General features: G+C 32.5%; 3 protein-coding genes and 1 long non-coding RNA gene across 6 annotated transcripts; all 4 read left to right on the top strand.

Annotated features, from left to right (window-relative positions):
* Nucleotides 1-61,042: 61,042 nt before the first annotated feature.
* On the top strand, nucleotides 61,043-69,138 carry LOC143081934 (sulfotransferase 1C2-like). The gene is made up of 6 exons (XM_076257571.1): nucleotides 61,043-61,158; nucleotides 62,921-63,087; nucleotides 64,720-65,196; nucleotides 67,021-67,124; nucleotides 67,435-67,603; nucleotides 69,001-69,138. The coding sequence occupies exons 1-4, from the start codon at nucleotides 61,115-61,117 to the stop codon at nucleotides 67,062-67,064; spliced, it is 732 nt and encodes a 243-aa protein (XP_076113686.1). The 5' UTR covers nucleotides 61,043-61,114; the 3' UTR covers nucleotides 67,065-67,124; nucleotides 67,435-67,603; nucleotides 69,001-69,138.
* A 1,223-nt stretch (nucleotides 69,139-70,361) lies between these two features.
* LOC143083600 (sulfotransferase 1C2-like) lies at nucleotides 70,362-80,189 on the top strand. The gene is made up of 6 exons (XM_076259868.1): nucleotides 70,362-70,464; nucleotides 76,054-76,220; nucleotides 77,092-77,415; nucleotides 77,821-77,924; nucleotides 78,592-78,760; nucleotides 80,064-80,189. Exons 1-6 carry the CDS (start codon nucleotides 70,421-70,423, stop codon nucleotides 80,171-80,173), a joined length of 918 nt encoding a protein of 305 aa, XP_076115983.1. The 5' UTR covers nucleotides 70,362-70,420; the 3' UTR covers nucleotides 80,174-80,189.
* A 7,938-nt stretch (nucleotides 80,190-88,127) lies between these two features.
* LOC143081933 (uncharacterized) lies at nucleotides 88,128-106,010 on the top strand. 2 transcript variants are annotated; one of them, XR_012980167.1, is made up of 6 exons: nucleotides 88,128-88,999; nucleotides 89,710-91,057; nucleotides 94,277-94,443; nucleotides 100,605-100,708; nucleotides 103,027-103,195; nucleotides 105,778-106,010. It is a non-coding gene; the product is annotated as an uncharacterized LOC143081933 (long non-coding RNA). The 2 variants fall into 2 exon arrangements; XR_012980166.1 differs by lacking the exons at nucleotides 88,128-88,999; nucleotides 89,710-91,057 and adding an exon at nucleotides 92,473-92,666.
* A 10,127-nt stretch (nucleotides 106,011-116,137) lies between these two features.
* LOC143083599 (sulfotransferase 1B1-like) lies at nucleotides 116,138-143,285 on the top strand. 2 transcript variants are annotated; one of them, XR_012980800.1, is made up of 7 exons: nucleotides 116,138-116,272; nucleotides 127,137-127,303; nucleotides 130,176-130,499; nucleotides 131,666-131,769; nucleotides 134,924-135,092; nucleotides 141,030-141,198; nucleotides 143,027-143,285. XR_012980800.1 is itself a non-coding variant. In XM_076259867.1 (6 exons), exons 1-6 carry the CDS (start codon nucleotides 116,229-116,231, stop codon nucleotides 143,137-143,139), a joined length of 921 nt encoding a protein of 306 aa, XP_076115982.1. In that variant the 5' UTR covers nucleotides 116,138-116,228; the 3' UTR covers nucleotides 143,140-143,285. The 2 variants fall into 2 exon arrangements, 1 of the variants encoding a protein (XP_076115982.1); XM_076259867.1 differs by lacking the exon at nucleotides 134,924-135,092.
* Nucleotides 143,286-144,179: the final 894 nt, after the last annotated feature.

Here is a 144,179-nt window from a genome sequence, read left to right as displayed (position 1 = left end):
TTATGAATTGCTGATTCTGTTACGGTCATCTCGATTGTGATTTCAGTCATCTTAGCGATTTTTTCAAATCGAAATTCCTGTTTCATGAACATTTCTCGGTAGTTATTAGTGATTTTATAAATTTACATCGTATCAATGTATGATTTGTTAAGAAAATGATATAGAAATACATTAACAGACAATACAGATACTGACCTTATTTTTCATCCGACATCTTGGGATGACCGTGAATGCAGTTACGGTCATCAGCTTTACCCCAGTAATTCTATCCAAAATAAAAAATTGGAAAACAAAACATTTGTTTTCACCTCATCAAAAAACAAGAATGATCCTTACAAAATAACAATACAAGTATACTTTCAGTTAATGAAAAAGGTGAGAAACAACTCAACAAGTAAACCTTCTTAGCAAGGAAAGTGAACAAAAACAACACCACAAGATGAGAATAAACATTTTGTTCACTTTGTTGATATAAACTTGTTCAGAAGAAGTTAACAAGTGCACTTTCGGAAAGTCGAAAAGTTTAGAAAACAACTAAACAAGTACAGAAAATGAAGTATACAAGATGTGTTGCAATGCTACTATCAGACAAGTTTTTTGTTACAAGTGAACAAAGACCATGTACACAAGGCGAGTCTATATTTTTTGTTAACTTTGTCAAAGTCAACTTGTTCAGAAGAAGTTAACAAGTACACTTTCTGAAAGCCGGAAAGTTTAGAAAATAACTAAACAAGTACACACAATCAAGTTCACAAGGTTGAATATAATGCAACTTTACCACTTATTTATGTCAACAAGTTGAGCTGAGAACTGATCAACTCGTGACTATTATAAGCTTCCATAACTTTGCCACTTATTTATGTCAACAAGTTGGGCTGAGAACTGATCAACTCGTGACTATTATAAGCTTCCATAGTATGCCACCATAATATAAGACGACAAGTCGACATGTCGTGATAATTATCTCGACAAGTCGACTTAAAAATGGAATTAAGTCGACTTGTCGTGATAACTATCTCGACAACACGACAACGCGATGGCAGCTGCATGCCACCATAGATGGGTTAATTTTGTTCTTCGAGATCAAGTTTATTTCATTTCGTGATCCGTGATAAATATCGAATTTTCAAAGCGTGATCTGTCATTTTGAGAAATGAAAATGGAAGATTTTCGTGAATCGTGATTATTATTTTTTACTTTCTGTGAATCGTGATGGGACCCCCTCCCCCCATCAGGGCCCTTATCATTATATATTCACAAGTATATGTTCCTCTTTTTGCACAGTCTTTGGCATGAAACATACATTTACTATCAATAAATTAATGAATATGATTGTGTTAATTTCAGATTTCCGAATGAGCTTGTTCAAATTCATCTGAGAATACACAATAAGGATGAAAACTGTATAGTGACCAGAGTGTGTTTAACCACTCCAGCCATATCAAATCTTTTAGACAGTGGGGTATATAATTATATTTCTTTACAAATGTATATAATTAATCATGTTAATATCACATTTACTCTCTTTTTTTAACAAATTATGGCTAACATGTTAAAACCATGAGTTTGATGTAAGGGATATATTATTGTTGTTGGTGTTCAAAAGATTTCCTCTACAGGAATATACATTGTACTTGTATCCAGTCAAAAGTAAAGCATAAGGTTGAATTGGGTTTGGTTTATAAAACATTGGTTAATGACTACTTGCAATGTTATATTTTGATTTTTAAAATTGTATTGAAATGGTATAATAACTATATTCTCAAAGCTTGTTCTGTATGATTTGAGCATTAATTTTTTTCAGATATTGCAACTTCTGCAAAAGTGGTTAGGATAATGGAAAATTCAAAAGAAGAAGTTGTTGTGATAACTAATGTTGAACAAGCAGTACTACCAATGTTAGAAGATGAAGATGTACATACCAATAAATCACCTACCTCCACCAGTAAAGCACTTACCTCCACATCTCAAACTCAGACACAGTGGAATCAGAGATATGAAAAATTCCTATTAGATACTTAGAATCCAAAAAACCAATCAAAAATAAATGGGGAGCTATTGCTGATCTTGTTAATAAAGAACTAGATGTGAAATTTACAGGAGAGCAATGCAGGTTGAAAATTAAATGCCTTAAGGAAAAATTTGACAGACATCAGAAAAAATTGAACAAATCAGGAGAAGAACACACAGAAATGCCTCCAGAGTTGGAGATATTTGAAAGCCAGCCTGATGTCAAGCCAGTTATAACAATGGATTTAAATGTGATAAAGGAAAGCGATAACATGGTAAATTTTACTCTCTTAAATATTTGATTATGAAGAATATTTTAAGCTTGTAAATGTATTGAATTGATAGAAAGTCTCATTATTTCATTACTATTAATGGCTTAACATTTTTATTTCTAAAAATAGAGCCGTAGCTTTTGATAAAAACTTGGATATAAAATATGCATGTGTTTGTCCTTTTGACTTATTCAAGTTTATTCTGATATTAACTTTTTAAGTATTTATGCCGGACAGTGACATAATTTATATGCAAGTTATTATTATTTATTGATTGTATCTTAATTAACACATCTAGTTTTATAAAATTAAAAGATAAACAGGTTTAGCTTTTATGAATGGTAAACAATGTTTTATGTTTTCCATGGGGCCTAAAATAAAATATAGTTTGTTTGCTGTTCACCTACCGACTTAGAAAAATTGGCCCTACCCAAATAATTTTATTGCTGTTTTGAAATGAAAATTATTTTTATTGTCTGAATAGTCAGATGCGCCGCAGTTTTTAAAAGGTTCTTCTTTTTATTCGCTTTGAAAATTTCAAATCGATAAAATAAAATAATTTTCCAACCTACCAACCCATATTTAAATATGAGAGTCGGGGAACAGCAAACAAACAATTTTTTAAGGGTGGCCTGGCCTATATTTTTATCATTGCAGAGGATAATGATATTGATGTTTCTTCAGAAGAGGAAGAAGATAGGAGCATAAAACCGGATCCAAAAAAGGCAAAGTTATGTCCAACTCCAAATGGTTTGTATTCATTACACTAAAAAAGAACCACCATAATTCAGTACATGACTTACACTCTACAAGGTATATAAAGTTATATTCATATTATCAATTTAATACATCAAAATAATTTAAATATCATAGCTCATGGGTGACTGTTGTGCAATTTCTCAACTTAGATGCTGAACTGAACTGTTAAGAATATAAGGCCACTAATTTTAGATTTATGTCATTTGTGATCTAACAATCTGTATAAAATATAAGAACAAATGTGGATGATATTCAGCGTTTCATTACATTTTAGAATAATAAGGAATCGTATACATGTAGCACCAAGTTCTTCAAACACATTATTTATTAAGTCTCCCAAACAAAGTTTGGAGACTTATTGGTTTTGCTCAGTTCTTATTATTTTTATTATTCTTCTTCTTCCTCTTCTTCCGCCGCTTTAAAAAATGAACTTGTCCGCAGCGTTTTTCCAAAACCGCTTGTCAGATTGACTTAGGATTTCATAAAATGGTAGACTAATATGTCTAGGTGAGCCATCAATCTTTTGTTTGTGCATTGGGGTCTATTAAGGGGTATTTTGGGGGGTAGAAAACAGGGAGGGTTTTACTATAGAACCCTATGGGATTTTATTTTCAAATTTTTTTAAATGAATATAACTTGAAAACTATAAGTGATAGATACATACAGTCTTCAGAAATAATTAAAGGACAATAAAATAAATCACATGAAATATAGGGGGATGCCCTGGGGGTCATCCCCACCCCCTTCAATTTGAGAATGTGCTATTATCTTGTAAACGGTTCAGATCCCCACCCCTAAACCATATATATTCTTGTAGGGGACAATAAAACAAATCAAATGAAATAAAAGGGAAGTCCCTGGGGGGTCACCCCACCCCCTCTTGTTGGAAAACTTTTAAACGGTCCAGATCCCCACCCCTAAACCATATATATTCTTGTAGGGGACAATAAAACAAATCAAATGAAATAAAAGGGAAGTCCCTAGGGGGTCACCCCACCCCCTCTTGTTTGAAAACTTGTAAACGGTCCAGATCCCCACCCCTAAACCATATATATTCTTGTAAGGGACAATGAAACAAATCATATGTATTTAGATGGAAGTTCCTGGGGGTCACCCCTACCCCGTTCAATTTGAGAATGTACTATTATCTTGTAAACAGTCCAGATCCCCACCCCTAAACCATATATATTCTTGTAGGGGACAATAAAACAAATCAAATGAAATAAAAGGGAAGTCCCTAGGGGGTCACCCCACCCCCTCTTGTTTGAAAACTTGTAAACGGTCCAGATCCCCACCCCTAAACCATATATATTTTTGTAAGGGACAATGAAACAAATCAAATGAAATAAGAGGGAAGTCCCTAGGGGGTCACCCCACCCCCTCTAGGTTGACAACTTGTAAACGGTCCAGATCCCCACCCCTAAACCATATATATTCTTGTAGGGGACAATAAAACAAATCAAATGAAATAAGAGGGAAGTCCCTAGGGGGTCACCCCACCCCCTCTAGGTTGACAACTTGTAAACGGTCCAGATCCCCACCCCTAAACCATATATATTCTTGTAGGGGACAATAAAACAAATCAAATGAAATAAAAGGGAAGTCCCTAGGGGGTCACCCCAACCCCTCTTGTTTGAAAACTTGAAAACGGTCCAGATCCCCACCCCTAAACCATATATATTCTTGTATGGGACAATAAAACAAATCACATGAAATTAGATGGAAGTTCCTGGGGGTCACCCCCACCCCGTTCAATTTGAGAATGTACTATTATCTTGTAAATGGTCCAGATCCCCACCCCTAAACCATATATTATCTTGTAGGGGACAATAAAACAAATCAAATGAAATGTAGGTAAAGTCCCTGGGGGTCACCACCACCCCCTCCTGTTTGAAAACTTGTAAATGGTGGAGATCCCTACTCGTAAGTCATATATATTCTTGTATGGGACAAAAAATCAAATCAAATGAACATGGGACCATATGAATGAGGAGTTATCGGAGCTTTGTTTGGGAGACTTCGTAACAGCATCCTGTTACAATTACTTCTTGTTTCATTTTTAACTTTGCCATAAAAAAATGTTCTCCTCTGAAACTACTCAGCCAATCACAACCAAACTTTACCACAATAATTTTTACCAGTTTGGGCTGTTTTTCAAAAACGGTAAGAGGTAGAAAGAGACTTCAAAGTAAAAAAATATTCAGCAAAACAAAAAACAAAACAAAAAAACGATCTATAAGGCTTAAACTCCAGGTGAGCGATTAAGGCTCTTTGGAGCCTCTAGTTTCATTTTCCTGTCACTTAAAATCACATTTATACTTATAATAATTTTTGCAGAGAAGGTCAAGTCAAAGAGAAAGACGAATGTTGAAGAAATGAAAGATTTTTTTGAGTCTCAAACCAATCAGCAACAGGAAGCCAATAAAAGGAGACATCGTGAAAGATGTGAACTAATAACTAGTCTTGTTGGTGTTATAAAAGATTTAGCTAAAAAATATTATATTTTGAAGGAACTTTAAATTCAAATCAGTTGTCAGGAAGACAATGTTTTAATTGTTTTAATTGATCAAAAAATTTAAATAGTAGTTGGAGTACTTTTCATGATAGTGTATGCAGTATTAACAGTTTGTGTTTTACTTTATTTTTTATATTTTTACTTTTATGCAAAAAGAGATATTTGCTGTATTCATTTTACAAAGTCATGACACTTTCATATTTTTCTTTTTTATTTTATTTGTATATTTAATGTTATTTTTTATCAATATTTTGGAATAAACATTTGTTTTAAGGATTTTTCATCTCATACTTCTTATTTTATGATTTTGTTACTTGAAACATATTTTAAAATGAGAATGATATTGGATTAGACACAATTAAGCACTCCTAAACCCATCTTCACCATATTTTACGACCATCTCAAAAAGGGAAGTAACCTGGAGGTCAATTTATATTGTCTTGTTTTCAGACATTTATACACCCACTAATGACAAATCATTTTTACACAAAATACTACTCATTGCTGGCAATGTTTCCAGCTAATTTATGAACCATATTGCCATGTATATATTGAATACTAGCCTTGCAAAAAATCGAGACCTGATGGTCGTAACATCAAAACAAGAATTCAAGTAGACCAAAAATAATGTTACGACCATCTCAGTATGTTACGACCATCAGGTTTCGGATGTGTAAAAACGATTTGCCAGTAGCGGGTGTACAAATGTCTGCAAACAAGAAAATAAAATCTGACCCCAAGGTTACTTCCCTTTTTGAGTTGGTCGTAAAATATGTTACGACCATAGGCTTTTCCCCAGTGATCTTTCAAAATTAAGTATTGTCCCATTATTTTCTCCTTCAAGAAAGTGGTTTTGTAGTTAGTGGTTTATCTGTGTTGGGTTTTATTCGTTGGTTTTCTGCAGAACTAAAATTTACTGTAATATCGGTTATTTTATTTTCTAATTACACTATAGGGGTAGAGAAAGGGGAGGTTTGGGTACCCAAAAACTGGTTTAACCCTACCGCTAGCTTTTGTTAGCGTCGGTACCAAGTCCGGCTATCCCGATTTTCTATAGTTATTAGTGTTTGTCTTTTGTCTTTCATTTTTGTTTTTGTGGAGTTTTCTGGTGGAATTTGGCCTGTGGTTGTGTGAAATTTTCTGTCATTGTAGATGTTTTCTCTTGTCTTTCCTTTTTTTTAATTTACAAGTTCACAAACTTACAAAGGTAGAAGATACCGAAGTTATTGTGGTAAAATCGAAATTTAAAAAAATCGCAATCCAAAGGAAAATACAAGAACCACTTTAATCAAAAGCCACAGGACAAACAAGTATAGATAAAAACGCAAAGCACATGCATTTCGAGTAGGAGGAAACTGTGGTTGGTTGATTGGAGGCAGAAATGCTGTTACAATGTATCATCTGGTATTGTGTTTTGAGGTTTCATTGAACAGTCTATACCACATGATACATGTACATGTATTATACAAGTGTGAAGGGAATCAGAACTTCTACGATTGTAAGATTTGTTTTAATAAATTTAAAATCATAAAAGTACACAATGCAGTTGACAAAGTTATTTTATACATCATGTACATCACAAGTTTAACTGGTTAGTAAGCCTTATCCTCTTGAGAGAACCCTCTCTATCATTTTCAGCAAAGAGGTTTGCAACTAAGTTGTCATCAGCCACATCGTCATCGCCTTCTAACATATCTTCAAGTTCGTCATTGTTTAGTACAGCAATGTTGTGTAAAATGCATGATGCTGCAATAGTTCTGCATATTCTACCTAAATCTTTCAAGTTGACATACTTAAGACGACGGAAACGCCCCTTTAATAACCCAAATGCACGCTCGATCACTTGACGTTCTGACGATAGCGATTTGTTATAATTTACTTGTGCTCTTGTTTAGTTGCCATTGTCTCTGCATGGTGTTGATAACCATCTCCTTCGGGGGTACGCTCCATCCCCCAAAAGATGAAATCTACCAACTTGACATTTTGCATCTCCTCTTTCCCAAATTTCAGAATGTCTTAAGACTTTAGCATCATGTACCCGCCCAGGCCATCCAACATTTATGTTTGTAAACTGTGTATCATCTTTGCAAACGCCTTGCAAAATAACAGAATGAAACTTTTTCCGGTTAAGATATGCATGTGGATTCTCCACATGAGGTTCAATTGATATGTGGCTACCGTCAATGGCCCCGACTACATTTGGAAAATGCCGTGTTCCCATATTGTCAAAATTATTTGCAATAGCTGCTAGTTCATTGCTGTCAGGCCATACTATGAACCTGTCCATAAAATTTTCATAAATGGTATCAATAACATTGTTTTTGTGTTTGAGGAATGCATATTCTGTAACACCAAACAAGTGGCTGATTTGAAGCGTAGTCTCTTGTGAAGCAAGATATTTTAATGTCATAAGTACTTGTTTCTCAATTGGCATTTCCAATTTCCCACCAGTACTCGGATTTCTTAAGTGCATCCTATTGAACTGTCCCAATGTTTGACATAGGAACTCGCAGGTCTCTCTGGAAACGCGAAAAAATCTTCTAAAAGTGTCTGGAAGGTATTCTGGAATCGTCTCCTCATAAAAGTCGAGTACTTTGAATCTATCATGTCTCAACCTATTAAAAAAAAGAAAGCCCATTTTAAACGTACAATACAACTCTCAACCAGGAGCTGTCTTTAACTGTTTTTATATTAACATAAATTTTTGTGGCAGAATTTAAAAAAACTAACTTGTGACGTAAAGTGCTCAAAGTTTAACAAATGCGTTGCACATACACAACTGTTTTAATTTCTCATTGTTTCAACAGTAAACTTTGTAGGGTCTTGGAGGAATATAAGCATTGCATAGTGATTCAACACAAATAAAGATACACGTTTTTTTTTTTATTAAATTTACTTTAACTCTACCCTACCACTAGCTTTTGTAACGTGGTTCCAGAAAATGATGCAGAAGAAGAAGAAATTCTGATAGGGGTATATATTTACAACCTCCAACAATGAAATTGTTATCCTCTTAGGCACAGACAATTTGATTTTCTGGGGAGGGGGGATTTATATGCGTGCCGGGATTTTTATTTTTTTCGGCCGCTTCGCGGGCCAGATTATTTTTATCATGATAGTACAATGCTGGGAAATTTTGTTGGGAAAATTTCTTTTTTTCAATAGCAAACTTCGAGCCAGATTATTTTTTTCAACATAAATGCTGACCAGAATTTTTTTTGGGACAAAAATCAGAGGCATATTTTTTTTTCTCCAAAGCCCCCGCCCCCCCCCCTTTTTCCTTCCCGAAATCAAATGGTCCGTTCCTTAGATGGATAAAATGAGATACTGTAGCACTGTATTGATGTTTAATTAATCTCGGTGTAGCAATGCATCTTGCGATTATCGATAAAATATCAATGGCATTCCCCAGTTTATGGCTTTTAACCTCTTAAAAACTAACATTGACACCATTGAACACTTTACTACTGCTGAAAGTGCCTCATCTTCCCCGGAATCGCAGTCTTCAACCAGGTAAACGGCAAGTACTGCCGCAACCGGTACAACTGTCGCCATGTTGGATGATATGCCGGTTTACTTGTTTTGAGTCAAAATACGGCGTTCGCCGTTAGTCGTTCGCCGTTCGCCTATCCTTTGTGAAACAACTTGGACCTATATTTTATCACAATTATACAGCAGGTATATGGTGTATTTTTGATACATTAACATCTTTGTGGTTTTTTTTTTTTTTTTTGTTTCCTCGTTATTCATCATTCATGGATTCATAATGCATAATGACATTGAACGTGCTTCCGTGTATATGGTTTATTTTAATTTTAGAGGGACTATACCAGGAAGCCACTGTTCTTTTTTGTTTGGAAAATACGAAATTATTAATAAGATCACATGACACAAAAAAGATATTTCAATTCATCATTATATTTAGTAATGAACTACGTTGTATTTTAACAACCGCAGGTTAAAAAAAAAAAGACTTGCTATGGTAAATATGGAATTTAATTTGACTTTTTGTTAGTGAAGTTTGTTCTTTACTTTTTTTTAGAAATGTTATTTCTTTATACAAAAGATAATTTAATATCTTTGGTGCACTTTTTTGTACGCCGGTTTAAGGGACGTAATATGCATGTTATGGTATACCGTTGTCCGTCCGTCGTCAACATGTCGGACTTTAACTCAAAAAAGCTTTCACCAATTTGCATGAAAATTTGGTGAATTAATTTTATCTATTGGTGTGAACTCCCTTTCAGTTTTATAGATTTATTCATGTGCTCATGGCGCAGCTGCTTATTTTTTTGATTTTTTGGGGAGTTTTAGATACCCTCAATATGGTATTATCATCATTTCGGTAAGAAAGAAAAACAATAGAAAAACGTAACAGCTGTTAAAATCCGTGTTTTTGTCGTACACATGTACTAGTTGAGCGTGCTTTTTTGGTCGAACTGACCATTTTGGTTGAATTAAAAAATATTAAATTCGGTAAATCTTCGAATGTGTGGATTTTTTTGTTTTTTATGTATATATGAAACATATGTAGATAATGATGATAACATGCATGTAGTAGAAGTTTACATTCACCGATTTAATGCGCAGAGTAAATGGTGCATACAAATTTGATCAAACCGTTGTAAAATGAACACTGTTTTGGCTTGAATAATTTAGTATAACACGATGGTTGGTTAACAAATGTAATATTAACTTCACAATGTGTTTTTTTTTTTCTATTTATTTATTTCCATTTCTTTTTTATTAAATGTGATGTATTTACTTTTCAGTCAACATAAGTATGAACATATGATTTGGTATCAAGACCACTGAGTCATAGAACAATGGTAAAGTTACATTTTTCGGAGGCCATATTGTTATATACTGGTTTAATATTTGCCGTTATCTTCATTGCAATTTGTGCCTGGAAGAAACGATGTTGCTGCAGATGTAAAGGTACGTTTATTTCACAGCCTTTTTTATCTCTATCTTTATCAATATTGTTTAGGGCTTTTATCTAGAGCAACAATGTGTTGATCATTTTGTTAAGGGGATAACATATCACAGCGTCTTCGAGTATGATGGATAAACTACAAATGTATCGTCCTTATTCCGCATACTAAACATTTTCATTTTCCCAAAAAAAATTGTATGAGTCAAGTAAACATGGTAAATGCATTTGTATTTTATCATTATTTATAGCTAAACACAATGCAGATACAGAACACAGACAATTAAATTTCCCGATTTACCACGGGTAAAAGCACTTAACGTTTGATTTTGTGAATTGCATTTTCTAGAGAGAAAACAGGAGATGATTTCTGATTTAAACATGATACAAAACGATTAAACTAATATAACATTGATATTTTAAAATGCAGATAGTCTTAAAGTCTAGAAAGATATTCACGTTTTCAAAATTTACGTAAAAAAATGTAGGTCTATTATTTACCCTTCCACCTATCATGGGTTGGCCGATAACAATACTTTTTACCTAAATGTTTGGAAACAACAAACAATTTACTGCACTAGGTGTGCATTTCGAAAGTGTATGTTTCTTCTGGGATGCTCAAGGCCAAACAGGGGATAATTTTTGGTATTGTGTAGGTTGATAATGTAAAAAAAAGACCTGTCTTTCTGTAAGAAAATAAATCCATATAGGTTTATGAGTAAATATAAAAAAAGATGTGGTACGATTGCCAATGAGACAACTCTCCGTAAGAGACCAAAATGACACAGAAAGTAATAACTATAGGTCACCGTACGGCCTTCCAACAATGAACAAAGCCAATATCGTAAAGTTATGAATAAAAGGCCCCGAAATATAACAATGTAATACAATTCAACGGAGAAAACTAACGATCTAATATACGTACAATAAAAATGAACGAAAAAAAATATGTAACATGAACAAACGACAACCACTGAATTACAGGATCTACACTTAGGACAGGCACAAACATGGAGAATGTGTCGGGGTTAAACATGTTAACGGGATTCCAACCCTCCACTAACCTGGGGCAGTGGTTTAACAGTACAACATAAGAACGAACTATAAAAATCAGTTACTCATCGCATGGATAAAGTTACAAATACTACAAATAAGTTGACGTGGCCGGGTACTTGTACATCCCAACAACAAAAAGACACTAAGTACAGATCTGAGAGTACTCACAGTTACTGAAAGCTAGTTCACAGCTACTGGCAACTAATAAAAAAAGGAACCTTGCATCTCTGACTAAATTATCAATGAGTACACATCCAACAAGACTTTTATTAATGTTTGACAAACATACGTGACTTCACTTCTACTGAAACCATTTTGTTTATGGGTTGCAGGAGATCGAATGCCAATTTCATTGGGCATACCAACAGTTCATGGAACTTCTTGAAACTATTCAAAAGGTACAATATAACTAAGAATAATAATGTACTAAAGAATGTATAGTGTAAACCCTCATGGTTGACTTGGAAATAATATATGGATACTTTAGAGATCCCCGACCGACAGTAAAATTTTGCTTAATTTGCGGAATTTACATATACGACGCAACGTCTCATCAAAATCGTGCCGTTAAATCCGATGTCTCGTGTAGGTGTAATACCACCAAATCATGGTACGTCACATCCGGTTGTAGGTCGAAAAAAATATTCCCTTGAATTTGACAATTGTAGGTAATTAATCCTACATTTTATTGCAGTAAAACCATGTCTGTGTCATAAACATATGTCTTGGGTATTTCAAAACACCATTATTTTTTATTTTGGATTTCAATAGAAAATTTTGTAATCTTGAGGTTACATGGTGATTAAACCTTGTACACAGATAAAATAAGGGGAGAAATTTGATTGGTTAACTTCCAATGATGGTTATTTTCTTATATGCAATGAAATGTTATGTGAATTTTTTTCTATAGAACTGGACAGGATAAAACTTTACTCATGCTAAGTATTTCTTTATTTGAAACAAGGATAAATTCTGCACATTTTTTTGAAAAGTGCAAATTTAACAAAGACTAATAGGGGCAAATCAATGGTGGTATTACACCTGTAGAGTGTCATGCTCTGCACGTTTCGTTGGTGAAGGGTTATGCTAGCTATGCAACCGGATTAATATCAGTATTTCCTTTGAAAATACTTGAACGAAATCGGGATTATAACAGTTGTGTTTCAATCGAATGACATGTTGGTTGATCATGTTGATGCAGGCAGACGTTTGATGTTTTAAGTTTCTATTGACGTCTTTATTTTAGAATTTACGTTTAAACTCGGAATTGGTTTCTTACTTTGCAACATTTCTATATTCATTCCCTTATTTCCATTGTCAGTTAAAAAATTCTACACTCATACCGAAAAACATCAATGAGATGACACACTTATTGTTATTTGCTCATTTCTAAACTTGGATGAAATATTAGCCACCTAACTTGAAGAATACATCTATCAATAATCAACCAAAGCGCCTAGGTCATGAACTTCATTGTGTTGTTTAAAATTAACTTTAAATTACTTTGATAAGTTAAAACTTAATCATGTGATTTGTCTTTTAGGACGGGCTTCCCCTTTTTTAGTTTTTCTTAAAACTTTATGTATATATTCGAAGTATGTCCTTGTGTCAATTTTATTCAAGCACTTGTCTAAAACTGTAACATTATTTAAAAAAAAAACACTAGACCGGGAAATTTTAATCTTCAATTTGTATCTAGTTTAATGAAGATAACATTCTTCTTTTATAATCAAGTAACAACTATAGGTCACCGTACGGCCTTCAACAATGAACAAAGCCCATACCGCATAGTCAGCAATAAAAGGCCCCGAAATAACTGTAAAACAATTCAAACGAGAAAACTAACGTTCTAATTTGAACAAAAAAATAACGAAAAACAAATATGTGACATTTTCAAAAGGGATGATTTTCTAAAAATTGTTTAACATTTCACAGCGGTATCATACTTTAACATTATTTAAACCTGTTTATATACTTTTACCTTAATTATTTATCCCTTATATTTTTTATTAACTATGTATTTGCAATCAGGTATCACAAATCAAATGAATTGTTCATTGTGTGTTTGCTTTTTTTGATTGAGTTAAACCATCCAATTGATATTTTATAGTGAGTCTTTCTATGTTGTGATGTTGTACTTTTGTTTCAGAAGAAGGGAGAAGGTTTTGTACCATTAAAACGTTTAATCCCGCTGCAAATCTTTGCAACTGTTCTAAGTCAGGAATCTGATGTATAGTGGCTGTCGTCTGTTTGTGTAGTTCATACGTGTTTCTCGTTTCTCGTTTTTATATAGATTGGACCGTTGTTTTTTCCGTTTGAATGGTTTTACACTTAATTTTGGGGCCTTTATAGCTTGCTGTTCGGCGTGAGCCAAGGCTATGTGTTGGAGGGCATAGCTTTACCTTTAATGGTTTACTTTTATGAATTGTTACTTGGATGGAGAGTTGTCTCATTGGCACTTATACAATATCTTCATAAATCTAGTGACATCAAACATTACATTACATGTACCTGGTAGCTAGGTGGAAGATACCAAATGGACATTTAATCGGACTATTACTTTTCAATCATTTCTTGACGAAACGCACGTCTATAAGTCTGGTATCTTGATACCACTGCTGACGGAGGCCCCCAGCCTCCGACTGTATGTCAAGCCGATCAGTCAGCACCTACCTATTGAATTTATTGTTTACTTTTTCTCGTCCTGAACATGCATGAAGTATTTGTCACTAGATGTTAAGCAACCATCAATAAATCACTGATATAAGCGTCACGTGTGAGTGTTATGAAGAAACGTGTGTCTAGTGTACACAATAATCGGCCTAGAATATTTGTGTAAAGCATTTGTTGGGTGTAATGAAAATATATTCATATCATGAGTTGAACTTTAATACGATTTTGAAAGCAGATTATAAGTCAAATGTGAGGCACTTCTTTATTTGTTCAAAAGTACTTAGGATCGGAGGAAAAGACAAAGATAGAAAAGTGAGACGAAAAAACAACGAAAAACTAAATATTCTTTCTAAAACAATAATGAAAAAGATAATGAGTTCTGACCAAATGACGCTGATAGTGATATTTAGTTATACAATTGAATGTTTATTACAGATGGAAAACAAATGGCAATAGCTTCGATTAGGATACAGCAAGACCAGCAAGCTCAACCAGTACTGTGGGCACCACCACCGCCACCGGATCCACCTAATCCTCATTAACATACAGTCTTGTTTTATAATGATAGAAGATTCAACATTTTTTTTTTAGTTTTCTGTGTATCTGGGAACAACTTCTTCTGTTAAAACTGTCAGTTTGTTTTTACAGAATATGCGTTTCTCATCAGAACTTCCCTGAAGTTTATTTTTTACTAAACAGGGAAAATAATCAAAGGGTTCTTATTTAAAATTCTGAATCATTTATTCGCAATTTTAACCGAACATCAATAAGGTTACAACAATGTCACCATTGCATACACTTATAAAAAGTAAAGATCACAAAAATACTGCACTCCGAAGAATATTCAAAACGGAAAGTTACTAATCAAATGGCAAAATCAAAAGCTAAAACACATCAAACGAATGGATATCAACTGTCATATTCCAGACTTGGTACAGGCATTTCATTATGTAAGGCAGATGTAATTATATTCTGTATCACTTGCATCAGCTTTCAAAGCATACCTGTAACCCATAGTAGTATAAAACAGTAAATCCTTTCACACAAAAAATATCAGTGTAAGTAAAAATACTCTAAAGTGAAACACATTTCAATATAATTTCAATATAACTTACGACCAATTTTAATTGTAGGATTTGTTTTAACAGAGTAGTAGATTCTTAATCCACCACACTATTTTTATGATGAAAGATAATATAAAGTGATTTAAATACATAGTTTCGTGTTATTATGAGTATTATGGTCGTATGCATTTTTTTGACGTGGCTAGGTATTTATGCATCCAGCTTTCGAGTTTTCGACTTTGGACATTCCTTCTGAAAGTTTGTTCTTAGGTGTTAAAGACTTTTACAGTTTTTCCTCCATTTTGTTTACCGTTGTATATATATTTTATTTTATAGGTACTTCCATTGAAAAAGTATATACTTTACATGTGCTATACATATGTTGGATACATAAACTACATGAGTGTCTTTACAAACAACGGTATTAAGACGTGTCTTCCAAGTGCTCCACGACACCTCTCTAAAAATTTCCAAAGATCTTTTTAGAGTACATACAATCTAAGACTATCTCATCTTGTATTAGTATGACAACATTTGACTTTTCTTCACTTCACACAAGAATTCTCCATTCCAAACTAAAGAAAAAATTGAAAATGTTGGTATTGCTTTATTTCATAAAAAAGAATTGCGAACGTAGATACAAGTACCTTGTCTTGGGGACGCATAAATCCTACTTTGTAAAGATTTACTGTGATTCAAACAAATCATTCTCTGAAACATTATCAAGGTGTTTGATTTCTTGATTAACAACATATTTGTTACGTTTGAAGGACGTGTTTTTCAACAGATCGTCAATTCAATGAGAACCAATTGTGCCACTCTTCCCGACTTGTTTCGTTATTATTATAAGGCTGACTTCATACAGGAACTTCCAAGGAAGAAAGATAAGAAGTAAGCAGTATCCTTTAACTTTACTTCCAGCTATATAGGTGATGTTCTCTCACTAAACAATTCAAAATTTGGTGACAATGTTGAACGCATCTATCCTATCGAACTAGAGATGAAGGATACAACAGATATAGTTAAGTCTGCCTCATATCTTGACTAACCCTTCCGGTGCTCCTGAGATCACTTCCAGGTTTTGGTTGGGTTCGTCTTGCTTAGTCTTTAGTTTTCTTTGTTGTGTCTTTTGTTTTATTTTTTTTCTGTTTGTCTTTTTACTTTTTAGCAATGTCGTTGTCAGATTATTTTAGTTTGACTGCCCCTTTATTAATTATGTTTTGTTAACGTCTAGTTGATGTTATTTCGTGTCTTTTAAAACACATTGGCGGATCCAGGGGGGGGGTGTCGGAAAATACGCGAAGTACAAACATTACGTTATGGTAACGTTGTTACCATACCGCTTTACTCTGTGACGTTATATTATATGCATTAGCTATCACGACGATTAAACGTATAGAAAAACACAACGCATGATTTATTAAGATTCTTCAACATTTAATGGTGCCGTAACCTTTGGATATATGGATTCAAAGCTGAAGTCAGTTCGTGCTGGACACAAAGGAACCGTCAAGAAGCTACTGGTGAAATTCGACGAGCTAAAGTCAAACACAGACACAGAAGTTGACGAAGTGAAAGCCCTTGATGATGCCGTCACGCAGAAACAGAAAACATTGATTGACCTGAATAACAGACTTTTGGAACAGACATCGGAGGAAAATCTGGAGCAGGAAATCACCGACTCAGATGAGTATATGTACGAACTTGATTGTAAAATTAGACAAATTCGGAAATTTATTAAGTTTGAAAAAAATACTATAATTTCGCATGATACTGTTGGTCCTTCAACGAGCAGACTTAACCCAGACGCATATCATTTCACACCCGAAGCTAGAGTTGATATAAACAGATGTGCAATAGATTCTATGAACCAGCAGTATTCAATTCACGCCCCTGCAGTGCATATCCGTCCGTCAAAGAATGTCATCTTTCAAGTCCCGTCAGAACCGAGATCTACAAAAACTAATTACCATAGGCTTCCAAAGTTAGACTTACCCTATTTTAATGGAGATATTCTCAAGTGGCAAACATTTTGGGATTGTTTCGAGTCATCTATACACTACCACGACACATTAACGCCAATCCAAAAGTTTAACTATCTTAAAGCCCAGCTAGATGGAAGCGCCGCGCAAACAGTAGAGGGATTCGCTTCGACTAATGGTAACTACGAAACCGCAGTCAACCTTCTCAGAGATAGGTTCGGACAACATAGCAAACTGATCCATGCTTACATGAAAGCACTCATGAACTTACCCACACCGACAAATGATGCATTTAGCTTGAGGTCTTACGGAGACAAACTTGAATCATATGTGCGAGGATTAGAGTCACTTGGTCAAACACCAGAGATGTATGGTTCGCTTTTGGTACCTGTAGTTTTGGACAAGTTACCAATTGACATAAGAAAGAATATTGCACGAGAACACGGAAGAGATAATTTGATATTGGATAATCTACGCAAATCTATAACTAAAGAGATTGAAATACTTGAGGCAGGACAGTCATGGAATCGGACAGATTGTACGCCACTGCATTTTTTATGGGTACGCAATCACATTCATACAAGAGCAAATTCACAGACACACATACAAAGAAAAATACACGTACATGTATTTTCTGTTCAGGTGAGCACTATCCGACGGAGTGCTCTGAAGTAACAGACGCAAACGCTAGAAATCAAATCGTAAAACAGAAACAGTTATGCTTTAACTGTTTAGGGTCACACCGAGTGGCCGCATGTAAGTCTACAAAACGATGCAAAAAATGTGACGGAATGCATCATACGAGCATATGTAAAGTTAAAGAGGTCATTCCAGATACGACACCGGAGCCTACAATACAACAGTCAGCAATAAACGAATTTGAAACACTAAACGAGACTAGAGTAATGTATTCATCACAACAGAGTCACAACACTCTCCTGAAAACAGCAATTGCACCAGTTGTATATAACGACCAAAAAGTAGAATGTAACATCTTATTTGACGAGGGAGCACAGCGTTCTTTTATAACTCAAATTAGCTGATAAATTAGAAATAAAACCCACAGAAAAAGTAAGCATTCAACTCTCTGCGTTCGGAGATTTGTCTCAGAAAGATCGCAACTTAGACACTGCAACAATATAGCTACAGACCGACACGGGAGAAGATATGGTTATTAACACGCTTATTGTTCCAGAAATTGCCGTTCCGATTCACAACAGTATTTCACTAACTACAAGGAGCTTGCCATATTTGAGCGGACTTAAACTTGCACATTCTGTGCATAGTGGAGATCGTTTTGAAATAAATTTACTCATAGGCGCCGACCACTATTGGGACATTATCGACGACAAAGTTATTAGAGGAAACGGACCCACCGCTGTCCAGTCAAAGATCGGATATTGATTATCAGGACCGATAAATAGAAACATCAACCATCCGTCAACATCTACAGATCTCGTAAACGACATTTCATACAAGAACACAGCTATTGACAACGAGAAAGGACAATCCACGGCAGAGGTGCCTTGGAAACATGACCATTTAGATGATATACCTTCAGGTATGGCCGTTGCAAAAAGAAGACCAGAAAACACATCGCAATGGCTCGTACAAAGTAGATCGTACATGAACCAATTTGAGGAAACTCTCCAAGGAAGTAACTTGCTACCTAGACCGCCCGAAAAAACACACCCTCAACTGTTGGAGTCAACAAGTCACATAGATACAGGACAAATTTATAACGCATAACGAAAATTACCGCTTAGTGAAGTTACCGTGTATGCCAGAAGAAACATCCACGAATGGACTAAGAAATAAACTTTAATTGTGTTCAGTCAAGGTTAAGGAATTTGATTATTTATTTGAGATGGACATTAATTTTAAATTTATTCATCTATATTGTGAATTTACATTTTTTAATTTTCGTTACATATTGCACTTTTGTCGGCCCCCAGAATGTCGGAAAATACGCGAAGTACAAACATTACGTTATGGTAACGTTGTTACCATACCGCTTTACTCTGTGACGTTATATTATATGCATTAGCTATCACGACGATTAAACGTATAGAAAAACACAACGCATGATTTATTAAGATTCTTCAACAGGGGGGGGGGGGTGTCCGGGGGTTGGACCCCCCTTTTTGTGGCCGATCAATGCATTTAAATGGGGACATATAGTTGGAACCACCCTTTGTCCTGGGTTGGAAGACAGAATCATTTGGCATTGATTATATTGACGAGAAGCGTTAAGACAACGAGAAAGAAAGTATTTCAAGTGTTAGAGGTATAAGTTACCATGACAACAACATTTCGCTATTTTATCCAGGAAAGAAAATCACCCACCTTAAACAGTGAACAAAGAGATGAAAAGAAAAACCTTAGCAAAAGAAAAGATAAAATTATGGACCAAATGAGACCATCAGATGTGATCGTTTTGATCTATTTGCCAGAATTTCATGGACCGTTAACTGTGTTAATGAGCTTAATTGTGCTTTATTACAGACTGCTAAATCAGTTATGTTCTATTCGTTTGCAAATCAAAGACAGGTTAAGATATGTAAAGTTTATAATTACTAGAGACAGTAATTCAAAGTGAAACTCTCTAAATTTATTTTCATATTTGTTACTTAATTCATGTGCGGGCCCCCATAATATTCCGGATTGCACACGAGATGTTCCCCATACGCTCTATACGCTCCCAACAGTGACGTTATCTATTCAGAGTTCAAGTATTATTGCAAGCAGACGTTCTTATTTCGTAGCCTTAATTTGTGTCCGATACAACCACTCTACGATACCAATTATTGTCATTGCCGGTGACCATCACCCCAAGTTCTCTGGTGCAGCCGTACTAAACAGAGATTGTACATGTAACTCTACAACCACCTGCTGGACAGCCAACGACCCAGTCAGCTTAGCCAGTACCGGTGCCAATAAACCCAAGTCTCAAGAAGAAGAATGATAAACCAACCTCTCACCATTCTAGATTCCTTCACATAGAACCACCATCTAGCCCTCCACCAAACGTCGAGGGTTATGATCCAGAGAGGCCATGGATAGTTTAAGACAAGAGACAGAGGAAATAAATTCCATTCTACCCCCAAGAAGAATTCAGCTGACACCTGGTAGAGGGAGGCTGTATGACTTGAGCCAGCTGGAGGTCCCAACTCAGGAGTCACTAAATGACCCACGGTTCCAGTTATGCTGCCCCTCATCCAGCTACATGTCGGGTGAAGATGCTGCATTAATCACGAGGATACGATCTAGGGCGAGGACGGCAGAAATTGACGCCAAGGTGGTACCTAATGGATACTTGGGGCTGCTTAAGGAAGAGAAGGTTGTCCTCCCGGACGGCAGATTATATCTACTCAACATTACGTGGATACCCGATCCGTTCATCACAAGAAGACGAAATACGGCAAGTCAGACAGTGGATGATACCAACCAAATTGCAGCCATAATATAGAACAGGGAAATCAGAGAGAATAGGGTCCAGGCGATAGTCAGCACAGCACAGAAGACAAGAAAACGCAGTGCAACATTTTACAGGAACTTTTTTTTTTAGCTTATACTGTTTGTAATGTAATTTTATTCTAAATAGGTTATTTTTAAAGACATGAAACATAAGGATGACTAACTTTTACAATTACTTATGTAATCATCAAGTATTCATGTCGAGGGCGAACATTTTTTTCAAACGCGGGGGTAATGTTACGGTTTCGTAATTGATTATTTATTTTTAATCATTTCTTTTGTGGGTCATATTTTTTTTATATAGTGTAATGAACTGTAAATATTACTATAGATTGAAAGGTAAATGACACGGAAAATGGAGACAAATCTTAAGAGTATATATTTTTATAATTGTCTGATTTATGTGACAAGTGTATAATCTACTATTTAATTGTACGAAATGTACATTTAACTTGCAGTCAACTAAAACTAACGTGATTCTCTGGTTCCTTGTTGTAGTTATACCGGTATCGACGATCAGAAGTCTCCCAGGCATGTATCTTTTATACCTTTTTATTTACGGGTCACTTCAACCCTTGGGGCCGCTATTGTTTGTTTACAAAGGTTATTATAAAAGTCTTCGTATGTTTAAAGTGCAGTTTGTGTCGTGACGTCATTTGACGTTAGAAAAGTCCAAAGTGTGCCCAAATCGCGTCCAAAGTGTGTCGTGTACTATAAAATTCATGCGCCACATTCTGTCATATTCAGCCTGTTCCTTCTGGGCAGCCATTGTTCACTTATAAACAAACTTACAGAAATAGAGAATTTATTCTGTTTTCGTTAAGGTTAGGTTCTAATAATCTAGGGTTTCGAGGATGATTATTAATATTTATTTAGATCTGTTTATTACAAAGTCTCGTTGGGATTACGCTAGCTAAATAAGAAAGTTCATTCCATAGTATTAGTACCGCAAATTGCTGAACATCGCGCAAACCATCATTTTCAACTATAAACTGTTAAATTTCTTAAATAAATTTTCCTTAAATGTATTAACTTGAGTCTTCAATTTATGCTGAAATGTGTAAGGATCTGTAAGTATTATATGATGTGATTATTTACTGGGTATTTTGTATTATTACCAGTCCACTTTCCCATATCTGAACCAGAGCTACCCCAGTCCCCCTCCCCACAAACCGTCCTTATTGTAACTATCACAGGTACCAGAGAAGTAACCAGTTGTTATTGACGATTTATTTCGTTCCTGTAGAAGTTATAGCTACCAGATAGTCTTGTTATAATATTTATTTGTTTAACTTGTGGATTATATAAATAATATAAAAATATGTAATGCTGAATTTCTCGTCAGTCTAACTTATTTAATTACACACATTAAGTTCGAGATACGACTTTGTATTTATTGATGCGACAAACCGTCATTTATACAGCTACCCCTCCCCCTTTTAGCTATTGTTACATATAAAAACAAGCCGACGGCGGCAGTTTGGCTGTATATTTATTGAATAGTTACACACCTGTCTACCAGCAGTCCACTATTGTATATTGACCGTTGCATAGCAGTCACAGTAGCCGAGATACCAGGCAATAGGCAATAAAGGAACGCTACCAACCCTCGACCTGCTACAATATATATATATATATATTACATATGGTGTAGCATTCTACTGTTTTCATTGGATATGACGATCACGTGTTTTATAAGTTAGTTACGTATCTGAAGCCCTGTTTCTATGTTTACGTATAATGACGTTATGTTACTATTTATATGTATATTGGTGGTCAATATAAGAAATCCGTTACTAAATTTAGATTCATGATGTCACACATAACAATCATGGAGGAAGCGCCGCAGCAGTCGAAAAGAAATTTGCAAGTTAATTTATCAGAAGGAGACATCAACAATTTAATGTTTAGTGCAGACGCTGAGAATACAAAAATAAAAGCAACAGTAGTATACTGTTGTTCAAAACGAAGGGCAACGAATTAAATATAAGAGAACAGCGACACAACATTAAAATGTAACACACACAGAAACGGACTTAGCGTTAGACAAATCCTATGAGAATAACAATTATAACATCAAAACCAAATACATGAATTTGGGATAGATAAGTACCGTGACACGTCTTATAGTAATGTGAATTCACACTTAAAATAAGAGAAAACCAACGACACAACGTTAAAATAGTAATGTGAATTCACACTCAAAATAAGAGAAAACAAACGACACAACGTTAAAATGTAACACACACAGAAACGGACTATAATATAACAATGGCCATATTCCTGATTTGGTACATGACATTTTTAAAGGAAAAAATTGACAACACAACATTACAGGACTACAATATAAATAAATAGAACATAATTGCCAAAGAAACAAGAAAGTTAACACAACAAGCTTTAAACTTGTTCAAAGAATATTGATATATTCAATAACATGTTAATTTTTTGGCAAAAATACAATTTAAGAGTACACAGAAAGAATATTAAGCGCCATTTTCCTAATACATTATTTACATAACGTCGCTGGGCTTCCAAAATGTCGTATGCGACTTTTTTGGCAAAAAATACTTTTTGACACCAATGGTCTGGGCGGGAGGAAATCTTTGGTATTACAAAATAGCATACAGCTAGACCAATCAAAGTGTTAGAAATAAGACATATTACAAAATTGCCAATGTCAGTTGTTTGAAAAGTTTACTTCAAATATGTTGTATGAAAACTTAAAAATCGTTGTATAAGGCAGCAACCATTTGATTTCCTAGGAGGGGGGGGGGGGGGGGGCTATGGTTTTTTTTTGGAAAAAAAGTTTGTTTCCAGTTTTTGGAGAAAAAAATAATTTGTTTTTGATTCTGAGAAAAAAAAATTGTTTGTTTCACCCTCAGCTGCCACTATATGTAATGCTAAAATTGAAAGAAAAAAATTGTTTTCGACTTGTCCAGAAAAAAAAACCATAGCCCCCCCCCCCCCCAGAAATTCAAATGGTTGCTGCCTAATGGCTTTGGGAGTAAAATAATTATTTATTTCTGTGAAAATAATGGAAGTTCTCGGATAATCCAGAAATGTCAAAGTTTTTATTTCACTGCTATTTACAAAAACGATCAAGTTTAAATACGACATTTTGGAAGCTTGCATTTTGTCAAAACTTTCAAAGCCTGTTTGAGAGATATTTTTTTCATGAAAAATGTGTAGTTTACAACATTTTGGAAGCCCAGCGACGATGTTTAATATAAATAAAATAAGAATTTTCACTCAATCAATACGTTATTGACCTCGTCAAAAGTCCTTAATTGATAAATATTGTCAGATGTATGTTTTTAACATGTTTAATATTGATTCATATATTCGTGTTTAAATTTTTTCATTTATTTTGTTTAAATTTTAATGATTGTTACTTCTAAAATGGTTCGCTGTTGTAAAAAGTTTGCTGCTCTTCATTGGCTTATTTATTCACTGACAAAAAATGTAGTGTTGACAACAAAAGCGCTACCCAAGGAGAAACCCAGGGCAATCAATGGACAAAAATACAAACCCGGGAACAAATTAGACACAAGGAGAAATATATTGAATCCATCTTTTTCCGGAATAAGCTTTTTGTTTGTGTCCGTATTTCTGATGACTGTGATGTGGTCCGTTAGGTAGCACTCCACAGTTAGAAAATAAAATTAAAAATGAGCCACAAAAAGTTTTATCATCTCCTATTTCTGGATTTCTAGTACATTAACCTAACTGTTTGTGTTGTACAGGTGCATATGCATGTAATCAGTATCTTCCATAGATTTGATTTTCAAAAGTTAAAAGGGTTAAAAATAATTCCTTTTATGTGTATCCATGGCAACATTCTGCATTCTGCATTTATTTACCATAATATTGTCCCATATCCCTTCAAAATTTGGATCAAACTAGAATTGCAATGCCTTAGTGTGATAGCTTTTTAGAAACTGTTGACATTAATCTTCCTTATGATAAAACAAAAAATGGGTGTCTTTCGCCTCATTTGTTCGCAAAATCTAATCACAAAGTTCATGCGACAAAAAGTTGGAAAAAAAAAAAACATTACAATAATTGCCAGACCAATGTATGGTATGGACATGCAAATACGGACTGTCATACAGAAAACAGCCTATATTACATACATCACATAATCTTGATGTTCATATAAACCCAATACGAAGGCCATTTTAGTACTCAGCTATCCAAAAATGAATTTTATTGCACACTAGCTCTCATATTTGAAAAATCCACAGGGGCCAAAATGCAAAACTGCACACCTAACTGTTGAGTGCTACCTTAATTATTGTTATAAAATGTCGCAATGTTAAAACTAAAGTAAAATGGAAGTGGATTTTGTTTATCGTGAGTAATAGTTTCACAAGCCTCTCATATAGTTCCTAAGTGATATTATATAGACTAAAATATAAGTACACGACATGGAGGAAACCAGATTGTGTCATTGTTAGCTGAAAAGTATGTTTTGAAGCAGCGATCTTACATTTTACACTGTCTAGACTGTCGTATCGTACTCATGACTGCAGCTTGGAAAGTCCGCTCCCGCTGCGTCTGGTCATACTTAAAAAGTGACTCCTTCCTTGTCTCAGGTGTTTGTTTGTTTTTTTCTTTTTCAAGAGGTTCAATTCCTAAGAATCTGTACATGACGGTGATGATGTTTATTATTTTGTATTCTGTATTCGGAAGTAAACGTCAAATTTTTCAAATAGATATGGGAAGATGTGGTATGAGTGCCAATGAGACTACTCTCCATCCAAGTAACAATTTATAAAAAGTAGACCATTATAGTCAAGGCACGACCTGCAACATGAAGCATTGGCTCGCATCGAACAGAAAGCTATAAAGCCTCTCACCCATCCCACATCATTTTTGGGAAGGATTTCACTTATTCATTGGAGATTGTAGTACACGATATCGTCCGAGTACAACGAGAAGGATTTTATCAGTTTAACGAAAAACCGGGTTTTGTTGACAAGTAAAACCTTGTGAATCTCCTGAAATTACACACAATTTTAACTAGCCCGGCCGGACAATCGTGAAGAAAACTTTACTAGTCCTCCCTGTTTTAACTAGCCTCGGGCTAGTGGGCTAGCAATAGTATCGAACCCTGATTGTTCAAGCAAAAACTCGTGTGGATGGTTTGTCTGGATTTTCGTCAACTGATTTCTAACATTGAGTAAATATTGTTGTCCCGTTTTCACAGTCGGAGTTCATTTTTCTTACAGTTTTGAAAAAGTAAAATAATATAAATCGAACTTTAAGGAAAGTTCAAATCGGAATGTCACGTATCAAAATGCAAAATCCAAAGCTATATCACATCAAACGAATACAAAAAAACATGCACTCTCGTCTTCTTGTAGAAAATTGAATATTAAAGCTGGCTCTATATCTAGCTAAACCTCTCACTTGTATGACTGTAGATTACATTTTCATTATAATGAAAACAATTTGTGAACAAAACAAACAGACATCTCAAGTAAAAATGTCCCAAAAAAGCGTACAGCAGTCAACATTGTGTTATAATCTTAATCACTATAAAACAAACAAATAGGCCTCCGAGAAAATGTTATTGGTATGTAGACAAAGCATATCAGAAAAAAATGAAAGATCACAACACATAGGCGGAATGCATAAGTACCGAGCCACGCTAAATAAAGGCAACAGTAGTATACCGCTGTTCAAACTCATAAATCCATGGACAAAAAACAAAATCGGGGTAACAAACTAAAACTGAGGGAAACGAATTAAATATAAGAGAACAACGACACAACACTACAATGTAACACACACAGAAACCGACCAAGCATCAGACAAAATCCCACGAGAATAACAAATATAACATCAAAACCAAATACATGAATTTGGGATAGACAAGTACCGTGACACGTCTTATCGCAATATGTGTTTGAATTTACACTAAAAAATAAGAGAAAACAAACGACGCAACGTTAAAATGTAACACACACAGAAACGAACTATAATATAACAATAGCCATATTCCTGACTTGGTACAGGACATTTTTAAAGGAAAAAATGGTGGGTTAAACCTGGTTTTGTGGCATGCCAAACCTTAAATGTTAAATGTCAACCCTAAAAGTTAAATGTCAAAAAGGACTAAACAGTAAAGGTTAATAAATTACAAAGACAGAAAAAAGAACACAAAAACACGTAACTTGTCCTGATCCTAATTAAAATATATACTACTGGACGTAAGGTGTACAATATCATTTATGAGCTGTGATCTTTTTTAACTTTTTACAAACTTGAATTATAATAATATTGTCGATATAATAAAGGATACGATGTGGCATATTGGTCAATGATACGATCTGTCCATTATTGTTTGCTAAAGGGTCAGTGGCAAATATTTCATAAAAATAAACAGTTAATTCAAAATGATGTTCAATCAAAATAAATTTAAGGGCGCAAAAGTAGGAAAGTGATTAAAAATGAGGGTATATTATAAAAGGACAGAAATTTAATCAGACAAGAGGTAATTTAGTCGTAAAAAATGGTGAAAGGTTGTTAAATTGAATTGAAATTTACTCTTTACATACAGTATCAGATGCAACGTCCATACTATCAACAGACGTGGTTGCGATTTCATACATCCCGCTTAGCCAAACAGTTGCCCGAAAACTATTAAAAGTTTCAAACATGTTTGAAATTTCATCAAAAGTTCGTGCACTTCTTAAAGAAATATTGCTACTGTCACGGAACATCATTATCAACGACATCGCCATTACTGATTTATACGAATCTTCAAAACTTCCTTTTCTTTTAATTTTCTGTATTCTTTTTTGCTTTGCATGCATGCTCATTAAACTATTAATGTATTTTATAGAGACGACTTTATAAGTATGATTTACTTGTGTTTAATCCATTTTGCTTTAATTTAGTAAGTAAGATATCTTTTAACTAAGTCGCCCTACTTTGGATTTTGTTTAACATGTCTTTAAATTGATTGAATACGTACTTTCTATTTCATAAATATGTGTCCATTTCAAGTTTGAACTGCGTCATCTGTCCTGTCTACCCAGAGCATTTGACACTTTGTGGCATAATTGGTTACGATACAAACTCACCCAAAAAATTGGTTGGTGAACAATATGAGGTACATGTAACTAGTGATATGTGTATAACTCAACAGAATTTTTTTATTAAAATTGATAATTACATTTCTAAATTCTTCAAATTAGAAAGGTGTTAAGCAAGGGGATAAGGGGATAGTTTAAGCCATACTATTTTTAAATGTTTTATTAATGATATGCATCAGATTTTTGCCAATAGTTGAAAACCTTTACTCCTTCAAAAATCTTTATTGTCAATCTTAAGTTTTGCAGATGAATTGGTAAAAATGTCAGGGGCCGTGTCAACGAAGCGGTCTTAGGACTAGGACGTGTCTTAGGATGGTCTTAGGACACGTTTTAGTCCTAAGTCAGGTTAACGAAAGTCTCCTAAGTTAAGATATGTCCTAAATTTGGTCCTAAAGTTAGGATATACGAATAGGTGTCTTAGGATGGTCTTAGGATAGTCCTAAGAGTTATGATGTCCTAAGTTGAAATAAAAACAACAAATATGGCCGCTGCATATGTGCATGTAAGACGACGAGAGAATAATATTCGCCGAAACAGAGTGTTTAGGGACAGGGACAATCCATTAGACTATTTAGACGATGCTGATATTGTACGTAAATATAGACTTTCAAGACCAATGATTCTAGAACTTTGTGGAATGTTCCAGAATCAGCTCGCTAGGCCGACTAAAAGGTCCCATGCATTTCCCGTGTCATTACAATTAATGGTAGCCTTCAAATGGTAAATGCTGATGTTCATCGTATTTCTAGAGCTAGTGTTTCTACTATTACACGTGACGTCACCCAATGCTTAAAAAATGTATGCAATCGGTACATTTCGATGCCCACAGATCCAGCATCTCTACAAGCGTTAAAGCAAAGTTTTTATGACATTTCGAATTTTCCCAATGTTATTGGTGCTGTTGATGGAACTCATGTGAGAATCAAAAGTCCACCTGTTGATGAACATTTGTACGTAAACCGAAAAAACTACCACTCGCTTAATGTGATGGGAGTTTGTGACTCAAACTTGAAGTTTTTAAACATTGTAGCAAAGTGGCCTGGTAGTACACATGACGCATTTGCATTGCGCAATTCAAGGCTTTGTGAAATGTTTGAAGATGGGGACATAAGCGATGGATGGCTTCTTGGGGACAGTGGATATCCACTTCGGCCATGGCTTCTGACACCAGTCATAAACCCAACAACTAGACAGGACCAACGTTACAACGCTTGTCATATGAGAACAAGATGTGCTGTTGAAAGAAGTTTTGGTGTGTTGAAATCTCGGTTCCGATGCATCGATACCACTGCGGGAACATTGTTGTACAGCCAAGTCAGATGTTGTGACATTATTGTAGCTGTTGTTGTTTTACACAACATGTGTATTAACAATATAATTCCGTTGCCTCCAGGAAACGATAACCCAAGAGATCAAGGAAACATTGGCGGGCAGCAATATGTTGGTAATCAAAACGACGGTGCAGTTATTCGTACTAGATTGATAAATAACAGATTCAACAATTAATAAAAATAAATCTTATCCTTTTTTATGGGTTGTTCATTGCATTTATTCTTGTATTCTGAAACATGGATGACTATCTCGCAGACATATAACCAATTAATTACATTTCATTTGGTGGTACAAAGAAATTAACACATTGTAGTTTTAAAAGAAAGAAAAAAAATTCTTTAGGGAAACTTAAACTCACAAGTCGAAAACAAACTGCAAAAGACATGGCAAAAACGAGAAAAAAAGAAAATATCCCAAGACAAATAACAGTATACAAAACACAAAAAAATAGAAAAGCAACGATTGAGCGACACAAACCAGTATAGCGATTATCATTGTATACTTCTAGTTGTTAAAGGAAATAAGGTAAATTATTTACTGAAATGATAACTATATGAGTATTGAACTATGACAAAAAGTACATTTATTCAATATGATAGATAATAAAATTGAGAATGAGAATTGATAAAGCTATTTATCACTCGTGATCACTGGCTCGATCTGAGTTTTCGGGAACTTGCAAACTGATACCAAGTTGCGCCAAACGCAACTGTTCTTTGGCTTGTTCCAGCTGAAGGCGTTGGCGGTCAACAGATAGCTTATCTTTTTCTACGCGAAGTCTTTCCTTTTCAACTTCAAGTCTCTCTTTCAGGAGTCCCATCTTTTCTTCTTTCAGTCTCAGTGAATCCTTTTCTACCTGAAGTCTTTCCTTATCAATATTCAACACTCCTTTCTCTATTTGAACAAGCTGCTTAGTACTAATATCTTCCATGGTTGATGCAGTGGTGATAATATTTCTGGTAGGGGTAGCTCTATTAGTAGCACCGCTGATTGATTGTTCTACAATAGAAAGTTAAACATTAAGTTGATTCATAATGACACTCTTTTAATTCGACAAAATGCACGAAAAGAATAAATTAAACGTTGATGAACATATTTTGGCGATTACTGTGTGTGTGCTGGTGAGTGAGTTGGTGCGCTCGTGTGTGTGTGTAACGTTGTGGTCTATATACACCCATATCTCTTTTTTTCGGTGGATTATCAAATAGTTGAATCCAAAACAGATGGTTATAAGATATACTTCAAATATAGAAAAGATCACAATTGATGATCACAATCAGTGGCAAATATTACAGGCATATCACGAGTGGAAAGACATGCGTGTTCAACCAATCATGTCGCCACCTCCTCCCCCCCCCTTTTTTCGCTCGATTTAACCCAAGAACTACAAGAAAAAAAAACAAAATACCTGATTCGTCTGATGAAGAGTAGGAGCTTCTTCTTGAAGATGAACATGACGGCATCGACAAATCCATCGACGTTTCTGTGAAAGAGGCTGTATCTATTCCTCCGTCTATTCCATCTATATGCGTGTCTCCAATAATTCCTACCACCTGATCTTCCATAGAGGAAATTTCTTCTGGGGGAGGACCTCCGCCTGTCTTTCTTGCCTCACGTCTATTGTGTGACACTTTCTGTTTTGCGCTGCTCATGTATGTGGTCCATTTCTTTCTAATTTCTTCAACTGATCTTTTGTGGTGGGTATTCGAAGAATTCATCTTGGTACAGATACCATCCCATGTCTTCTTCTTAAATTAAATGTTATTTGTAGCAACATTTGACAGCTTGCTGAAGAGTATTCCCTTATGTTTTTCGACTTCGGCCAGCATAATTTGTATTTCAATTTCGGTGAAATTTGGAGACCTTTTCCTGCTCATGTTGATTCAGTATACGAATCGAAATTGAGTGGACCCAAGTACAAAACTAGTTTATATAGTGAAATTGCAGCACGACAATAGCCTCTAAAAAGTTTTGAGACAACCAATTTATATTAATTGTTGAAAGAATTTTATTCTCTCATTTTAACAGTTTATATTATGGTTTTATAAATATATATTATAAACCTTTATTTTGTGTACTTTTTTAAAAAATAAGACCCCCCCCCTTTAAAATATATAAAGAAATGGTTCAAAATCTATTTGATTTCATTCACTACATATTTTTTTGAATAAATAAATAAGTTAGGATGGTCTTAGGATCATCGTAGTTAGGACTGTCCTAAGATAGCTTTGTTTTACATCCTAAGACATGTCTCAGACACGTCCTAAGACCATCCTAAACAATGTCCTAAGACATGTCTTAGGACATGTCTTAGGATACTTTCATTGACACGGCCCCAGGTTCACATACAGGACTGCAAAATGCTATAAATAAACAAGAGAAGTACTGCTATGACTGGCAATTTTCAGTTAAAACTTAGACTTAAATTAGGTCTTTTCCAAATAAATTTTCTCCCACAACTGTAGTACACTAAAAACATCCAATTAGATAAGCCTAAAAAATACATTATTGTCTATCCCAAACTCATGTATTTGGTTTTGATGTTATATATATTATTCTCGTGGGATTTTGTCTATGTGTGTTACATTTTAGTGTTATGTCGTTGTTCTCTTATATTTAATGCGTTTCCCTCGGTTTTAGTTTGTTATCCCGATTTTGTTTTTTGTCCATGGATTTATGAGTTTTGAACAGCGGTATACTACTGTTGCCTTTATTTATTAATGAAACATTATGGTCTATGAATTTAGGGCAATTTTAAAAAAGCTTTCCAGAATATATCAAAAGATAGATTGAAAGTCGTATTGCTTTAAAAAAGGAGTTTTACTAATTTTAAATCCATCCCTGTTAATTTATCGTGTAAATTAATTGATGTCTAAATAACACCTGTTCTATTATATAATAGTGAGGTCTGGTTAATATGGAAGATTATTTATCCATTTTGAATTTTTTGAAACGATCAGAATATCATGGTTCTGTTTGTAATAATTTGATTTTAGATGATAAATTTTGCTATGAAATGATTCATAATAAATACTGTAAATCTGTCCCAGGACTGGAGAAAACTGTATGTAATATTTCAGCGAAAACAGAACAGGGCAGATTTTCTATGGCTCTATTTATTAAACCACAAGTAATTCTATATTTGTTTGTATATTTCATTCCCATGATAAAAATCCTCTGTTAAAAAAAGACTATGATTCAAATAAATCACTGCATACTGATGGTTTTCATAGTTGGTATACATTTGCTTTAAATACATTTAAGAAGACAGGTTTAAATGTTGAAGATTTTGAAAATTAGAATAAACCATACAATAAAATTAAATATTCCTTAAAGATGAATTTGGAACAGATGTCACATGAAGTTTATACAAAAATGTCTTCAGTAAACTTTCTTCTGTTCAAAGTTATTTTTGAATAGTCAAATACAATTGTAAAATCCGAGATAAAAATTGAGAATTATTAATTTAAAGAATTATTTTTTTTTAAACCAGACAATTGATTTCTAAATTAAGGCCAACTAAAATTAATTAGTAGATTTTCATCCAAAGTTTTGAAAAAAATGGGGCGGGTGGGAGGATTTTATTTTTTAAATTTTATTCAATTTGAAACCTTCTTGTGGCGTGAACTTCATATATATGCAAGTGTTATAATTACAAAATTTAGCTTATACCATGTAAATGTTTAAACATGTATAAAGAATCGTACATAATTCTTGAATAAACATCTCTGATTTGCAACGCGGACTGTTCTACATGCAATTGCTACTTTAGAAACATATTTTCAGCAAACAGTAAAACCATGGAGAAATTCTCTATTCATTTGACTATCAACTCCAAATTTATTTTGCTCTCAAAGCGATGGTTTGTAGTCCCCATAAACTTATGCAAATGCAATGGTATATGCAGCACAAGTATTATGAATGAAATGAACACTCAAACAAGTGTTTCTAGGAATAGTAAAGTTGCCGCTTTTAAGATTCTCAAGTTAAAGAAGTGACGCATATATAATTACATTATAAATGGTATTTTGTGTTTTTAAACAAAAACAATAGCCATAGGTAAACTAAGGGTTTTCTAGTACACAATGTGTATGTTTGCCGACTTTTTGAACTCTTTTTTTTCTACCAATTTGTTCCACGATTCTTGCACTTTGGAAATCATTCACAGCCCAAACTTGCTTACACAAAGTCAATGTATTATTAAATAAATCCACAATTTTCTGATGAAAGAAATTTCCAATTTGTGACATAACGCGATTTGCGTTGGACACAGCGTATTTAATACTCATAACCCGAATATTTCATGCCCTTCTGGTAATTTTTCTATATTCTCCGTAGATGATAATGTCATCATTGAGCAGCAGATTTTGTCAACATAATCGTTTTAAAGTACTCGAAACAAGAAATATGAAAACCGAAATTTTATAAACAGGAAGTTCCAATGAAACGAAATTATTGACGGTTACCGGTAACGGAAATGAACAAAATCCGGAAATCGTAAATTTTGCAAAATAAAAAAAATCGGGGCGGGACGATTTCAGAGGGGCGGGCGGGGATGAAAATCTATCAATTAATTTTAATTGGCCTAAAGGTAATTGCGCATAATCTAGAAGTAGAAAGGGGAAGATATAAAAATGTACCCAGGTTATGTAAACTTTGTAATAAACTTGTTGATGAATACAATTGTTTTCTATATTATAGGATTAAACACATGTTTTCTGGAGGGTATTGATGTGTAAACTCGAGCGATTAACTCACAAACTTTACATAAAAGTCTAAAACTCATTTTTTCTAGAGGTTATTGACGATTAACTCACAAACTGAATATAAGTTTTCCTTTTATTCAGTTTGTGAGTGAATCGCCCGTGTTTACATCAGTAATCTTTAGAATTATGTATTTAATCCTTATAATTCTTAATTCAAAGATAGATAGTTGTTTTTTGTCCACTAGCGTATCATATATGGGCAATGCGCATGAATATATCAAAGTGAATGGATGCAGATGGAAGTTAATGTTAATTCTCGTAAAAGACTAAAAAGTAAGAATTAACAGCACATTCTTTTGTTTTTAAAACACAAAGAAACCATTAGAGATCAGCAAAAACGTTCAATATGAACAACTGAATGTTTCCAGTCAAACAATTCGAAATTTTAATCCTCGCCATCAACGTTTACAGACGCTACACAACTACACAGCTCAAACGTGTTACATGTTAGTTGAAATTGAAACTACAGTTGTGAAATACAGAATTTGCTACAAATACAGACATTTTGTGGTTTTCACGATTGTTCTGACTGTTTACTTAAACGCAGATTTGGCATATCGAAAGAGCGGAGTGGGGTTCTTTTGGTAAGAACAGATTGTCTACTTTTTGTGTCTGTGACATTGTTTTGAATTGAAGAAATGGAAATAGAAGTAGAAGGGGCAACTGGTACAAGTGCTGATGATGACGAAGAATTACCAGTTGCTACGTTGACTTACACCGAAATTATTGTATGCTTCTGAACTGTGGTTGGTCTTCTGCAACAGGATTTAAGACTTTCCTCACATTTATGGTCTGACATAAACATGATGCTCCTATCTGTAAAACCAGCATCACTCATGGCTGTTATAGCTGTAGACTTGAGTGAGAGCCCTTTGTAACTTTCAACACTAGCGTTTTAACATATGTCAGGCATAAAAACCGAGAAGTTTTTAATTTTCACAGGCGTTACATTATACCATGTGTTGTACATTGATGGATAGCGTAAGGCTTCTCGGCAGCATTGGTTGAACAGTGATTTTAGCAGGTGGATCACACTTGGATAAAAAGTGCGTAAGAGGACAGTACAGAGAATTGGGTACGGCATTCATTCTCTTATCTTGCGTTTTTCTGTTACAGCATCTAGTCCACCGTGGGAAAAAAGGGGGGTAGCGTATCTCGTGCGAATTTGACTGGAATTCAGATCCCCTTTCATCACGTTCAAATTTGAAAGAATTTATACTTATACTCAACTGATGATGGAATTCTACTCCACGGCTGACGAAATAAATGCCTAAAAGGTACCATAATCTGAAGCGGAGTGATGAAGGGTCTTTTTTCTTGTAAGGTAGGTGTTAATGGTCATCAATTCAGGAGTTGATATACTAGTAGTAGGGTGGTGTTTTGTTGGTCTTGGTAAACCATTGCGCAAACTAAATTTGAGCTTAACACTCGACATAGAATTTGCTGATTTAAATTCTGCGTCACGGAAAATGTCTTTGAGATGCCTGTTTATAGCAGCACGTACATTTTTCAATGATTTTTTGTGATACTCCTGTGCCTTCTCTTCTAGCATTTTTAGAGCCCTTTGTTTATGTTTTGAGGTTGAGTCCCAGCATAACATTGCCTCAAACTGTTGTTCAGACTATCTACAGATACGGTCTGAAGGTCCACAGTATTTGCCAGTCTTTCAAAACACCACGTTGACAAAAGTAATAATGTACAAATATAGTTTTATTACAAGAAAGTCCATCTTCTTAGGTTTATTTTTCTCTAAGATATACTAGAAAATACCCGCGAAATACTTTGGTTCATAATTTGAAGATATTTAGTTTTAGTGTAAGGCGATATTAAGATCTTAAATCTTTTGAAGCGCGTAACAGACAAAATACCACCACTCAATATGACATGAATAAAGGTGGGTTACTTTCCAGCACACTTCTGTACCCATTTTTTAAGCGAAAACCGAAATAATCCCTCCTCTCTTTTCATGTTGAATTGCTGCAGTTCCCCGGAAGAATATCTCTTGATATGTAAAATGTTGTTGTTAAATTGCGGACTGCGTCAAGGGAATGTGTATACAAAGTGTTTCAGTGTACGATCAATATTTACCGTATCTGCTACGAAATGAAATTTAATTTTACCGGGCAGACACTTGTTTTTATAATTCAGACTTACCTGTATATAAAGTTTTTTAAACATCAGCACCCCACCATACTGTAAATATCTGTGTAAATATTTGATTAAGCATTAAACCCATCTATCCCAAGTGGGAGTGCTCTGAAATATAACGGAGGACAATACCTATACAGAACAGAAAAGATTGCACGTAAATTTCTGAGCCGAACGTCGTGAAAGACAGTCGATCCGAACTGGATTTATTCCGATTTTAATCCTTTAATTTCCCCAAAAGATCCTGAAAGTAACACATAATGAACTACGGTGTTCATTACCCCTTCGTAGTATAAAACAATATTCGTGGATTTTATGTGAAAGAAGAAAACGCGACACCCAATTTCAACTCTATTCATTTAGTAATATAGTTATGCATATGAGAAGACCACGTTTTATGTTACTTTTGTTGTTTGTTTGCTGTCTAAATAACTTATAGGATTATCTTCTTTCATTAATATTTTCTATAATATATATTTGTTTGGTTATTTAATTAATTAATTCAAATAATACATTGTGAACTCCAATCTCAAGTCTGATTTTTTTACCCATGGTCAATGGGCGTAAACAATGACATCGAAAACAATCAGTTCTTTCTGTGAGGTAATAACATAAGCATTGTAATATAGTTAGGAAATGACGGGGAAAGAGCACAAATTAGAAAATTGTATATTTTTCTTTCTCTAAGTTATTTAGTCGGGTAATAAACATTGAAATGTATAAGTTTTATATTATTTTACGTTGTGTCATTTCAAGTCAAGATGAAACCACTCCTTTCTCGGAAATGGTCAAGTTTTGATTTATATTGTCTGTTAAAACGGCTTATTGCCTGGGTAGGTTTGGTGAAAAAACAACAAAAATGTCATCACTTTTTCAAAAAGATTTTTTTATAGAATTTTACCATTAAAAACTCCAATTCCCAACTTTGTCTCCTTTTTAGCTCACCTGGCCTGAAGGGCCAAGTGAGCTTTTCCCCATCACTTTGTGTCCGTCGTCGTTAACTTTTACAAAAATCTTCTCCTCTGAAACTGCTGGGCCAAATTAAACCAAACTTGGCCACAATCATCATTTGGTATCTAGTTTTAAAAATATGTCTGGTGACCCGGCCAACCAACCAAGATGGCCGCCATGGCTAAAAATAGAACATAGGGGTAAAAATAAAATCTGACAACCCGTAATTGGGTTGCTGCCCCTGAATTGGGAATTTTGCTGTTTTGGATTATTATCTTGAATATTATTATAGATAGAGATAAACTGTAAACAGCAATTATGTTCAGCAAAGTAAGATTTACAAATAAGTCAACATGACCGAAATGGGCAGTTGACATCTTTAGGAGTTATTGCCCTTTATAGTCAATTTTTAACCATTTTTCGTATATCTTAGTTATCTTTTACAAAAATCTTCTCCTCTGAAATTACTAGGCCAAAATAATGCAAACTTTGCCACAATCATCTTTGGGGTATCTAATTTTAAAATTTGTCCGGTGACCAGGACATCAAATCAAGATGGCCGCCACGGCTAAAAATAGAACATGGGGTAAAATGCAGTTTTTGGCTTATAACTCAAAAACCAAAGCATTTAGAGCAAATCTGACTGGGTAAAATTGTTTATCTATCTGCCCTGAAATTTTCAAATAAATCGGACAACCCGTTGTTGGGTTGCTGCCGCTGAATCGGTATTTTTAAGGAAATTTTGCTGTTTTTAGTTATTATCTTGAATATTACCATAGATAGAGATAAACTGTAAACAGCAATTATGTTAAGCAAAGTAAGATTAACAAATAAGTCAACATGACCAAAATGGTCAATTGACCCCCTAAGGAGTTAGTGTCCTTTAAAGTCATTTTTTAACAATTTTCATTAAATTTGTAAATTTTTACTGACATTTTCCACTGAAACTACTGGGCCAAGTTCATTATAGATAAAGATAATTGTAAGCAGCAAGACTGTTTAGTAAAGTAAGATGTACAAACACATCACCATCACCAAAACACAATTTTGTCATGAATCCATCTGCTTCCTTTGTTTAATATTCACATAGACCTAAGTGAGCGACACAGGCTCTTTAGAGCTTCTAGTTTGTTGAGACACTAATATTTTGCTCTATTTCTATTTCTATTTGAGTGTCGTCATCTAGATTTTTAAATCGTCTTGAGTTACATGTAGATGTATTTTCGGATTCCTGTATTGGTTAAGGTTCTTGCTAATGTTGTTGTACCTGGACATCAACTGTTTCAGCAAAAGGTTGTGCTTGGTAGTGTGTCTGTCAGTGTTTGGTCATTGTTGACGCTTGTTACAGCATGGAACAGTATATTGGCAAAGCCTTTAACTTCTTGGTGCATAATTCAGGAAAGGTCAACAACTTCATCACGTCCATGTCTTCTGGCAGTTGTAAATAAAAAGTTATTGGAACATCTGGCATCAAAGATGTGTCAAAATCAGCATCAAGCTCCATGTTTACAATTTTAGCAGACGATGTTTACAGATGAATGGAATGTCATCTGATTTCCGTATTTTTTACCAATTAAATAAATAGTTTACAGCTGTAATTATGAACTCCATTTTATTTATTACCACTAAAAAATATAAATTAATAAAAGTCCGGTTATATTTCCACGATAAGCGCTAGCGATTTAGAGCCACCATATTGTTTACATTAGATGGGTCATTTTAAAAAAAAATCTCGAAATTGAAAAATTCATTTAAAGTTTCTTATTCAAACAACCCTCTACATAAGCATATCAAAACAAACAGTACTTTAAGAACAACATATTAAAAGATGCAATCTTAATAATGTCATACAAGAATATCTTGAAACATTTTTTGATAGGTGGTACAATATTTTGTCTCTCCTGTTACCATTTTCAAAACAAATTTTCGGTTATTAAGAAAAGGTTTAGATAAAATCTTAAGCTTGTTTTACGTAGTCAGTTAGAAGTTTTTCAAGAGAAAAAAACTTCTATATATATTCATTCTGTGAAATAATAGGTTGTACTGAAAAATGCCTCTGAAAATTGGTTTTCAAAGGTTGTAAAAATTACCACCAGTCATTAATGCAAGTCTAAGATAGCAATTCACATTGTTCGGCATTTTTTCTCTCTTTCAAATAAACCCAACATCAAGTAAATCCCTCATAAGTTAATTTGCTTTTCTCTTTATTTCATTGGTAACATAACGTACGTTTATGATATATCACTATATAAAAGTCTATCCTGTTGCTTTTTTTTGTTTATCCTGTTACCGATATCAGTATTGCACCTACAAATGCTTAATTGGGAAGATTAAGACGTTATAACTTTAAGATGATCGAGTTCAAAGAACGAAATATTTCATTCGTTTTGCAACTATATGTTAAGATACAAATTTGGCGACGTTTCTGTCTATAATTGTCTATCCCGTTACTGTAACCATAGCAACCATAGTAACAGGATAGACAAATTTCTTCACTTTGAATGCTGTTGTGAAATAACTACTCCCTTTGGTCAAGTGATTATGATTTTCTGTTGTGAATTTAGTTTCCAACCCGTTATTGCACTTTTTGCAAGCATATTGTTGGTGTAATTAATCAAAATTGTTGTTAACAGCATAGACATGAAACAAAGTACCCTCATTTTTTTCACTAAATGTCTTGAAGTTTCTTTTCTCTACACTGTCGTTCAAGAAACATGGTGTTTTTGAATGTAAAGGTTACTTTGCACTTTTGAAATCAACACTGACTGATTCAATATTCACAAGGAGAACAATTTAACGGCTGATTTAAGTAGCGGTAACAGGATGGACATGAACTTCATGTACGCTGATTGAATTTAGTTTGTAGATAATATGTTAAATATTATGATAAAGAAGCTACGATTTTTCGTTAGAGTAATTATTAACGTTCTTAAAAAGTCCCTTTTGCAGATATCAAGGCGATCAGAAAATCGGAAAAAATCATTTCAAATGTGTTTTTCTGACACTGTACGTACACAAATAACCCAAAAATCGGACTAAATTACATTTTAATCTTATCAAAATAGATGTAAATCGTATGAATCATAAATCCTACAAGCTTTCATTTAAACCATTACAACAGTTACTGAAATTTCGATTAGAAATAAAAAAATTAGCAAGGATGTACTGAAAATTCGACATTTTTCAAAAATGACCCAGTTACAACAGAAGTTCCGGTAACCCACTCTATCGAAGTGTAAACCAAGAATAGAAAGTGGAATTGACCTATCACAGTTAACAATATGTACAAAAATGTAGATATACAATTCATATAAGAATTATTGCAAACTGAACTCAACTATAAGATATTGCTTATTAAAAAAAAAAAATATATCATATAAACCCTGATTAAACAAATTATCAACCACTTTTTAAACTATAACAACTTTCGATCCTCAATCTGAAATTTTAACAGAAGTTTGTGACTTTATAAAGACGTTGCGCACGATGTTGGTACTACTTAGCGTTTCACGACGTTCCTCAAAATAAGGCGATTTCGACGATTTCAAAGAAAGTCTCAGGCGTTCTAGCATATTATTGATGAGGTCAAACTTCAGGTTTGTCTGAAGGAGGCGGTTGTAAAAATAAAACTAAAAGTGCTTGTATAGAATATTCATTTAGAGCTTCATCAGGCACAACATCTTCAATTTTTTGGGGTTACTCAATATGCAACTTGGGCAGGCAACATAACGTTACATATTTCGTTTTGGGCTATGATATTTTATTTTGGCCAAATATAATATCGTTTCCCCAAAACATTTCTGAGTAGTTAGGGTGACTACGTGCCTTAACGAGGAATAGTCTCATCTTGATTGCTCAACAGCTCTATTTCACGTCGGTCTATGCCCACAAAGATTTACTCTTATGCGGTACCACGTGGAAAATCAAGTAAGGCTATACCGCTCGGGAACGGCTTGCTAAAGTACTCTGAGACAAGTAGACTGGTAGTCGTACACACACGTGTATGCAAATACCCCTATGGTGACGCATTTCTGTCAAAGATATGTGGCTAGCTCAGGCACAGTATTTTAGCGGCAAATTATCCTTAATTATCTGAGAACACACTATCATTTTATGTACATACTGTGTGTTTTGTGTCAACTGCAGGTAGCATGTAATTTGTTTTTTGTTCTTGATTTACAATATGACAGAACTGAGTGAATTACATGATACTAGAGAAAAAATATCCTCAAGCATTCACACAGTGTGTCGCGCACACTGCTCGGATAGTTAAGTATAATGTTGGCGTCAGTTAGTTTACATTCATCGCTTTTAATTCACTGAAGCCAAGGAAGTTTTCTGTAACATAACGTGTTGCCCTTAAGCCCAAATATTTGTATAATAAAATTAATTATTTTATTATGTTTTATATTTTTTCAGTACTCAAACAAATCGGACTGGGTATCTTGAAATACTTCCTGCTGGACGTTTAAAGGCTTTATATCAACAATAACTACTTTCGTAATTATGGTATATTGTCTGTGATCGTTCTTATAGACGGTCATTAAAAGCTATCAATTATCTGCGGTCAAGGTTAATTTATATTTATTTGTACATCTCTAATCATTGTTCACGCCTGTAATTCTCTTATCAAAGGTCTATTTAGGTCAACGCATTGAGGTTTTATTAGTTAATTGGCTTTGGTCTGCTGTGTCGGTATTAACTTTGGATCATACGCTTGATGTGTATTTATTATGTTTGAAACATGTTGTATAAATGATGAGGTCAAACTTTAGGTTTGTCTGAAGGAGGCGGTTGTAAAAATAAAACTAAAAGTGCTCGTATAGAATATTCATTTACAGGAGTTGTCAGTCTTTCCTGACCATAATTGATCATTTCCTTTCGGCAGCAGTTCGCATTTATGAATCCGATACATTAATTTCCAAATTTACACAGATTTTTTTTAATGTAAATCAGATTTTGAATCCATATTCTCCTATATTTTGCATATTTATACATTTGATCATAATCCTTTTGCTGAATTTCTTCCCGTTTCCGTTTCAGTTCTTCAGGTCAAACATTCGGGATTCATTTTTTTTTATTTTCTCATTTCCTTATTTTTGTGGCATATTCTTTGTTTTTTTATTATTGGCAGCACTGGATTTTCTCTATTCTATTTTATTGACAAAAAACATACATGTTACTTTTTACAATTTAAAACTTGCAGATAGACAATGTTCCTTATGTAAAACAAAATATGCTATAAAAAAAAACCTACGATCCCGATATTTCTTTATATCCATCTCATTTGGTCAACATTTAAATTTAAACTCAACTATTCCTTTCTTATACATTGGTTGTATTGTAACTTATACATGTATTTTTTCCATTCGAATTAAACTGGAAAAAAAATAATTACGATATAAAATTAAAAACCAGAGCATGACATCAATTACGTTTTGCGAACGTTGGGACAAAACGGCTATACTTTTTGAAACGATCTAAAAACCTTGTTGCCGAACGAAAAAAGTATTTTAAAACACTATTGTTTAAAATGAAAAACAGAAAAACCTTTACCGCCTTGGTTTCCGGCAAAAAAATATCATGAATCAGGAGAAAAGTAAAACAACTTTCAAAATATAATAAATATTTTTCCTCTCAGCTTTTTCAATTTCACGGTATAAATGCACAAACCCGAAATAAACTTACCTTGCATATGCTTTTTTTCAGACCGTTTACAAAAATAACATTTTCCGGATTACGGTTTCAGTGATATTGATTTTGCTTTAACACGCGAATAACTATAACAATAGCAATATTCTTATAAAGTTTTACGATGATCGGAGAAAAGATACCGTTGGAAAGAAACGAAACTCTGACCTTTACACACAAAATGAAACGTTAGACATTACGTTTTTGCGTAAAAACATGTTATAAATCCTGGTATTATAAACTTCGGTTGCTTTTTGTCTTTAATTTCAAGTCTAATGTAATGAATTCAATCAGAAATCACTATAACTTTATCGAACTGACCAGTTCACGTATTTATGTTTATGCTAATCTTTAGCAAAATGGAATTGGTACATTTTACCAACATCGTGCGCAACGTCAAAGCAATCTTTAGAATTGCTGCGAAAATAAGGCCCATGTCCATCAAAGGTTAAATTACCATTTATAACTATGTTTTTTTTATGTTTGTTTTAATTCTACCCTATCTGTAACCGGTCAATCTGTATTATATATGTTTGAATTTGTGTTTGCTTGACCCATATGGGTATATTTTGCAAAACAAACAAAATAAACTGGACATAAAACAACAACGAATAAAAATGAATCCACAGTTTAATATCTTAAATTTCATGACTTTGATATACTAAACGGTACATTAAATGTAAATTTCTCAGTGAAATATGTGTTTTTTATTCTCATCATTATTGAATAATCACGGTGAACGTGTTTAACACAGTTAACACAATAAATAGGTTGAAGATGCCCATAAGAGGAATCTACGCAATAAATATTTGTGTTTCCCCGCTATCTGTGCCAGAAAGTCGCCCACGATTAGCATTGAAAAACAATCTGGGAATATTGTTGGTAAAATTTGGTAAACACGGTACTATATTTGATAAGATAGAAAGTCAGCTCGCAATAAAAGCTGTATGTTATAAATGAGATATTTGCAATTTAAGGCATTGCGGTTTTAAAAAAAAAAGAGTATCAGCCGCCCTTCTTACATGTTTTCTTCTTCATTTAATATATGAAATATATATCGCGTTACGTCCTAAAGAATTATACTTACGGATAAACAGTTTTTAAGATAGTGCCTATGGAAATATTCAAATATCAAAACATCCGAATGAATAAAGAATCCAGGTGAACAACAGAAAATAACTCCTAAAAATAATAAATAAACGAAAAATTTACGTCACAGGCGTATTTCATATGGGATTCTTGTAATGTTGTACAATTCTGGTATAGTGGTAATTTGCAAGAGAGAAAAAAAACATTGTTACATAAAACGTGTTTTTGAAATAAATCATAAAAGTGTTTTGTGAAATCTGTGAGACTACTCTTTCGAATTGATTTTAGTATTTTAGATATAACTGCAATATTTCATTGCGTGTCATAAGTTGATTTATTTGTGATTAAAAATCAATAAAATTAACTGATTAAATGGGTACGGGACATTGCACTTAGGTAATATTGTTAAATTTCGCACCTTTTACTTGTGACAATTATTGACAAACTATTAATAAATTACAATTAGACGCGTCTATTGACAAAGTACTAACAAGGTACACGAAGCGTACGTCGGACACGCATTGCTTTTAAAATAAAATTTCGATACATTGGTTTATTTGATTTCGGACAAAACATCATATTTTGGGACAATGATGAAAAAAAAAAAAGAATATAAAACGCAAACTGAAATTCAGATAATATTCTGATTAAATTTTTGTTTGAGCATGCATACTTTGTTTATTCTAATGTCTGAACAAAAACGAAAATTTTTTTAAACATTAAAACTTTACTCAATAAGATGTTAAAAAAAGGAGCTGGGTGGACAGTACATACATTGAAATTGAGATCAAATTTCCCGTACGTTTAAGCTTGTTTTATTCTATATTCTAGACAGAAGAGACATTGTATAACAGAATATTACTTCCACATTAACACATTGTCATGTAACTATGTTCATTTTATATCTAATTATTTTAATATTACCAAATCTTTTATCCAAATTAAATAAAATGATTATTTCAGACAAGAAACATAGAAACAATATAGCACTTTACATTTTTACTTTATTTTCAAATAGCCTTTTATCAAACTTTTTTAGATAACAAAACCGCGCGAAGAGTAAATGTATCATTGTTTTATAGGCTTGGATTAAAATGTACCAGCTTCAACGTCAAACATCGTGAGCTTGTTTTGCTTTTTTTACCATGATATTCTAATGAATGCTTATAACTTCAAGTATTTATACATCGGCTTTAAATACAAAATATTGTAAAAAAAAACAGATAATGAATTGCATTTATCAACGCTTGCAATCGTTGTTTTACATGTATATTTTAACCTACATGTAGAATGACCGAGCGAGCATTTTGACAATTCTGTATATTTCTATCTAATGTTTTTTAATTATTTTAAAAACAAGAGATCAACGAAGTACGTATTAAATCATTTATTCTTATTTCTTAAACAGCGATCCAAGAATTTTCGTATTTATTAAAACATTTATTTTTTTTTATTTTTGAAACAGCGATCCACGAAATAACGTATACCACTTAACACGTAATAAAAAGTACATTTTTTTCTATATTCAATTCTTTATCCACGGAAATTGATCCCCATTTAAACAGCAGATGGGGAGTCACTCTGATAATAAATTTACATCGTGTATCATGCCACAAGATGGCAAACAGAAAGGTGAGGAATAAACAACACAACAAACCACTACGATTATAATTTAACTAATTTATGTAATTAAAAGAGGGCCTAAGGAGGTAGACCTAGGTTAAGGGAAATAACTCTTAAAATCATCAGTACGTTTGTGTCAACCATTTTCAAAAACATATTCTAAGCTTCTAGGTTACATATTATCAATCTGTTTCAGGTAAATGCTTAAAAAACATTGATGAACTTGACTTTTACAAACGCTTAACTGATTTAAAGAGTTATCTCCCAGAACAAAGGTCTACCCCCTTAAGTTACCAGAGGAACATTCAAACTCATATTTCGAAAAAAAAAAACTGACAACACCATGGCTAGAAAAGACAAGAAAAAAAAAGACTAACAGACATATACTAGTAATTAAGATAACCGTATAAATTATTTGGACCGAGAATTCAGATCGAGTTCAATGTTAACGTGATCGAAATAACGTCAACAGATATAGTCTTTGTATAACAATAAGGAAGCGTGATAACAAATTATAATGAACTGACAACTTGGTTTGGTCAACATTTAATTATCACTTTAGAGTTCACACTTCTAAACTATTGTACGATTCTTTTCAACATTGGTTCAATGACTATTTATTTTTATATAATAACAATGCAAGCATGCCATCATTAAAAATATGCACATGGATGTAAATAATTCTGTTTAACCGAATATCACGAACACAAATATTCCGTTCACACTATTATAATCACTTGTCGACTTTTGTATGATTCTTTTGAGAATTATTCAATGCATGTAGATCAATGCAGGACAGAATATTATAAAAATCATGCATAGATGTAAGTAATTGTGAATAGAGCCGACAGTGTAATATAGAGCTGACTTTCAAGAACATTTATCAGAAATTTGTAAGTAAAACTTTATATATACAATGTATGTTCTGAATAATTTTTTAGATCACATTATACTAAACAATTCATGGTCACCGAGTAGACCCTATTTCTATATTAAAGCAAATCCTCTGGATTAGACTAACATAGCTTTCTCACATTTTGACGAAAGGTACGAACGACCGTAAGATGAGCAATGTTTCGAAAAAGTACTGTGGAATTTTGCTATATTTAGGGCTGCATCTTTTTGAATTGAGGAAGTATCTTTTTAAATATCTTGTTTGTTTTCGTGTGAGAGAGGGGGGATTTATTTGGTTTAGTATTTTCTTAGGTTGAATAATGTAATCATGTAATTCTTTGAGAGAGGGTCGGGAGTTGAGCAATAAACTTTGATTTTTAGGGGTATATATCCCGTATATATATTCTTCTTCTGACGAGCCTATGTTTATATATTTTTTAGAGTTATTTCCTTTCCCTTGGTGGTTTCATATTTCACCTCTCGAACATCACGAAATTCTTATATCGCACTTAAATAAAATTACTACATGTCGTTGTGCATGCAGTGTACGGTCCTTTATGGGCAAACATTGGGACACAACGCCATTGAAGTTCCTTGACGCTTCAATTACAATTATATAAATATGTAAAATCAAAGTATCCCTAAAACAAGTCTTTGTATGATTGGTCAAGCGCACGTACTTTTCGTCGTAGGATGAAAAATTTTGTCCTGCATTTTTTTTTTTTTTTTTTTAGTTGTAATCTCTGTCCTGCCTTTTTATTTTTCTCTCTTTTCGGTCCTGCTTTTTTTTTCTTTCTTAGTTTATCCCGACTTTTTTACATAAATTGTCATCCTGCCTTTTTTTTACTCACGACTCCTGTCCTGCTCCCCTTTAAAATCAAATGGTAGCTCCTTTACCTACTGTGACCTTGCCTAAAGATGTTTCTATTGACAGATTATAGAATTGCACACGTTTTGTTTATTAAATTCAACTTCTGAAGGAAATATAATTATTATCGCGTGATTCAGTATATAAAGAAATGCGATGATGGTATTCCTATTTCTATTCTAATTTTGATTTCTTTGAATTAACAATACGTAATTAGTAGCATGAAATCGCGTGGATTTCTTTTTTTTTTTTTTTTTTTTTTATTGATTTCAATGTCCACCTGAGTTTAAATAGAACTATTTACAATAGAGTAATGTAACAAAGACGCCTAGAAAACAGTTAACTTGACACGAATTGTCTCGAAAAAGTTTGTATTGGTGATAGTACATACCGTATATAGATACAGGAAGATGTGGTGTGAGTGCCAATAGTTTATTTAGTAGATAATGTAAAAGCAAGGAAAACCAAAACAGAACAAACACTGTAAAAACACTTTGTGATCAAAACGCTCATCAGGACACACTTGTATCAGGAATACACCCAGTAAAAATGTCTAATACCCGTTTGTGGGATGTATTTATACCGAGTCACGACCAAGAATTATATCACGAAGACAAATATTGGGTAAACTTTAATAAAATCATACCTTTATTAAGACCTATTAATAACATACATGTATAATCCTTAACTTAAGACCATCTGTAATATGTGTAAATAAGCAGTAAAATACTTATCTTATTTATTAAGTACTGGCATGTTTTGGTGAACTTTATTTATCAAACACCGATGACGTTTCTCGAAATTTTTATTCCGGTATATTTAATACTAGGAATCAATACACAAGGAAAATATTGCTTCCTAATATCGACGTCATCAATACATATTACTGTTAATGGCTGTCGCTAGAAATTGTCAACGAACCGGATCTACAAATAAATCAAATGTTCTCAATTGTCATTTGACTCCTTACTTGAATTATTGCCTTAAAATGACCAAATTTACAAATCCGTTTCTATTTTGTCTATATCTTCAGGAAACTTAGAAAATACAACCAAATACTAGTAAGACGATATTTCTGATTAAGAAACATAGCCATCAACCTGAATATATTTACACTACTGGGTCGATGCCACTGCTTTTGGACGATTCATCCCCGAGGGTATCACCAGCCAAGTAGTCAGCACTTCGGTGTTGATATGAATATAGAACGAAATTCATAACAGTGTGGTCGACAGTAAAACGTTTATTAGTAATTGTACTGAAAAGTTTACCTTTAACTTGTTTGTCGTGGGCGATGATTTTATGCTCACTCAGTCTATCGGAGGCCTTCAAGTGGGGATTTAAATAATCATTTGTTACACATTTTGATACATAAAATGAAACTTTCTTTTCACATATCATTTAAGGAATTTATTTTAAATAATTGTTATACCATCACTTACAACAGTTTCACTTTTAAGAATATTAATGTCCAGAGCTGATATCAATAAATAATAATAAAAAAAAAAGTTTATTCATGGTAAAAAAAAAAAAAAAAAAACTTTTAAGTTAATAGGTACCCGCGTTATTTCAGAAAATATCTTATTGATTAAGAGAACAAAAACTTCTAAGTTGTCATCATTTAAAAGTGGCCTTCTATTTATTCAATGCTAACCATGTGGGCTTTGTTTTTTTTTATATACCATAAATCGATTCGTTCATTCAGATATTTGTCAGTTTGCCTTGGCTCTTCAAGTCCAACACACAACTTCTCACGAAATTGGTATTTTTCTTACAAAAATTACATCCATGTGATGTATTCTTTTCATGGAGAATGAATGTTGCACCTTATTTTATTTGTTATTGTTTTTTTTGTGTGTATCATTGACGTATAAGACAACCTGGATCTTCTTTATTCAAATTTAAAACATACGAGATGGCAATTATGACACAAAATAACTAAATTAAACTTACAGCAGAAGAAAGATAATGAACATCGCTTTTATAGTCTTCTAAATATCGAAGACGCGTGGTCTTTTTAAAAATGATGTAAATTTATAAAGGAAACAACAAACAAAATAGTTCGAATATTTATATTGGAAAAAGTAACGGTGTGTAAATCATAACAATTATTTTATTTCAATGAAAATCAAACTGTTGAATTTTTTCCGCTGCGAGCAAATTTTTAATTTTGGTCGCATTTTGAAAATCAATCTTGTATTCTTGTTGGAAGCTGCACTGTGTAGTTTATACCCGTTTTTTTCAATGCCACACAAATCCAACACAGACAAAAAAAATGGTAGGTTCAAGAAATAATTGATGCAAACTATACTTTATTGTAGTTTTAACATGGGTAGGCATTATATTCGTGATTATTTTTGCCCGAGCGATATCGAAAAACTATTATAAAAAGTGTCCTAGTTCAGTGAAAATGTACGTCATACTTATTTCCTAAACAAATAAATAAACAAACATTAATTAACATACAACACTACCAAAGGCCAGAGATTCCTTACTTGTATGATTTTGTAAAAAAATGCATCTTTTTAAAACAGTCGAAAACAAAATTGTCTGTCCAATGGAAAAGTCGAAGCCCCAAAAAAATGAACAGTGCATTATAGAAACATAGAAGCTGGTTGCAAAAGTTGACGACAAGATCTATTTTATAACTTGAGTATGGCCTAATACTATTAACCTGAAATAAATATATTTATAGCAATTCCCTTGATACGAAAGATCTACATGTTGCCTTGGGCTTTTTTTTTTTCTTTTTTTTTTTTTTTGCTCTTTGGTTGGGTTTTTGTCTCAATGACAATTCAATTTTCATTCTTATCATAGATATAACTGCATGTTAAAATAAGAATATGAAGTGTGATAGACAATCAGACACATTCTTTCCAGGGACCAACAGGCGTTATCAAGCTATAGGTCCCCGTATGGCCTTCGACCATTAGCAAAATACACACTTTATAGAATGAAAGCTCCAAGAGGTCTTGGGATGAAAAAACAAACATAAAAGATGAGCGAGAAAAAAAATAGGGATACCGCATGGAAATTGGAAAATGGTCTGCAACATTAATTTAGTCAACTCACTTAGTTGAAATTAAAGACCTGGCGAATTATATGTTTAAAAAAAAATCATGGTTTGTTTGGACATTTTTATAAATCAAGTCTTGTTTTTAAATTATTTGCAAGTAAGTTTTAATTCATGAACAAATAATCACTCACAGAAAGACGTCAAATCCATCAACAAAAGAAAAAAATTAATAGACGACCGACAACGCACAGAATATCATGTATGTGTTTCGGACCATATGAGTATTTGGACCATACGCATATATCATGACCATAAGGGTATACTAATATGGTCCAAATACTCATAAGGTCCGGAACATATTTTATTTGCCATCACAAATGCACGAAGACGTCCATTTCTATGTAAATTGGGTCGATTTTTTTATATAGATAAGATGAATGCGTTTCTGTTGCCAAGTGTTTTTCACAAGTATAGTAGCAGTATAGCAGAACGGTTAAAGTTTCCTATATACACCAAATGATACATTTGGCAATACAATAACGTAAATGCATGCAAATTTCACAAGGTTTAATCCAAATAGCTTTCTTACTATCCAAAAACTTTCAAGTACGAAAAAGACAGTGCAGAAGTATATTTTGTCTTTATGTTTCGTATTTGCACAACTTTTGAAAGTGGATTATGCATTCGTTCTAAAATGAAATTAGACCAGATAAAAGTTAAAAGATTACATAACTCGACAATCGCAATTGTTAAATCCGAAAAAGATAATCAATCAATACATGCATTCAGTAAGTCATTCTTTTTTCTGAAAGAACATGGCTTTGCGATATCTTATTATGAAAATTGATTGTCGAAACATAACAAAAACGCAAGTAAAGGACGTTTAATTAATCAATATAAATCAAAACACAAATTCCTGATTAGTATTTCGAATTATTTTATATAGGCGTTGAGAACCTTTGGTGACCCCACTGTTTAAATGTTTATATTAAGGACGTCGTGAGCAATGGGCGTTATAGACGAACGTTCACCTAATCTGTCCCAGTTAATGGGATATTAAAGTGCGCCAATCAATGTCCATAGCGACACTGTTATGAATTCGATACTAATTATGTGATAATTTTATAAATTTACTGTTTGCAAAAATATTAATTATTCTAAATACTAAGGATTTCTTATCCTTGTCGTGTTTGGCAAATTTGTTTCGGAATTTTTGATCATCAATGCTCTTCCACCTTGTACTTGATTTGGCATTCTAATAATTTTGATCTGAGCGTAACTGATGAGACTTTTGTAAATGAAACACTCGTCTTGCGTAACAAATTATAAGCATGGTATCTTTGATAACTCTCATATAAATTTAGAAGTACGTTCCCTTAATGACGCTATTTCAATATTTTCTTTTGCATAATGGCTTTTATTCAAATCTAAAGGTAGAGAAAATAAATGTACACAAAAAAAAAATGATCACCAATAAAGATAACAAATTAGCGATGATTCTGATGTGTCAAATAGTTCTGCCGAAGTTAATCAGTTACCAGTAGTCTGACCTTGCAATTTTTAGTTTTTTTAGACAAATTATAAGATATATCGATTGGTGACTTTTGAGATCTTTGATGTTAGAAATGGCCTTAGTCAGCATTATATGTTCATTTAGCAGAAGCTAATCTATTACTTTGACCTTGCAGATTAAGACAAATTTAAGATACATCGATTAATGACTTGATATTCGAACATTGAGAAAATCTGTTAACTTAGTTTTGCTTCCTTAATCCTTCTTATCATTTCTTTAGACTTTACAGTTTGCAACATACAAAGGCAGTCATACATAGTTAAAAATTTTATAACACATTAGCTTGCCATTACATAAGTCACGCCTCCTCTGATATATAACCCCACTACTTTGTATTTGTTGGTAGACAACACTTCAAAGAGTGGACATTTGAAGAAGCGCAATAAGTTGATATTTACGCAAAAGGTAAGAAAATTAAATGTTTTTGCTGCTGAGTTCCAAGAGAAACATGTATTAAACGTTCGTGTAGTATTTTTTGTAAGGAGGCTGGATAAAAAATACAACAAATTATTTGACGAAGGAGTTAATTAGATTTTCCATACATTTTGTATACTAGTATTAAATCTGTTTCCCTACATTTTTTTACCATAACATATCAGAGAGGTTATCATATTTTGTAGGGAATGTAGTTAAAAAAATGAAAACAACACATGTAATAATTTCTTGCTTCCGAAGCGCTATTATGTATTTACCTTCATCAGGAACGCTCAAAGCCAAACATTTGAAATCCGAAGATAGATAAGTACCGGAAATCGGCGAAGAGCTATATGTCAAAAATACCTAAAATAGATAGCCAAATTCATCCAAAGCCAACTTTGCCAGAGGAGTTGAAACTTGGGTTTCATAATAATTTCAAAATTTAAGACAATTTTAGTAAAGTTTGTTAAAACATGTCAGTACCGAAGCAATGACTACTGAGCTGATGATACCCTCGCGGACTGATAGTCCACCAGCAGAGGTATCGACCCAGTGATGTAAAAAATTGAAAACAACACATTTAATAATCTATTGCGCCCGCAGCGCTTTTCTTGATTCACCTTCATCAGAAACGCTCAAAAATATAACCGTCTACAGCTATGAAAAGAAAAGGTACAACTTTTATCTACATGTATTTGACCATTTTTATGAAAACGCATTGCATTCGCTAATGTTAAAAAGACTTCGGTGGGTATGTCAACAGCAACAAAATAAAAGAGATTTACAAACAGAAAATACTCTGAATGTAAATTAAACTTCATTGCATATAACATCGATAACAAACATGTATGATACACATACATGAATATTTCCAAATGTCTATAAACAATATGCAAATACTTTATAAAAGCCGTGCTGTAATGGTTAGTGCATCGGACTAATAACACAAAGGTTCCTGGTTCGATCCCCGCTACGGGGGAAAACGTTCAGGAACCGAATTTCGGGTCTCCCTTGGCACTATTTGCGAGTATGTTCTTGAGGAAACGATAATAATCCGTCAGAAGGGAACGATAAAAGGCTGACTTGTTTTAAGAGAGAACCATATGAGAGAGCCATATCTCTTGCACGCGAAAGACACCCTTGTAGATTTTGAAAAATAGCAGGCTAATGCCGCTATAAGTCAGCACCCGCAAAGTGGAAAGGGAATAATATATTTTGCAATAATTTGTTTCCCTATCCACTATAAATTCATATGTTTAAACTAGTACTTGTAAAATATTTTATAAATCACTGTTTCGTATTTCATTGATGACGACCTTTTTCAGACAAAAGCTGTTCTTACATGATTTCTGATTTTCAGGAATTTAAAACTTTTAAGTTTATTGTAATGATCATGATGACAGCATTTTATAATTGGTAAATAATTGTCAGAAAAAATGACTAACATTAGAAAAGATTGGGTACCTCCGTTTACTTTTTACAATCGCCCTTTTTAAAGTTTTATGACCTGGTGCTTAACTGTCCGGGCTTCAAGAACACGCGGGTCCTTTACTGAATAAATATGCCTACGACTTTTTTTTAGCCTTCGTATTGTCACCTGATAGATAAAGTTATGCTGCTTATAAGGTGACTCATAACTCACATTTGTTTTATGAGCTGCTTAATAATTGTTTAGGTTTAATTAAGAGCCAAGGTCCTCGTTGTCCAAGTGGTATAAGTAGTTCTACTTTTGTAATCACTAGCCAGTCAACACCGATGTTGTGAGTTCGAACTCCGCTCGTGCAGGCGCATTTGACTCTAATCTAAATTGACTAGGATTGTTAATTTTTCTATTGAAGGTCGGTGGTTTTCTCCGGGCACTCTGGCTTTCCCAGCATTAAAACTGACCGCCACGATATAGCCCAAAACTGAGTCTTAGAATTGGCGTTAAAACCTCAACAACCAATTATTAAAGAGCCGATCTTTGTGAAGATTTAAAAATAGTTAATTGCTACATCAAAAAGATTGAGAATCATTACAGTAACCTTTGTGGCTAATTTAAATAGGTTCTAGTGCAGATTTCGTTATCTATAATACTAAAATAACGAGGTCCAATTTGTTAGCCGTCATGGGGAGAAAACGACAAATCAAAGAATTCATCTTTATATAGCTAATATAGGACAATGGTGTTAAGTACACCATTCCAGACCCTTTTGTTTCCCACATACTTAATATTGCCAATAATTAACAAGTTCCGTGTGGAATCCGATACCGATACCAATAGTATATTCATCTGTTTCGTATTACCATATCTGTACGTTCCACATCTGACAGCCACAGCACCAAACAGTGTATTTAGGATTTGCTATATACACGGGTCACAATCACACTTCTAAATTCAATAATTGTCACATTGTTTTCTATTGTAATATTTTTATCAGCATGACCTTATAAGATGACAATACAACTACTAAAAATCTAGACTTAAAATAAGGCGTATAGGTACAGTTTCCGATTTGTTAGCAGGCATGACGTACGGTAAAAACGGCGAATCGAAGAATTCAACTTTATTTATAATTAATACAGGACAATGCTGTAGATGGAAAATTACCTTTTCCCAGGCCCTTTTGTTTCCCAAATAATTAATATTCCAGGTCGACTGGTTCAAACAAAAAAAGATTTGGAAAGCAGAGAAAACTGTGCATCTTTTATTCAGCATGGCTTTATCAGATGAAAATACCAATACTAAAAATCCAGGCTAAATAAGGCTTACACATCGTTATATACTTGAACTCAGTCATGGATCCGTGATATCGCAGGTGTTTTCTAGCATTGCTTATGTAACCATGTATCAATTAACAGATTTCTTGTAAATGTAATAATGTTTGACTATAGAAATATTTTTTGAAGTTTTTTCTCTCATTGAGCATGTTGAGTGTTATAGTTTGGAAATTATAACTGTTAAAATGTTCGTTTAAAGACATTAAATTTACCAAATACGTACTTGTTGCATAATCAACTCTTCGTAAAAATATTTCCTTCGGGTGATCAAAATGACATTTTATGTATTGGTTGATAAACAGTGAAGCTGTATATACTTTTCTTAATCTGTTTTACACGTATAAGTCCGCTTATATGTATAACCTATAATGGTTTACTTTTATAATTTGTGATTTGGATAGCGAGTTGTCTCATTTGCACTCATACCACATATTCATATATCTGTATATGTAATGATATAAAAATAAACAACCATCATTTAAATGTACCAATGTTTTTTATTGTTTTCTTTTTGCAGAAATATGATAAATTTCACCGATATTTCGAACTCAAGTTTAACAGAGAGAGGCGGGAATACAACCACAGGAAATCCTATGATGCAGCAGCCAGGTGTTCTACAATATTTCAATTATATTTTTCTACCAGTTGTTACAATTGTCGGAGTAACGGGAAACATATTTACCATCATTGTTATGCGATCAAAAAGATTTTCAAATACAACTTCATCTATATCTTTGATAGCATTAGCTATATCAGATACAATCTTTCTAGTTATTCAACCCTTCCACAAGGCATTTGTAACCAAGTTTTTAGGTTTGGACATCCGAGCATTCAGTGACGTACTATGTAAATTATACTTTATTATCCTAAAGTCTTCAAAGATGATGTCTTCTTGGTTTGTAGTTGGTCTATGTGTCGAGCGTTTTATAGCAGTTTGGTTTCCCTTGAAAGCTAAATTAATTGTGACAAAACGGACAGTCATCGTCATGATTTCCGTCATTGTTATGGTTATTGCAACATTCAATGGATGCTGGAGTTACGCATACACAATCACCAAAGGAGTGTGTGTCCATGATGGTTATAATCACAATTCAACACAAGAAGTCCAGTTGTTTGGTGGAATGCTACTAGCTGGATTGGCATGGTATTCTCTGATACCGATCCCCGTTCTAGTGATCCTTACAACCCTTATCATATGGAAGCTTACGATCCAAATACGGGCTAGAAAATCAATGACAACAAAAAGCAATGATGACATACACATAAAAATAACAGTTATGTTGATAGGTATAAACATATCATTCATTCTCCTTGTTTGTCCGATCTCTATTTTCCAATTTGTAGCTTTCCAAAAGAAAAGTCACGGCCACGGAAATCAGAATGAATGGTTAAAGGTATTAAAGGAGTTTTCACAAGGTTTAGAGCAGTTCAACTATGGAATTAATTTTTTCTTGTATGTGTTAACCTCTCAGCAGTTCCGTGATGCTTTTGTGGGATTATTCAGAAAAAATCTGCCTCGAGACACGTTCACATCCAGTAAATATAAGACAAAGAAAACTACAATATCTAAGTAGTTTTTATGGAACAAATATTTAGGAAGACTGTTGTATTTTATCCGATATTGGTTATTTGTCCATTAATTGTTTTTGTTTTGTTTTGTTTAAGAATAAAAAAAGATCACGAAAAACTGTTTCAATTTATCGCCAGTATTTGCCAAAATTGATATACATCTGTATTCTATACCGTTATATATGATCCTTTATTGAACATATTTTTTAAGTGTTTTTAAATATGTAAATAAAAAAAAAATATTTCAACAGTTACAATTTGAATTCCACATGGACATAATTAATGTAATTAATATTTTTTTCATTTTAAGAAAGAAGCAACACCTGGTAGCACAAATTAAGGCTAGAGACCTCACCATATAAACATGACTGAATTTACAAGTTGAGTTAGATCTAAAGTGCCTTAACTCTTTTAAAGCTTATTTAATCCTAAAAGTAGGTTACAGAAAAAATACTTCTATACATCCTCTTATTTTCAATGCAAGAAACAGTTGTAAAATTTGCAAAGGAGAACATATTGTTACATGTACATTGATTGTCAAACTACCATTTTATCAAGTTTGTATAAAAATTCGTAATTCTGAATGATATAAAAAAAGATGTGTTATGATTGTCAACGAGACAACTATCCACAAGCTGTCAAATGACACAGCAATTGACAGCAATACTGTAAACCAACTTATTTTCGCGAGCTATTTATTTTCGCGACTTTCGCGAGTAGAAAAATAACGCGAATATAAATCGTCGCGAACATGTAAAACTTAGATCTTTCCTTCAAGTAAATAAGAAAAGCGCGAAATAAAATAGCCGCGAAGTGGCCAAGAAAGGGTAGAATGCGAAATAAAGTATCCGCGAAAATAAGTTGGTTTACAGTTTATCACCTAACAGCCTTCAACAATAAGCAAAGCCCATACCTCATAATCAGCTATAAAAGGCCCCGAAATCACAAATGTTAAACAAATCAAATGAATTCTTACGGCCTAAATAATGAAAAAAGAATTACTATTGTTAACCATTTACAAATAATAAAAAAATCATGCATCTAAGACCAAATTATTAATCAGAACACATCCATCATCCAATGGATTTAGGTTAAAGACGTCATAAACATGACCTTGTGCAATGATAAGATACAGAAATCGAACAGTTTGTTTGACAGTTATGTTGAATTTGTTTCATATCATCTCCCTTGATTAGCATCTATCATTTGACCATGGAAAATACAAAATGTATTGATGACAAATAAGTATGTATATATTTTTTCTGTAAACAAATATTTCTTAGAATATTACAATATGTTTATTTCATTTCAGAGATATTCACTTTGAATTAACTATACTTTACAAAAAATAAAAGATATTGATAACACATGATAATGTCTCGCTATTATATATTGTTTAAACCTTTGAAAATTGGAGATAAGTACCTACTTTTTGTAATGATTAACAACAGTTGTAATATTCAAGGACCTTTCTCATTATGTTTTCAGACTTTTATCTTATGCTGAACCAGTCTTTTGATGGTTACTTTACTTGATGTTTTAATACTTATTTGTATGAATATTTACAGCACAACTATAAAATACTATTCCTTTGTTATTTTTTTAATGCATTCGGGACACGAACTCTATATCATTCAACCATATTATGAACAACGGCGTTTTGAAAATGTGTTTTCGTCTGTCAGCTGTACATGTCAAGGACTTTGAGTCCTAAAGAGAATATTAGTATTGTGTTTTGCTGACGTTAAAAGGGTTCTATACCTATTGTATTCATAAAAGCCGTTTTACTATTGATTAAGAAAGATGTATGGTAAGATTATGGGTGTCAAAAGATCTTAAATTTAATACTCGAGTACTCAGTAATGACACTCGCGAGTTATCAAGTACTCTGGTAAATCTTTTACGTCTAGTGAAAAGTTTAGTTTTTTGTTGGAATGCTGTATTTTTGTTATAACCTTCCATAAACATTGCTATAATATGATGACTTCGCTTGATATCATTACATAAGCCATACGTATTATTGCAAACCTCAAACTCGAATATAACTAGATCCAGGGTTATGTGTATTCAAAGTCCTTTCTGCTGGATGCAATTGAATAATAAATAAAGGCAACAGTAGCGTACCGCTTTTCAAAATTCATAAATCGAATGAGAAAAAAACTCCGGGTTACAAACTAAAACTGAGGGAAACGCATTAAATATAAGAGAACTACGACACAACAGAAACACAACATAAAAATGTAACACACACACACACAGAACCAATCTATAATATAACACTATACTATAATATAATACTGACCATCATTTAAAAAAAAACCCGTTATATTGGGAATTTTTGTTTATGTTCATGAATCAAATAAAAAAAAACATGCAAATACAACTATTAATATGTTTATAAAGTCTGACCTGGTTGACAATATGTAACATCTGTTTCCGTGGATGTTATATTTTTACATTACGACTCGTTCCATATTTGGTCTACGAAATATTTGACATGAAATTATTGGTATGAAATGATGTTTGATTACAAATAAAACAATAATAAAGTTTCAAATACATCTCATACCAATCTAGTTTACAAAGAAGTCTTGATCAACATACAAAGGTAAGTTTACGGCTTGTCAGTTATTAATCCATGAATGTATTGATCCTTGTACACAGACCGTAACAAACGTGTCTAGTCAGTTGCGTAGGATTCACCGCAGAGCAGGTTGATTTTGTTCTTTTCTGAAATATTATCTGATCCACAATTTTAAGTGAAAGACTATTTTGCAGTTTTGTATCTACATGTTTTGCATAAGAACAAATTCTTTCAGAGGCAAAAGTAAGTTGTTTGTACAGCTTAAATACGTTTTGAAATTATAGATAAACCTGAGACTACTATAGCACATACAACGTAGTATTCACAGAGTAAATGTATTTGCATGTACGTTGTTAATAGATATCAATTAGTATAGCAAATAGGATATTTTAAAGGGGAGTAAATAATGGGAAATATCGCATGACTTTTTAAAGTCAAACGAGTATCCGAATACTTAAATTGTAATCGACAACTTGACTTTGACTACCTTGTCAGAAGCTATATGGCTCAAATATGTGACCTCAGTTTATCACTTTTTCCAGGTTTCGATTTGAAACCAACGTTCTGAAGTCTTTTAAGGACATTATCTTATCTTTCTCAATGTTTGGAAGCTGAGATGAAAATGGAAAGGTATTCTGTATTCACATATTTATAAAAGCCTCAAACAAATGGTAAAAGTTTAAAAAGTTTAAACAACAAAAATAACCTTCTATTGATTTAATTTTATTTATCTTGCAATTAGCCTATTTCCGTCCATTTAAATACGTATTAAAAAATAAATGGTTGCTTTATTTTAACAAATAAAGTTTTAAGTTTCCATTCTTTCATCAAAGATAAACCATTAAGTTATATATTTTTTTTCATTATTTATGTTGTTGATATCAGTAAGAAGTTGGAATTAGTATGTTTTTTGTTCTTGGCTTTTCTTCCATTTTCTTAAATATGTGGACATTGATACCTATTTTCTGACCATGTCAATATGATAAATGTATTGTATATTTTTGTACAGAATAATTATACACTCAAAACTGTTTAAATGACATTGTCAACAAGCAACAGGGAAAAAATAAAAAAAAATCGTTAAAGGCGAGAAGATACAAACAAAAAATGGAAGGTGATTGACCTAAGGTGATCGTTGATATACAAATTTATATACTTAACATTTTAATCAGCATTGACAGTTAGAGATTAATATAGATAAAACTTTTCTTTTTTATATAATTACAATACCAAGATCATGAATACCTACTAATTCTTACATGTACTCTGTTGAACATAAGTATACTGTATTTTTTCAAACAAAGAGTTATATAAGTATTCATATCATAATCATCATGACGAACATTAAGAATGGAAAAAACACGATTTTTGTCCCAATCCCACTAATATAAAAATATTCAAAAAAGAATAAAACTTGAACCAGAAATTCAGTAATCAAATGGCAAAATCAAAAGCTCAAACCGAATGGATAAAAACTGTTATATTCCTAACGGTGCAGGCTTTTTGTTGAAATCGGTGGATTAAACCTGATTTTATATTTAGCTAAACCTCTCAGTTGTATGACAGTTGCGTAAAACACCATTAAATTGACACAAACAGATATAATAGTATAGATAAAAATGTCAGAGTAGAAGTGCAAATGAAGTACTCCATTCACTCTAATGCCAAACCTAGTTAAGAGCTGTTCCAAGTACCAAACTAATAGTTTTCAATAAACTCTAATGTAACTGGATGTAAAAGCACGTACAATGTTTAATTTCCATAACATTATGATTGCCAAGGGACTTCAATATAAAGATGAATTATACAAATCACACACATGAATATATTCATTTGTAATTATCAGTTTAACTAACAAAATTGACGGTTCTAGATAATGCATTCATTCACAGTAGTTGGTTTCATATACCTAAGTGAACATTTATTAACTTTCGTAAATATCGTATCAATAATAAACATTATCTATACACAAGTAAACAACTTATAATGACGGATACACACGATGTTCCCCTAAAAGTACATAACGAAAGGTAAAATTTATTAAAATTTATTAATAACTTCTTATTTATTATTCTAATGAAAGGTTATCTGCATGTTCATCTGATCTAGGACGATTCTGGATACTTAACAATAAGAAATATCTATGCTTTTCAAAACTTACTGCTCAATCGTTGGCAGTAAATGTATTTAATGGGAGAAGCCATTTAACTTAAAACGATCACTGTTGTTCGTATATGCATTTTTAGGAATTTGTTTTCTTAAAAAAAGTATTGAATTTGTTACGGTTGACATTTGTTTAAAAGCGTATTAAGGGAACAACAATTGGCTGGGGTCGAATGATGGTCATTCCTTTGTTTTCTTACAACCGTAAGTAAAATTTCTTGTCTAGGTAGAGCTTGGGATGTATAAATGTGTAGCCACGACTAATCGGAATGGTAATATGAACTATGATGCCTTGTGTAGAAAAGATGTTCTGGAAGGCAAACCTATTTTAACAAATCTTTGGAGGGTATACTAGGCACCTGTTACAAGGCTAAATCTATATCCTTATCCATTAATAATTTTTGTTATGTCTTTTGTACTATTATATGTCTGTCTACTGTTTTGTTTTTAGCCATGTCGAGCTATGAGTTTGACTGTCCTTAGAGTATTGGTCGCCACTCTTTTATTCCTATTCTATCGGCATTCCAGATCGTCTGATCTCTGTTTGGTCAACTACTATTTTAGTACCAACCTATTTGTATATATGTGTGTTTGTTTCCGTTTTGTTTATCCACGAGATGTTTGCCACGAAACGGTTTTCAAAAAACAACATAATTACAAATACAATGAATGGATTCAGCTTTGTCAATGATAGAAATTACTTTTTAATAAGTTTTGCCACAGTACTGTTTTTATATCGCATCACAATAAAATCGTTAAAAATACATATCTTCGTTAAATAATTTTAAAGATTATTTATAACAATTTTTTTTAAATAAACATTGCGAGTATCTTCGATTTTCCCTGACGATCTAAAATTTGAAGTTCAATTTCCCAAGATGTTGCTAGCGAACTACAACTGTGTGTGATATTATAAAAATTGTTTATACGAGTTTTGAATGAGTGTAAATAAAATGCTGAGGACTATGGTAAGTTACTAATCAATGGAAGAAGCTATGAAATCTTTATATCAAAATATATCCAAAGTCATGTATTTCAGACCATTTCAGATCAAACATCTACGACAGTACACTCGAAACAGAAAAGGCTATGCATTTTTTTAACGATGTAAACAAATTTAGTAGGAAACAAGGAGATAAACGATATTTATGGTCTTATAATATTGGCAAAGAAAATATCATTCATTTGTCAGAACAAAAATACTGCTATCTTTTTTATTTAAAATAAACAACATTGAATTCAATTGTATAAATTTATGGTACCATAACACAAATGACATTACATTAGCAAAAAATATGTATGAGGAAACTGATTTTACCATTTATTGAACAAGTAGTAAATATCCACCAGGACATACGAGTTTGTTTTTTGCTGGTAAATTTTTTTAGGAGGGGGTTGCTCATTTGTTTTTGTTGTTGTTGCATTACATTTTATAGATTTTTGTTCGTCTTTATTTTCTGAATCATTGTTGTTTTTCTCTCTTAGTACAATGTAGTATATTTGGTTTAATTTTCCGACCAGAAACATGTCACTATGTACGTAAAACTGATATTCTACATTGACGTCTTTCAGAAACCCTAGAGACATCATGCTATTGTTTTTTCTTAGCACGTTCTTATTTTTTTTCAGCGTTACCGATTCCAATTTGGTGATTTATCCGTTTACTCGACTAGGAAACGAAACATTTATTTCGGGTCCCGCCATCAAGGAACATGGTATAGAGAAGAATTTTAAAACCATTCGGACCCTTAAAACAAAAGACACAGATATACTACTGTGTACTGCTATGAAATCAGGTTTATATTTTTGTCTTATGTATTTTCTATATGAATAATTTAAATCTTCACAGATTTTGATGTATTCTAATTGGGATTGTCTCTCAAATAGGCAGCTTTTATAACAGACTTTACTAGTCTTTTACAAAAATGAAACCATCTGATTCAAACAGTTGAAATTGTTGTATAAACAAGATACATTTTTAGCTCACCTGGCCAAAAGGGCCAAATGAGCTTTTCTCATCACTTGGCGTCCGTCGTCCGTGGTCGTCGTCCGTCGTCAATAACTTTTACAAAAATCTTCTCTGAAACTGCAGGGCCAAATTTAACCAAACTTGACCACAATCCATTGGGGTGTCCAGTTTAAAAATGTGTCCGGTGACCCGGCCAACCAACCATGCTGGCCGCCATGGCTAAAAATAGAACATAGGGGTAAAACGTAGATTTAGATTAGCAAATCTGACATAGGTAAAATTGTTTATTAGGGCAAGATCTATCTGCCCTGAAATTTTCAGATAAATCGGACAACCGGTTGTTGGATTGCTGCCCCTGCTTTGGTAATTTTAAGGAAATTGTGCCGTTTTTGGTTATTATCTTTAATATTATTATAGATAAACTGTAAACAACAATAATGTTCAGCAAAGTAAGATCGACAATAAGATACATGACCAAAATGGTCAGTTGACCCCTTAAGGAGTTATTGCCCTTTATAAGAATTGTTTACAATTTTTTCGTAAATTTATGTCATCTTTTACAAAAATCTTCTCGTTTGAAACAACTGTTCAAAATTTAACCAAACTTAGCCACAATCATTATTAGTGTATCTAGTTTTAAAAATGTGTACGGTGACCCAGCAGACCAATAAAAGATGGCGGCCATGGCTAAAAATAGAACATAGGAGTAAAATGTAGATTTTGGCTTATAACTCTGAAACCAAAGCATTTAGAGCAAATCTGACAGGGGTTTAAATTGTTTAAATTGTTTATCAAGTTGACGTTTTTGGTTATTATCTTGAATACTATTATAGATAGAGAATAACTGTAAACAGCAATAGTGTTCAGCAAAGTAAGATCTACAAATAAGTCAGATGACCAAAACGTCAGCTGACCCCTTAAAGAGATATTGCCCTTGATAGTCAATTTTTAACAATTTTCATTAATTTGGTAAAAGTTTTATTTAAAAAAATTCAGAATATTTTCCTCTGTAACTAAAGGACAAAGTTTATTATTGATAGAGAAAATTGTAAGCAGCAAGAATGTGCAGTAATGTAAGATCTACAAACACATCACATGCATCACCAAAACACAATTCTGTCATGAATCTATCTGCGTCCTTTGTTTAAATGCACATAGACCAAGGCGAGCGACACAGGCTCTTAAGAAACTCTAGTTGTACGATTCAGGTCAATTTAATTCTAGTCCTTCCGTTCTTCGGTGTTTATGGGTGTTTACAGATAATATTAGACGGAAAGTGTCAAATCCCATATCCTAATATGTTTATCAATTACTTCCACTCCTCATTAACCATGTGTTTACAATTGATGTACGTCGATATATTTATGTATTTGTTTTAATCTGGATTTTTACTTTTTTCTCGCAAACACTCAAAGATAAGGGGTTACAAAATAATTAAATGATTGTGTTTAATAAACAGGTACACACTGGTGCCATGAGATATTATCCATGTTACTCTCTCATACAACAGGTACACACTGGTGCCATGAGATATTATCCATGTTACTCTCTCATACAACAGGTACACACTGGTGCCATGAGATATTATCCATGTTACTCTCTCATACAACAGGTACACACTGGTGCCATGAGATATTATCCATGTTACTCTCTCATACAACAGAATATAACACAAAAGGTGTTTTACATCACATGTTGTTAGACATAGCTGCACACTTCTTCGATAAACTGGACGATATGGAGGACCCTAGACTATTCACAACACATTTACCTTTACATCATTTACCAGATCATCATGTGAAAAATGGATATAAAATTATATACCTAAATAGAAACCCGAAAGATAGATGGGTTTCTAATTACACATTTCTTCATGGGAAGCTTGGAATACCTGACTGGACATGGAATGAATTCTTTGATAAAATGATCCTTAAAGGTACATTTATCACACTTTTTCTGTCGTCTAACTGAGTATAACAGTTGTGAAACAGCAACATTGTACTTGAAATCATCAGTATTGGACATGAGGCTCTAGACAAAACATCGAGTGTACAGTTCCTTTAACCATATTGCACACTTTATTGAAAATCAGGAAATGTGGTGACATGATTACATAAGAGACAACTCTCCTCCATTCCGAGTTTAAATAACGAAAACTGAAAATGAACTATTCACCCTACGGTCTTCAACAATGGAAATCCAAGTTGATTTAAAAAGTTATTAAAAAAATTAAAGTGTACTATTTCTATTTTGTACGAAATTTCAAATCCTAGTCTTTTTTACCTAGATTAATTTGACAGCAATACACCAAACTACATAATGACCGGGGATTTAGTAAGCTTAATATAGATCTAAGATAGGTGCCATTTGTTGAAAATCCAAGTTGATTTGAAAAAGTTATTAAACTAAATTTTTTATTAGATTAATTTAATTCTTAAATTTGACAGCAATAAACTTAACTACACAATGACCGGGGATTCAGTAAGCTTAATATATATCTAAGATACAATGTAGCTGCATAGTTTGATGAAAATCCAAGTTGATTTGAAAAAAAAAAAATTAAAGATGCCCATGCCTATCTGAATTTAATCATTTTTATTTTTACCTATTGTAAAATTAAATTCTTTCATTTCACAGCAATAAATTAAACTACCAAATAGGCTTGAATTTTGTAAAATCAATATTTAATTTAGTTAAATGGGCTGATTTACACCAGTCAAGACTAAATTTGAAGTTCAAGACTAGTCGAGACAGGTCAAGACTGGTTGAGACTGAGTCGAGACAGGTGGAGACAGGTCAAAACTTGGTCGAGACCATTTCAGACTACACCAAGATCATCAAGTACTGAATCAGACTAATTAAGTAAAGTCGAGACCTAGTCGAGTACACTTAAGTACAGTTAAGTACAGTCGAGACAATGTCGAGTAAAATGTGTGCTCGATTTTTCTGGTCGAGAACAAAAACTGGTCCATTCAGACTCTGTGCAGTTTGTAGTGTAAAGAAAATGAAGTCACAACTTCTGTAGGAAAACGTGCATTGGACACATTACTTGGTTGTATGCTTAAGTTTCTAAAAACTAAGATTATAAGTATTTACCAGTAAGAAGATAAGCTATTTTAACCTTTTAAAACAAAATCGTAGATGTTCAGATATCTTAATTCAAAACACTTCATTTTCGTTTTACTTACCATTAATATCTACGGACTTTCTTTATCGACCGCAATGTTACTTTTGCTACTTTATTATTATTTCTTAAAGTCATGTTTGGTTAAGCTAAGTTAAGGACTACATCCACCGACAATTGTATAAGATTGGTTGATTGGTCCAGAAGATCATATTTCTTTCATGTTCAGGACGACAGTTTTATCAGAGTAAACTTACAATTCTCTTTTGACATGTTTGACCCTGATTCGACTTTAAACGTGATTATTTGATCCATTGAAAAAAATGCATTTTTTTGAAATTTGCATCTCATCAGAAGCCTTAAAAGTCTTCTGTTAAAAATAGTTTAAAACGTGTGCTTGTTTCCTCGTCGTTTTTGTTTAGTTTAATTATATTCTTGGTGTCTATCTAGATTCAGACAAACATTACAGCATCTCTCTAAAAATAGTTAGTTATATTTTAAACACGAATATACAAAATGAAGATTTCTTAAATGAATGTTATCTCTAAACTTTTAACAAAATGAAACACAAATCATACAGCTATACATCTTTTAAGTCATTCAATAATTTTATATTCCGAATTTGTTGCATTTCAGATGACTTACAAGGAGGCTGGTTCAACTTTACAAAGGGATTTTAAAAGGCGGCACAAATTGAGACATCAAATATATTACCAGTAAAATATGAAGACTTGAAATTAGTAAGTGTCTGAACAACATTATTTGCATGCGTTTATATAAATAGCTTGAACAGTTCTTATAACAAAATACAACAATATTCAGTTATTCAAACGCTGTCTTATACCAACAGGTGACTTAACTGACAATTCAATTTCCTAAAACATAGAATCTTTCGAAGTAAAGTGATACATGTATGTCTTCTAGTGATAGAAATTCAGTTCAGTTTGTCGATATAGTCGAACCAGGTTTCATATCTATTTGAAATTTTCATGTTCTAATCACCATTTCCATGTAATGATTACCACTAATGTATACATCTTTCTATTTCAGCATCCGTTCTCAACAATTAAGAAAATGGCTGAATTTATAAATGTTTCTTATACTGACGACATTATTGGAGAGATAATAAAAAAGTGCAATTTCGTTAACATTAAACAACACAAGTATGACTCCTCAAGAATGATCGATCCAAAACATGAATCGACATTATTCCGAAAAGGTAATTTTATAACAATAGATAAAAGTGATAGCTTACATGTCTACTGATTTTTGTATTGGGTTACTGTCATTTAAATTTCTGACTACGTTCTGTGTCACTCAAATGGTATAATTCTTAACTCATAATGGATTAGTAAATTTTCATAGGGAAAGAAATATGAAAACGATAAATGTCATCTATCATGTCTATAGTTAAACGGAAATTAAAACTCACCTATAGTCGCCGTCTGGTAATATTGCTAAGGGTTTTGTGTTCAATATTTTAAAACTAGATAAATCAATATGGTACCTCTTGCTTTAAATCCATCGATAAAAAGTTAGATTAAATGGAGATTTGAGTACCAAATGATGTAATTTGTAAATAATTCTTTTTTAAAACGTGTCAACAAAGGATCAATAACTGTTCTCTAAAGGTTGTTTATAGAATATTGAAATAAATGTGTACAATAACAAATATTTGGAATAATTGTGCACAATTGTACAGACAATATATATTTTCAAGAAAAGAAAATTAGTTTGTTTACACTCTAGAACATCAGTCGAAGAACACCACAATCGTCTGAACTATTGTGTAATGCACTGCCTTTCTTCAATATTGCAGTTCATTTAATTTATCCGAACCAGGAAATGACAAACTATTCCAGAAAGCAAACATTTTCATGTTTTTGTTTAATCGTCATATACATGATTTTTAAAGTAATACTTAACAATTTTACAGATTTAAGGAGACTCGAGGGTACACAAATTTCAGCAAAATTTAAAACATTTTTTTTTTTCTTACAAATTTTATTTATTATACTATAAGTTGTTTGTTTTTGTATGAAATTGTACAAACATCAACCAAAAAATTGATTCGTTTTGGCCCCAGGTGACTTTTAAAATGTTTATATATGTCTCCATTTGAGGCAAAAAGACATTGTTTGCATCAAAATTGAAATGTCTTTTTTTAACTTATCAGTGACCTATATTTTTTTTTTTCAAATAAGATGTGCTTAAACTAAACAATTGTAAAATATATCGCTTTCTGTAACTAAGGTCTACTTTTATTTTTATATAACCTCTATTTCTCTTATTAGTTCAACAGAAAAAGAGTACCTTTACAAAAATACACGCTTCTTTCGAAGGCATATTGTAGCTTAAGTGAACGGAGACGCATTTTTTTGAAATATATTTTCTATTAAATATGTGATAAATGTCATTTATAGAAAAAAAAAGAGCAAAATCCTATATTTAAAAAAAAACCGGATGTATACCCTGGAGCGTTCTTAATTAATCTATCTCACGTTTAACCTAGCTATATCTTAATATAACACTCTTTCAAACCATAGCTATTTATAACAATACATGATCGCGTTAAATAATTGTTGTATTACCAGATTTTATTTAATTATCCAACAGGTGTTATAGGCGACTGGAAGAACTGGTTTACTGTAGCACAGAATGAGAAATTTGATGAAATGTACAGAGAGGAAATGAAGGACTGTGATGTTAACTTTATATATGAACAATTATAATAATAATAATAATGGAATCGAGTATTGCTTTTTATTTTCATTTCGTAGAAATTTTTTTTAATTTGGGCCAAAATTATTTGTTAGTGAACTAACTCCTTTCAAAATAAAACTTGATCAGTATTCCATTTATATAAGATGATTTTGTCAAAATTAGCAATTTCAACATGAAAAGGTACAATCACAAAAATACTGAACACCAAGAAAAATCTGAAGCTCAAACAAATCAAACGAATAGATAATAGATAACAACTGTCGCATTTCTTACTTGGTACAGATATTTTCTTAAATGTATGTATTAAACAGTGGATTAAAACTGGTTTTCATTGCGAGCTAAACCTCTCACTTGTATGACATTCACTTGAAGTTTCACGTCATACGAAACAAAGCAACAGGAAAAGGCATATTCTATATGATAGTGCCTGACCCAAGTCCGAAACCTGTAATTAAGTGATTGTCGTTTGCTGATGTGTTTCATATTTGTTTTGTTTTCTTTTTTTACAAAAATTAGGCCGTAAATGTCTCGTTTGACTTGTTTTACAATTTTGTCTTTTCGCGGCCTTTTATGTCTAAATGTGAAATGGGTTTTGCTCACTTGAAAACTATACGGTTACTTATAGCTGTTAATTTCTGTCTCATATGGTCTCTCGTTGAGAGTCGTCTCATTGGCAGTCATACATATTCTTTCTTATTTAATATATCGACAAAGCACATTAATTTAGCGAAAATAAAAGAAAAGAATACAACCTATTACCATAGATCAATTACACATCGACGGGATGTATAAGTACAGATTAAGCATGTGGGAGACGAGTATTGATGAACAATTTTCGTCCATTACTAGGGAAAGCCAAATAGTAGGTTATTATAATTAGAAATGTTTTATCATCAAAAACTATAAATTCTTTCAATTGGTATGTTGAACATCAGTTATATTGAATCTTTCTTCTATAGTGGAGTTGAGAACCACTCAAATTAAAATGGATTTAACTGTAAAATTAAAAAAAAATCCTTATATATGTTGATCATAACCATGATAATAGGGCCAACATTTCAAAACATAACTGTGTATCCATCTCCTTTAATCAAAATTTTTCATTCATTCCGATATTTTTACACACACATTTATATCATTTTCATCTGTAAATATCAATTTAACTAACATAGTCGGCGTTCTACCTATGGCCTTTTGTAACAGTTATTTTACTCTGTACCTATATATAGCTACATTTACTAACCTTTGTTATAATACACTCACTTGTAAATGATACTATAAACATTACCTGTACATAAGTAAGCAACTTAAAATGGCGGATGCACACGATGTTCCACTAGAAGTACATAACGAAAGGTAAAATGTATTGTTAAATACTTATATAATTATAATTCGTATGAAGGGCTTTCTGCTGTTCATAGCATAAAAAAATGTTAACGTAAAAGATATTCTGACATAAACACAAGAAGAAAAGTTTAACATTTTTAACCGGATTTTTGTGACAAAAATGTCGGTTATTGATTTGGGGATGTACGGCGGGTGACCGGGCGGGCGGCAATCAAATGTTGTCCGTGCATTAACTCATGAACCGTTCACCCAAAGCTTTTAAAATTTTAATATGTTATTACTGACAACTATACAAAGGTCAAGTTCAATAATGGCGATTTTGACTTTTACCGTTCAGGAGTTATGGTTCTTGAAAGATTGAAAAATGGAGTTGTCCGTGCATTTACGCATGAACTGTTCTACCAAAGCTTCCCAAATTCTAATATGTTGTTACTAATGAAAGAATGGAGGTCAAGTTCAATAATGACGAATTTGACTTTTACCGTTCAGGAGTTATGGTTCTTGAAAGATTGAAAAATGGAGTTTCCAGTCGTGTCCGTGCATTTATGCATGAACTGTTCTACCAAAGCTTCCGAAATTTTAATATGCTGTTACTGATGACAAAATGGAGGTCAAGTTCAATAATGACGATTTTGACTTCTACCGTTCAGGAGTTATGGTTCTTGAAAGATTGAAAAATGGTTTTTCCCGTCGTGTCCGTGCATTTTCTCATGAACCATTCAACCAAAGTTTTTGAATTTTAATATGTTGTTACTGATGACAAAATAGAGGTCAAGTTCAATAATGACGATTTTGACTTTTACCGTTCAGGAGTTATGGTTCTTGAAAGATCGTAAAATGGCGTTTCCATTCAGGTTGTTGCATTTTCTCATGAACCATTCAACCAAAGCTTTTGAAATTTTAATATGTTGTTACTGATGACAAAATAGAGGTCAAGTTCAATAATGACGATTTTGACTTTTACCGTTCAGGAGTTATGGTTCTTGAAAGATCGTAAAATGGCGTTTCCATTCAGGTTGTTGCATTTACTCATGAACCATTCAATCTAAGCTTTTCAAATTTTAATATGTTGATACTGATGACAAAATGGAGGTCAAATTTGATATTGACGATTTTCACTTTCACCATTCATCAGTAATGGTTCTTGTGATATAGCCAGGACACACATAAATGTTAATAAATCCGGTTTGCTGTCGTTGTGACAGCCTCTTGTTAATTAAGGTTGCACTTTGTAAATACAGCTGTTTCTCAAAACACGCCTCTTTTGGGGAGATCTTGAATATTCATGGAAAACTAAGTTTGTTTACATACTGGTTCCCAGTTATGCTCTCTGTGTTCCATCTCACAGAGACATGACATTGGAATATTACTACTAAATAAACATGTGCATATTGTTTACATTAAAATCTGTGGTAGCCTTTCATTCGAGGCAGTGGTAGTTAAGAGAATTAGTGTTAGTTTAAAAAAGAGGAACGAAAGATACCAAAGGGACAGTCAAACTCATAAATCCAAACAAACTGACAACGCCATGGCTAAAAATGAAAAAAGACAAACAGACAAACAAAAGTACACATGACACAACATAGAAAACTAAAGAATAAACAACACGAACCCCACCAAAAAACTAGGGGTGATTCTAGGTGCTCTGGAAGGGTAAGCAGATCCTGCTCCACATGTGGCACCCGTCGTATTGCTTATGTGATAACAAATCCGGTAAATAGTCTATTTCGGTAGGTCACATTCATGAAAGGGAAGGGGATTGTAGTTACGACGTAAGGAACAAATCCGATATCATTTGTGAAACAGTAATTCCATAACGGTCAACCAACTCGTGATGGCGTCCGTAAAATTTACGAAGGTATGATTTCAACTTCACCATTTGGAACTCTTGGTTTAATAGCTTCCTTGTGAGCAGCAACCCTCTATCAAGAAAATCATGATAGGAAATGCAAGCACGGGAATATCGTATCAATTGGAAGATATATAGCCCGTATGCAAATCAATTTTAGGATAAGATTTTTTCAAAACTTCATAGTACAAGTGGTTTTAGCCGTAAAAGGAGTTACTATGGGATTGCATTGTCAATATTTACAGAAGTGCAACCTATATAGGGTGAAAAAGGGAAACATTCAGAATCTAACCAAATTTGCTTTATTTCACAGATTTTAACATGTTTAAAGAAATTAACTGAAATATGAAGTTTTATAAATATTTAATGAAGATTGGTACAATCCTGGGCCTTAAATATGATGACTCAGCACAAATTCACAGTTTACAGTATGCACAGTTTACCTAAAGTCCTGGATACAAAATTAATTCCTAATATTTGCATATTTGTAAGTTGAATTGTTAAGAAATGCTTATATTTACTCTTCGCAGTCATTGAAACTCATTGATCCTTCCTGAATATTATTTCTGGGGTATTTGTGTCCTTTCGATAACCCAAAAGTAAGCCGCAACACCTAAATCTGCTTTTTTGTCACCACGGTATAATAAATACAAGCTAGAAAAACAAAAATATCTCAAGAAAAAATACAATAGTGTCTTCTATCCTGCATATGTACTAAATATTCCAAATTGCCAGAAACAGCAGAAAGATTTAAGAAATTTGAGGCCCCAGGGGCAAAAAACATAGAAAATTGCCTACCTCTGGGTCATAAAACAAATAATTTAACTTGTAAATGCTATGATTTTATGATTTTAAAGTTCTTGATATAGAAAACAATAACTATGCTTGGAAGTTATGCAAAAATCAGATGTTAGCAGTCATCTCTACAACATTTTAAGTGAATTTATATCTCAGACTGGTATCCGCATACATACAACTATTGCAAATATGGCTTTGTTTGAACACTTCTAGTATATATATTAGCTAAATTGTTTCAGATATATGGTTACAGATGATACTGTTGTGACAAGAATTCTAAATTGACCATTTGTGGCAGAAAATGTGTTCTTTAATTGACAAATAGGCATACAGTCAGATGTGGACTGGAGACAGGGGCTGGATTGGATACCTTTTATAATCTTGAATGTTGTAATGATTGACTGCTAAACATTACATTTATAGTACTCTGATATGCTTTAAATATGTTATCAAAACAGTTTTAAACGTACTAAATTATAATCCTGGTATCTTTGATAACTATTAAACAGGTTCTAAGCATTTTTTATCAGAAAATATGCAATACGGGTAAGCTGGCAATAATTAAAGTCTTATTTTCAAATTCTTTAAAAAAATTGAAACAGGGGAGGGGGTATAAAATGCATAGTAAAAAAACTTAGAGTATACTCAGTGATTTCTTTAAGACTATAATTCTGATAAATGAGTATTAATGTGAGAAAACTGCTTTTAGAGAGTTTTCTATTTGAATAGTTAGTTGTATAGGTTGCACTTTGTAAATACAGCTGTTTCTCAAAACACGCCTCTTTTGAGGAGATCTTGAATATTCATAGAAAATTAAGTTTGTTTACATACTGGTTCCAAGTTATGCTTTCTGTGTTCCATCTCACAGAGACCTAACTTAGGAAGGTTACCAGTAAATAAACATGTGCATATAGTTTACATTGAAATATGTGGTAACCTTTCATTCGAAAGAGGAAGTTCAGGGCATATAAACGTTGAAAATATGCCGCACAGCCCTATATTTTGACCTTTGAAAAAAATTGTGGTGCTTATGAACTTTTAATTCTAGGATAAGATTTTTTTCAAAACTTCACAGTTTTAGCCGTAAAAGGAGTTCCTATGGGAAATTGCGTTGTCAATATTTACAGAAATGCAACCTATTATAGGTTTTAGAATGTTTTTCCCTATCGTTTATAGATGATTCATATTATGTATTATACATTTTAAGGAAGGTGTTGTGAGTGTTGGTTTTTAACAGTAATTGTCTTTATAACGGAGGACATCTAGTTTAAGGACGTATGATATAGTTTTGATCCCATAAGAATTTTTTATGAAAATTTGCATATAGGCTATTTTTTACATGATTAAATCAAGTAATACTATGTGATAAAAAATATACCTTCATGTTCTTTTTTTTTTTTTTTTTTTAGAAATTTCAGATATTTGCTCAAAATTCGGATTTGTTGAGCGTCTCTTTCCTTTCGAAAGAATTACCTATTTTTGTTAAATTATTTGCAACATCTATTCTATGCACGTTTTTTATAAATTTGTGTATTTCATTCTTGAGAATAACTCATATTTATCAATTGTTCATGCATTAAGAAAAAAAAATCTTATACATTTATTAAATTTAAAATTGAAAATTGGTACTAATAATCTTCATACGTAATCAAACAAAATGTCATTTTAAAAGCGAGGGGTCCATGAACTCGTTTTCAAGTTAAACCAATTTGAATGATAAAAATCAGCCGAAAAATGCATCTTTTCCCGATATGTCAAAGTACGACGTCGCGAAAATATAAATTTACGTTTGCAGCGTCATTACCTCCCCTGTTACTGTATCGTATGCCTTTAAAGTGGATTAAGACAATAAGGGTTGACTGAGATATGGAAGTATAGTAAGTCCTTATTTTTTTTTTCGACCTGCAGTAATACTCTTGTCAGAGTAGGTCACGAAATAAAAACATGAAGAACAAATAATTATCGTTAAAATGCTGAGGACTATGGTTAGGTAATGTTCAATAAAAGCAGCTTTGGAAACAAGTGCCTCGACAAACTTTTCTTTTAGAACATTATAGACACTAACGACAACACAAAAAGGGAACAGCTTGAATGTTTCACCAAATTATACAAGTAGTTATATATAACCATTGAAATGTATGTGTCAACGGGGGGACAAATGTATATTAAGGATGTACTTAGGTGATCATAAGTAAAATTAAATAAATCAAGAAATCAAAATTGATACTTTAAGCTGAAACAGTATCAGTTAAGGATCAAATTAAGCTAAAAATATTGATAGGTCCTGGAACTCCTTTTCGGGATATTTGATCTCTAAAATGTGGCGGGAAAAGGCTGAATCGGACTTTTACCTTATATTTGCATTTGTATGATTTGGATCTCAAATCAAAAGAAAAAAAAAAAATCTGTTTAAATTGTGTCAAGTCACCTTTTATGAGCTATTAAGTCTTATGTTAAAAGTTCAATAGGTGCTATTTTGCAAAATATTTGACTTTGTAAATCACCAAGCAGTCCGAACATTTGACACTTATTCCAAAACGTCACCTAAGTACATCCTTAATTATTTCGAACATAAACATATTAAAGACAAGTGAATAATACTGGATGCGCCATGCTACCAAATTTCATACGACATTATGTAATCTGCTCATGGAGGTGCTGTTGATCCTCCATAACACACATGTTCACCCAAATTGTTTGGTTTGCGTTGTTCAATGTTTTGTATAGTGCTTTAGAGACTGTGGTGTATCTTGATTCTTTAATAATTTGTTTTGTTGTAAGCCCGCTGAATATCTCTGCTCCTATAATATGCTGCTGAGAAAGCTTTTACGTAAAACTATGTCATTTCTGTTCCACTTTTGTGTAACTAGTATGAACTATTTACCGATGTCAGAAACTCGTACATCTAATATATGTTGTTTTTGTCATGTTTGTTTGCGTTTATTTTTCAGCGTTATCGATTCTGGTTTGGTGATTTATCCGTTTACTCGACTAGGAGAGGAAACGTTTATTTCGGGTCCCCTCATCACGGAACATGGTATAGAAAAGCATTTGGAAACTCTTCGGACAGTCAAAACAAAAGACACAGATGTACTGTTGTGTACCTCCATGAAATCAGGTTTTTATTTCTGCCAATCGTAATAATGAATCATGTGCATCACGTACAAACAAAAATGAAATATCAAAGTAAAGTTGATGATTCTTATAATAGTTATTTTTATGAACAATTATTTATAATCTATATGAAAAGGAAAAAAAATATCACAAATTGTTTGTGTTTTCTCAAAGAGGAATCATTTATGCTTCTGTTTTTACTATATGTTCTAGTTTTTTATTTATGTTTTTTTTTCAATTTTAGAAAGAAAGTGATGAAATGCATTGTTGTATTATAGTTGAGGGGTTTATAAGAGATGATAGAACTATCGTCTTTAGTATAAAGTACAACACATCTGGTCTGTTGAATATTTACATAGTACTTCGGGTAGGAGTCTTGAGAAAATCAGAATTTGTAACGATAGATGTTTTTAACAATTATCACTGTCAGAAATTTTGAAATCTTTGCAAAGTTAGCTAATATTTTATTGTGTTTTGTGTTTATATCCTAATTTTTCAGATCAAATCGGTATTTGGTGGGTTTTTGTGTTGTCTTTAAGTTTTTGGTGTTGTGTTTACATACTTATGATTACAAATTTGAAAACATCACATCGATATTTTGAGACTCTTTTTAATATAATTTGACAATCTTAATAATAGTATATGTAAATTGTATTTTAAAAAGTCTCACATTTGTTTGGTATTTGAAGTGCAAGTCTGAATATTTTCATTGTGCCATCGTGCGTATGTGTCCATCAATTATGAAAACTAGATATGAATCAATTTCCTCTGCTGTTTTCTTAATATAAAATTAAAGTTTTGTATAAATTTGCACCTTAGATGTGATCCAACAAACACATGTACATAGAGTTCATCAAATATTTGTTTTTTTATAGGTACACACTGGTGCCATGAGATATTGTCCATGTTACTCTCTCAGTCTGTAGAATATAACACAAAAGGTTCTTTACATCACATGTATTTGGAATTTGCTGCTTATTTCATGGATAAGTTAGATGAAGTAGATGACCCTAGACTATTTACAATACATTTGCCTTTACATCATTTACCAACTCATCATGTGAAAAATGGATACAAAATGATATATCTGAATCGAAATCCGAAAGATAGATGGGTTTCTAATTACACATTTCTCAAAGGAAAGCTCGGAATTCCCGACTGGACGTGGGATGAATTCTTTGACAATATGATCCTTAAAGGTACACGTACAACACTTGTAGTCTTTATTCATCATAGAAATGATGGAATTGCAGCATTTTACTTGAAATCAATTATATTTTAACTAAGGATGTTTCAGCACAGAGTGTCAAGTACCTCTGCACATCGTTTAAAAATCAGAAGATTGAGTATGATAACCATTAAAACAATTTCTCGTCTGAGTTGAAATGACAAAGTAAAACTATCTCAGGTGACCTTACGTATTCAAAAGTGGAATAGCTATTTATAGACACCTGTAAAAGGCCCATTTATGAAAAGCGTAGCATAATTCAAACGGACAAAAATAACAGCAACCGTAATAAATAATCAACGAAAATCATCATGCATTGATTCAGTAACACATTCATTTTTTTTTAAATTGTAAATTTAAAATTAAATCTTTTCAGACGATTTATTTGGAGGTTGGTTCAACTATACAAGGGAGTTTGAAAAGGCGGCACACATTAAAACAGCAAATATACTACCAATTAAATATGAAGATTTGAAATTAGTAAGTGTGCAAACAACTATATTACATACTATCATGATAAACTTGAAAAGTCCTAAGAATTCAAATTACCAACATTTAGTTAGTCGATTTATAGATGCATTACTTGACATTTGTTTTCTTCTAAAAATTTAGAATCTTTTGAGGTAGCATAATATTTTCGAAAATTTATTCCGGTCATAGACATCATTGAAATTACAATAAGAAGGATTCAGTTATGTTATGAAAATAGATAATTGTAATTATGACACCAAATAACATTAATTTAGATATATTCACATCTCATAAGAATCCCCATGGGTGTTGCAGGCACCTTACGTTTGTAAATCACTGGTATTCGTAAACCTTTAAAATATGATGAACCTCATTAAATTCCCGTTTGCGACATTTTAACTAACGTGATCCCTTATATTTGCCGAATACAAATATGAATAATAGAGCAAGCTAATAATACTTTTTTTTTCGTTTTAAGGATGTTCGATCCTCCTGTGGAATGTTATGCCGATATTTGGAATCTTTTGCTTTTATCAATGTAGTGCCATTAAAATTTTGCTCCAAAACCCTCAAAATTAAAAAAAGAAATTAAAATCTTGTAAAATTATAGTTCCTTTTCACAGCTTCAAAAGAAAATGGTACTCTTATAAAAAATTTCGTCATCTCTATGTTTCAGCATCCGTTCTCAACGATTAAAAAAATGGCCGATTTTATAAATGTCTCGCAAACTGACGATTTCATTAGAGAAATAATAGAGAAGTGCAGTTTTGATAATATCAAAAAGCACAAGTATGATTCATCAAGAATAATTGACCCCAAGCAACAATCTACATTATTCCGGAAAGGTAATTTTATAGTAATAGATAAAATGACTTCTTATATGTCTATTGGTCATTTGTATTTGGTTACTGTCATTTTGACTTTTATTAAAAACTGTATTTTTAAGATATACGAAATGAAAATTTGGCTGAAAATGATTCTTTTAAGATTTTTAAAGAACACGTAGTCTTTACAAATCTATAAAAACAGATTTAATTAAAGAATTTCACAAATGGCTTTTTAAACTATATAAAATTGAGACAGGAAATGTGGAATGAGTCAAAGTGACAACAACCCGACCATAGAGCAGACAACAGCCGAAGGCCACCAACGGGTCTTCAATGTAGCGAGAAACTCCGGCACTCGTAGGCGTCCTCCAGCTGGCCCCTTAAAAATATGTATACTAGTACAGTGATAATGGACGTCACATTAAACTCCGAATTATACACAAGAAACTAAAATAAAACTAAGACTAACTTGGGACAGGCACAAAATTGCGGCGGGGTGAAACATGTTTATGAGATCTCAACCCTCCCCCTATACCTCTAGCCAATGAAGAAAAGTAAACGCATAACAGTACGCACATTAAAATTCAGTTCAAAAGAAGTCCGAGTGCGATGTCAGAAGATGTAACAAAAGAAAATAAATAAAATGGTAATAATACATAAATAACAATAGACTACTAGCAGTTAACTGACATGCCAGCTCCAGATCTCAATTAAACTGATTGAAAGATAATGTCTTATATGATTATCAGGCACAATCCCTTCCCGTTAGGGGTTTAGTATCACACTATTATAAAATATATGAGAAGAACATAACTCGTGTCATGCCAACAACTGTTATAACTGTTTTTTTAAATAAAGATGTTTAGTTCCAATGCAAAGACTATATGTTATAAAAATAAATGAAGGGAAAAGTAGGGTTTACCAAGTATATTTGTTTTAAAGGCACCTCCTAGATAAAATTAGATGATATTGAATATCTGACATCCTTAACTCACGTTTGACCTTTTTCTTTATGTGATAATACCAATAACCTAGTCTTTTTAAGCAATACCTGATCATGGTAAGAATTAATTATAGTTGGTAATATACTGTGGATTCATTTATTTTCGTGGGTATCAATTTTTGAGGAATGCTGAAAACTTACATTTTCATGGATATTTGTTTTCGTGTTTTTGCCGATCTCTGTATACAGAGCCTATTGAAAATAAGTAATTCGTTGCACATTTGAATTCGTGGTTCACCTGTACCCACGAAACCCACGAAAATTGGAAATCAACGAATTATAATGAATCCACAGTAATATTCACTTTTATGGTTTTAGGTGTTATAGGCGATTGGAAGAATTGGTTTACTGTAGCACAAAATGAAAAGTTTGATGAAATATACAAAGAGAAAATGAAGGACTGTGATGTAGACTTTATCTATGAATAATAATAATGAAATTGATTATCGTTTTTTCTTCTGTTTATTTTATCGTAGTGTTGTCGTAATTGGCTTGTAAGCAGTAATTATCAAAGACATGATCAGACAATTTCTTTGTAACAACTGTCAATATCATGATTATAATTCAACTGTTTTAGTCAATATACAAATCAGTCAAAGAGTTTGTATGATATAATGTATAGCTGTTTTCTCCTTTTCTAGAATATATACTATGTTCGAAGTCCGTTTGGCTCTGTAGGATGTATAAATTCGTAGATACGAAGTCGAAGTCATATACGTCTACAAATAAAAACAAAACGTATGCGTTTACAGTTCATGTCAGGATTAATAACACTATTTGATAGTAAGGATGATTTTATAATTGGATATAGCTCTCAACTTATCAAACAAATAAGAAATTACTTAAACAGATTATTAGGTATAATTTATGTAGGGACTACTCTAAAAAATATCATTTTAGTCAATCATCAAGACTTTTCGTTAATGGCGACTTTATTTCTATTTTGTTTATTCGTGTTATTATGAAATGCGTTCTGGAAAAAAATCTTTTTTTTGTTTTGATATGTCATACTTCAACAACAGGATACTTTCTAGGATGTTTGTTTCTTTGCTATACGTAACTAATACATAAAACATGCTTGGGAATATAATTAAATGCCGGAAGGATAACACAAGAATGTTTTACAAATTAAAATGTGGTTACCAGGAGTAGTCTTAAAGACACTGTCCAACTTGCATTTCTCAGTGTTCTTGTATAGCTCGAACTTCGCTTTCTTTCATAATATTATTTGAATTAAGTCATATCTCGTCCTGGTTTTCCGAATCCTTTCACGATTATGACATCATAGAAAGTAACTTGTCATCGAATTTTACCTGCCTTAAGAAAAACAGTGGAAGCCCCTTCGGAGACAGGATCTACTTTATCTTCATGAGCATAGGTGGTCACCCCGTTTCTGAATGGGGTTCGTGTTGCTCAGTCTTTACTTAAAGCACATGTATTTGAAATATGGAACAAAGCATGTCTTATATATTAAGTAAATGTGTAAAATGTGTAAATGACAACATATATTTCATCCCATATTCAGTACAGACAACTCCTTCTACAAGTTTAAGAGCTGTCGAATATATTATCTTTTCTGTCAATTCAAAAATTATTGCAAGAAACAAGAGGTCATTTAGAAATGCGTTATCTAAGGGTGGCGGTAAATTTTCTCATCTTTAATCCAGATCAATGGGTTTATAGTAGGAGGAGATTGCATCTTGCTATCGGATAGACTATTTCATGCAAACTGTTAATACTAGTTAGTGGAACCTAAATTTGTTGCAAATCGTATAGTTTGATAAGATATTTTTCATTTTTTTACACACTTAAACAGAATAGTTTCTATTAAAAGAGAACAAAAAGTCTTAATAATCCTCACATTGGTCAACGTCAATAGTTATCAAAGGTACCAGGATTATAATTTAGTACGCCAGACGCGCGTTTCGTCTACATAAGACTCATCAGTGACGCTCATATCAAAATATTTATAAAGCCAAACACGTACAAAATTGAAGAGCATTGAGGATCCAAAATTCCAAAAAGTTGTGCCAAATACGGCTAAGGTAATCTATGCCTGGGATAAGAAAATCCTTATTTTTCGAAAAATTCAATGTTTTGTAAACTGGAAATTTGTAAAAATGACCACATTATTGATATTCATGTCAACACCGAAGTGTTGACCACTGGCCTGGTGATACCCTCGGGGATAAAACCTTGATAAAAAAAATAAATTCGAATTTTGTGTATGTTGACTCTCATTCTAAACTTAACTTATCTGAACAAATCAAAGAGATCACTAGTTGAGTAAATAAAGATTGCGATAAGACGTTCATAAATGAATGACGTGTGTTTGTTCTTTGATACTTGACGATTCACACACAATCTTTAATATTTACTTCTGATAGATTCTTCGTTAGACAGAACTGTTACATTTGTAAGACACAGATTTTTGCAGAGTTGTTCAAGTTCATAACCGTAAACGCTTACGATGTCTACAGTTTCAGGACTTTTTCGATAATTAATTGTTTTGCATTTTGATTCCAAAACGTTCAGGTTAACTCCATTTATATCAAATTATCTCCAAGTTAAATCGTTACTGCGAAGTAAATGACCAGTCTTAAGGACGAACACACGTTTTAATTAGTCTATTAGTTATTGAAATAATATGCTTGTAATCGGAACCGAATCTTACAACGTGGCACAAGTTTAAATTGACATTTTGCTCATTGTGAAATAGCCATAAAAATAAAGCCAGTCCCCAGTCTACGCAATGTAATACATATAAATACTCCGCTGAAGAGTGTTGTCATGATGATTGACTGGTAAACTTAAAAAAATATATTATTAAACTATGTAAACAACGCGTTTATAGCCCTTGTTTGTTTGTTCACCATTTTACCATTTTCAAACTTACAATGTTTTAATTAAACAGTCCGAGTAAAGGCAAACAATCATGTTAACAATTAAAGACATAAAATTGAACAAGGCTGTTGTCGATTCTTGCTGCTGTCGTTTTAAATTCATAGTTTTACAAACATCACTGAATTTACTAAATGAAAGAGTACCTAAGTAGTGCGGTGACTGAAGGCAGATTTTTTCGAACTTAATCTCCAAATCGAACACAGGGCATAACATAAAGACGATATTTTGGTTTTTAAGTTAAGACCATTTTAGCCGTGTGTTATTTGGGGAGATTAAACTTGTAATCTCGACGACTTTTTACACTTCTGTCACCGCGCTAAAGCTATTTCACAAAACCCCTTGGAATATTTGACCGTAAGTGCTCCTCAACTTTGTTTGTTTTTTTATTGTTTTGATCTAAAAAGCTTCACTAATGAGGCTTCTGTAGACGACGTGTGCGTTTGGCGTATTAATCTGCATTGCCACCTGATTAAGAAAAAGCTAAAGATAAAACAAAAAAGTGTTATAAACTAAACACGAATATAATTTGTTTATTTGTCATTGCACTGCAATTGTCAAATTATGAGTTTGAGTGTGTATTTCGGTATCTTTTGGCGTTGCGCACAATGTTCGTACGAATTCCATTTTGATATAGATGATCATAAAAATAAATACGTAGACTGATCAGTCCGATAAAGATATATTGAGCTCTGATTGAATTCATAACAATAGACTTGACAAAGAAAAATGGAAACCGAAATTTAAAATACCAAAAATTTTAACACTTAATTATCCCATTCTTTTCGCAAAACCGTAATGTGCAAAGTTACATTTTGTGTGCAAAAGATAGGAGTTCCGTTTCTTTCATATCGTATTTTTGCTCCTATCATCGTAAAACTTCACAAGAGTATGGCTATTGTTACAGTTATTTGCGTGTTAAAGAAAATCATGAGCACTGAAACTGTAAACTGAAAAAAATGTCCAAGCATATGCAAGGGAAGTGTATATCGAACTTGCGCATTTATACCGTGAAATTGGAAAAGCTGAGAGGAAAAATAATTATGGTATTTTGAAAGTTTATCTTCTTCTTTTTTGGCTGGTTCATGGTATTTTTTGCCTGCAAGATACGTATAGTTTATATTGCAATGACTTCAAAAGGTATAGCCATCTTGTCAGAACATAAAACACTGCTGTATTTTCTTTAAAATTGAGGTTTTCACCGGCTGTATATCAAATATTGATAGTTAGATCATAGAAAATAAAAGTTGGCTGTAATTTTTTTTTTCTGCTGTTCTTTGTAAACAATATAGTGTAAAACTGTTTTATTCGTTAGCCAACAAGATTTTTAAATCTTTTCAAAAAGTATAGCCGTTTTGTCACAAGGTTCACAAAACGTAATCGATGTCACGCTCAGGTTTTTAAATTTAATTCATAATTATTTGTTTCGAGTTAAATTCGGATGAAAATTAAAAAAAAATATATAAGTTATTTTATAACCAATGTGTGAGAAAGAAAAAGTTTAAGGTTAAATTCAAATGATGACCAAATGAGATTTAATAAAAAAAATATCAGGATCTTAGTTATTTAGAATATTTGTTTTATTTAACGAAAATTCTCTATCTACAAGTTGTAAATCGTAAAAAGCAACATGTATAATATTTTCGTTAATAAAATAAATAGAGAAAAACCTCCCGCTGACAATATATCAAACAAAGAATATGATCATGCCCTAAAAATACGGAAATAAGAACAACATAACTCCAATATTTTTTGTTGATATAAGATCTTATCTAAAAACACATAAAATAATTTTAAAATATTTTGATATGAACAAAATACCAGATACAGTGTTTTCTAGATTTGAAGCGTTACACGTATGACTGTATGTGCATGTCCTAAGTCCGAAACCTGTAAATATGTGGTTGTTGTGTTTAACTGTAGATCATGTTTGTTTTTCTTTTGTGTTTTGTTCATATATCAGGTCGTTTATTTTCTCATTTGAACTGTTTTACATATGCTTATGTCGGGGTCATTTGTAGCTTCATATGGAGTTTGATCGTTGTGCGTTTTCTTTCTTACTGATATCTTAAATTTAATGTTTACAACTTATTTTTGCAGTAAGAAAATCAAGTAAAAAAAGTAAAATGTAGATTTAATCATCCAGGCACAAAACCGTAACATTGTAAAACGGTGAAGCTGTATTACCGTGAACATGGTGAAATACAGTAGAATAGTCTAAACACAACACAAAAGGATCTGCGACAACGTTTGTTGACAGTATTTCAAAAATTGAAGAGGAAAAAGCACGTAATCAATTTTATGCATTCTTGTATTTTGGGATTAACCTATATTAGGACACTCAGATGCAAATATGTTAAAGATGAAGACATACACATGTATAAAACCGAAACAGTTTAAAAGAAAATAGCACGTAAAAATTAAAAAAATATATTTATGATAAATGAAAATATCAGAAGGTTTGATATAAAGTTGAGAATGAAAATGGGGAACGTGTCAAATAGATAACAATCCAGTCAAGGAGCAGATAACAGCTCTAGACAAAAATGGTCTTTAACAGAGCGAAAAGGCACGAACCCCGAGTTAGGCTTCAGCTGCCCCCTTAACAATGCTTAACAAAAATGCGTACTAGTTCAGTGAATTTGTGTTTGTTTGTAAATGATGGTAGTATCAACATATTAAATACTTAACTGATGATACACTCGGGGACTGATTGTCCTCTAACAACAGTATCGACACCGTGTGTTGTAAAAACAAAAACAATCAATGACTTTCGTCTTTATCTTTTCTGGATTTACCTTCATTAGCTATATAAAGTATGTTTATGTGCGTCAATGCTTTCAATTCATATGCGAATCACAGAGCTGAACCACTAAAACATATGAACCACTAAAACACATGAACCAAACTATGACAATTCTGAGCCAAACTTTGACCTTAATTGTATCAGCAATCAAAAAAGGTTCGCGAAGTAATTGTCTGATTTGAATACCGAAAAATTCTCTTTTAGAGTACATTCAATCTACGTTTCTAACTATTTTAATTCATATCAATATTCAACTGTTACACATCTTTAATAAGGGGCAAGCTGAGGACCACCCCTGGGTGCGGGATTTTCTCGCTGTGTTGACGACCCATTGGTTGTGCTCTTTGGTCGGGTTGTTGTCTCTTTGATATATTCCCCATTTTCATTCTCTATTTATAACAATATTTCTAATTCCAAACTAAACGACAAACCGAAAAGATAAATTCGTATTTACTTTAAAATGAATTGCCAATGTAGTTATCTGGTCTAATGAAGGAGGAAATAGTACTATAATAAAAAAAAAAAACACTCATACAGACTATTCTCTGAAAATTAAATTATTTAGAATCTTGGTTTCTAGATTGATAACATATTTGTTACACATTGAGAAATATTTTGAACAAACCATCTGTATATTTCCATCATTATCAACTGTGTTCATCACCTAGTCGACTTCTTTATTTATTCATATGAGGCAGATTTGGTACAAGAGCTGTGTTCAAAGAAAAAAAGTAGCTAGCATATTTTTTTAAACATTTGTTACGCTTGCTATATAGATGTTGGCATCTTGCTAAGTAATTCAACATTCGTTTACTTTGTCAGACGCATCTAAGCAATCGTTAATGAAATAACGGATTATAAGAATACAGCTAAGTCGTACCTTGACTTACATCTCAAAACTGACAATGAGGGTCGGATGAAAATACAAAAGAGATGATTGTAAAGTCCCAATTTTGATATTTATGGCACCCTCAACAGAGTTGGGGTGACGTATTGTTATTCTACGTTTCTTTTTCTTATTTTTCTTTTTTTTTTCTTCCACATTTTTTTGTCCACTCTGGATCTCAGAATTGAATGGGCCCAAGTTGATGGAACTATACCATAATGTTAAGCACCATGTGAAGATTTGTTTTTTTTCGGGTTGGCACTTTCAAGACGGCCGCTGTTACCATGGGAACAGCAAAAATTTCAAAATCAATGTGCTCAAAAGTGAACGAAACTTCACACAAATATTGGCAAGCATATGCAAATGTCCCATTTGACTTTGGAATTTCTATAATCATGTGATAATGGTCACCGTTACCATGGACACCGCAAAAATGTCCAAAATTTAAAAATGCTCTAAAATTTATAAAACTTTACAAAAATGTTAATTTGCATGTGTGCATGCGCACTTTGACTGAAATTGTCAAAATGGCTGCCATTACCCTGGCAATTGGGGAAGGGTGCCATCCGTTATTGCTAGCAATTACAAATCTAGTTAAAATTCGTTTTGAAGCAACATTCAAGCAGAGTCTAAAGTATATATTGCCCAGTTGAAACGATATTACAAAACTTGACAAGGAAGCTTTTGAACCAAGAGTTCAATTTTGTGAAGTTTAAAATCTAAATTGTAATCCATATGTCATTTCCACAATCCCTTTCCTTTTTTTTTTACATAATGTGACCGACTTATTTAAATTGATCACCGGGTCCTAGTTAACACGTCCAACAAAATAAGAGCAACATCAGCAGAATTTGCCTACTCTTTCGGAACACCTGAGAGTATCCCTGTTTCTTTAGAGTGGTTTGAGATGCTCAAGCTTTATTTGTCTTATATCGTGTTGTGCAAACTGCAAGAGTATAATAGTGTTTGTGCTCTGAACTATTTTATACGAAAGAGGAAATGGAAAACAACAAAACTACACGAAAATTCTATTAATTAAATTTATGTTTATTAATATGAAAATATATGTACAATGTAAAATTTTTAAAATAATCAATATATGACATATGTAATAGTTAAATAATACATGTGATAGTAATAATTAGAACATTATTTGCATCAATTATTCATGTTGTTTCTGATACACATGCAAATATAGCTATGATGATTATAATTTATACTAATTAAAGTTATATACGTATAACACAAGGCATTAAATACCCCAAACGATCCCCAACTTTTTTTTTCGCATGTAAGAATAGTTCATGTGTACCAAATCTGCAACATAACAACAGTGTCATATGAAGTTCTCGTCCATTTCAAAACTATCCATATTCAATATTCCCAAAACATGAAATACAACTTTACGGTCAATTTCAACAAGATTTTTGCAGATGATGCATTGCCATCAATCTTTTAAATGGTGAAAAATAAACGAGAGAAAAATGTAAGAGGAACCAATACCTTCCCCCTTAAGATACAAATACATGCTGTATAAAATTTATTTAAATTGTTGCTATGCAAATCGTATTGATTTCTTTTTGTTTATGTTATTTATTGAATGACTAATATAAACATAGGGTTGATAAAAGATGTCATACCTGGTTTAATAACTGAGTAGACAAAGTGTGATTACACATTACAACCTTTATGATAAGTTATTCTTTATCTTTATTATAGTAACACTCAAAAACTGTTTTTGTTGTTCCATTTAACTTGAAAAAATATAGAATAATGACGAGATATTAGGTTTTGTTCATTATGAATTCGTATCCAAATACTACAAAGAAGAAAAAAATGTAGAACGTGATACCTACTTTTTGTTTTTAATATTTCAATCTCGATAACATTCAAGTCACTGGAGATAATTTTTCTATAGTTCCAACTTGAAATCCACATTTGATGTAGTCTTGAATAAAAACAACTGAGCTTAAAAAAACCGGGGAAGGGTGGAAAAGGGAGGGGTGGTCGTGCGATATATATAACAGCGGTTGTAGTTGACGAGAAGATCTGGAATTTGAAGTTTTGATACAAGATTCCAATAATTTAAAAGATATTTGACATAGTAGTAAGCTCGTCAAGTTAATACAAGAATGCTATGACCAATACACAGTATCAATAGATAAAAGTACATTATTGTGTAAACCAATGATATAAAAAATAATAATAATTCTAATGCAAAGAAAATAGTGTTTAGTCTTTGAAGGTGCATGTCCAATTATTGGCCTTGTCAACAAACAAGTAACCGATGGTGTCTACCTTTCATAGAAACATTCATGCATTTGAAAAAGAACTTATGGGCTCATCAACGTATAAACATTATGGATGTCGACAAAGTGTAAGACTTCTTTTGTTTAACATATATGTTTAAATTACGAAATTAGTAAGTGAAGACAGGGAAAAGACATGTACCCTAATTAAATAACAGCTTTTATAAGTGTTTACAAAAGAAACCAGTAATAACTTACACTAATTTGAAATGGTTTCAATTATTCGTTGTGTAATAACCATATTTTAGATCTGTACATAGGAGTGAATATTCTTAACCTGTTGACACGATGTCTGTATCAGAGGTTAAATGGTATCAACATTTGTGCAAGAAATCGCAAAATGATCTATGAGGTACATTTATTTTAAGCACCAATGTTCCTTGTAGAGTTGATGTGTCTTTATTTTAAGAAATTTGAAATGAAATAATATTTATTTATACTCTAAATCTGATCGGAATTGAAGTTTTTTTTTTGTTTTTTTAACACTTTTCAAATTGGTAGTAAAGATTTACCAACTGTAAGTATCAATTTAATGTACAAAACATTCAACATGTTCAAGTAGACATTACGAATAGTTAGAGTTATTCCCCCTCAAACGGTTCATCAACTAAAAAAAGAACGCTTGACAAACTGCAAGTAGGAATTCAGAGCAAATATACAATTCCTAAATGTAGTTTTATGATTGTACAATAATACAATATAGATCGCAATAAGGTACCGTAAATTCAGAAATTATAGCGTGCATTTATCATTTCGATTTTTGAAGAATGAAAATAAATGCGAGATTAAGTATTTCGATTTCAGGAAAATCTGAAAAATATGTATCATATATAAAGAGGCAAATACTCACCAGGTGTCAATATTCGTATAAATAAAAATCTCGCAATAAAATCTGAATTTACAGTACATTATTTTTAAAATATTCACCGGAATGTGATACAGACACAATCAATCAATAATTAAAAAAAATGCTTGGTAATTGAACTGTTAAATGCATTCAACGTCTTCGTAGTATGGAATAAAAATACGGGAAATAAATAGTTCATAGTTTTTTTTTTACAGGACTACAGCTACCAATAGTCGTACCACTTCAAAGTCTCCTTTAACATCTGTAGTTTGTTCACGCAATAAACCATTCATTTTAAGAAATAAGCCTTGTGTATGAGCTTCATAAAACTTGGATGAGACAAACTTAAGTTATACTGAGGAATCGACAATAAGACGGACGGAAGAACAGTCAAGGGTAACACTTAATGCCCCCTCCCCCCGTTGCATAAGTTGGGGGCATTAACACCTCATTTGAAGTAGTTGTTTACACATTAAATTGTATTTTTGCAACATTTTCGAAAATTCCGTGTAAGTCAATCCACAAGGGTTATATGTTTTGTATCTTCTGAAAAATATAGCATGGTCTTCAAAACATGGTTTTTAAATATCTTTTGTTTCCTTGTTGTTCTTTTTTTTTGCGAAATACTGGATTAAAATTAACTTTTAAGAAGCTCTCTGAGCACATTATCGAGTTGTGAATTTGTTACATGTAAACTTAAAATGAGTATTGAGTTAATGGGTTGCCTTCTTTTGAACGCATAGCCTAGCACAATTCATTCAGTTACCTATTCAAATGATTTCAGGTCAATTTATGATTTTTTATTTCAAATTCCGAATTTAACTATTTCAGATGACTTACAAGAAGATTGGTTCAACTTTACAAAGGAATTTAAAAAGGCGGCACAAATTGACACATCAAATATATTACCAGTTAAATATAAAGATTGGAAACTAGTTGTCCGAACAACCAATGTTACATACTTTCAATCTAAATAATTTACAACTTAACTGATAACAAAACAATTTACAAAAACAAATATGACGGACGTGAAAAACAAACACAACCACAAAACTACAGATTCCAGACTTTGGACAGGCAAATATAGAATTATAATTATGTTATATGTTATTAAAATCTTCATAATCTCATTATTTGCATAGTTAAAAAAAATCTGACTTAAGCCTTTTATCTGTTCTAACAACAATAACAATTACTGAAAAAACTGATGGTTTTAATAAACAAGAATATTTTAAAATTGTCAAAGTCTCTTACATGCATCTTTTGACCGTTTTCTATTGCAGAAAGTTATTCGGGTATATTGCAGGTTGTATCATTTGTTACAATTTTATTACCATCTATAATCATGTTTTGTAACTTCCAGAAAATGATACGCTCTACTCTAATGTCTTCATCTCTCTGTTTCAGCATCCGTTCACAAATGGCTGAGTTTTTAATGTTTCTTCTACTGACGATTTCATAAGAGAGAATATCGAGAAGTGTAGTTTGATAACATTAAAAAGCACAAGTATAATTCCTCAAGAATGATTGATCCCAAGCATGAATCGAAATTATTCCAAAAAGGTAATTTTATAACAATAGATGATGTCTACTGTTTATATGTATTGGTTGACTGTCATTGTTATCCCTGATTAAGGTTTGTATCACTCAAATGGTACTTCTGTTTTATGCAGAACTCATAATGGATTTAGTAAGTAAATTTTTTTAAAATGTGAGCAAATATTATCAACTTATCAGGTCATTTGCATTTTTAACGGGAATGGAAACTGACCTATAGTCGCCGTCAGGTAAAATAGCTAAAGGTTTTGTGTTAAATATCTGCTATCTTCTACTCAATCGTGTTTAGCTCGAGTTACTTTTCTGACTATCCGTCAAAAAGACAAATTCCAAAAAAGTTTAATGCTGGCAGTACCTCTCTCGTCTCTTCAATATGTTGTTCACCTCAACATTGTGGGTTCAAAACGTATGAAAAAATGTATATGCATCTACAGCATTTCCATTGTTATGATTAAAATGTCAAAACGTTATCCTCTGCGTAGTATGACATTCCTATCATATTATTTCAACTAGAAGATGCTCGCGAGATTGCGGTAAAATTCATATAAAAATGGGGAGGGGTCCGGACGTCGGGTGCCTATGTCTACACATAAAATTGGAATATCATATCGACACTTTCAATGTCCATTTCATTTTTGGACAGTTCTGCACCTGCGTAAAAAGGATGGATGTTGTTAAATTTATCAAAATGATGCAGTTTCAAATTAATACAGGATTCGTATAGTCCTGTCCTGTTTTCTATTCTTTCGCCTTACTTTCACTTGGATTTCGTGGGCAGTACATTGACTGAGCATGCGCGAAAGCGTGTAAGAGACAGATCGATAACTGTACTCGAATTTGAATATTTTCTCAAAAATTTGCGTCTTTTGTGGATTTTTTTTTTATTTCAAAGACAAATGTATGAAGTACAAAACACTACATTTATACGTCATATCACAAATATTTCCGACTCTGTTTGGTTTCAAAGGAGTTGCGGCTTAATCAAATCGGTCTCTTCCTTTAGTAGTATAGATAACTTATAACATGAATAAACTAATTACTCTTGTTCGTCTTTTATTCTGAAAATTCACTTTACCGGTTTAACAGTTACGTTGATTCAATTGGAGTCACGTATAACGTATTTGGACCAAAATCGTTTATACACAAACATTTGGTCTGTTGAAAATAAATTATATTTATTTTTCTTCCAAAGTAGAGTTGAGAATGCGAAAAACCACTTATTTTAAAATTAATTTCACTGTAAAATTAAAAAAAATCCTTATATTATATTGATTATAACAGGGCAAGAATTTGAAAACATAACTTTGTCCCCATCCCCCAAAACAAAATACTTCATCAATTCCGAATTTTATACACACACATTTATATTTCCATCTGTAATTATAAATTAAACGATTATGGTCGGCGTTCTACCTATTGCCTTTTGTCACAGTTTATTTTTCCCTCTGTACCTGCATTTATTAACCTTCGTAAACATACACTTACATGTAAATGATACCATATCATCACAAACATTACCTGTACATATGTTAGCAACTTAAAATGGCGGATGCACACGATGTTCCACTAAAAGTACATACAGAGATTACATTTATTGTTTAATACTTATGGTGTTGTGAGTGTTTTTTTTTAACAGTTATTGTATATATTACGGTGGACATCTGGTTTAAAGTGGGTTAAGACAATAAGGGTTGACTGAGATATAGAAATATAGTTATTCTTTAGTTTTCTTTCGACCGGCAGTAAAACCGTTGCCAAAGTAGGTCGCGGAATTTATAAATCAAAATGGAATAGTAATATGAAATTCGATGCCTTGTCTAGAGAGAGTATCGCTTTATCTGCAAGCTAAACCTCTTTCAACAAATATACGAGGGGTCTAAAAGGGACCTGTTGCAAGGACTAATTCATATCCATATCCAATGTATACTCATTTTCCTGCGGCAGTCCAAATTTCCTGCTCTCTTTCAATCGACAACTATTGACAAACCTACCTTTTGTTTTATTTGTATATTTTTTCCCGTTCAGAACATGTATGCAATATTTACCACCAGACGGTAAGCAAATAGCAATCAATCATTAAAGTGGATTAAAGTTTTTTTGCTCCGTGTTGAAGAGCTCACTGTGACTTTGAGATGAAGAACAGCAATTAAAGCGCTGTTCCTTTGCTTTTTGTATTTTTTTTCTTTTGCTGTGCATGTACCGATTTTGTGTCATGGATGATTACCCCATATCCTTTGTCTCTAATACAACATATTCACGATGAAACATACTTTTCAATACAGTTTTACCAGAGTTTTCATGTAGCTTCAGGGAACCATAATAAATAAATGTGTTTGTCAAACTATTTCATGTATTTGAAAGATTATCTAAATAATGTTTCGTATTATCAACGGAGCTGTCGGCTAAAACGTTTTCCCCGTTTTTTCTATGATTTCCTTTATACGATCTACGATTTGCAGAAAAATTTCCAAGGAAGTAGCCGGTAAATTACAACCATTTATCATAGTGTAAAATCTATAATATGAGTTTCGAATAATTATCTGTTACAGTAAAACGCTGAGGACTATGGTAAGTTAATGATCAATAAAAGCGGCTTTGGGATCTCCATGAAAGTGCATCGAACATCATGTCTTTAAGACCAGCAAGACAAAGATTGAGAAATTAAAAGCCAAGAATGCGTTTTTTTAAGACACTTACGACAACACCTTTGAAAGAGAACAGGCTGAACATTTTGCCAAAAATACAAATAATTGTATAAAGAACCATTTAAATTTGTATGTCCACGGGAGGACAAAAGTATCAAAAATCATTATTTGTGGTCTTGTTATGTTATCAATAGTCATTGTCATTAATTCATTCGAACATTAACATGTTAAAGACTAGTGACTCAGATTGGATACGTCATGCTACCAAAACTCAAACGACATTATGTCATCCCGTAATTCAAGTTAAGGCTGTTGATGCAGGTGCTGCTTATCCTCCAGAAAACACGAGTTCACCCCGGGTTTTTGGTTTGGTTTGTGTTGCTCTATTGTTTTATTATTTTTTGGTATAGTGCTTTAAAGACTTTTGTTCGTCTTTATTCTTTTAGCCATGTTTTTTGTTGTATTCCCCCTTAGTATCTTAGTGTTCCAATTCTAGGTCGGTGATATTCAACATTAACGGCTGTCAGAAGCTCATACACATCATATATATTGTGTTTTTTTTTTCTTGTTTATTTTTCAGCGTTATCGATCCCGGTTTGGTGATTTATCCGTTTACTCGACTAAGAGAGGAAACATTTATTTCTGGTCCCAACATCGCGGAACATGGTATAGAAAAGCATTTGGAAACTATTCGGACACTCAAAACAAAAGACACAGATATACTACTGTGTACAACTATGAAATCAGGTTTTTATGTTTGCCAATCCTAATAATAGATGATGTGCATCACGTACGACCCAAAATGAAATATCAAACTTAAGTTACTAATTCTTATAACTGTTCATTTCCTATTAACAATTATGTATCAACTATACAAAAATTAAAAATATCACAATTGTTGGCGTTTTCTCATTGCCTTTTCCCTCATAGAAGCAGCATTTCTAATATACTTTACTTGGGTACTAAACTTGCCCCCCCCCCCCCCAAAGAAAAACCAAATAACAATTTTTGGCAAAATTAATGACGAGTTACAACTTTACCGACCAAAATACATTTTATCCACATGACAATCGTTGTATGAGATGATATCGTAAGGCTGTGGATCGTCCCTGAATATGAATGAAAAGACCTTAAAAGTGAAAAGAGCTATGTAAGCAGAGTTTGAAAATAATAAGCCTCATATTATAAACAAAGGATAAATTAAATAATAGAAATATTACAATCCGATAGAAGACTTTGTTATGCATACATGTAGGGCTATAACTACATTTTTTTATAATACGTTTTGGTTTTTCAAATTCAAGGGGTAAAAGTAAGTTGCCTTTTCATACCACCATCTTAATCTTATGCATATACATATACTATCAAGTTATTAAATGTCAATTAGCATACATTTACGAACTATCCATATTAATATGGGTTTACAGTTGATATGGGGTTTGATTTGGAAATTACTGTTATATTAAGCGGCTCTCATTGGACACAGTTAATAAAACAGTTGCAATTGTTGTTAAAACAAGCTCACCTTTTGTAAGTAAGATTCAGGTGCACTGGATTCTGGTCATTCTGGTCTCCGGCTTATATGTGTTTCTCGGGATGCTATTTGAAAATAAATGATAAATGACATATTATATTCCTTTTAACAGATACTTCCGCTCCCGTTAATATTGACGGACAAATAGACCAATGATTTACGACACATATTTAATAAGAAATCACGGAAGACATATTATATAACATATAATAAGAGACGATGGAATTATAATTTTAACAAGACGTATTCTGCTATACTATTGACTTTTCAACAAAAAAAATAGCATTCGTGAAAGAATTTAGACACAACAAATGTGAAAAGAATAAATACAAGTTATTGTCTTTAATCACAGTCAGTTATCATCTGAATCGCAATCAAGCACAGGGGTGACTGGGGGAATAGAAATATGGTAATTTTTTGTCTTCTTCCAATCGGCTCATTTAGGGGTCCGTAGGGGATCTGTTGCAATACAAAATTGCTGTCCCTGTCCAACATGCCCTCGTTTTCAAGTAGGTATCAAGATTTCCAAACCTTCATCCCGGACGGCCTGTATACACCTTATCGCTTATCACTGGACATCACAAAGGTTATCGTAAAATGTTGACGTCAAAAAGAAAAGTGATTGTTGTATGACGTCAATAGTTAAAGTGTCGCAAATTCTAAGGTCAAGTGTCGCAGATTCCCGAATAGCGCTTAGGTCTATTACAGGACCTACCTTTTGTATATATTATTAATTTGTTCTCAGACTGAATATGCAATGATGCATGAATGTTTGACATTGGACGTTAAAAAAGCAAGAAATCAATCAATCAAACGAAGCGGTAACGTAGACGTCATTTCAAAAACCATGCATGACAGTTGCCGTATCCCGCCCTCTATTGCATATAAGTATATGATTAATGTATATATCAAACACATCAAAAGTAATAATTAATATGACGTGTATGTGCGATTGATAACCAGCGATATCTTTGGTGTGAAGCATATTGTGTGAATTCACAATTGAGTCGAATATCAATTGGAATAAGATTTCTTGATTACCCTTTTAACTTTTTAGAATTGTCCCGATTACATACGAAAATGTCAAAACAGACTCAATATGGAATACTCAATTCACTTAATTTCATCCCATTTTTCCAATTGCGAAAAAGTAACTACAGTAATTAAATGCATGCATGGACGTGTGATAATTGGGGGTGTAAAAGAGATGATCGAACATTCATAATTTGTATAAAGTACTGTCAGTCAACGCATCCGGTCTGTAAACTTAGAATGTGTGCATGCGCTGCATTGGAAAACGCTATCATATCAGTTTAGAAAAGGTGCGTTTTAGTCTTTGAGGAAATAAGAATGTGCTACGATAGATGTTTACACTTATAAAAGTGAAAAATTTCAGAATTTTAGCAAATTAGCTTATATTTCAAGTAAAAACACCTTATACATATATTGTGTTCCGTGTTTATATGTTAAGTTTTCAGATCAGCCCGGCTTTTGGGGGTGTTCGTGTTGCTCAGTTTTTAGTTTTCTATGTTGTGTTTTATATACTAATCTGATGGGATGGAAATTTTAAATTATTAGTTGGTTGTTTTCGACTTACGAATTTGAATATATCACTTTGATATCTTTAGACTCTCTTTAACATAGTGTCTCTTCGTTTTGAAATCTTATTGATAGTATAGGTCAAAGTTATTGAAAAATAGTCACACATTTGTTCTACGAAGATCGAGCTGAACTTTTTTGTATCATTGTATGTAAGCCTCCAACAATTATGAAAATATATATGAATCAATCTCGTCTGCTGTTTTTTAATATCTAAAGTTTTATCTAAAATCTGCATCTTCGCTTTGATCAAGCAAAGACAGATAAAGAGTTCAATATTTTTTTTTACAGGTACACATTGGTGCCATGATATATTGTCCATGTTACTCACTCAGTCTCTAGAATATAACACAAAAGGTGTTTTACATCACATGTTGTAGGACGTCACTGCACACTTCTTTGATAAGTTAGCTGCAGTAGATGACCCTAGACTATTCACAACCCATTTGCCTTTACATCACCTATCAATTCATCATGTGAAAAATGGATACAAAATTATATACCTGAATCGAAATCCGAAAGATAGATAGGTTTCTAATTACACATTTCTTCATGGAAAGCTTGGAATTCCTGATTGGACATGGGATGAATTCTTTGATAATATGATCCTTAATGCCCGCGTCACACTGTCCCGATTTTTGTATACGATGGACACCCGAATGCGAAAATTGTAAGTTCGTACGAAGTTGGTCCCGATCTCGATAAAATACCAAAAAGTGACCGAAGCAAGTACGATGAATAACGAAGTCTAAACGATGGTGCCGAAATTATATTCGATAGCAAAAGATGGACATACAAAGGTTAAGCGAAGACGGGTATTTAAGCTTCATATCTCAGCCGAAGCCTACACGATGGATCACGAAGGCTACACGCTGGATTACGAAGGCTACACGATGGATTACGATAATGGCGCGATGGCCATACGATGTCTAAAAGACGTCGTGTACAGCTTACGATGCATTTAAATTATATGCCTAAAGGTAAGGTAATGGGTTCGTTGATCCCTTTTATTCAAAAAGAGCTCTTTCCAGGAGAATATCATAATAATATAGACAAAAGGAAGGATGTGGGGAAAGCAACAAATGCGGCAAAATATGACATATAGAAAACAAAATGGTTATGGAGTAAACAGTCGTGTGACAACAACTCAGACGATACATAAAAAATCAGAATAATGAAGAAAAGTTGGTTTCCATATATATGTGTACCTGTAGTGTTGGTGTACGAGGCGCGTTTATGATCTTCATTATGTTACTTGATATGAAAAATTGACAAAAAATAATATTTTACTTGTAAAAGTAAATCCTGAGCCTGTAATAGCTGCTCTTCTTGTTCCATTTGAATTAATAGAAACAACGCTGTCGCCTTTCTTGTTCTCATAGAATCATATTATATGAGCTCCATGTTTTGTGAACGTATTTTTTAACTGTCGTATTAGACTGACCAGTGCATATCGCGCATGGCACTTTAAATGTATTTTAGCGCAAAAATTAACTTACATTTAGCTGGATTATTGCCGTCGTAGTTCCATCTTGTCGCCTTCGTATTTTTATTCGATGGCAACACGACTGGATTACGAGGTCTTCACGAAGTCGTGTTGCCATCGTAAGACCTTCAGGTAGCTTCGTGATTCATTCGTGTAGACATCGTAATGACAAAATTGCCCGATGGAAACGACGGAAACACGAATGCAATACGATGTTGAAAGATGCATTTCTGGTGACATTACGATGGTGAGGATGGTGATACGAACTCAATACGAACCCTCAACATCGGACGCACCTTCGGGGATTTTTTAACATGTTAAAAAATTTAGAACCCTTCCCGAAGTTGTCCCCGAAGGCTAGACAAAGTGGCCGATGGTTCTACGATGATTAAAGATGGCACTACGAATAGCCCGATCTGGATACGATCAGTCCCGATATTGAAAATTTCCATAATCGTGTTGCCATCGGCGTGAAAATCGGGACAGTGTGCCGCGGGCATTAAGGTACATTTATCACACTTATTTTTTCGTCTTTAATTTAGCATCACAATGATAGAACTGCAGCATTGTATTTGAAATCAATGGTATTCGAACTAAGGATGTTGTCACATCAGCGTCAACATCAAGTGCCGATTTCCTCTGACCACTCTGCACACTATAAAAAAAATAAGGAGATGTGGTATGACTGCCAATAAGACAACTTTCCGCCAGAGTTGAAATGACGAAGATAAAAACAATCAAAGGTCACCTTACGGTATTCAACAATGAGAAAAACCATATCGGATAGTCACCAAAAATGAAAAATGTGAAACAATTCAAACGAAAAGAACTTACAGCCTAATTTATACAATGTTATCTACGAAAAACATATATAAATGAAGTAAAGACAACCTAGTCTATTTAAACTTTTAATTTGATAACTTAAAAAACTGTGTACATTCTATATAAACTGACGTACACTTACAACTCTCTTTATACTGGACCTTATATGGTTTTAGGCTTCAGTTCCTCGGTCTATAAGTTTAAAAACTTTGCTCCAGTACCAAATACAATGTTTTTTAAAGAAATGTTCAGATATTGCAATTTAAACGTATGGTGATAATTGTATCACAAACAAACTCAACCTTAAGTGTCCGTTATTATATACCATAATTTTAAGGACTTTCTTATTCGACTGTCACGTAATTTTAACCATTTTATTCATATTTCGGCCGGTCATGTCAGGTAAAGCTTAAACATGAAAAATAGTTCATCCCGAGTAAGATGCATGATATCTAGTATATCTAAGTTTATAAAGGATACATTTCATTTTTTTAGCACATGGAAAAGGGATAAAATGCTAGCTTAATCAGGAAAATACAAAATTCGTTTTTATGACATTTCATGAGCAAATGAAAAAAAAATGAATGATCGGATGTTTATTGTTGCAGGATAAGAAGTTATTTGAATCAGGTCTCACATACATAATTATAATCCTGGTACCTTTGATAACTATTATAACTATATAATGATTGATTTAGAAACTAATTGACCAACGATCTGTTATATTCTTTCCATGTCGTCGTAGTCTGGAAAACTATAGAGGGGAGATAAACTGTACACAGTTATGTAAGGACTACAATCAAAGACAATCGTACCAAATGAAACTTCAAATTCTCTCTTTGCCTCCTTATATATGTTGACGTAGTAAGCCATTTAACCATTAATATTATTAAAAACCTCTCTTGAAGTAGTTGTTTACATATCAAATTGTATTTTTTGCAACATATTTTAAAACTCCAGGTAAATAAACTCATCATAGATACCAGGATTGAAATTTTTGTTGAATTTGCGCCAGACGCGCGTTTCGTCTTCAAAAGACTCATCAGTGACGCTCGAATAAAAAAAAGTTGACAAGGCCAAATAAAGTACGAAGTTGAAAAGTATTGAGGACTAAAAATTCCTAAAAGTTTTGCCAAATACAGCTACGGTTATCTATTCCTGAGGTAGAAAAGCCTTAGTATTTCAAAAATTCAAGTCAATTCACAAGGGTTCTATGTTTTTGTGTCTTCTGAAAAGTCTTAAATAATATAGTAATGTTTTCAAAACGTAGTTTTAAATATCTTGTGTGTCCTTTTTGTTCTTTCTATTGGCGTAATAATCTATGAAAAAGATTAAACTAAACTTTTAAGAAGCTCTCTAAACAAAATATCGAGCTGTTAATTGAATCATGAAAAAATAAAATGAGTAAATGTGTGTGTTCAAATCAATTAATTTTAAATCGTAAATTCTGAATGTGGTTCTTTTCAGACGACTTACAAGGAGATTGGTTTAACCTTACAAGGGAATTCGAAAAAGCGGTACAAACTAAAACAGCAAATATACTACCAGTTAAATATGAAGATCTGAAATTAGTAAGTGTCCGAACAACCATATTTACATACTTTTATGCATAAAACTAGAAAAGTCCTCAGAATTCAAATCACCAATATTCAGTTATTCATACGCTGGCTGATACTAACTGACGAATTTTTATTCTCTCTAAAACTTAGTATCTTTCGAACTAGGATGATATGTCTTCCGTGGACTTTACCTTGCACACTAGCACATTAAACAGTTCAGCTAGTCAGTCTAGTCGAACCAGTGTTCATATTCATTTGAAATCAACATGTTCTAAACATCATTATGCATGTAATGATTGCCACTGAACGTTAAACAACAAGTCGCTCATCCATCTATCGTATTTCAGTAATTTCAGATAAATAAATTATGTTTGTAGTAATGATTTTCAGGTTCATCATAGAGACAGCATACCTTCGCCCTTAGACGTTCAAGCTCCCATTATGTTTTCGAAAATAATTAAAAAAAAAAAAAAAAAAAAAAAAAAAAAACACCTTTGAGTCAGGTCTTTATGTGTTTTTATTTTTGATTAAAACCAATCAATGTCTTCAGCAATGACTAAAATACGTGTTTAGTTCATGAAAACTCACTCTGTTGATTGGCTGCCAACAATCGCCAAGCAATCCAAAATATCAATTTCATTCCCAAATCAAATGCAACATTCATGACAGAACGTGCTTTTCGTGACTGCATCACAACCATGAATTGAAAAACAAACGAAAATTTTGATATAGCTTGTTATTTCATGGTTTTAAAATAACATCATTATAAGAGATGAATGCTTCTTTTTGTTATCTTATAGGGATGTAAAATTCTGATCGTACGCAAACTTTCTAAAATGTACTTCGGTCAAAGCTTCTACATTCAATTCAGTTCTTAATTGAAAATAAATTGTTGGTATTATAACATCAAATAAAATCCACACATGAACTTGACAAAAGCAAAGAAGGATCTCATCAAAGTCACCATGGGGCCTTCAACTCATCCATTATTCAAGTTTGTAAATCATTGGGATTCTTAAACCAATCTTTAAAAGAAAATTAACTTCATCATATTTTCGTATGTGTCATCTAGCTATATAAACTTCATCATATGTTCGTATGTGTCATCTAGCTATATAAACTTCATCATATGTTCGTACGTGTCATCTAGCTATATAAACTTCATCATATTTTCGTACGTGTCATCTAGCTATATTAACTTCATCATATTTTCGTACGTGTCATCTAGCTATATAAACTTCATCATATTTTCGTAGGTGTCATCTAGCTATATAAACTTCATCATATTTTCGTACGTGTCATCTAGCTATATAAACTTCATCATATTTTCGTACGTGTCATCTAGCTATAAACTCTTCATCATACTTTCGTACGTGTCATCTAGCTATATTAACTTCATCATATTTTCGTACGTGTCATCTAGCTATATAAACTTCATCATATTTTCGTACGTGTCATCTAGCTATATAAACTTCATCATATTTTCGTACGTGTCATCTAGTTATATAAACTAACGTGTTTGCTTCTCTATGTCGCGACGCGAAATGATAAATGCGTGCAACTGAAAACTTTTTCTTGATTCGTATTGCCTTAAGCTTTATATTTGTGTTTTAATTTCCGTGTATATGATTATAGGTTGATATTATACATTCCCCTCCAACATGGTTCACTACACGAACATTGTTCATTTAAAAAGGTATGAAAACACCAGAATATTTTTAAATTGACATAGTCTCTTACATGCATCTTTTGGCTTTTTCTATTGTAGAAAGATGTTTGGTTGCATTGCAAGTTGTATCATTTGTTACAATTTACATTTTTGTCAATATAAGGAAATTGAATGCGACTGTCATATAAGTGAGAGGTTTAGCTAGCTATACATTGTTGTCAATATAATGGAATTCTATACAACTGTCATACAAGTGAGAAACCTGTGATGTCTGTTTGTTTTGCTAACACATTGTTGTCAATATAATGAAACTATATGCGAATGTCATACAAGTGAAAAGTAAAGGTAGCTATAAAACCTGGTTTAATCCACCATTTTTTACATAAGAAAATGTCTGTAGCAAGTCCGGAATATGACAGTTGGTTTCCGTTCGTTTGATATGTTTGAGTTTTTAATTTTGCCATTTGATAAACGACTTTCCGTTTTGATTTGTGCTTGGAGTTCGGTATTTTTGTTATTTTATTTTCTATCCTAGTTTCAATGATATTCTGAAGCTATGTATTACATGATAATTTCTTTGTTTTTGTTATTTTACTTTTTATTATCATCTAAAACATTTTTTTATTACTTCCACTAAAATGTTCTCGTCTCTCTGTTTCAGCATCCGTTCTCAACGATTACAAAAATGGCCGAGTTTATAGATGTCTCGCACACTGACGATTTCATTAGAAAGATAATAGAGAAGTGCAGTTTTGATAACATTAAAAAGCACAAGTTTGATTCCTCAAGAATGATTGATCCCAAGCATGAATGGACATTATTCCGAAAAGGTAATTTTATAACAGTAGATAAAGTGAATTCTTAGATGCCTACTAGTTATTTGTATTGGAATACTGTCATTTAAATTTCTGATTAAGGTCTGTTTCACTCAAATGGTACAATTGGCTTATGCATAACCCATAAAGTTATATAGGTGTAATACCACCATTGATTTTCCCATATTAGTCTTTGTTAAGTTTGCACTTTTCAAAAAATTGTGCAGTATTTATCTTTGTTTCAAATAACGAAATACTTGGCATGAGTAAAGTTTTATCCTGTCCAGTACTATAGACAAAATTTCACATCACATTTCATTGCATATAAGAAAATAACTATCACTCGAAGTTAACCAATCAAATTTTCACCCCTTTTTTTCCTGTGTACAAGCTTTAGTAACCATGTAAACTCAAGTTTCTAAAATATTCTATAGAAACACCAAATTATAAAATAAGGGTGCTTTGAAACACCCAAGATATATGTTCACGATTCAGAAATGTTTTACTGCAATGAAATGTAGGATTAATTTCCTACAACTGTCAATTTCAAGGGAATTTTTTTTCGACCCTTTTCCGTATGCAACCGGATGTGACGTACTATGATTTGATGGTATTACATCTATATGAGGAAACCACTGTATCGATTAACTTTATCAAGAGCGCTCAAACCTAAACATTTGAACGGGAGGGAAGCATATATACACTACAACGTTTTGAGCTAGATGACCTAAAAGGACATAAACAAAACAGACAATTTCCTGCAAGGTCAACTTTGTTCTGGAATGGAACTTCAACAGATTTCTGAGGAAGAAGGACTGAAATGACACTTAAGGTGGTACCCAACAATTTCACTAAAATTAATTTGGCTCGTTTAATTTTCATAAAATTTTGTCAAAGTATTAACTTTGACCCTTTAACAAAAATATAAAAAATTCAAAAATTTTGAACCAACCGTTTTGTCAGAAAAATTACACTGGTTATATAGCAGTTTGAAAAACACTAATTTTGATCATTGAGAAGCTTAATATTCATTTTACAAAACAACGTAATTAATACGTTTAGCTGACTTTACAGAGTTATCTCCCTGTAGTGTTAGGTACCACCTTAACAAATTGTACAATCCCTGTCACGAATTGGTAAACCTATACGCCTCACTAGCGACATGCTTTATAGTTCTTAGCTCATTGGATACCACAGTAATCGTCTGATCTGTAATTTTATCGGTTGTGCCCTATTCCAGATTGGGACATTTTGAAAAAGTGCGGAGTCGCATGGCAGGAGACGTGAACCCTGTCGATGCATCCGTGCTTACAATCTGAAAACTTTCGCGAACGATTATCGTACTCAGACTTAAAAATCAACCTATCAAAATATACCGGAATTGATGTTTCGAGCACAAACTTTGCACTCCGAGTACTGAATAGGTTGTATGACTGAACGGCCGGTTATCACTACTTTAAAATCATTCGGTTCACTTATCATGTGTTTGTTACCTTGGTTTGTCTTTTTAACAGATTTATGAGATTTTAACATCGGTAAACAGACCATTGATAAAATAAAGCAATATTCAAAACATAGATCATCCACATATTATAAATGTGCACCGAAACTATAAAGTCGAAAGATATATAGTATCATTTAATTTAATGACCTACAAAATATGACAAACATTGCATATGCTGAAACCAATTTTGGAGTTGGAAATATTGAGGACATGCGCATACAACTATAGTATTTAAGAGAAACATCTTGGTAAATTATTAGTTGGTACTTGCATTTGCCTTATACATGTTATATTTGTTGATCCAACAACCATTTGAAAATTTACCCAAATCTATCATTTATTTATCAGTACGGACATACTGGATTTTTCTCTTGACGTCATACAAATGTACATACATTTATTGTGACATGATTGGTCATAAACTACCTTGATTTCTTTATTTTGTATTACATCAACTTTAAAAAAGTAATTTAACGTACAGCATAAAATAAAAGTTCTTTCATTAAAAAAAAAAGGTCCTTGTCGTACCTCGTACTTATAAACCCTTTTTCAAAGGCTGCGTAAAGGGATATTGGAGCATAAATGATACAGTACACTAACAACACAAAATGAGCAAAATAGGCGTTATATATTAATTTTACTTGTTTTAACCATGGCAACATAAGAACAATTACCGTTCTCGAAAAGTTGTTTATTAAATGTTTCGATAATTATATTATTGTATACCCAAGATATGTATTTCATGACAAAAGACAAATAAGATTGGGAATGGTATATTCTAGAACATCAGTCAAAGCAATAACACCATTTTTTAAAATAACACGCGATGTTCTATCTTTCTGTTTTATAACTCAAGATACTTTTGATCAAACCAAACCGAGAAATGACGTTGTATGCCAGAAAAGCTTAAATGTCATGTTTTCATTTTACCGCCATACACTGTTATTTAACATGTAACTAAAGAATATTCAGATTTAACTCACGTTTGACAATTTTCTTAATATACCACTCTTTCATAAAATTGCTATTCATAGCAATACCCGTGGAGGTTAAATTAATTTTGTAATTTCAAATAGATTTTATCGTCTAACAGGTGTCATAGGCGACTGGAATAACTGGTTTACTGTAGCACAAAATGAAAAGGTTGATGAAATGTACAGATAGGAAATGAAGGACTGTGATGTTAACTTTATCTATGAACATTTATAATGGAATCGATTATCGCTATTTTCTGTTCATTTTATAGTTTTGATGTGGTTACTGGCTGGTCTGCAATAACTATCGCAGCCATTATCACGTCTAGAAATGTGTTAGTAACAAAGGTCAATAGCATGGATATATAGCCTCTGTATCATTTTTTAATATAGCCCCGAGGGTTTGTTAGGATATAAAAATATAGCCATTCCTGGATTTTCTTCTGTTCCGGCGTAAAACTCTCGTTAGATTGGGCGTCCATTTTACTCTTTGGAATGTATAAATTGGTATATATATACGAAGTCTATCAATTAACAATTAATCCGTCTTTGAATAATGATAATGAATATGCGTTTAAAGAATATGTCAGAGTCATTTACACCTAAAGCGTGTTTTACTGATGGTGAATTTCAAATTGGAATGAACTCTTACATGTCTTACCTTACAAAAAATTAGAAACTGCATATCAAACAGACACAAGGTCATGTTTTTCTCTAAGTGGTAATGACGACTTTACACTAAATCCATTAGATGTTGGATGTGTACTGATTGATGTTTTAGTCTTAGATACATGATTATTTTTATTAGTTGTTATTGGCTTTGAACTGCGAGTACTCTCAGATCTGTTCTTTGTGTCTTTTTTGTTCATAGGGATGACGGATGAATACACACCCTGCCACGTCAAGTCTGTGATTTTGTTTGATGTTTTTCTTTGTATCGAACTGATGGGTTGAGACTTTTTCAACTGATTTTTATAGTTTGTTCTTGTGTTGTGCTGTTACACCACTGTCTGTTGTTATGGGGAGGGTTGAGCGTTCACAAACATGTTTAACCACGCCACATTATTTTTGTGCCTGTCCTAAGTCAGAAGCCTGTAGTTCAGTGGTTGTCGTTGGTTCTGTCATTTTTGTTTTTCGTAAATTGTTTTGTTATAAATTAGGCTGTTAGTTTTCTTAATTTAATTGTTTTCATATTTTTCATGTTTGGGCCTTGTATAGCCGACCATACGGTATTGGTTTTTCTCATTGTTGAAGGACGTCCGGTTGCCTATAATTGCTTACATCCACTTTATTTGAACTTTGGTGGATAGTTGTCTCATTGGCAATCATACCACATCTCCTTATTTTAATATTAAGGTCAGCTTGCTGTAGTGCCTTCTTCTACAATTCCATCAAATGATATGATATATGTATTGTTTCGGTCAAAACAGACTTTTCATTATTGTCTTTATATTTTATTTCAAGTTTTGTCAACTGTCAAGTTGGAACTGCGTTGAAGAAAATGCATAAATATTAGATGCAGTAGTGTGTCGTTCTATATCACTAGCCGCTCAACCCGGAGGTTGTGAATTCAAAACCCCGTACGCACCTGGAAGGTGCATTCGTCTTCAATCTTAGTTAGGAATGTTAGTTTTTATTGCCGAAGGTCGATGGTTCTCTCCGGGCACTGTGGCTTTCTCCACCAATAAAAACTGACCGCCACGAAAAGCCAATAGTGCTGAAAATGGTGTTAAAGTATAAAAAAGAAGATGTGGTATGATTGCCAATGAGACAGCTATCCACAAAAGACCAAAATGACACAAACATTAACAACTATAGGTCACCGTACGGTCTTCAACAATGAGCAAAGCCCATACCGCATATAGTCAGCTATAAAAGGCCCCGCTAAGACAATGTAAAACAATTCAAACGAGAAAACTAACGGCCTTATTTATGTAAAAAAATGAACGAAAAACAAATATTTAACACATAAACAAACGACAACCACTGAATTACAGGCTCCTGACTTGGGACAGGCACATACATAAATAATGTGGCGGGGTTAAACATGTTAGCGGGATCCCAACCCTCCCCCTAACCTGGGACAGTGGTATAACAGTACAACATAAGAACGAACTATAAAAATCAGTTGAAAAAGGCTTAACTCATCAGATAGACAAAAAATTCAAGTGGACGTGGCCGGGTACTTATACATGCCGACAAAGACCAATTTATCCATCAATTCTTTGTTTTAATTCGTGATATTTCAACAACTTTCAATCCTATGGTGATTGTTGTAGCTTCAATATACTACACTCAAACCTCATAATCATCAGACAAAAGAATGACCCAAGCAAACTTAAGATTTTGAAGATGACTAACACAAGTAGTAAAGAAGGAGCCTCCTGATAACCTGCATCTTCCAGAGTTTTAGTGGGATTCAACCTTATTTAACGTTTTGTGCAGTGTTTGGTTAGAAGTTTAGTCCGTTCTTGTCTTTTCTCCTGAATGACATCACCGAAGGCAACTTGTCATCGAATGTTTACTTGCCATGAGCAACATGAAGGATGCAACTATGGGAGCAGGGTCTGCTTAATATTCCTTAGCTTCTGTGATCTCCCCGTTTTAGTGGCGTTCGTGTTGCTCAGTCTTTACTTGTCGGTGTCATCTAAGAAATTCTGGTACATGAAATGCATTTTTTTTAAATATGGATATGATAAAAGGCATATACATGTTGAACATAGCTTATTGTGTTAATAATAATTAAGACCTCATCCCAGACTCATAACAGATACTTCCAAATATTTAATATTATATTTTAATTTTTGCTTTTATAACCGAGTCCAACATGTTTAACTCGTTTTTTTTGTATAGAAAGTTCTTGTTAATGTCACTTTTTGTTCAGTTTCCAGACACGCTTTTAGCTTCTCACAGCAACTTACTAAATCTCAAATGCTATTCGGGTCTTCTTTGATGTCCATGACAATAGAGTATCCAACCCTATGCCATGAGTGTAAAAGTATGAAATGAAAGGAGAGGTAATTGACTAGATAAAGACTAAAGGGGGATTCAGTTGTTCATTATCTCCCGTTCTGTTAGACGTGTGGGATGTTTTATTAAAATTCATTTTAGGCTTTTTTTAATATTCTATCCAAGATAAATTCAAGGAATGGTTGTACGTTCACCCTGACTCCTCTATATCGGATGCAATACTCATAATCAGGGCTTCCGTTTGGCTTATCGGAAAATTTTAACATGAAGCCAAGCAAATGAATTAATGTCTACTCCTATGTAAGTTTGGTGAGTACCAGGATTGCTGCACGTATAGGATATCTTGATGTTTAATGGAAAACAAATATTTTTGAACGAAAATGCGTCATTCAATCATACATTGTCTCATTGTTACAGTACACTTTCTCGTCTTTAATCCTGATCAATAGCTTTACAAACTCGGTTTAACTTTTTATTTGATTAATTTGTTGTCAAGCTGGACATTTTGGAATCAAAAACATATAACACAGACTATTTAATATATAAAATCTTAATATTGTTTTAATTGAAATGTCAAAACGTATACCTCTGGGTTGGATTTAAACAAATATACTAATTATAACTCGTGTACGCCCTTCATCCTGGTCATTCACTTTGCAGTACCGGTTTACCAGTTAACTTGATTCATTTGGAATCAACCTGAATTTATGGAATCAAATATACAAAAGAATTAATTATGGAAAGATGTATTGAAACTATAGACATTTTAAGCGTTACAACTATCATGATTAAATGGTCAAAAACTTCTTTGTAAGGTTCTGTTCCTTGCATTATAGTTCCAACAAACAAAGAATTAATTAGTAGTAAATGTTAAATTTTTTGTTTGAACTGCTGTCAAGTATCAAGGAGAAAACATACGTCATTCACTTATGTCAGTCATATTTCAAACTTAATTTACTTAACTTGTAGTCTTCATTACTTGTTCATGTCGTTTTAAAAAACATGCTGATATTTGAAATGTGCATCATCATAAACAAAATTAGAAATCTACTTAACAAGGTTGATATTTAACCATAATGGGAATATTTTGTTTTTTATTGATGACTTCTTGTAAAAGCTGTTCTAGCTGTTCAAACTTGTCAAAAACTAAATTATCGTGTGAATGATTTTTCTGACTATACGATTTATTTCCTGTGTAGGCTCTGTAAGCTATGATTAGTATATAGACCTTGAATGATATTGGGATACCCGATAGATTTATCTGACCTCTTATTTATTATCAAAGTACTCCATTTATGTTTAAGGTATCACTTAGTACAGACTACTTTTGATGAAGCGCCTTTATTTTTTTTATATAAGTTGGCAATACGACGGGTGCCACATTTGGAGAACCCTCAGGTTTTGGTGGGTTCTTGTAACTCAATTTTTAGTTTTTTTATCTGGTGTTTCATGGACTTTTATGGCAAGCCGTTTTGCTATTTATTCTTACTTCAAGATATCTCATAAACTTTATAAGATATCTTATATAGTTTATAAGATATCTTATATAGTTTATAAGATATCTTATATAGTTTATAAGATATCTTATATAGTTTATAAGATATCTCATATAGTTTATAAGATATCTCATATAATTTATCAGATATCTTATTTAATTGTCTTTATAAGATATCTCATAAACTATATAAGATATCATATAAACTATATGAGATATCTTATAAACTATATAAGATATCTCATAAATTATATAAGATATCTTATATATAAGTTGTTTATAAGATATCTCATATACTTTATAAGATATCTTATAAACTTTAGGAGATATCTTATAAAAATGAAATTATATAAGATATCTTATATATTAAAGGAGATATCTCATATATTATATAAGATATCTTATATATTATATAAGATATCTTATATATTATATAATATATCTTATATTTAATAGGAGATATCTTGAAATTCGAATAAATAGTAAAACGGCTTGCCATAGACTTTCCGTCGTTTTTCGTTTTTTTGTCATGGTGTTGGTGGTCTTCGACTTACTTTGTCATTAGAACATTCTGTATGAATATTTAAGTTGATTTTCTTTCAAAGGCCGTTTGCTTGTGATATTTTTATTAATACGATTAAAAAAAGTGTGTATTTGTTGGAATCCCTAGATGTCCATCTTCACTAGCCCGGGGTTACGATCCAGTCCCCTCCTCTCCACCCTTGGCAGATTATGATAGAATTTCGGATTCACGAGGTAATGATTTCCCTTGGTCGTAGTTGTAACTGGCTGAATCCAAACAAAAAGCGCCTTTAAGATGATCACGTGTATATAGAAAGTGTAAATAAACAATTACCACGTGCAGCTGATTGTGAAAAAGTCTTCACCCCAAAAACATAAGACGAAATCTAGTGACAATTTTAAAGTTTTTAATTAACTAATTTAAGTTCCTGGGTATGTTTCTCGCCCAAATGTTGGAATGGCAACGTATATTTTCGGGTCCTGCTTCACGGAATTTGTAAACACCAGACACAACCAATTTACATCTCCACACTGAAGAGAGTTCACGTATTGCCATATGGTCAAAAGCGATGTAGTCAGAATGGGCGTGACTTTTATCTACCGGCAGATGGCTCAGCATTGTAATCACAAATGTTGTCTTAATCTGCCAAGGGTGTAGAGGAGGGGACTGGATCGTAATCCTTGGCTAGCGAAGATGATAGAAGTTATATTTAGTCTTCAAAATACGTTCTCGCGCTAATGTTTGAACAAATTAAAACGTTTACTCGAAACTGAATGTTCTTCCTCTTAATATAGATATTTTGCATACAAATTAAAATAAATTAGTTTCCAAACTAAAGAATAGGTTTTACAATTATATCGAACCAATTAATTTAACATTTATAGAAATATAACAGGAAATCAGGGCTAGCTTTTCGTCCCGTGTCTAACGCCTGTTGAAATACATTCTATGTTTTCTGACAATGTCAATATATTGAACAATTTTTATACCAGATTAATAATAAATATAATACCAACTGTTTGTAAACATATTCAACAAGCAACATAAAAACATAAAAAGAAGGACGACAAGTGTAGCTTAAGGGCGATAGGAGGGGTAGTCATACCAAATTCTTGAAAAAAAGTAATCTTACCGGATCCCGAAAAAAATAATCCCGAGTCCCGATAAGTGTAAATCGCAAATTCCCGCGATGATAACAGCCCCACCTCAAATTCCCGCAAAAAGGTCCAATCCCGACGTAAAAAAAAAAGATACTTCCGACCCTCTAGCTCATTAAAGGGGAACTAGCTGTCAAATTCATGTTCACCGATTTGACTCAAATTCTCACATACGACTTATAAAATACTAAAACGTATATTCAATTAAAAAAAAAAGTCTTAACATAAACAATTTACGATGCATAAACTCGAATTTATGTATCGGCATTTCGTGTGTATTTTAGGCTAGACGCAATCTAATTAACCATCAACTGAAGGTGACCTTCTTTAGAATACAAATGGTTATATAACCCGATATAAACATAGATACAAATAGATAGCGAACTCGTGCAATTGGATTTTTCTAGGTCTGTTTGATTTCATATTATAGGTTAAAACAAAATGTTTAATAAACAAAATTATGATGTGGATCAATATTTGAAAAGAAATAACCAAGATAAAATACTAAATGCACAAGGTAACAATCTTTTAAAGTTATGCTTGTCATCAAGACTACGTATACTTAACGGCAGATGTATTGGTGATTCTTTGGGATATTTTTCATGTTTTACGCCCAATGGTATGAGTACAGTCGATTATGCTATTGTAAGTAAGAATCTCCTGACCTCATTAATATACCTTAAAACTATTGAAATCAACTACCTTTCAGAACATGCACAAATTGAAATATATCTTAAATGTAATATATTAAGTGAAAAACAGTAGTTGTTTCCAGAAGATAAATGGAAACCAATGAAATATTTTAAGTGTAACTCCAAAAAATATTAATCCAAAACCTCTTATCTGAAATTTGTATAAACGAAATTATAAACCTTTAAACAAAGAAATATGTTGAAAGTCAAAATGGGATAGATAAGGCGGCTAGTGAGTTCGATTTAATCTCATACAACTTGACAGAAAAATCTTGTACACTAAGACATGTAAGAGGTATACCAAACTTCAAAAGATATTAAAAAAAAAGAAACAAAAGTGGTCAGACATTGAATTATATGAATATAAAAAGTCAATAAATGCAGTTGGAAAAGAATTAAGACACAATCCCTCTAACTGTTCACTAAAACTTGAATATTTTTGTTTACTCATATCTTTTAGAAAGTTAACGAAACAAAAACAAATAAAAAATAAAAAGAAGATCTTTGATAAACTTTCAGATTCAATCAAAAATCCACATGAATACTGAAAAATAATAAAATCACTGGAAAACAAGAATATAGATGGAGATGAAGATTTAAAAGAAATGTTAGAGGACAGTGAAAGCACAATAAAACATTTCCAAAATCAAGGAAAGTTTTCAAACATAAATAATGATTTTCAAACTAATATTGAGCAAAATTTAAAAAATATTGATGATACTATGTCTTTTAACCCGGACACTGACAGTCCTATTACTTGCTCTGAAATTAAATATATATTAAAAAACTTAAAAAATGAAAAAGTAAGCGGTCCAGATAGCGTGTTGAATGAGGTAATTAAATTTAGAAGTCCAGTAACTACCAAAGCTTATGCTAAATTATTTAATATAATGTTAAAAACAGGATACTATCCAACTTCATGAAATTCTGCATACATAACTTTAATACATAATTACCGAGGAATTTCTTTAATCAACTGTATATCACAATTATTTAGCAGTATCTTAAATCAAAGAATGATTAAAAATATAGAAAAAAAATAACTAATTCCCAGCTTGGATTTAGAGTTAATCATAGAACTGCAGTCAATGTTTTTATCCTTAAAACTTTAATTTTTAAATATATTCAAAAAAATAAAAGTTAACATTATGTCTGTTTTGTAGATCTTAAAAGGGATTTTGATTTGCTTCGCAAAATCGGAATGCTTTATAAATTAGCTAAAATGATGTGGGAAAACATATGTTTGGAATAATAAAACAACAGTTTTTTCATACTGAAGCATCTTTAAGATATAATGATAAACAGTCTAGAGCTTTTCCATTGGCCGAGGAGTAAAGCAAGGAGACGGTATTAGTCCTACACTCTTCAACGTACTTAGTTGAACATTTTGACCATAAAGATTCAAAACCCTTGAAAAAAGTAAATTTTGAAATAGGAAATCTTTTATTTGCTGATGACCTTATCATTTTATCTGAAAGTAAAAAAGGTCTTCAGAATAGTTTAAATAACGTATCAAATCACTGTAAAAATGGCAATTATGTTTAATACTAAAATAACAAAAACAATGATCATTGAACAAAGAACTTCAAAACTGGAACCATACATAGTCAGGTTGCACAATGAAACAAATGATGTTACAGAATATAAATTTCTGGGCACATTAATGAAAAATAATGGAATAATAAATGCAAGTTTAACACATTTAGCCAAAAAAGCTAGGAAAGCTCTTTTTTCGATAAAAGCATGCAGCATTTTTGGGACATTTTCCTGATAATGTATCCTGTAATCTCTTTGATTCTCTTATTAAACTAGTTTTGACATATAAAGCAGAAATATCATACATGGATACATATCATTCTTAGTATAGAGCGAAAGGCAGATTAAAACCCCAAAACAAAGAGAAAGATAATTTCCTATATTTGGATAAGACTCCTTTTGAGAAGGTTTATGTTAATTTCTGTAAATATATTCTAGGTATCAAAACAACATTTTCTAATTTAGGTGTTAAAGCTGAGCTTGGTAGACAACTAATAGACAAATCTATAAAAACACAAACAGTCCTTTATTGGGTTAGTTTAAGTACTGAAAAAATAAACCCATTACTAAAATATACACTTTAAGTAAACACCTTGATTCACAAGGAGTTTATACTTGGTCCACTGTTTTCAAAGATTATACACAAGAAATGAATATTGATATACAAAAAATAGTTTCCTGTCAAAATATGAAACAAGTAAACAAACTAAAGACTTTTACTAAGAATATTTCAAGCAACTTTTATTCAGAAATACTGGAAAAGAGAATAAACAGTTTAAACGAAAATAACAAACGTTTTCTTTATTAAATTTATTAAAGTCAGACAAGACCAAGAATATAATCTTAGATATCCAAATTTTGAAACTAGACGTTTATTTCCAAAAATTAGAATCAGTGACCATAATTTACTCATAGAAAAGTGTAGATATCTGAAAATACCTCGAGACCAAAGAAAATATCTAACTAGTAAAACCTTAGAAGATGAAAACCACTTTCTCCTATACTGTCAAATTAATAATATATTACGTATACAACTTTTTAATGTCATCGCAATAGATAATCCTATATTTCCAAATATGTCTGATACTGAAAATTAGTAGTACTGCTTATCCTTCAAATATAAACCAAGTGAAAAAAAAACAGGTTCCTTTATAACACAGTCTTTAGAGCTGAGGACAGGGGACTCTTAGTTATTTTTGCTTGTATATATATATTTAAATTATATGTGTGTGTGTGTTCAAATCAGTTATTTGTTGTTGTTGTTATTATTTGTTTTATGTCACAAGTATCATTTATATGACAATAAAGATTTATCATTATAATCGCTTTTACTTGCATAAGAATGAGCTTTTGTAAATCGAATCAGTCAATCAAATTGTTTGCCCTTGTTTCACTTTCAATGTTAACATTCTTTTCCTTTCACTTGCTGAACACGCCTAGTTAATGCGTAACCCATTTCTAGTTGAGAGGTTTAACTAAAGTTCACATAAATACGGATTTGATGAGGCCAAATTATTCACTTGCAAGTTAGTAATTCATTAAAGATGTTTCTTTGCTTATTTTGACAAAACTGAACCAAACTATCTCCTATATTTCACTATTCCACTTTCATTGATGATTGAACACGCACAAATTGTATTTTATGTTTTTCTATAGCTCGTAGCTAGTGCACCTTTAATGGCGAGAGACTGGAAGGTGATTGATCTAATATAAACACTTAAATTTTCAAATTAGCATTTTTAACATGAAAGTCAAAACAATTATTGATGAACATTTTGCGTCCATGACTAAGGAAAGCTAAATAGTATGTTATATATTATAGTTAGAAAAACTTTATCATTAATAACCACTATTTCTTTCATTTAGTCTGTTGAAAATATATTATATTGATTTTTCTTCCAAAGTAGGGTTGAGGATGCATAGATCACTTATTTTGAAATTAATTTCACTGTAAAATTCAAAAGTCCTTTTATTATGATGATCATAACATGACAAGAATTTGAAAACATACTTTTGTCCCCATAATTTATATGACATATATAACCGTAGTACCCGTTCTACCTATTGCCTTTTGTTCAAGTTTTTTCCAATATCTGCATTTGTTAACCTTTGAACCTTTTGAACCCTTACATGCATGCCATGTAAATGATACCATATCAATTGCAAACATTACCTGTACACAAGTTGACAACTTATAATGGGGGATGCACACGATGTTCCACTAAAAGTACATAACGAAAGGTAAAAATCATTTATTAATACTTATATTTGATTATTAGTCTTATGAATGTCTTTCTGCTGTTCATAGTAAATGTTTATCTAACGTAAAAAGAAATTCTGGCAACTATATAATAAGAAATGTTTAAGCTTTAAAAAAAGTTTGCTCTATCGTTGGTAGATGATGCATATTATGTATATTCATTTTGAGGAAGGTCTTGTGTGTGTTTTTGTAACAGTTATTGCATTTGTTACGGTTGACATTTGGTTTAATGTGAATTTAGACAGCAAGGATTGATTGAGATATAGAAATATGGTAATTCCTTAGTTTTCTTTCGACCGACAGTAAAACCCTTCCCTAAGTAGGTCGCAGGATGCATCAATTCGTAGCCATGACCGATCGGAATGGTGATATGAAATTCGATGCCTCGTGTAGAGATAGTGTCACGCTATCTGCAATTTAAAAATCTTTCAACAAATCTTTGAGGGGTCGGTAAGAGACCTGTTGCAAGGCTAAATCTATATCCTTATCGAATGTATACTCGTTTTCCAGCGGCATTTCAAATTTCCTGCTCACTTTCCGATCCATAACTATTGAAGAACCTACCTATTGTTTTATTTGTTAACTTTTTCCGTTCTGAACATGCATGAAATATTTGCTACCGAACGATTAGCAAATAACAATCAATCATTTAAGTGGATTAACGTTGTTGTTTTTTGTCCGTGTTGAAGGCCTCACTGTGATATTGAGATGAAAAACAACAATTAAAGCGCTGTTTCTTTGCTTTTTGTGTGTGTTTATTTTTTATTTTTTATTTTTTATTTTTTTTTGCTTTGCATGTACTGATTTTATGTCATGGATGGATACCCATATTCCGTGTTTTTCTCTAATACAGCATATACCCAGTTAAAACAAAAATATTTTGTTTATGTTTTAAAAACATTTTGAAAAATGTTGTGAAAATAGCGTAGAAAATATCAAAATCACGTTCAATGTATGGCGCTTAAAATATTTTCAAAACATTTTCTATAACATTTCCAGGATATTTTTAAGACATCATTCATTAAAACGTTTCTCAATGTTGTTGACAATGTTTGTAAACTGTTTTTTAACTGTTTTAATTGTTTGTTTATCAAATATCCTTGAAACATTTTTAAAACATAAAACAAAAATGTTTTTGCAGGATAAAATGTTGTGAAAATGTTCAAAAAACATTTTACAAGATGTTTTAATAATGTTCATATTCTCAAAACATCATTTAAATGTTATATGAATATCAGTAGAAAAATTTTTTGTAACATTATCATTCAAACGTTTTATAAAATATTAGAAACACATTTAATCATGTTTGAATAGGGGGGGGTCCTGGGTCCCCTTATAGAGCTATAAATATGGTTTATCTTATTCCAACTATTTCACTCCAACTTTGTCTAGTTAAGAGTCTGTGGCCCCTTTTTTCATTATCCTGGATCTGCATCTGAAAAACAACTGCTGTCATACTGATCTTAACCCCACATCTAATTTTACAATTGTTATCTGATTACAGTTGAATTTACATATATTTTGTTTACTTTTGTCAGATTGATGTCTCATTGACCCTATTTTTTGTATTGCGTTGACGCGTTGTATTATAATTTGTCATGGTTTTACTTACAGAAAGGTATTCTTTTTTTAAGATTTTAAATATCTTTGTGCAATTTTTTGAGAAGTATTTCTTGATCTCATGTTTGATCACATGTAGCATCCGACATTTTTTTTCTGAACAGTTTTTTTACGGTTTTCTTTGCTGCTTCAGTCAACACTATACAAGATAGAATTACAATTATAAATGCAAAACATGTATTCAATATTTTCATATCACTGTTCTTTTTCAAAGTTTCCTTTGTTCCATTCTTTTTATTTCCTTTGACATCTGCTGGCTTCTGTAAAATAAAGTGTAAACAAATTAGTCCTTCAGACTAGTGATTAAACAAGTTGTGCTTCAGTTACTTTAATCAAAATTACACAATAAACTATTTTTCTTCAATTTAATCCAGTGGTTTTACAAATATATATTGAAAAGTGTCATCTAATCAATGTTAATGGATTGTGAAGCAACAATTGTAGCTATTTTATACATCTACAGAGTTTTTTTATTATTATTACACAAGTGTAACGGTAGATTTCACCAGTTTTTAAAATAAGATATGTATACTGTACACTACAATTTTCTCAACTAAGAGTAGCCAGCCATGTAGAGCCTGTTACATTTTCTTGGTCTTCCAAAAAGAAAATAGTTTCGTAATGGTTATTGTATATTTTTGTGCAAATACATGTAATATAGATTGAGGAATTTAAAGAATAAATACCTTCATAAAATTTGCTCTTCCAGAATGGTTGGAATCATTTCTAAGCTTATATTCTTCTATAAAATCCCCATTTCCATTCTCTATTTTAATCTGCATTTCAGAAAATCTATCCTAAATTTTGGTACGTCTAATTGATCCTACAAAAGTTAAAATAAACAAAATAAATAAAATATAAGTAAGAAAAAGTCACATTGTAATAGTCAGCTACAAAAGCCACAACATTCAAAAATGAACAGCTGCTCCATGGATATAAACAATCCACCAAAGTATTATTCAAATTGGTTAAAGCTTTTTTGAATTAGTGTCTGACATGTTGACAACAGATAGAGGAACGGACAGATGGATCGACGGACGGACAACGGTATACCATGATACGTCCAGTAAAGGAGTATAATGAAAGACAATTCAAACAATGAAAGTAATGGCATATTTATAAAGTTTGACGAAAAAACAAATATGTCAGAAATGAATCGGCAACTACTGAATCAAACTCCTGTCTTGGGACCGGAACATAAATAATTATCTGGCCTGGCGCTGGGCTGTAGGGCTCAATACAAATGTACAAGTTACGTACACTGCATGAAATGATACGTTTACAAAATTTATTCATATATTAAATTTCTAGTTTTGAATTTAAGGTCTGAAGAATTATTTTAGTAGTTTATTAAAGTTTCATAATTTTGTTAAATTTCTTATTTTCTTAAGTTTAATTTCGATTTATGGGTTATTAAATTTGTTATTTATTTGAAAAATAATACCAGTTTAAATTTGTCATTTAAAAGGTTTAAATCTAGTTGATCACCGTTAAATTTTTCGTTTAAACATACGTTTAATTTTTAACAAACTACTAATATAAGAGCATTTAACTGAAATTTAATTTGGATTAAATAACAAGTTTAAACTAATTAACTTTTGTTCGGTAAATTTGAAATTTGATGCCAGCTTTCGTGACGTGTTTATGTATCTTGTTTTATTTCAATGATTACTTCGTCTTCTTAAGGGTCAACAAGGCTTCAATACTGTCAGATGAATACGTGTTGTACAAAATAAAATTGAGAGTTAATAAGAAAAAAAGACAATTTTACGATCGGGCTTTAAGTTATTATAATTGTCCAAAAAGAAAAAAAAGAAAAACTTTCGTTGCAAAAATATTAACAACTTACGTAAATAATTATTCAAATCTTGAAAATCCCCAAACCTTTAGAGATTGTCAACCATGTATAGGTCTTCGTCAGATTTCCATGGACATTCTGGTTATCTTTTTATCTTTTTCAATAACAGAAAAAACAAAACACAACAAATAACAAGAGCTCTATAAATAATGGCTAAATTGCATCGTTTGTTTTTATCGTTTTATAAGGAACGATTTAGTAATAAATAGTTTAAAAAACATGTATTTATCGAAGTACATAAACACAAATAGAAGATATTTTTAGAAACAAGCAGTTTTGATTATTCCCCTTATTATAGACTAAATATATTTTGCATTTTGACATTCTTCTTCCATTTGATAATATTTATTATAATCATATATATACGAAATGCACTTCTATACAGTGCACTTTGTCAGATATTTCTTAAAGATCGTATTACTTTTTTAATAATATTTATAATTGGATGTAACTCTTTTTGTAAACAATCATATCTGTTTCAGAGGAAAATATTTATTTTTAAAATAAGTTATCTCCCATTACATTTGAAAAGCGTAAATATTAAGATAACATTTTATAAAAAAAATCTTTTTCTTCTTTTTTTTTATACTCAACACTGTTTTACGGATGGATGGATAATCCTTTAAAAAAAATAATTGCCGCATACTAGTTTAAAAGGGCACAAAAAGAAAAAGTAAGAGCTGTTTTAGCGCAAATTTCAAAATGTTCACGAAGTAAACGGGATTTTTTTCTTTATTCCAACTTGTCGTATTTTGCTACTGACTCTTTCGCAAATAATGTTACCCGCTTGTACAACATAATTCGCTTTTCCGTAAGTGGAAGTTATGTGGGTGCATTTTATTTGCGCGTATTTTGTGATTATCTTTTTACGTTCGCGCGCAGTATGTGATTACATTGGCGCATTAGTTTTTCAGAAACACTGTGACAGGTAAATTAACATAATTCATATTAAAAATGACTGTAGTTATATTGAACTTGAACATGTTCAAAATTTGAATTATATATTTTTCATAATTCTGTATTTTATTTGTTTTTTTAAAGAAATCGAAAAGACTTAAAAGCAGACCACAATAAGGACCTCAAATTGGATGTATTATTCATTTTATCTTTTTGTTTCTATCGTAAACACAATCTTACGTTTGGGGCAGGTTACATGTGCATTTTTCCTATGAGTATCACTTCTAACCTCCCGTTGGAACTGTCAGAATAGTCTGTCCTAGGACAGTTCTAGATAGAACTGACCAAATCAGTTCAAGGTAGAATTGTCTAGATCAGTCTAATAAAATTGAGAATGGAAATGGGGAATGTGTCAAAGAGACAACAACCCGACCAAATAAAAAAACAACAGCAGAAAGTCACCAACAGGTCTTCAATGTAGCGAGAAATTCCCGCACCCGGAGGCGTCCTTCAGCTGGCCCCTAAACAAATATATACTAGTTCAGTGATAATGAACGCCATACTAATTTCCAAATTGTACACAAGAAACTAAAATTAAAATAATACAAGACTAACAAAGGCCAGAGGCTCCTGACTTGGGACAGGCGCAAAAATGCGGCGGGGTTAAACATGTTTGTGAGATCTCAACCCTCCCCCTATACCTCTAACCAATGTAGAAAAGTAAACGCATAACAATACGCACATTAAAATTCAGTTCAAGAGAAGTCCGAGTCTGATGTCAGAAGATGTAACCAAAGAAAATAAACAAAATGACAATAATACATAAATAACAACAGACTACTAGCAGTTAACTGACATGCCAGCTCCAGTCTTCAATTAAACTGACTGAAAGATTATGATTTCATCATATGAACATCAGGCACAATCCTTCCTAAAACTGTTATAGGTAGAACTGTCTAAAACTGTTATAGGTAGAACTGTCTTAACAGTTCTAGTCGTAGAACTGTGAGCAGACCTGACCAAATCAGTTCTAACCAAGGAAATGTCGGCAGAAGTGACTAAACCAGTTCCTACCGTAGAACTATCTACAGAACTGTCTAAAAGTTTTCTAGCCGTAGAACTGTCCAAACCTGTCAGGATAGTTTAGATTTATTATTAATTTATTTGTTCTTCCCTCGCCGGTATAACTTTTCTTGAATAAAAAGCCAATTAAATTTGGCACTTGTGCTTAACTTTTCAAAATTTTTACAACCTACTGAAATATGCTATATAAGGTATGAAGATGGAATTGTTACAGATCAGCTGAGATATCTATATACAAGTCTAAATTTAAAACAAACGTTCAAACCTATATATATATATTCATATATAAACAAGTCTAAATTAAATATATATATTCTATTACTTCTATTACTTATCCTTAGTAAAAATTTATTACTCATTTTTCTTATCATCAAATTACTATATTTTTGGGATGTTTAAATACGCAGTCGCTGTTGCAATTTCTCTACCGTTGTCACATTTTAAATATTATACCAGCTTAGATCGGTCAAGACTGTTTATTGGGACTGTTTTTCCATGCAGTTGTTCTACACCTCAACTGTCACCACCTTTGGGAATTTAGAGTTGTGCCAGTTCACATCGCAAATAACAATTTTTATTTGGCATATCTTTGTTATCATTGCGCCGTGTTTGGAAATTTTAAAATTGTACCAGCGTCTGTGAATTGTTTAAAAGTTTATCAGTTTGAATATATTGACATGATTCATTTGACATCGTACTATTATTGAAGAAGGATATCTGTTATCCGAAATATCTAACATATTGTTCGTTTTATTGTGTTACTGGTGATGTTGTACCCTTTTAGACTTGTTATATATATGTATGTATATATGTATATATATAAGTACGTCTGAGTCAGTGACAACCCTACAACAGATGTATCCATCGGATCGCCATCAATGATGGTGATACATGGCTGTGTACATAATGTATATACAACTCGTCTAAACATCAACCCAACAATGTTAGATCTGTAAATTTGCTTTCGCTGGATACATCTGTTGTAGGGTTGTCACTGACTCAGACGTACTTATGAATATAATTATTTTCTGTGACTGTATCTTACATTAATTTGTAGGATCCTTTACTATAGATAATTTAGCTGATCTGTAACAATAACATCTTCATGCCTTATATATCATGTACTGTAGTACGCCGCTAGATTAAAACTGACGTGGAAAGGTAACACATGCCCACCGAAAGCTCTTTTTTTGAGAGCCCAGGTGGTCGTGTGGTCTAGCGGGACGGCTGCAGTGCAGGCGATTTGGTGTCACGATATCACAGTAGCATGGGTTCGAATCCCGGCGAGGGAAGAACCTAAAATTTGCGAAAGCAAATTTACAGATCTAACATTGTTGGGTTGATGTTTAAACGAGTTGTATATATATATTACTCTTTAGACTTATTTATATTTAAGACAAAGAGTTCTTAAAACTGTTCTATGGACAGAACAGACTTACTCAAATTTAGCCAAATCAGTTCTAATCGTAGAACTGTTCTAGTCGTAGAACTATCTGAAACTGTTCTAAGATAGAACTGTCAAGAGCAGTTCTAGGTAGAACTATCTAAATCAGTTATAGGTTAGAACTGTTCTAGCTAGATCTAGAACTATCTAAAAGGTGTCAGGATGACAGTTCTACATAATATCCTAGAACAGTTCTCCTGATCTCCACTGTAGATGTCTACTGAAGCCAATAATCAATGGCCCGGTTCTTTACCATATGGGAAATTCAAACTTTGTATAAAAGTGACACCTAACATCCACGTATTCCAACATCAATCCGAATTCCGATAGCAATCAATCTTATTCGGAAGACTCCGTATACATACTATAAGTATTTTATTGTAATTATATTACAAAATATTGATCATATGATACTTGTATTACTAGACTTGCAATTGCTTTAAATCAATCCGACATAATTAATTTAATGTTTCGACGGTTTTCGTATTATATGCTAATGATAAATGTATAACATTTATGAAAGGGTTTAAGCATTATAGGCCCGTCATCATCAGGGATTTACCTATATCAATTTATTTTGATTTTGTCGTTGTCAATAGATCTGCAATATTTTTATGCTTTTTATAAGCTATTATTGGTTTGCGTGAAAATATTTCGTTGCAAACTGCATCCTGTTTTAGTAGATCCCAATGTTTACTAATGCATTGTTTTAATTTATGAATGCATGGATTAAATTTCGTTGCCAATACTAAAGGAATTTCCTTTGTGTTTTGTTTGGCCTTTTTTTCTGATTAAATCAGATCTATTTTACGGTAATGCCTCAGTTATATACTTTTCGATTTCAATCTCCTTGTATCCTCTCTTTATTAAGTTCAATCTGAACTGTGACAAAATATATTGTAAATCAACATCATTATTTGTTGTTCTAATGTATCTGATTGCTTCGCCCTTGATAAACCCTGCAAACACATGTCTACTGTGACAGCTTTTACGATCTAGATAAAGGAAGGCATTTGTCGGTTTAAAGTGTGTTTTCACATCTAAAATATTTTCATTAGAAAATCTAGTTCCTTTGAAAATATTAACATCAAGAAATATTATTTCTTTAGATAAGAATTCTAGTGTGAATTTAAGGAACGGATGATGATTATTTGCTAACTCTAGCAAATCCTTTATTTCCTTCGAATCGCCGTGATATATTAATATAATATCATCACGATACCTTCCATAGAAAAATATATTTTTTCTATGTTTAAACTAAGAAAGAATTTCTTTCATAATTTTAAACATGAATATATCACAGATTTCCGGGCTTGGGACTGCTCCTATCGCGGCTCCTATTGTTTGTTTATATAGCTGTCTATTAAAATCAAAAATGTTGTTCTCTAAAATTGATCTGAGGAGATAGATTAAATCATCCGTCGGTGGGCATTTGATTTTGTAATCTGATTTATCAAACTGATCATACGAAATTCTAACTGCCGATAATAATTCATCAATCGGGCAATTAGTGTACATTGAAATTGTTGTGTATGGTTACGCTTTGTCCAAAAGTTTTTGTTATCTCCTGTATTATTTATTGCTGCAATTGTCAAAATCCAAATCACACATAAAGATAGCCTTGTCCTATAGTTTATATCTGGTGGTTGTGTTTTTTGTATGTCTTTGATTCTAACCCTTCAAGTTCTTATACAAATTCAGATGTATTGCCATTCTTTACATATAGGTAAAAGCATACTTACAAATTGGTATTGAGCTTTGCAAATGAATGATGTGTCTTCTTTGGATTATAGTTTAATTTTCATCTTAAAAATACAGTCTTCAAAATATTATTCTACTGTAAATAAACAGAGCAGCAATCCATGCCTTTCAAGTCTTATACTTTGTAAATATGGATCAGAAAGTTGGAGGATCAATTGTATTTGTTCAGTAGCTACAAAGTTATAATCATTGAAACTTCCTGTTTTTCCTAATTTCTGGAAATGGGAAATGTGTCAAAGAGACAACAACCCGACCATAGAAAAAAACAACAGCAGAAGGTCTTCAATGTAGCGAGAAATTCCCGCACCCGGAGGCGTCCTTCAGCTGGCCCCTAAACAAATATATACTAGTTCAGTGATAATGAACGCCATGTCATACTAATTTCCAAATTGTACACAAGAAACTAAAATTAAAATAATACAAGACTAACAAAGGCCAGAGACTCCTGCGGCGGGGTTTAACATGTTTATGAGATCTCAACCCTCCCCCTATACCTTTAGCCAATGTAGAAAAGTAAACGCATAACAATACGCACATTTAAAATTCAGTTCAAGAGAAGTTCGAGTCTGATGTCAGAAGATGTCACCAAAGAAAATAAACAAAATGACAAAAATACACAAATAACTGACATGCCAGCTCCAGACTTCAATTAAACAGATTGAAAGATTATGATTTCATCATATCAATATCAGGCACAATCCTTCCTGTTAGGGGTTTAGTATCATAACATCATAACATATATGAGAAGAACATTACCCGTGTCATGCCAACAACTGGTTTTTGAATAAATGTGTTCAGTTCCGATGCAAAGACCCTATAAGTGAATCAATATTAAATCCAACATATGCAATCTTTAAGGACCTGACAACAGTATCGTAACTTTATCCCTTCTTAATAAGTCTATTTAAAGGTTTTGTTAGTTTCTGAGGTGAATACTGACATTTTGTGCTTTATGAAGAATATTTCCATAAAAAATTGGATGTGAAATACCTGAACGTATAAGAAGTCTGCATGTTGAGCTATATTTACGAATGATGTCCTTATACCGATGATAAAATTTAGTAAATGTTTTAACTAGTTTGTGATATCGAAAACCCTGGTGTAATAATTATTCAGTAAAACATAAATTTCTCTCGTTAAAATCTAAAACATTGTTACATACACGAGCGAATCGTACAAGTTGAGATATATAAACACCGTAAGATGGTGACAAGGGAACGTCACCATCTAAAAATGGATTATAACGATAGGAAACGAAAAATCATCTCTTTTATCATAAATTTTAGTGTTAAGCTTTCGGTTAGTGATATTGATATTAAGAATGTTTTACTAATATGCTTAAAAAAAATTTCAGAGGTAGAACCTACATATCTTCTGAACATTTATAAAACATTCAAACAAAATATCTTAATAAATGTTATTGAAAACATTTTTATGAATATTCTTACATCATTTGTAAAAATATTTTTAAAAAAATGTTTTAATTAATGTTTTAAAAATACAAGACAAAATATGAACATAACATCACGAAAAAAAATTTTGACAACGTTTTGAGAAAACATTTATAAACCTTATAAAAATGTTTTGAAAATGTTTTGTGCTACCTGGGTACACGATAAAACATGCTTTTCAATACCGTTTTACCAGTGCTTTCATGTAGCTTCACGAAAAAACCATAATAAATAAATATGTTTGTTAAAATATTTGACAAATTCTAAAAAATGTTTCGTATTATTAACGGAGCTGTCGGCTAAAACGTTTTCCCCGTACTTTCTATGATATCCGTGATACGATCTACGATTTGCTGTAATATTTCCAATGAAGAAGCCGGCAAACAACAACCATGTTTTGTTGTTTAAAATCTATGATGTGAGTTTCGAATAATTATATGTAAAACGCGGAGGACTATGCTAAATTAATTATCAATAAAAGCGCCTTTTGGAATCTTCATGAAAGTGCATCGAAAGTCACATGAATCATGTCTTTACGACCAACATTGGACACTTTCGACAACATGTTGGAAAAAGAACAGCCTGAACATTGTGCCAAAGATACAAATAATTATATAAAGAACCATTGAAATGTATATGTACACGAGAGGACAAAAGTATAAAAAAACAATATGTGTGGTCTTGTTATGTTGGCAATGGTAATTGTCATTAATTTTGTAATTATTTTTCAGCGTTATCGAATCCGGTTTGGTGATTTATCCGTTTCCTCGACTAGGAGAGGAAACATTTCTTTCGAATCCCCCTATCACAGAACACGGTATAGAAAAGCATTTGGAAACTGTTCGGACACTCAAGACAAAAGACACAGATATACTATTGTGTACAGCTATGAAATCAGGTTTTTATTTCTGCCAATCATAATAATAAATGAGGTGCATCACTTACAACCAAAAATGAAATATCAAACTTAAGTTACTAATTCTTATAACTGTTCATTTCCTTTTACCAATCATGTATAATCTATATAAAAATTAAAAATATCAAAATTGTTGGCGTATTTTCATGGTGTTTTTTTTCACTCATAGAGGCACAACTGATAACATACTTTACTTGGTCACTAAATTTGCCCCCCCCCCAAAAATGACCTGAAATAACAATTTAAAACAGTGTTTTGGCAAAATTAATGACGAGCCACAACTTTACCGACAAAAAACATTTTATCCACATGACAATCGCTGTATAAGATAGCTTGTACTTCATTATATAATGTTGATATTGTAAGACTGTGGATCGTCTCTGAATTTGAATAAAAAATCACTTAAAATGAAAAAGAGCTATGTTGGCTGTGTTTGTAAATAATAAGCCTCGAATTATAAACAAAGGATCATAATAATAATAGAAATATTAAAATATGATATAAGACATTGTTGACAGTTGTTTTTTGTCCGTTAAATGTGTTTGAGCTTTTGATTTTGTCTTTTATAAAGGACTTTGCGATTTGAATTTCACTTGGAGTTTGGTATTTTTGTTATTTCTCTTTTTGTGCATATATGTGGTATTATTAGTTACATTTATGTACTTATCCATCTTCGGATTTCAAATGTTTGGCTTTGAGCGTTCCTGATAAAGGTAAATTCAGAAAAGCGCTTCGGACGCAATAAATTATTAAACGTGTTGTTTTACCTTTTTTTACATCACTGGGTCGATACCTCTGTTTGTGGACTATTAGTCACCTATCATCAGCTCAGTAGTCAGTGCTTCGGTACTGACATGATTTAACAAACTTTACTAAAATTGTCCGTTTATAAATTTTGAAATTATTATAAAACTAAGGACACAGTTAATAAAACAGTTGTTATATAAACAAGCTCACCTTTTGTTAGATACAGGTGCATTGGATTCTGGTCCTTCGGCTCTCCGGCTTATTTGTGTTTCTCGAGATGCTATTCGAAAGTAAATGATAAATGACATATCTTTTAATTATATTTTGTACTTCCACTCCCTTTAATATTGACGGACAAGTGAACCTATGATTTACGACATATATTAAATAAAAAATTACGGAAGACATATGATAAACCTTATAATAAGAGACCATGAAATTATAATTTTTACAAGACATTATTATCAAATTATGTTTTTCAACTAATAGCATTCTGCTACAGTATTGACTTTTCAATAAAAACCAAGATCATTCGTGAAAGAATTTAGACACAATAAATGTAAAAAGAATAAATCGTCGCTGGGCTTCTAAAATGTTGTAAAGAACAAATTTTTCAAGAAAAAAATATCTCACAAACAGGCTTTGAAAATGTTGGCAAAATGCATGCTTCCAAAATGTCGTATGTGAACTTGAACATTTTTGTTAAAAGCAGTGAAATAAAAACTTTGACATTTCTGGATTATCGAAGAACTTTAATTATTTTCACAGAAATAAAGAAATGTACAATTATTTTTTTCCCAAAGCCATTCTACAACGATTTTCAAATATATACAACATTTTGGAAGGAAACTTTACAAACAACTGACATTGGGAATTTTGTAATATGTCTTATTTCACACATTTTGATTGGTCTAACTGTATGCTATTTTGTAATACCAAAGATTTCCTCCCGCCCAGACCATTGGTGTCAAAAAGTATTTTTAGCCAAAAAAGTCATATACGACATTTAAGAAGCCCAGCGACGAAATGCATGTTATTGTATTCAATTACAGTCAGTTATCATCTGAATCGCAATCAAGCACAGGAGTGACTGGGGAATAGAAATACGGTCACTGTTGGTCTTCTTCCAATAGGCATATTTAGGGGTCCGTAGGTGATCTATTGCGATGCAAAATTGCTGTCCCTGTCCTAAATGCACTTGTTTTCAAATAGCTGTCCGACAGGTGTTCAATATAGATATCTCAGGTCAAAATCAACATTATCAATAAAACGAAAACTTCGGATTAAATAGTACTAAAATTTTAATTACTTTTAATCAATTTAGAAATTGGGTCTAATTACTTTTTCCATAATTTTATTTTTTTTTCAATTTTGGAGGGATGAAAAAGGGGTGCGTATTATATACAACTGCGTACTATACACGGTTAATACGATAAAATAATTAAATGGTTGGACTTATGACAGTTGAGGGGTGTATAAGAGATGATCGAACTTTCATCATTTATATAAAGTACTGCAAGTCATATCCGGTCTGTTAACTTAGAAAGGTGGCATTGGATATCGCTATCACTCCAAGTTGGAATGTGTTAGATGTAAGCAATTATCAATGTGAGAAATTTCGGAATCTTTGCAAATTTTGCTAATATTTCAAGTAAAACACCTTATATTGTGTTCCGTGTTTATATCTTATGTATTCAGAACAGTCCAGCTTTTGGTGGGGTTCATGTTGCTCAGTTTTTAGTTTTCTATGTTGTGTTTTATATACTATTCAGATGCGATGGAAATTCTAAATTATTAGTCGGTTGTTTTCGACTTACGAATTTGAATATATCACTTTGGTATCTTTAGACTCTATTCAACATAGTTTCTCTTTCTTTTGCAATCTTTATTGATAGTATAGGTCAAAGTTATTGACTTTCATTCTACGAAGATCGAGCTTATCTGTTTTGTATTACTGTACTCCAACAGTTATGAATATAAATGTATCAATCTCGTCTGCTGTTTTTTTTTTAATATCTAATGCAAGTTTTGTTTAAAATCAGCATCGTCGCTTTGATCAAGCCAACACAGATAAAGAGTTCAACAAATATTTATTTTTTTATAACAGGTACACACTGGTGCCATGAGATATTGTCCATGTTACTCACTCAGTCTCTAGAATATAACACAAAAGGTGTTTTAACTCAGATGTTGTTGGACTTCGCTGCACACTTCTTTGATAAGTTAGATGCAGTAGATGACCCTAGACTATTCACAACCCATTTACCTTTACATCACCTACCAATTCATCATGTGAAAAATGGATACAAAATTATATACCTGAATCGAAATCCGAAAGATAGATGGGCTTCTAACTACTCATTTACTATTGGAAAGCTCGGAATTCCTGATTGGACATGGGATGAATTCTTTGATGATATGATCCTTAAAGGTACATTTATCACACTTGTCGTCTTTACTTCATTATAACAATAAGGGACAATGATTGAACTGCAGCATTGTACTTGAAAACACCAATATTTAGGCTGTTGTGATGTGTCTACATAGAGTGTCGAGTGCCTCTGACTAGTCTGCACACTATAGAAAAAGGGGGAAATGTGGTAGTATTGCCAATGAGACAACTTTCAGCCTGAGTTGAAATGACGAAGATAAAAGCAATCATAGGTGACCTTACGGTATTCAACAATGAGATAAAAACCATACCGTATAGTCACCTATGAAAGGCCCAAACATGAAAAATGTGAAACAATTCAAACGAACAAAACTAACAGCCTAATTTATACAATGTAATCTACGAAAACATTTATGAAAGATATTAACCAACGACAACCTAGTCTATTTTAAACTTTTTATTTAATTGAACAACTGTATACATTCTACATGAACTAAACTTCACTTACAACTCTCTTTGACATATTGGACCTTAAATGGTGTTAGGCTTCAGGTCCTCGGCGTTTAAGTTTAAACATTTATCCCGGTACCAATGACAATGTCGTTATGCCCTTAGAGGCATTATGTTTTTCGGTCTGTGCGTCTGTTAGTCTGTCCGTCCATTTGTCCATCCGTTCGTCCGTCTGTCCCGCTTCAGGTTAAAGTTGTTGGTCGCTCCAGGTTAAAGTTTTTGGTCAAGGTAGTTTTTGATTAAGTTGAAGTCCAATCAACTTGAAACTTACAACACATGTTCCCTATGATATGATCTTTCTAATTTTAATGCCAAATTAGAGTTTTTACCCCACATTCACGGTCCACTGAACATAGAAAATGATAGTGCGCGAGTGAGGCATCCGTGTACTATGAACTCATTCTTGTTTTTTAAAGAAATGTTCAGATATTGAAACGCAAACGTTGGGTCATAATTGAAACTTAATCAAACTCGACCTTTGTTGTCCGTTTCTATATACCATTATTTAAGGGACTTTCTTATTCGGCTTTCAAGTAACTTTAACCACTTTATTCATATTTCCGACGGTCATGTAAGGTAAAGCTTGAAAATGATAGGTAGTTCCCGAGGAGGATGTAGGATAGATAAGTATATTTTAATTTTTTAGCAACTGAAAAAGTCATCAAATGTAATCTTAATTATTTATTTCTTTTCAGACGACTTACTAGGAGGTTGGTTTAACTTTACAAGGGAATTCGAAAAGGCGGTACAAACTAAAACAGCAAATATACTACCAATTAAATATGAAGATTTGAAATTAGTAAGTGTGCGAACAACCCTAATTACATACTTGTATGTATAAAACTAGAAAAATCCTCGAAATTTAAATTACCAATATTCAATTATTCATACTAAAAGGTGCCTAAATTGACATTTTTTTTTCTCTCAAAAACTAAGAATCTTTTGAGGTAGAGTGATATTTTCTAAAATGTACTTCGGTGAAAGCTTCTACACCCCAATAAAATTACAACAAGAAGCATTCAGTTCTGTTATAAAAATAGTTGGTATTATTACATCAAATAACATCCACACATGGACTTGGCAAAAGCAAAGGAATATTTCTTAGAAGTCACCATGGGCCTACAAACTCATTTATCAATCTAGTTTATAAATTACCGGGATTCTTAAACCAATCTATAAAAGAAAATGAACCTTATCATATTGTCGTTTGTGACATCTTAACTAATGTGATCGCTTCTCCTTGCATCATAAACAAACAAATGGAAATAATAAATACATGCAAATAAAAACTTGTCCGTGATTTAAGGATGGTCGCTCTTCTTTGTGTTTTTGAAATTTTTGCATGATATTCGGAATCCTGTGGTTTTATCAACGTAGTGACATTAAAAATTTTGCCCGCAAACCCCTACTTTTCTTTTCATAATGTTACTACATATAGTTTTAAAAGCCATATTTGAAAATCTTATTAAATCTTTGTTATTTTTCATAGATGTTTCATAGAGTTTGAAAGAAAAAAGTGCCAATGTTAAATGTGTGAAAAGACTAGAGAGAATCATTTCCCGCCAACTTTAAAATGGCTTATATCTCAAAAACAAGCAAACGGACCCTTCAATTTTTTTGTGCTTTGTTAGTTCCTTTATTCATATACTTTCAATTTATAACAGTCTTTTAAAAAGCTTGTTATTTTGAAATAGAGTAATGAACATCCTTAATTGAAACTCGTATTTGCTTAGTTTTCTAAGTTCTGTTCGTATAACAATATATTAAGTCGACCATAAGCATTTTGTTGTAGATGTGGTGTGTCCGTGTAGATAATCATATGTTGATATTATACATTCTCATCTGTATATTATTCTGTTATTTTTTTTTAAACAAGTACTATCTTTAAAAATAGATATCTGACGCATTCAGATGTGAGCATCGAGTTTCAAACAAACCATGAATCTTTATCGTTTTGTTTATTTTTATCAAAGTTAGAAAATTTGCAAAATATTTGACGTTTATGTTGCAATTTGTAATTCATAACAAACTTAAGGTTATGTTTTTCTCCGACTGTTAATGACGTCTTTACGCTAAATCCATTAGATGTTGGATGTACTTGTTGTTATTGGCTTTACACTAGTTGCCAGTAATTATAAGTACTCTCAGATCTGTACTTTATGCCTTTTATGTTGTTAGGGATGTATAAATACCCTCCCACGTCCGGTCTGTGTTTTAGTTAGATGTTTTTCTGCTTTGTATTGATATGTTGTGTTAAGCCCTTCTCAACCGATTTTTAAAGTTAGTTCTTACGTTGTGCTGTTACACCTCTGTTCCAGGTTAGGGAAGGTTTGAACGCTCTCAAACATTTTAAACCCGCCACATTTTTTATGTGCCTTTCCCTAGTCAGGAACCTGTAGTTCAGTGGTTTTACGTTGGTTCGTGACTGTCATATTTGCTTCCGTAAATTATTTTGTTATACATTAGGCCATTAGTTTTCTCGATTGAATTGTTTCATATTATTCATGCCGATGCCTTTTATAGCCGACTATACGATATGGGTTTTTCTCATTATTGTTGTCGCATTTGAAATCATACCCTATCTCTTTTATTTTTATACTGAAACAGTTTCGAACAATGAAGAAATGTCAATAATAACTATATTCCAAACACAACTTAAACAATTAGAGATATATATCGGGGTAGGACGGACGCCAAAGGTCTATATTAATTTTATTTGCGATATATGTATTTTGACATTCTTTGTTTCAAGTATGATATTTTGTACTATTTGAGATAATTATTACGCCTAGGAAATTTCAAGACTGCACTTGAAAGTACATAAAGTCGATAAGATATATTTATAGCACTCAAGCTGTTGATAACCTCATTGACTACCATTATCTTCAATTGAAGATCTTATGAACCTGTCAGTGATATTAACCTGCTCATCTATTAAAGGTTAAGCCTACAAAATACAAACAATTGATACATGTGATAGAGTTGATAATTACACCTTCTTTAATAGAATTTAGAGTAATGATGGATGACATCATGCATGCCTTTACCATACTTAAGCGTCTTTTGGTCAAATTTTACAAACAAAAAAGCAATGATGCGCTATTGATTTATTAGAAGAACAAAGAATATTGGTTATGAATACGTTCTATGCTCTTCAACTTTATACTTGTTTGGCTTTTTAACTATTTTGATCTGAGCGTCACTGATGAGTCTTATGTAGACGAAACGCGCGTCTGGCTTATCAAAATATAAGCCTGATACCTTTGATAACTATTTCTACATTTTGTTTTAATGTTGAGCTGTCATATTGTTAGTTAAGGCAAAGGGAGGGTTAAGCGCGCACAGACTTTGTTTTTGACCCATCACATTCTTTACGTGCATGTCATAAGGCAGAGGCTTGTAGTCGAGTTGTTTTCGTTGGTAAGTTACAGTTTTGCTAACTGTCTACTCTGGATTTACCTTCATCAGAACTGCAAAAGCCAAAACATTTGAAAGCCAGGGATGTAGAAATACATGGAAACGTTAGGAGCTTTGTGACCAAAACGGGCATAAAAAGACGAGCAAAGTTTAACTCGGGTGAACTGCACCTAAAGGAGTAGGAATATTTGTTTGTAAGCATTTTTATAGGTATTTATTAACGGGCAGTTGAAGACAAATGTTATTTATCATGTCATTACAATCTCCTTATTTCCATAGTGAAACAAAACCTGCCTAAAGCATTTGAACGGTTCTAACAACAATAACAAACAAAATTAAAGTTTTTATACACAAGAATATTTTTGAATTGACATAGTCTCTTACATGCATCTTTTGGCCGTTTTCTATTGTAGAAATATATTCGGTTACAATGCAGGTTGTATCATTTTTCACAATATAAACCATCAAAAACATTTCTTTTCATCACTTCTAGAAAACGATACTCTTATTAAAATGTCTGCATCTCTCTGTTTTAGCATCCGTTCTCAACGATTAAAACAATGGCCGAGTTTATAAATGTCTCGCACACTGACGATTTCATTAGAGAGGTAATAGAGAAGTGCAGTTTTGATAATATCAAAAAGCACAAGTATGATTCTACAAGAATGATTGATCCCAAACATGAATCGACATTATTCCGAAAAGGTAATTTTATAACAATAGATAAAGTCACTTCTTATATGTCTACTGGTTATTTGTATTGGGTTACTGTCATTTTGATTTCTGAAAAAAAGTCTGTATCACTCAAAAGGTAACTTTGTGTTATGCAGAACTCATAATGGGTTTAGTTAGTTAATTTATTTTAAAAGGGGAACAACTAATAAAACACTTTAAAGGTGATTTGCATTTTAAACGTGAGTGATAACTGACCTAAAGTTGCTGTCAGGTTATAATGTTATAGGTTTTGTGTTAAATATTTGAAGGTAATCAATCGTGTTTAGCTCGAGTAACATTTCTGACTATGCGTCAATAAGACAAATTCCAAATAACCAATAAAAACCTACTTTTATTTGACTGCTATTTCTTACTTAAATTATCCATTGTAAATTCGTAACCAGCAGGAATATTCATGTGTTTATATGAAACAGATTTTAGTGCTGTTTAAGTAAAGAATTACATGGGCAAGTAATGTAATTGAACAATATTGGCTAGAATATTATGAGGAAACGACCTGCAAGGGTGACTGGAGAATAGAATAATGGTCACCATTGCTCTTCTTTTGACCGGCAGTAAAATTATCGCTGACGTGGGGCGTCCGTTTGACTGTGCGAGAAGTACAAGTTCGCAGCTACGTCCGATCAGAATGGGGACGTTTAATATTGAATGAGATATAACGAGTCCAGAACCAATCCTATATATACTAATACATATTCTTAGTATTTGACTTTATTTCATAATCTATTTTGTTCAATTCAATATTTTATCATAAATATTTGTTGTTTTTTAAGGTGTTTCGGTTAAGGTTTAACTACCAAGGCTTTTCCTCATCAGGTATCCCAAGCCTCTAACTAATAAAATAATCAGTTTCAAAGTAAAGTTCAAAGCATCCATACGCATAGAATTTAAAAATTCTGCATACCGGGATACGACACCTGGTAACTTTGTATTGATGTATTGTATTCTAAATTAAATCAGTTTATGATTTGATATAACTATTGTCTTTTATGTTGTGATTTGCTCATAGCATATACTGTTGTTCAGGAAATTCAGTGTTTGTTTAATATATAGATTTTTATCCAGAACAACTGTAGATGAATTTTTGTCAGCTTTCTTAATAATTATATTATTATTTGAACGTAAGGTTTTGAGTGCCGCTCTCTCATGTTTAGAAAGATTATTTCTAACTTTGTTTATTTTAAGTCTGCATATTTCCATCTTTGTGGCAAATAGATAATTTTCTATTGTGTTGTTTGCTAAAGAGGGTTTAAATCCCGATTTGATTCTAAAAGGATGATTGGTGTCCGCATTAGTTTTATCACTAAAGTGATATTTGCATCGCATTTTTCTACCTAGTTCGTCAAAATCTCGTAAGAGATTTTGTTAAATGTATTTTACATCTGGACTGGGAATAAATTTTAATCCCTTTGCAAGAACTAATATTTCATAGTTTGTGAGATTCTCACGTGAAAACACTTCTATATAGTTTAAAGCTTTTTTTACATTTTCATGAAAGTGTTTTGTGCGTTTAAGATGGCCTTTGTTATTATTATGTATACGGAGTTTACTTTTGTATTTTATTAATCGTTTTTTCTTATCCCTTTTTCTGAGAGATCTTTTTCTATTACTCATAGTAATTTATTTGTATAAAATTTTTTGTGACAAAACAATTTTGTTTGTTTGTATAATTATTTCAACTCTAATTGAGAGATGAAATGAATATATATGAAATTCAACTCTATTTGAGAGATGAAATGTATTTTATTAATTCTACTCTATTTGAGAGATGAATTGATTTGTATTTTGTTTAAATCTATTTCAAAAATTATACATTGTATATGTAAACTCTGTTGAAGTGTTTGTTCACTTCTGCGGCAATCAATGTGTACTGCAAATATACACCAAGAATTACCACGTGCATACATTAGTCTAAGACTTAGATTCTGATTGGATATTCCAATGTTCCCACGTCACTCGTAACAAGCAACAAAGTTCGTCATTTGTATTCTCAATCTGATTGGTTGTTCCGTAATTAGTGTAGATCAGTTACTACGTCATCGAGCCATCTAACTCTGGTCAAATGTGTGTATTTTATTAGATAATGATTTAACACTGAATTGTTTTTAAACTAGTAAGATAAAATATAATGCTAATTAAATTCCTTTATATAAATAAGTAATGCTTTAGACAATACTATTAAATTACGATATTAATATTATCATTCTAAAAATAAATAGAGGTAATTGTGAGACAGATATAAGAGGGTGGTAAAGGGGGACCCTCAACACGGAAACACGTAAAATAAAAATGGCAAAAACGTTGCACGGAAAATAAAAATCGGGAAAAACGAAGCACGAGAAATAAAATAGTAACTATTAATGTAAAAAGTAAAAATAATTTATGAAACAACCGTTCTTGGAGATCATCCAGCCATTATAAATAATGGACAAGATGACCCTACAGTCACATTTTAGCGTCCGCTAGTTGCAACTGATTTGAAAGAAAAATATTATTCATAATAATTAATATTATAGGCGGCTGAATTTTAAATAGTCTGCATGGGAACACATAATTTAAACTGACAATCTCCTGAATGACCGGGCAGAGGCGGATTTAGAAGGGGGTCCAGGGGGCCCGGGCCCCCCTTTTTGGGAAAAAAATTGGTTGCTTATATAGGGAATCACAAAAGCGTGACTGGAGCGGGCCCCCTCTTAGCGCAGTCAGTGGGCCCCCACTTATGAAAATTTCAAGATCTGCCAGTGCCGGGGCTTTGAATTTCATCCCGGCTTTACTTTTAATAATATGCAGGACAAGCACGAGAAATTAAGAGTACCGACACGAAACACGGAAAATAAATAAAGGAGAACACGAGGCACGCACGTCGAGCCAAACACGAGAAAACGAGAAATAAAACTTCAAAACACGAAAACACGTGAATTAAAAAGGCGGAAAACGTTGCACGAAATTAACCCTTTACCACCCTCATATAATCTATTCATGTAAAGATAAGGGTTGTTGATGAAATTGCACTGTTTGCCCTTGCGTAGTCATGTGTATAATTTATTGATAACAATCCTGCTACGTGTGTATGATACCTGTAAAGTTATGTGATTTTTTTTGAAGATGTTAATACTTAGATTGTAACTTTCAATGCCCCATTATTGGGGTTGGTCTAACTATTTTGATTTGAAGTAATGAAGATCGATATAGTTATAAACAATACTATACATTTGTTACAATGTTCAGGTGGTCTGTCCCTACAGATAATCAAATTCGATGCGCTTCGTACTATTTTGTATGAAGTAAAGGTGTGATGCTATTAGAAACTGAATAATAGTTACCCATGTCGAATGTAAGTTTCCTGTGATAATGGTTGTAAGAATGATAAAATAAATGAATAAAAATGTTACTACATATAGTTTTAAAAGCCATATTTGAAAATCTTATTAAATCCTTGTTATTTTTCATAGAGTTTGAAAGAAAAAAGTGCCAATGTTAAATGTGTGAAAAGACTAGAGAGAATCATTTCCCGCCAACTTTAAAATGGCTTATATCTCAAAAACAAGCAAACGGACCCTTCAATTTTTTTGTGCTTTGTTAGTTCCTTTATTCATATACTTTCAATTTATAACAGTCTTTTAAAAAGCTTGTTATTTTGAAATAGAGTAATGAACATCCTTAATTGAAACTCGTATTTGCTTAGTTTTCTAATTTCTGTTCGTATAACAATATATTAAGTCGACCATAAGCATTTTGTTGTAGATGTGGTGTGTCCGTGTAGATAATCATATGTTGATATTACACATTCTCATCTGTATATTATTCTGTTATTTTTTTTAAACAAGTACTATCTTTAAAAATAGATATCTGACGCATTCAGATGTGAGCATCGAGTTTCAAACAAACCATGAATCTTTATCGTTTTGTTTATTTTTATCAAAGTTAGAAAATTTGCAAAATATTTGACGTTTATGTTGCAATTTGTAATTCATAACAAACTTAAGGTTATGTTTTTCTCTGACTGTTAATGACGTCTTTACGCTAAATCCATTAGATGTTGGATGTACTTGTTGTTATTGGCTTTACACTAGTTGCCAGTAATTATAAGTACTCTCAGATCTGTACTTTATGCCTTTTATGTTGTTAGGGATGTATAAATACCCTCCCACGTCCGGTCTGTGTTTTAGTTAGATGTTTTTCTGCTTTGTATTGATATGTTGTGTTAAGCCCTTCTCAACCGATTTTTAAAGTTAGTTCTTACGTTGTGCTGTTACACCTCTGTTCCAGGTTAGGGAAGGTTTGAACGCTCTCAAACATTTTAAACCCGCCACATTTTTTATGTGCCTTTCCCTAGTCAGGAACCTGTAGTTCAGTGGTTTTACGTTGGTTCGTGACTGTCATATTTGCTTCCGTAAATTATTTTGTTATACATTAGGCCATTAGTTTTCTCGATTGAATTGTTTCATATTATTCATGCCGATGCCTTTTATAGCCGACTATACGATATGGGTTTTTCTCATTATTGTTGTCGCATTTGAAATCATACCCTATCTCTTTTATTTTTATACTGAAACAGTTTCGAACAATGAAGAAATGTCAATAATAACTATATTCCAAACACAACTTAAACAATTAGAGATATATATCGGGGTAGGACGGACGCCAAAGGTCTATATTAATTTTATTTGCGATATATGTATTTTGACATTCTTTGTTTCAAGTATGATATTTTGTACTATTTGAGATAATTATTACGCCTAGGAAATTTCAAGACTGCACTTGAAAGTACATAAAGTCGATAAGATATATTTATAGCACTCAAGCTGTTGATAACCTCATTGACTACCATTATCTTCAATTGAAGATCTTATGAACCTGTCAGTGATATTAACCTGCTCATCTATTAAAGGTTAAGCCTACAAAATACAAACAATTGATACATGTGATAGAGTTGATAATTACACCTTCTTTAATAGAATTTAGAGTAATGATGGATGACATCATGCATGCCTTTACCATACTTAAGCGTCTTTTGGTCAAATTTTACAAACAAAAAAGCAATGATGCGCTATTGATTTATTAGAAGAACAAAGAATATTGGTTATGAATACGTTCTATGCTCTTCAACTTTATACTTGTTTGGCTTTTTAACTATTTTGATCTGAGCGTCACTGATGAGTCTTATGTAGACGAAACGCGCGTCTGGCTTATCAAAATATAAGCCTGATACCTTTGATAACTATTTCTACATTTTGTTTTAATGTTGAGCTGTCATATTGTTAGTTAAGGCAAAGGGAGGGTTAAGCGCGCACAGACTTTGTTTTTGACCCATCACATTCTTTACGTGCATGTCATAAGGCAGAGGCTTGTAGTCGAGTTGTTTTCGTTGGTAAGTTACAGTTTTGCTAACTGTCTACTCTGGATTTACCTTCATCAGAACTGCAAAAGCCAAAACATTTGAAAGCCAGGGATGTAGAAATACATGGAAACGTTAGGAGCTTTGTGACCAAAACGGGCATAAAAAGACGAGCAAAGTTTAACTCGGGTGAACTGCACCTAAAGGAGTAGGAATATTTGTTTGTAAGCATTTTTATAGGTATTTATTAACGGGCAGTTGAAGACAAATGTTATTTATCATGTCATTACAATCTCCTTATTTCCATAGTGAAACAAAACCTGCCTAAAGCATTTGAACGGTTCTAACAACAATAACAAACAAAATTAAAGTTTTTATACACAAGAATATTTTTGAATTGACATAGTCTCTTACATGCATCTTTTGGCCGTTTTCTATTGTAGAAATATATTCGGTTACAATGCAGGTTGTATCATTTTTCACAATATAAACCATCAAAAACATTTCTTTTCATCACTTCTAGAAAACGATACTCTTATTAAAATGTCTGCATCTCTCTGTTTTTATAGCATCCGCTCTCAACGATTAAAACAATGGCCGAGTTTATAAATGTCTCGCACACTGACGATTTCATTAGAGAGGTAATAGAGAAGTGCAGTTTTGATAATATCAAAAAGCACAAGTATGATTCTACAAGAATGATTGATCCCAAACATGAATCGACATTATTCCGAAAAGGTAATTTTATAACAATAGATAAAGTCACTTCTTATATGTCTACTGGTTATTTGTATTGGGTTACTGTCATTTTGATTTCTGAAAAAAAGTCTGTATCACTCAAAAGGTAACTTTGTGTTATGCAGAACTCATAATGGGTTTAGTTAGTTAATTTATTTTAAAAGGGGAACAACTAATAAAATACTTTAAAGGTGATTTGCATTTTAAACGTGAGTGATAACTGACCTAAAGTTGCTGTCAGGTTATAATGTTATAGGTTTTGTGTTAAATATTTGAAGGTAATCAATCGTGTTTAGCTCGAGTAACATTTCTGACTATGCGTCAATAAGACAAATTCCAAATAACCAATAAAAACCTACTTTTATTTGACTGCTATTTCTTACTTAAATTATCCATTGTAAATTCGTAACCAGCAGGAATATTCATGTGTTTATATGAAACAGATTTTAGTGCTGTTTAAGTAAAGAATTACATGGGCAAGTAATGTAATTGAACAATATTGGCTAGAATATTATGAGGAAACGACCTGCAAGGGTGACTGGAGAATAGAATAATGGTTACCATTGCTCTTCTTTTGACCGGCAGTAAAATTATCGCTGACGTGGGGCGTCCGTTTGACTGTGCGAGAAGTACAAGTTCGCAGCTACGTCCGATCAGAATGGGGACGTTTAATATGATGCCTTGTGTGAAGAAAGTGCCACGCTCTGTGCACGTTAATAACCATTGCAACAACTCTGTGAGGGGTCCGTAGGTGGCATGTTGCAAGGCAAAATTTCGATTCCTTTCCAATATACCCTCATTTTCTAGTGGAAGTCCTAATTTATTCGACCTTTATTCCGAACAGCCTCTATTACAGGACAGACTGGAATTTTTTCTTGACGTCACAAAAACATTTATTGTGACATCATTGACCATAAACTACCTAGTTTTTTTTTTCTGTTCCCTCAAAAAAAAAAGGGTTAACGTATATATCTTAAAATAAAAGTTCTTTCAAAAAAAAACAAATAGGACAAGTGAAGCTCTTGTCGTACCTCCTACTTAAAAAAAGTAAAGTAGCAAAATTACCGAACTCTAAAATTTAAAACGGAAAGTCCCTCAACAAACAGCAAAATAAAAAGTTTAAACACATGAAACGAATTGAAAACAAATGTATTATTTCTGACTTAAATGTACAGGCATTTCCTTATGTAGATAATTGTGGATAAAACCAGTTTTCAAAGGTTGGGTAAAGGGGGATCGGTACACTAACAATAACCGTTCTAGAAAAACTTGTTTATAAAATGTTCCGATAATTATATAGTTATATTAATAAAACATGTAAAAAGTATAGAGATTTAACTCATTTAAGGATGATCGCTACTCTGTTTAAAAAATAAAGATTTTTAAAAGACAGTTATAAATTTATAGTAAATATATAACGGAACTACAAAGAGCAGAAAAAAATGCAAGGTCTGTGTCTTTGTTTTTACAATATAAGCCATTGAAAATTTGGCGGAAAATGATTCTTTCTAGATTTTTGGCACCTTTTTTCTTTCAAAAAACATGAAAAGAAACAGATTTATTGAAATTTAAAAAAATGGCTTTTTAAACTATATGTCATAAAAAAAAACATGATATGAATAGAAGGGTTAAGCGTCACCTCATGGATAAAACCAAAAGATTTTGAATATCTGACAAAAAGTCAAAAACAAGACTAGCGAACATCATTAACTCACGTTAAACTTTTTTCATTATGTAAATTACACTCTTCCATAACCTAGCCATTTAAAGAATTATCCGATCAGGTTAAAATTATTTTGTAATATAATGTTTACTTTTACTTTTTTAGGTGTTATAGGCGACTGGAAGAACTGGTTTACTGTAGCACAAAATGAGAAATTTGATGAAATATACAGAGAGGAAATGAAGAACTGTGATGTTGACTTTATCTACAAACATTAATCATGAAATTGATTATGAATAATATTCTGTTTATTTTACCGTATTGTTGCCGTGACTGGCAGGTATGCAATAGCTATCACAGACATAATCACGTCTAGAAATATATTTGTAACAATGATCAATAGCACGAGTAAAGATCCACTGTATCATTGGTCAGTATATACATCGCTCCGATGGTTTGTTTGGATATGAAAATTGAACTGTCACTAGACTTTCTCCTTTTCCTGCAGTAATACCCTTCAGTTGTTAATTTGGAAGTCCGATTGGCTCTGGCATGTAAAAATTTGTAGATACGAAGTCATATACGTCTATAAATAATAACAAAACGTGTGCGTTTAAAGATTAATAGATATAAGAAAATGTGGTATGAGTGCCAATGAGACAACTCACCATCCAACTCACAATTTGTTAAAGTAAAAAAAATCACCCTTACTAAACTAGCTTAAGGTGTAAGTAATTCTGACTTATTTGTTTGCACTTGTCTTACAAAATGTAAGTCAGGAAACCTTATGTTCAGTGGTTGTCGTTTGCTGATGTGGTTCATAAGTGTTTCTCGTTTTTTGTTTTTTTATGTAGATAAAATCGTTGGTTTTCCCGTTTGAATGGTTTTACACTAGTAATTTGTGGGGCCCTTTATAGCTTACTGTGTGGTGTGAGCCAAGGCTCCGTGTTAAAGACCGTACTTTGATCTATAATGGTTTACTTTTATAAATTGTGAGTTGGATGGAGAGTTGTCTCATTGGCACTCATACCACATCTTCTTATATCTATGTAATTGCCAATAAGACAACTGTTCACAAGAGACCAAAATGCCGCAGAAATTGACAACTAAAGGTCACCACCTTCAACAATGAGCAAAACCCATACCGCTTTAAAGTCTTTAATAATATATTCTATCAAATTGTTAACTAAGGAATGGTAGTATAATCACCTAGGCTTTTCTTAATCGGATGAGGGCTTATGTTTTGCTAATCATGAACGTGAAGCCAAGTAAAAGAAACAATGTCGTCTCCGATTTAAGTTTGGTGAGTACCATGATT

The sequence above is a fragment of the Mytilus galloprovincialis genome, chromosome 7 (genome assembly GCF_965363235.1).
Source record: "Mytilus galloprovincialis chromosome 7, xbMytGall1.hap1.1, whole genome shotgun sequence".
In the NCBI taxonomy this organism is placed as follows: Eukaryota; Metazoa; Mollusca; class Bivalvia; order Mytilida; family Mytilidae; genus Mytilus; species Mytilus galloprovincialis.
This window is presented reverse-complemented; position numbering and strand designations above follow the sequence as displayed.

Coding starts and splice junctions, on each gene's coding strand:
- LOC143081934 (XM_076257571.1), top strand. CDS start 61,115: ATGACGGATACACACGATGTTCCCCTAAAAGTACATAACGAAAG. Junction 63,088..64,719: donor GTGTACTGCTATGAAATCAG/GTTTATATTTTT, acceptor TTTAATAAACAG/GTACACACTGGTGCCATGAG. Junction 65,197..67,020: donor TGATAAAATGATCCTTAAAG/GTACATTTATCA, acceptor GTTGCATTTCAG/ATGACTTACAAGGAGGCTGG.
- LOC143083600 (XM_076259868.1), top strand. CDS start 70,421: ATGGCGGATGCACACGATGTTCCACTAGAAGTACATAACGAAAG. Junction 77,416..77,820: donor TGACAATATGATCCTTAAAG/GTACACGTACAA, acceptor AAATCTTTTCAG/ACGATTTATTTGGAGGTTGG. Junction 78,761..80,063: donor ATCTACATTATTCCGGAAAG/GTAATTTTATAG, acceptor TTATGGTTTTAG/GTGTTATAGGCGATTGGAAG.
- LOC143083599 (XM_076259867.1), top strand. CDS start 116,229: ATGGGGGATGCACACGATGTTCCACTAAAAGTACATAACGAAAG. Junction 127,304..130,175: donor GTGTACAGCTATGAAATCAG/GTTTTTATTTCT, acceptor TTTTTATAACAG/GTACACACTGGTGCCATGAG. Junction 131,770..141,029: donor AATATGAAGATTTGAAATTA/GTAAGTGTGCGA, acceptor CTGTTTTTATAG/CATCCGCTCTCAACGATTAA.